This window comes from Anas acuta, chromosome Z (assembly GCF_963932015.1).
Source record: "Anas acuta chromosome Z, bAnaAcu1.1, whole genome shotgun sequence".
Taxonomy (NCBI): domain Eukaryota; kingdom Metazoa; phylum Chordata; class Aves; order Anseriformes; family Anatidae; genus Anas; species Anas acuta.
The window spans coordinates 33734223-33878401 of record NC_089017.1 but is presented as its reverse complement, the minus strand read 5'-3'; the positions used below and the strand labels follow the sequence as shown (position 1 = coordinate 33878401).

Here is a 144179-nt window from a genome sequence, read left to right as displayed (position 1 = left end):
GTATAACATAGTTTCAATAGGGTGGGCCACTTTCAGGAAAAAAAGAAAAAAAAGAAAAAAACAGCAAAACAAATGAAAAAAAAAAAAAAGTATGTTCCCACCCTGTTTCTGGTTTAGAGGTAAGTAACCATGGTGACAGCAAAAGCTTAACTTCGGCACATACCCTGTGATTGTCATCATTCACAGCTTTGCTCCCACCTTAACACCACCTCTAAACAACCACCTTGCTGAAATAATTCCATTACTTTGTAACCTGATGCTGACTGTAAAGCTTGTTATAATTTATCCTTGTTATAATTTATTCTTAAACTGCAGCTATTGTACCATGCAGCAGATTATCTCTAATCTCATATCTACATGGCAATTCTTCTGGTAAACTGAAAAAAGCTGACCAAACAAGTCCAAAGAACATTCTCCACAGGCAAGATAAGATGTTGAAAACACTTAAATGACTGGTGAGTCCATACTCCTTTCCCAGGCTGTGCTGGTGCCTCCACATATGAAGTTCACTGGTATGACCCTTCAGGTTGCCAATTCACTTTTGATGGGAGTCTGGGTTTGTGAGTGCTCAGCATGTGTGTACCTGCTGAGAAATGTTACATGAGAAATGTCTCTGCTGTGCTGGGAGGCCCCACGTGTGAAGGCCAGGAGGAAGGTGATGCCCAGACTATTGCTGGCTGGGGACATGGGGGCAGCAGAAGGAGCCTGCCACTTCTCAGCCCTGCCAGCTCTGTGGATGCACAGTGCAGCCACCACCTTCAACAAGGGACACCAGCATGCTGCATGCGTTTGGAGATGCATATTGGTTCTTCTTGTCCAGTGAGGAATAAAGCCTAACACTGACAATTAATCCCCCCAAAGTTGTTTTTCTGTCCTCCAAATCTTTATAATATCTGTGTTGACACAAACGCTTTTTGCATGGTGGCTTAAGTGTACCATGCATATTCACTCTATGGAAGATCAGATAGATTTCCACTTATTGTCCCCGTTAGTAGGAGTACAAAGAGTGGGTTATTTGATCTACAAATGACCGTTAGAATCTTTAATGCATATCTCTATAAATGGACCTTACAATAAAGGGAGGCCTACCTGTAAAACGTTCTGCTTACAGAAAGTGCACCCAGATGTATCAGATTATGTGGCTCCAGCAAAACCAGAGCAGCAACCATTCACCTGGTTGGCTGGTCTAGCATTATTATGATGGCTGAGGTCAGATTATGGGAAAATAACTTCTTTTTTTTTTTTTTTTTTTTTTTCTCCAGTGGTTTGTATACCTCTTGGAAGAGTTAAAACAAACAAACAAACAAACAAACAAACAAACAAAAACTCTTAAGAACAGGATTAGAATAAAGGTGCCCTAGTGATTTTGTTGTATATTTGTGCACAACACATTTTTTTCAAACAATTTCAGTACAGTGTTTTTTTTTAAAGGACAGAAATTCACCCCAGGCTAAACTTCATTGAACAAAGTCTCAGACAAGCATAAGCTTGCATTTAAATATGCATTGAACTGAAAAAAGGAAATTGAGGCCTCTTGTTGTTGTAAACCAGCTTTCCTTTTAACAGTGAAAGAGTCCATCTCTGTAGGGATGTGACTGCATTAACACCAGCAGCAGAGTGCCACATTGCTAGATTTTGGTGCAAGATGACAAATGAACAAAGGATTCTGATAGCTACAATAGTTTTTCCTGAAGCAGCTATAAACCCCACACAGTGCATGCAGAGTTACAGGGATTATCTGGAGCATTGATAAAATTGTATTTTATTTTTCTAAGTAACAGGAACACAGTATATTATCCTTCCTTCATTACTGGAAATTACGTTTTGTGGCTGTGGAAGAAAGGTCAGTGTGGCTTTGGGAGCCTAAGGCTTTTTGGGGTCCTGTCTGGATAAAGAGGAAGATTCTCCCTGCTTCCCCATGTGTGCTGTGAACACAGTGCTGGCTGGGCTGGGGACAGCTGAGCAGGAGTGTGGGCAGGGAGCAGGAAGAGGTCAGACTAGGTGATCACTTCCCTTTGCCTATGCCCAAAACCACTGTGGAGTAAAACTGGAGATGCATGTGTGATGATAAAAATAGGGGATATAAATTGAGCTCTCATTCTTTTGGGAGTATGCCAAACCCTACCAGCTGAAGATAATCTCTCCAAATACTTTCTGCTGCCTGATGGTTCATTTCTTAACTTCAGCTAAGCCTTCTCCTGCAGCACTTGTCACTGAGCTTTAACACAATTTAAATTACCAGGTGAGAAAGGCCATCTGTCTGGAAAGCCAGTTCCTTGTTTAGTTTCTAATGCAAGGACTGCTATGGAGATGACAATGTTGTTTTATATCTTGCATTTGTCGTGATTCCGCTCGAGTGGGCAGCCAAGCTCCACCACAGGAGCTTTCTCACTCCCCCTCCTCAAAGAGGAATGGGGGGAAAATATGTGAAAAGGGCTCAAGGGTTGAGATAAGGATGAGAAAATCACGCAATAATTATTGTAACAGGCAAAACAGACTCAGCATAAGGAGACAGTAAGATTTATTGCTCATTACTAACAAGCTAGAGAAGTGAGAAACAAAGGAAAGAAACCAAAAGCACCTTCCCCCCCATCCACCCTCTTCAACCTCCTCCCCCCGAGTGGCACAGGGGAACGGGGGAATCGGGGTTATGGTCAGTCTATAGCGCTTCTTCTCTGCCGCTCCTTCTCAGTCACTCTCGTCCCCTGTGCTGTGGGGTCCCTCCCACGGGATGCAGTCCTTGATGAACTGATCCGGCGTGGGCTTCCCACAGGCAGCAGCTCTTCCAGAACTGCTCCAGATATGGGTCCGTACCACGGGGTCCATCCCTCAGGAGAAAACTGCTCCAACCTGGCTCCCCCACGGGCAGCAGCTCCTGCCAGGTCACCTGCTCCTGCATGGGCTCCTCTCCATGGGCTGCAGGTCCGGCCTGGAATCTGCTCCGGCAGGGGTCTTCCACAGGCAGCAGCCTCCATCGGTGCAGGGCCACCTGCTCCACCGTGGTCTCCTCCACGGGCTGCAGCGTGGAACCCTGCTCCACCGTGGTACTCCATGGGCTGCAGGGGGACATCCTGCTTCACCATGGTCCTCACCACAGGCCGCAGGGGACTTCTGCTCCGGCACCTGGAGCACCTCTCCCCCTCCTTCTGCACTGACCTTGGTGCCTGCAAGGCTGTTCCTCACTCCTCTCACTCTCCCAGCTGCTGTGTGTCGCAGCGTTTTTTTCCCTGTCTTAAATATGCTCTCACAGAGGCACAAAACAACATTGCTTTTTGGCTCAGCTCTGGAAAACAATGCGGCCCTTACCAAACATGGGGCAACTTCTAGGTCCTTCTCACAGAAACCACCCCCATGGCCCCCTGCTACCAAAACCTTGCCACGTAAACCTACTACAGCATTTCACAAGCACACTGTAATAGAAAACATACATGTCATTGAGCATTTCTGTTGTATGCTCTCTGTCAAAAACATCTAAACCATTTTTTTAATTTAGAAAGATGTTAAAGTGCTTGACATTTTAAATCCCCTAGCCGGTATGTGTACCAGTCATTTAGTGTAGAAAACAAATATGTGTTTGATTCAAGTATACTGAAATGATTTTTGAGAAGTAGAAAAAAAAATTCAAAGATGTGAAAACTTTATTTTTTACTACACTTCCTGAGTAACAAAGAAGAAAAATGGTATCTTAAAAAGAAGGAGGGAAGGAAGGAAGGAAGGAAGGAAGGAAGGAAGGAAGGAAGGAAGGAAGGAAGGAAGGAAGGAAGGAAGGAAGGAAGGAAGGAAGGAAGGAAGGAAGGAAGGAAGGAAGGAAGGAAAAATGTACCAGTCTTAGAATTAATGATGGTATTTTATTCTCCACAAAACATGTGTGGCTGGTTGATGCAGAGACTTAAAAGGAGGAGTCAGAGAAAAAAAGATGTGAACACAGAAAATCTGTGCTAAATTCTGAGTGTACTCTGTATGTTCCTGTTCCACTTACCACTTCATCTAGCCCTTCTGAAATTAGGGTGTGGAAGATTTCTGGAGGGAAGTGTTTTTGTGGGAGGGAGGGCTTTTATTCTTTCCTTTTCTGTGGAATATTGATCATCAAGTAAGCTTCAGATTAGAGCCTTACTTTTTCTCAGGTTGGATCTGGACTGATTTGAAATTATTTCTAGTCTGTCTTACTTCAGCACAGCAGAAGCATCTACATGGCTCAACATGCTTTATTAATGAAATGAAACACTACTCTCACTTGTAGCATCTGGACTTGTTAGTGACTTTGTTCTGTTTGCCTTGCAGGCAGACATACCACAAGACTGAGTGATGCAAGGCAAGCAGTGATGGATTTTGTAATATTTGTTTGTTAGTTGCATAAAAACAGTAGAACTAAGACAAGGACATTCATTGCATGACTGTTAGAGGAATTCAGAAAACTGATGCCTAATTTGTCCTTCTGGCAAACCAATAACACACACATTCCACATGGTGGAAGAGATACAATGGACTGCTTTTCAACTCTATAAATAAATAGATAAATAAATAAACAAATAAATAAAGGAGGGGAGGGGTGTGAGAGAGGGAGGATTTCTTTTCAGATCAAAACAACCAAATTTGCTTCTTTTCTTTCATCAAAGAGGTCTTGAGCTGGGCCATCTTGATCTCAAGAGACATAAAGCAAGCAAAGACTGTGAACATCAAAGCCAGAAAAGAAGCACGTGGCGTGGCATTTGTAAGAATTGACTAGCATATTTGATTAGTGCTTCATTTTCCTCTGTTAACAGCTCTCTTAATAGCTGAACATTAGCAAAAGCATAGAAGAAGTTTTGAGGTTTGTCTGATCCCATCATGTCAATCCACTCCACCTAATATTATCAGTTGCATGTACTGGGTTTAGGTGGCAAGGTTTTAGTAGTGCGGGGACTGCAGGGACAGCCTCTGTAAGCAGAGCCCAGCAGTTGCCCCATGTCAGGTCAGAGACAGCTCCAGCTGGCTCCCAGTGGACCTGCTGCTGGCCAGAGATGAGCCAAAAACCTGCTGCACAACAGCAGCTGGGACAGTGAGGGGTGAAAAGCCGCCAGGCAACCCCCAAGGTGAGTGCAGCAGGAGGGCAGGAGGTGCTCCAGGCAGGCAGCAGCAGTTCCCCTGGGGGCTGTGCAGGGAGAGGCCCCTGGTGGAGCAGGCTGTCCCCCTGCAGCCCATGGGTCCCACATGGAGCAGATCTCCATGCTGCAGCCCCCCCGTGGGTGGAGGAGCCCCCGGTGGAGCAGGTGGATGTGGCCTGGAGGAGGCTGCGGCCCATGGAGAGCCCCCGCAGGAGCAGGGGGTCTGTGGGGAGCTGCCGCCCAGCCGTGGGGGACCTGTGCTGGAGCAGTTTGCTCCTGGGGGATGGATGGACACCATGGTATGGAGCCATGTGGGAACAGTGCTTGAAGAGCTGCTGCCTGTGGGCAGGCCCCGCAGGATCAAATTGGAAAGGACGGCATCCTGTGGGAGGGAACCTGCGTGGAGCAGAGTGACCGTGAAGGAGCATCAAAGATGAAGCGTCAGGGACTGACCACAGTCCCCATTCCCTGTTCCCCTTCACAAACCAGGGGGAGGAGGTAGAAGAGGGTGGGTAGGGGAAAGGTATTTTTAGTTTGCTTTTAGTTTCTCAGTGTGCTGCTCAGCTAGTGATAGGTATTAAATTATATTAATCTCCCTATGCTGTTTTACCCATGACAATAATTGTTGAGTGATCTCCCTGTCCTTATCTCAATCCTTGAGCCCTTCCCGTTGCATTTTCTCACTTTTTTTTCTTGGAGGAGGAGGAGTGAGAGCAGTTGTGGTGGAGTTCAGCTGTGTAGCAGGGTAAAACTACCACGTTGCAACACCACCAAAATACACACTGTACAGTGGTTACTGTATAGTGGTTAACCACTCTATCTGCCTGTTGTTTATGTCCCTACAATGTTCTTTATGCTTTAATACAGCAGGAACCTGAGATAAATATTACCACAGGGAATATCTGAGGAACAAACTCTCCTCCCACAAATAATGTCTTTTACAGTTGATTTTATCAATCCTCGCATATTTATTTTCCAGTATTATTCACACTAATATTCAAATCTTTCATAGAATTAACGGAATATAAACATTATCATGATTACTATGGTTACATTATTATTACAATTTAACCTTGCAGATGGCTTTTGAAAATGTTGGCATCAGAAGTGCTGTTAATCAGCCCAAGTGGTCTAACTGTAGCTTTTTCTAAATAATAAAACTATGCTTACAGTTCATTCTTGTACAGCAAGACTACAAATCTTCAGATTTATTGGGACCACATTTCTCTTACTGTGTTTCCAAAAACCAAAAAAAAGTCAAAAGTTACCTTATGGAGCCTGCAGGTTGCTGATGTGGGATGACCTGCCATCCCAGCCCATATGCTAGAGACCTCACCATACACCACATCATCATCATCATGGCACAGCTCTTAACAAAGACCCTGCATCCTGCTGCACTCCTGCTGTGACCAACCTCGTGGCCCTTTGAGATGTGGCCTTGGAACCAGTGGGACATTATGCTCAGCCTCATTTGTGGGCAAAGAGGAATCTTATCTCATATACAGGTAAAGCCTACATATACTTGTTATGCTGATGAAAATCTTAGCAGTCTAATTCAAAGTTGTTAGTCTTCTAGATCTAGTTATTACAGAAAAGGAAATGATAATATCACAGTTAGAAACTTCTGCATTGAACATTCTCAGTAATAATACAATTGAAATTTTAACACACACTTTGTAGCTACTATTATACTGGGTGTGGTGGGGATTGAGTTAACGTTCCCTGCAGTGGCCCATATAGTGCTGTGCTCTGCACTTGTAGCTAGAACACCACTGGTATCACACCAGAGTTTTGTCTTTTGCTGAGCACTGCTAGCACAGCATCAAGATCCCCTCCAACCTCCCCAAAGCCAGTAAGCTGGGGGTAGGTGAGAGGTGGGGAGGGGACATCATCAGAACAGCTGACCCAAACCTACCAAAGGGATATTCCATACCATGTGGTGTGACACTCAGCAATAAAAGGTGGGAAAGAAGGAGAAGGGGAGGTCATGTTATGAAGATGTCTGTCCTCTTATATAACTGCCATGTGTATTAAGGCCCAGCTTCCCAGGATGTGGCTGAACATTACTTGTTAATGGGAACTAGAGAATAATTATGTTTTTCTCTTTCTATGCTTCTGTGCAGTGTTTGGTTGTTTTTTCCCTCTTCCTTTTCCCTTTAATCAAATTATCTCAACCTGTGAGCCTTTGAGCCCTGGAGAGAACAATACCAGCAGCTGTTAGCCTCCAGAGTCCTTTTGGGAAGAAAATGATGTCTATGTTGCTCATTGCTTCTTTCTCTACACTTGAGGTCATTTGCGTATTTACTAATGTGTTTTTACATCTATCTCCAGTGGTCTGTAGCACCATGCTACATCCAAATTTATCACTTATGGTGCTTTTTGCTTATGCTTTTACTATTTCTTTGTTCTCTTTTTTATCCCTAAAGCCACTTCTGGCAGTGTCTTGTCTGCACTTCTTTAACTGATCATGGGTGAGCTTTTCATAGCTTTAGGGTCTCCAGTGCCAAGCCTGTGCCCTATCACTTATCACCCCATGCCTGTACTCCTCTGAACTACATCCTGTGCCTCACTTCTCATAGCTTCTGCTGACATGCCAGGCCTGATTTTCTCTTTGCTGTGCCATAGTGTTAGAGGTGAAAATATCTCATTCTACATGGAAAAACAGCTTGTTACTGCTAACTGTACGAAGCTATGGTTGTACTGTGCAAAAGTAAAACAAATTAATTATTGACAGTTGGTCAGTTAAAGAAATTGCTTTTGCGGTCAGGTAAAACAAAGCTGCAGGTCATGAAAATATCAGACAATGTAAGCCTGACAAGCCTCAGCCATGAGGCTTCCAAGGTCAGTACAAAGCGTGAGGCCTGTGACCAGCAAAATCAAGGCTGCATCATAGGGCTGAATGGTCTGACAACTCCTGTGACCATGTCAGATGTCTCTGTTTGCTCTCTCCTGGACACTGTGCTAATGCTGACTTTTAAGACATCTTCTGGACAGGTGACAGCTGAAGCTGCTTGACAGTCCCCAGATGACAATCAAGTACAGACAAAAAAGGGACAAAATCACAACTTTTGAAGTGAAGACATTTAGCTTAGTCTCAAGAAGCAACAATGGTATATATCTATATACATGCCAGGTCTGCATCAAGGAAAAGAAACAGAACCTGAGATAATAGAATTGATCTTTGGCACATACAACTTCATGATTACAAGTATAAAACAAGCACTGTGAATGGCTATGCAACATTTTCTTTTGGGGAAGAAAAATATATATATATATATATATATATATATATTATAATCCTCAGCCTTGTCCTGTATAAAGTTTTCAGTGTGATTTCAAATTAACTTTAGAAAATGTTCATGTGATAAAGAAGTGTTCCTGTTTTACATTAAGTCATGCTCAGTAAAGAAATAGGAAAAACAGGAAAACAATATTTTTAAGATGAATGTCTTTTTCCAATACTATAGATCTAGTGAACTCTACATGGCTGTTCAACTCCTGTCATGTACATACAAATGAACAAATAGAAATAGCAAGTGGCTCAGTGATTTTGCTTTACATTTATATGTTCAGGATTAAAATAGAAAACACAACCCTCTATTGTGTTAAAATAAAACGAGGGAGGAAAATGTCAAGCTGACAAATTGTGTGTGTTCAATGTGTCTTATTCAGTTCTGGTAAATTAGTATTATCTAAGCAGTGGCTATATCACTTCAAACCTTCTAGAAAGCGTGAAGCACAGATTTATTTCCTAGACAAACTTAGTTGAGATAATAGTAGAAAATTAGTTGGTTGGCTGTTTCACAGAAATTTCTTGTGGAGGAAAAATGCATGTGCTTATATTTTCCAGTTTGATTTTAGGTAGTGATTGTGCTTAATGCTCTGTATAACCCTTTTTCACACTGCAAATTGGACAGATTTTATAAGGGGGGAGGAGGAGGGGAGGAGGGAGAGGGCAGAAAGAACAAACAAAATAATTCTTAAGAAACAAAGTGTGTTCTCCTTTTTTTTTCCAGGAACTGAAAATTGCAAAGCTAAGTACTTTGAAGACAGCATTCTTTTGGCATTTTGGCATTATTATAACTGGCCGAGCTCTTAAATAGTGCTCAAATGCCTGTCTGACATTAATAGCACTTTTTTTTTCCCATATGCATGAAGGTAAACAGCCGGGCACAGACCTTGGGCATCAAGCACAAAAACTTTGCTTTATTTAGGAAACTTGTATGTAGGATTCTATAGGAGACAGCTTTGAAGGGTAAAGGAGCCCAGAAATGCTGGTTGGCCCTTCCGGACTGCATACTCCAAGTGCAAGAATGGTCCATCCTCAAGAGAACAAGATGTCTCAGCAGGCCAGCTTGGCTAAGAAAGGAAGTCACAGTACAGTTCCAATGCAAAAAGGCAGCATACAAGATGGGAAGCAAGGAGAGGCTACAAAAGTGAAGTCAAGAAATGCAGCAAGCAAATACAGGCATATAGGGACAGTGTTAGGGAACCCAAAATTCAGCAGGATCTGCAAGAAATGAACTTTTGCTGCTACATTAGTCATAAAAAGCTGACCAAAAACGAACAAACAAAAAAATGGGGTGCATTGCAGGGTGTAATTTAATGTGAGAAGACAGATAAGGCACAGGTTCTCACTATCTTCTTTGTCATCACCAGCAAAGTCTGCCAGGCTTCAGTACTTGGTGACAAGCTCAAGGAAGAGAGGAGCTTGCAGTTGGTGGTCAAGCCAGGGATTGCTTTGGACCACTGAATCCACACACATGTCCCTGGGACCCATTGGGCTGCACCCCAGGGTGCTGACGGAAATGGCTGATGCCCTTGTACAGCTGCTCTCCATCACCTCTGAAAGGATCGTGGAGATAGCTGGAACTGCAGGCCGGCTGGCCTCCCTTCAGTCCTGGGTGAGATCGTGGAGTGATACCTCCTGGAGCCCATGTCTGGGCACATGAGGGAGAAGGCAGTGATCAGGAGCGGTCAGTGAGAGCTCACCAAGGATAAATCATGCCTGTCCCACCTGACTGCCCTCTGTGGGTTAAACCCCAGGGATGAGAGGAGAGCCGGGGATGCCATTTACATCACTCCAGCTGGGCACCAGGCACAGCTCCCCAGTACCTTGTGTCTGGGCTGGGATGCTGCAGTCCAAGGGGAGGATACCCACAAACAGGCAGGAGGGAGGGGAGGCACCAAGGCGGTGGTGCTGGAGGCCTTGCCCTGCATGGTGAGGCTGTGAAGTGGGGCCGGTTCAGCCAGGAGAAGGGGCAGCTGGAGGGGACGGAGGAGACACAGCTGGGCTCTGACCAGCTGTGCCTGGCAGGAAGGCGGAAGGCAGAGCATGGGATGAGGCTCGAGCTCAGGATGGAGACAAGGAGTAGCTTTTTCCCCACCGGGACAGCCCAGCCATGGAGATGGAGCCCAGACAGGTCAGGCCTATGTGGCCTGGGGGTTTCTTGTCCCGGCTGGATGAAGCCCTGATAAAGTCTGATCTTGTTCCTGTCCCTGCTTTGAACAGGAGGTTGGACACAAGAACTCCTGAGGCGTCTTCCATTTGAATCTCCCAAGATCCTGTCATCCTGTGTTGTGTGCAGGATCTGTGTTTGGAGAAATGCCCCCTCCCATGGTTAATATTTTAACTGCTGTGTTAACACAAAAGCCCCAAACATGAGTCTGCAGTCCTTCCCACAAAAGCAAAAGCACATAGTCCTGCAAGGAAAACTTGCCTATTTTCCTTTTTTTTTTTTTTTTTTTTTTTTTGCCATTCTTTCATATGTGTTCTGTCACACAGTGCTTTCAGCATGTTCAGTTTCATACAACCAGTACAATAGCTAAAAATCCTTGAGAAGAAACTTGGGAGTACTTGTTTGGGTAGGACCTTGCCAGGGCCTGGTGGACACCTGGATCACAATGTGCACAGGCATGGGTCAGCTAAAGCAGAGAGAAGTGCTAAAAATCATTGTTCTACATCTGAGCAATCAGGCAATTTCAAGGCCGGTAATGCAGGCTGAGCTGTTTATTTCAGGAAAAACTAGATAGCATGCTGGGCATTTACAAAACTGGGCTATCATTGCAGTGACAGCAGGGGCAGATTTTGACATTGGTCTGATGCTGCAGATGGCTCACACTGTGCACAACTGTTCTCCAGAAGGTATGAGACTCAGACTTCTGTGGAAATCCTAGTAGCTGGGGCAATATGGAAGATATCCCAGTGGAGAAATCGTGGGAGAAAACAGTCTGTACTGATTAACATGAGCACGACCATTTATAAATATGATTTCAACTCCATTTTGTCCATTATCTCCTTTCTCAGCCCCATAACCACTTCTTATCATTCAAGCATCCCTTTAATATGATGGATAAATAAGAATGATAAACTGTGAAAGAGTTTGCCACAGACTGTCAAGCATCACTATACATCAACAAAAGGGAATTACTGTTGTGAACCTGAAGGTTATTAAGTGCCCAGCCAGACCCCTGAGCAACTCTTCAGACCACAAACTGTGTTTGAATTGCCTGTATCCAAGAGGATAGATCTGTGCACATCAAGAAAATGGAACTCTTTGAGGAACATTGGTAATTTTTCCTTAGACAATTATTTAGATATGTCCTTGTGAGAACTATTTCTTTAAATTTGACTGGTTTACCTTGGGTTTTATTCATTTTTTATCACCATGGAAACCCACACTGCTGATCAAACAAAATGCCTCTATGTCTATTCAGCTTCTATGTTTGTTTATTATGTTAGCAGTTGTAACTATTTGTCCTTCTAGCTATTAAACAAATGAAAAGAAGACCTGTTTTTGTGCCTTCAGCCTTAATACAAGTCAGAAGGAGAAAACAGATGGAAAGCCTGTCGCATATCTGCAACCACAGAACTGCACTTCTAAGGGCAGCAGCATAAAACAGTGCAGTCTCTGAAGGCACGATCTGATAGCATGCTCTTTTCATGCTAACAGGCCTTACTAGTTTTCATCTAGCCTCTAAGTTTCAGTATGTAAAAAACTTAGAAAAAAAAAAAAAAGAAAAACAAACAAACAACAACAACAACAACAAAAAAAAAAAACAGTGAACAATTTTCTCCCCCTTCTTTCCAGCAAGTAGAACTCATCTACTCCACAAAATTTTAAGAAAATATGTATGGCTGTGGTGATTTTACTCAAGTAGGCAGCTGAGCTCCACCACAACTGCTCTCTCACTCCCTCTCTCCTCAAAGAGGAAAGGGGAGAAAATACAACACAGAGAACTTAAGGTTTGAGATGAGAAAGGTTTAATAAAAGGGAAAGGTAATGGAGAGAAAAAGAAACAAAAGAAACAATCAGTCCGCATGGAAGCACAGAGAGAAGGAAAAAAATTATTCTCTACTTTCCATCAACGAGCAATGTTCAGCCACATCCTGGGAAGCAGGGCCTCAAAATGTGTAGTGGTTGTTCAGGAGGAACAGCCTCCTCCCCCATGAGAGCCCCCGCTTTCTATTGCTGAGTGTGACATCAGGTGTTATGGAATATCCCTTTGGTTGGTTTAGGTCAGCTGCCCTGGCAATGTCCCCTCCCCATCACTTGCCCACCCCCAGCCTGCTGGCTCTTGAGGGCTTGGAAGGAGTCCTGATGCTGTGCCAGCACTATGCAGCAATAGACACAACACTGGAATAGTATCAGTGCTGTTCCAGCTATGAGTGCAGAGCACAGCACTGTGTGGGCTGCTGCGGGGAAAGGTGACTGCATCCCAGACAGACCCAACACAATGGCTTACCGACAAAATCTAAGATGAATAAATATATAGTACATACAGGCAGAGCCGAACTGGCACTGTTCTTTCACAGTCCACAAATCTCCTACTATTTCTTGACCAGTAGCAGTAAAAGTTCATCTACTCAGCCTTTTACTGCAGCTTCTTGAGTGGTGACATTATATAGCATCTGTAATCATGGAGACCGAGCTCTAAAATTCCCATTCGACCCTGTACTATGCTTTTTTCTGTGAGTGCTCTTAAGAGCCTAGTATTGAGTTACAGAGGCTCTGTGTCCTGGTACCATGTTTTGGGAACATTTAGATCTCTGTTACTCTTTCCTTTGTAATAACTAAAGAAAATAAAATTGTGTGAATTTTGATAGAAATGTCTAAATTTGGAAATGTATAAAAAGCAAGTATCAATGCAGTAATAATAGCTGGGACACCTAACTACAGTTTTTGTGTTGCATGAATTGAAAAAAACAGACAAGCAAAACAAAAGAACAAAACAAACCCACAACAGAGAAATATAAATCAAATATTTTAATTAAATGTTAACAGAAATCATTGAGATTTCAAACGTGCTAGTGCATGGAAAGACTTGTATATGAAATATATTCTGTATATGAAGAATTTTACTTAATTCATAAACTAAGAGACTTTGCTCATTTGACCTAAGAGATGTCTTTGAATACATTTGGGCTAGAAATCAGAAGAATCCTTTCCCTTGGAGAAATAAGGTCTTGGGACATCTGCCACTTCACAGGAGTCAGGACAGAAATCCTACCTAGTTTTAAGATGGAAATTGATACTGCAGGGATTTATTGAACTTCATGAGGTGGTATCAGGTGGCTGATCTCAGTGACTGAGGAGGTCCTTCCTACTGCTATGTTACCATAAAAATAATATTTCTTTAAGTGATTATAGAATTAAATCTGAGACAATAATAGTTTTAGATATGTTAGAAAGAAGGTTACTGTTTCCACCTAAAAATTAGTACACAGATATTCAAGGATGTAACAAACAACAGGAAGTATCTGTCATTAAGCACTTAACGGAGATTTTTCATTGATGATTAAGTATGATGATGCTCCTAACTTTTTGAGCTAATTCCTCCTCCTATTCCTTAATAATGACATGAGCTGTGCTGCTTTCCCCTATGCTGCTTGGTTTACCTTTCTGCATAGGGCTGGTGAGGCCATACTTGGGGTATTGGGTCCAGGTCTGGGCTCCCCAGCAGAAAAGAGATGAGGAACTGCTGTAGAGTCCAAGGAAGGACCACAAACATAACTGAGGGACTGGAGCACCTCTCCTATAAGGAAAATCTGAGAGAGCTGGAACTGTGCAACCTGCAGAAGAGAAGGCTCAGGAGAGATCTTGTCAATGTCTGTAAGTTGATAGGGAGGGTGCAGAAATGATGGAGCCAGGCACAATCTTTTCAGTGGTGTCCACTGAGAGGACAGGAGACAATGGTCACAAACAGGAACACAGGAGGTTCCTTCTGAACATCAGGAAGCACTTCTTTACTGTGCAAGTGACAGAGCACTGGCACAGGCTGCCCAGACAGGCTGTGGAGTCTCTCTCATTGGAGATCTTCAAAAGCTGCCTGGACACGGTCCTGGGCAACCTGCTCGAGGCGTCCCTGTTTAAGCAGGGGGGTTGGACTAGCTAGCCTCCAAAGCTCCCTTCCCAACTCAAGTGATTCTCTGAAAGAGTCATATTGAAAGGAGACTTTCACATATCAAGTCTCCTACTGGTTTGAACAGTTACCAAAATATGTCTAAGCCAGCCATACAAACACAGCAGAGTCAGATCTGCCTATCAGCATAGGTCAGTGGTTGAACAACTCAAAAGTAGTCACATATAAATCTTGTGCAGAAATAAATAAAGTATCCTACTGAAGTAAACACACAGATATATAATGTTTAGTTCTGCTGTAATACTTTATTTATTTATTTATATATTTGCTTATTTAATTAGAGGTTGCATGACTGGAAGCTATAAACCAATGTCCATTTCTTGTAACTCCCAAGACTAGACATTAGATCACCTCTCTCTGACTTTTTTTTTTTTTGTATTCAACAGATTTTTTTTATTATTATTATTATTTTATTTTTTTTCTGCATTTTATTCCTTTGTATGCAGACTGTGCTATGTGGGTTGCTGAAACACTTGCATAATGTATGAATGCTTAGGGTTCACATTATGCAGAATGTCTCTTTTGCTACTTTCTACCGAGTTTCCCTGGATACAATGAATGAGCGTTCAATGGAATAGTCAATATGTACCATCCCAGTAGCACTAACCATTCTCATTTCTGCTTACAGACAGTAAGAGGCAAAGTGGATTTCCATTCTTTCTTTCTATTGAATAAGAACTGCAAACTCATGATTCAATAAAAGATATTGTTTTTATAACAAAGACAAAGACCCCAAAGGGAAGACTTATAATGATATTTTAGATTCTTAAATGTACACGCATCCTTTAGTATTCAGTGAATCTTCAGGATGACTGACAGAACATGAGGCCTGTTTTTCAATTAGTGGGAGTCAGCTCCCTGCCTTTAAGCACCCATCTATGTGGCAAGGTAGTCTGCAGGTGTCAATCCGCAAAAAACATATGCAATTCTGAGGGCTTTTGAAGGGAAGTTCAGTATAGCTATGAAAATGATCAATTTTTATGACCTGATATAAAGAAGGACTAACTTTCCCCATTACTAAGAACTGAATTAAAATCTATTTATGCTTCTAAATAGTTATCAAAATAAAATAAAATAAACAACAACAAACACCTAAAATGATGATACTGTGAAACAGAAGAAAGGTACGGAGATATCCTTTAATGGAAATTACATATTCAGTAATTAGAGGGTGATTTGTTATTGCAGGAAGCAACACCTTACATATCAAGTACTGTTTGCTCAAATATCTACCTCTTCATATATAGAAGTTAGATGGGGAAGAAAGAAGTAGTTTTATCTGGATTTCTGAGGAAGGAAGGAAGGAAGGAAGGAAGGAAGGAAGGAAGGAAGGAAGGAAGGAAGGAAGGAAGGAAGGAAGGAAGGAAGGAAGGAAGGAAGGAAGACAAAGAAAGAAAGAAAGAAAGAACATACTTTAATAAAGAAAGCTTGCCTTCCATTTCTTCAAGGACATAGGGATGATTTTTCCAGAAAATATAGCCAGATTGTTTATTTGGTCCTTCTTCATTGTAGTATTCATTGTGCTATTCACAGACCCTATAAACACAGTCTTAATCAAACAACTCTTACAGTCATTGCTACAGGTGCATAACATTTGAGAGAATTGCATTGCAACCTTTGTTTATGGGACTTTTAATGGGAAACAAGGCATTTTGGCATGTGGAAAACAAGGATAGCTTTTTCTCTTCTTTCTTCCCCTCTTCTCGAGTTAGTGAAAAAGCAGAATCTTAAGCCAAAGTTCACCCGATGGCAGATTGTTGTAATTAGGGCCTTGAAATCACTTAGGGAACAAACATGTGATCTGAAGCCAGATCTTGACATGGCAGAAATTGCTGTAGCTTTTGAGTCCAAGGGAACATAATGATTATGAAAGAACAACTTATTAGCTGAAAGAACTAGCTGAAAGAACAACTAATTGTGGAGACCACTCCATTATACGGGGCAGGGTGGCCTTGGTTTGTCTTCCTACACAGTCCTTGAACTCTCTTGCTAAGGCAAAACTGAAACTCAAATTCTTAAGCAGAAACCTCATAAATCCTTTAACAAAATGCTCCAGTGACAGGAATCACAGGGCTAGTATAGTAAACTGTTTTACATCTTCCTTATTGAAATCACCTCTCTGTAACTTTTATATGTCTATTGCTAAGAAAAAAAATATTAAAACTATATAAATATATGTATGTATTGGTGAAAGCTAGCAGCCAATGAATGTTGGACAGAGCCAACAAAATGAATTACTGCTATGAGAAACATGTAATTTGAGGAGTTTAAATCAGAATATATATAAGGAAAAAAAAATAAGAAAAAAAAAGAAAAAAAAAAAAAGAAAAAAAAAAGAGAAATAATAAGAATCCCAGAAAACATAAATTAGGTTTGCATGTTCAAGCTTGGCTATGCCCTTTGTGAAATTAGAAATTTTGTTAGCAAACAGACTTCTACTGTAAAAATGTATAAAAATGTATAATGCATTATAACTCTTAGAATAAAATAGATATAAAATATCTATAAAATAGAAAACCTTAAGGCTATTTAAGCTGGTGCATCTGAGCATGATTTCAAGGAATGAGTTAAGAACAGAGTGGGAGGCTGCATGTGGGAAGTGAATGAAAGTATTTGGGGGTGAGAAGTTAAAGAATATTTGTGTATTGTTATTTTTGTTTAAGGGATGTGGACTGAGGCTTGTGTTAGTATTAATATAATCCTCAAATGGTCAATTGCTTAATCTTTAACTACTGCAGATTGTTAGAAAAGGTCTCTGCTCAACCTCAAAACTATTTCAATTAAGTTTCTTGGAATATGAAATACAAGCTGACTTTTCTGGTTAGGTCCTTCACTCTACAAAATCATTTGACAGTATAAACATTCTGTACGAGTCTTTTCCTTGGAGAAATAAGCTGGTGTCTATCCATAAAATAATATATATATATATATATATTTTTTTTTTAATTGAACACACATAGAATCTTGTACCTCTCTTCTACTGTCATTCACCCCAAAAGTATAGATGCATGTAACCTTCCCCAGTTTCATTTAGTGACTGAAAACATCCTCAGCTGACCATTTCCTCTTCTTTTGTAGCTTGCTAGCAGCAACGTACTGGCTTTTTCAGTTAAAGTTTGACAGTTCATGTGTGCAGTTGTGGCTTAACCCAGCAGGCAACAAAGCACCACACAGCTGTTTGCTCACTCCCCCCAGCTATATTCGTTAAACTCACTTTTGTAGTTACATAGGTAAGGGTAAAATGAAAGATATACATGTAAACACAATTATTTCAAATTACTACCATTTAATTAGGTTGGTCATCTCTGGCATGCCTCAAGAATTCCAAATGTACCTGGATCATATATTTTGCAACAACAGGGCATACTTTCAGATCACAGTCTGGAGAAGACTCACCTCAAATGATCTGTAGGAGTAGCTTGAGAAGTACATGAAACTTTTTGGTTAGAAACTTGGGTATTTTACTCGCTTGGATATTTTACTTCTCTGCACTGTTCCTTTGGTGTGGACCACCAAGTCTGACATTACTGGAACATGGCAATTCCTACGCTGAAAGCACTTAAGAATTTGCTTGCATGTGGCTCTGGAATATCCCAAACACTCCTGACATTTCAGTTTCTCAGTGTACCTTGGCACACTGGCTGTGCTGAATGAAAGTCTCTGAAATACACAACACATTGCCTAGAAGACTAGAATTTAGCACTTTTCACCAGACAACCAGTCAGTCGGTAGCTACTTGTGATGGTTGTTTCATGGAATTATTCATTCAGGTTGGAAAAGACCTCTAAAATCGCCTTGTCCAACCTTTAACCTAGTACTAAAGTCCACCACTAAACCATGCTACTAAGTTCTACATCCACACGTGTTTTGAAGACCTCCAGGGATGGTGACTCAACCACTTTCGAAGACCTCCAGGGATGGTGACTCAACCACTTTCCTGGGAAGCCTGTTCCAATTCCTCACAACTCATTCAGTGAAGAATTTTTTCCTAATATCCAAACTAAACCTCCCCTGGTGCAACTTGAGGCCATTTCCTCTTGTCTTGTCACTTGGTTCTTGGGAGAAGAGACTGATCCCCATCTTGTTATAGCCTCCCACTGGATATTGTCAGTGCAATTCTGCATGAAGATTGTCCTCCTTTTTGTAAATAATTGCTGCAGTGCTGGAGTCCAGGCATATTACAGCTTCAAAATCCCTGCAGCTTTATCCTGGAATCCATCTACACAGGGACTCCACTGAAGATTGAGGAATGTATGTGACACCTGATCTGCCACCTTGGTCCTTGGGAGGTATATAGCTGCTATACTGTGAGCTCCTTGTCTTGCTCTCCAGCTTTTTAGCAAGAATTTTTTAAACCTAAATAATTTGAAAATTAACCAGTTAAAAGCAAAAGGGAAAGCTGAGCATTTTCTCTACTATCTCTACCATGTTGAGAAGAAAACTAGAGGTTTTTACTGATGCTGTGAGAGATACTGAACTCCCCTTGGGAATGTATGGGAGTTTCTTTTTTTCTCCCTCAGCACAGCAGGTCTTTCTGCCAGCCTTGAGAGCAGTAGGATAGGGATACATCAAGACTAGTTTGGCTTTAGGGTCAAAGAGTAGAAATGCCCCTCAGATGACACAGCCAAACCAGAAATGGTTCTGTTGGTTGGTACTTGCTCGTTATCCTAGTGATCCATTTCTCTTGCACTGACAAGGTGATAGGTTAAATTCTTCCCCTGAACAATGAAGCATTCACAAATAATCCTGTCAGTGCCTGCAATGCTGAGTGTGTGGAGGACTGAGGAACAGGAGCCCATATGAAGTCTTATATTTTTTTATCTGTTTCATCTAATCCTAAAATCTACAAAAATACAGCACTTTAACAGTTGTCTGTGTGAATGAGTGTGACTTACCAGGGACCAAGATTCTCGAAGGAAAAAAGCCACTTTGCCTGCTCCGTCTTTCTGTCACAGCTTACTATTTCAGGCACCGTACTTACATATCAAAAGGGCCTATGAGTCATGAAAAATCATTCTGAATCACAAAAAAAAAAAAAAAAATCTTGCTTGTGTCATGGATGAAAAAATAGCTTACCTGTGAATGCTAGAAGGCAGCATATAATTAGGTGTATATGAGTATGCAGGTGGATGTCTGAGGGTGAACTTCATTCCCAGTGAGAAGCCTGCCTTTTGCTAATTGCAACTGGTGTGGGAAACAGTTGTAAATGTCGTTAACACCTGGTCTAAACAAAAGTGGTACTTCCTGAATCCTCCCATTGATAGAGGAACACAAGCCAGAACCACCGATTAAGAGGCTAATCATATGTCCAGCTGTTCCACACATACCATTCAGCCCCGGAAAGGAACAGCTGAAGATCCTGGATCTGTGGATCCAGGTGGGGGAAAAAGCCTGGATATCTGGGACAGATATCAAATCTGCACAGAGACAAATCCCAGGGGTGCCCAGCATCCTTAGTCATTTGCACCCAAGACAGCAGCAGTGCTGACATGACTTTCTGCCCAACCATACTGGATCACCAGTAACATCTCTAGTGGACCTTGGGAGTGCTGCAGGAAGTGAGGGAGTGAGTTGTGTGAGGAAGCCTTACTTCCTCTGGGTCTTAAAAATATCTGGTACTCAGCTCCACTATGGATTACCATTTAATTTGCCTCATTTGTGACAGCTTGACAGGTTGCTCCATAGATTTTTTTGGCTGATTCTGAAAGCATTTCTGAGCTGACATTTATAAATATGTGCCTGCTGATACACACAGATGCTTTGGAGAGGAGATCCCACTGCTCTTTTACACAAATATTAAAAAAATGATGAAAACAAACAAACAAACAAACAAACAAACCCAAAACAATATCCCCTGTGTTTGTTATTGTTTTATTATTATTATTATTATTGTTATTGTTATTATTATTATTATTATTATTGGATTAAGTAATTTCTGCTACAGTGAAGTAATAAAAAGCAAGAAAGAAAGCAATCTCTGATTTCAAAATACTAAAAATTCAGGAAAAAAAAAAAAAAAGCTTCACACTGAATGTTTAGCAAATGTATTTTATCAGCTAAAACACAATATGGGATACCATACACAGTCTGCTGTTGACCACCAGCTCCAGTATTACCAACCAGACAGATCTCTAGCTGTACTCTAAATATAGCAGTACATTATGGTGCATCTCTTCTACAATTGTGCAGATATTGGTGGTTTGCTCTACTCTATTATTACCAGCCATTTGGAAGAAAATAAAAAATAATCATTAGTAAACTTTGTAAAAGACATAAAAGTAGGGAGAGCAGTAAATGACAGAGAGTACAGTTCCCTGATTTGAACCATAAAAATGCCTTATCTCAAACCAAAAATATGTATTTCAACATATATAAATCTAAGGTATTAGGAGTACCTCAGGAATATAGAACACAGTGTATTTATTCTGCCGCTAATCATGCCCTAGGATTGATAGTGATCAATAATCAAGTGAATATGACTTCTCAGTGCAGTAGCACAAGCAAAATTGCAAATATGCTTGTTTCAGATGTATAAATAGGAACATTACATAACCTCTGCATTTGGCGTTAGCATGATTGCTTCTGGCATACTGTGTCCAGTTCTCAATGTCCATGAAAGACACTGAAATCAGAGATGATCCAGAAAAGAGCCATTAGGAACATTTAAGGATAGGAAAACAAACTATACAGTGAGAGACAAGAAGTGCAATCCATTTAGCTTGTCAAAGAGAGAGTGAAGGGATATGCTTCATCACAACCTAAAAGCACCGCTTTCATAATGGGTTCTTCCAAGCAGTATAAAAATATTGCGTGTCCTGAAATTCAAGGAAAAAAAATTCAAACTGCAAATAAGAGGCTTTTATTTATTTATTTATTTATTCTATGAAGGCTAATTGGCAATAATAACAATTTGGCATATCTTATTAAGGGTCGTAATTAATTTTCAATTACTGGCAAGTTATTTATGAAGATCTTCCTAGAGATATACCCAAACATGCATAAGCTCATGGTACATATTACGTAGATGATCAAACTACATAATTGCAATTATCCTTTCTCCTTTAACCCTGTAATTGTATCTGCATGTATCATTGAAGAGAAAACATGGAATTGTCTTATATATATAATACAGTATAGTGAGCTTCATCTTACAGTCTCAATTACAGAAAGAATCTCTTAGTATCTCTAATATGAAAAAAAAAGGCTTTTTTTTTTTTTTAATGGGAATGTTACTTTAAGTTTTAAAAAGGTCTAAAGAAAACATTATAGAAACCACAGAAATCCTTGACTACTGCAAGACAACAAATCTGAAAATAAACCCTTATCTTATAGTATCCATAAGCAGCAGAAAGACTGCATCATAAACAGGAGCCATATAAAAACAGAATTGGAAAATACATTTTTTTTACCATGTTCATTGGTAAAATGATGAAAAAATAATGTCAGGCATAACAAAACAAGACTTTGCTAAAAAGGAGCCCTAACCCTAAGCAGTCATGAGTGGAGTCTGCGCTTTATCTCTCTTCAATCCCTAACCCTAACTCTAATCCTATCACAGGTACACAGCTGCCACAACACATCTCCATGTCATGATGTCATGTCATTCTGCTGTGTGAGAGTATGCTCAGAGTATGAGAGTATGAGAGTATGAGAGTATGAGAGTATGAATGTTATATACACAGACATGTCTGTGTACATGTCTGTGTATATAACATTCCAGTCAGTATGGCATCTCCATCTTTTGCAGGTGCATTTCCAGAAGGACTGTTTTGCCTTGGCATTGATTTTGGGAGAAACCTTGTGATGCTTTTCTGAATTCTGTCAGGATTCCCTTCTGGAGGTGTCAACAACAGCGTGGGGTGTACAACTGTGCTACTCAGACATGAACTTGAGATTCAAGGGAAATGGTACACTCTAAAGCTCTGAACACCATTATTCCCTTTGGAGAGAAGAAAAAAAAAAAGAAAAAGATTGGTATCTCCAGTAGCAGGCAGATAATTAATGGCTTAGGGATCCCAGTTTACCAGAGTGCCTAAAAGGGATGGAAATTTAATTTGATGCTCTCTGTTGTAGTGCTAGGATTGCATAGACATGTAGTATTTCCAGCAAGAGTTTAGGCCAGTTGCTGGTCCTAGGTACACACCACATGTCCACAGCTAGTAGATGATTCCCAGCTGAATATGTCTGTATTTGATAAGTGAAATCAGATTTCTGTAGGAACATCCCAGGCTGTCTAGTTATAACTAAAAGAATTCTGTGCATGTTTAAAGAGTAAACTGCTGGAGGACCTTGTAGACATGCTAGAAGTGGGGATCTCTGTATGCATAAAATGTTTGCAGAGATCTCATGCATACAATGTCATCATGGGTTCCTTCCCACCAAGAGGGAAACTATACCAAGCACACAAGTGATGCACGGAATAGACACTGCATGACTAAGTGTAGACTTGCATGTCCAGCACTGTAAACTGCTAATGCAAACATATTGACTAGGTGCCATGTATAACATACACATGTAGCACTGCTTTTCATGTTATACCACTGAGTGCTTGAGAGTCAGCAAGTAAGACCAAACTAATTTTTAAGTCTCATAGCGGTGAAAACACAGAGCAAAACACAAGCAAAACAGGCAAAAACTAGAACTGGGGAAATGGATACAGAGAAAGTTAAGGTCTGTCAGCATCTGATCTTTGTCAGCCTTAGGAAATCATGCTTTTTGACATGTCCACATGACCCCATGAAGAACCCTGACCAGTGCTCTAGGTTGTAGGGCTTCTTAGTCTGTACGCAGCATCCCATAAAAGCCTGCTAGGAAGGAGATGGGGATGTGAAGCATTTGTGAGACAATGCAATTTTTGATTAACCTTTAAGTGATGGAAATTCCAGTTTTTCCCTGTCATTGTGCATTATTTATTTATTTATTTATTTATTTATTTATTTATTTATTTATTTTGAGGGGGGGAGGGTAAGAGGGCTCTTATCATCTCAGATTGATCATAGGTAAATACCATGGACATGTTATGTATACAATTGTTATCATTACTAAGTTCCCTTCTCTTTCCCCTCTTCCTCCTTTCCCCTCTTCTCTCTCCCTCTACTTTGGTAAGAGGAACTGTCGAGAAGTTGGAAATAGTATGTACCTCAAATAAGAGAGTGACACATAGAGAAATCCCCTCCTATGAATGAAAGAAATAAACTTTTCAACAACAGGGCACAGAAATAAAATCCTTTTCAATGCCAGAGCTGGTAATTCATTAATCTATGTACATGTGAATGCATATATTTGTTATTTCATTTTGCATACTTCACTATCAACACTGGAATTCAATAACTGATTTCTATTATTTATTTTTTAGATTCTATTTTAGACAGACTTTTAGACTTTTAGATTCTATTTTTTAGATTTATTAATTTAGATTTATATATTTTAATCTAAGACAAAGTGATGAAATCACCATATTGTAATATTATTTTTATATTTCTTGTAGAATTTCTCCAACTTGATCACAAAATCTTTCAGAATGATTTTACTACATCTCTATATACTAGCACACATGAAGTGATCCTTTGTAAGAGGATTAAAGATTAAAATGCAACCACTGGTTAACTTATTACAATTATTAAGCAATTTTACAGGTTTGGATGCATATATTATTAATTACTATTATTAATTAATTTGGAAGTTAGATGACTCATTTTGGTTCACAGATCACAAATCAGTTGAGAAGAAAATTAATCCTAGCTTTAACTGGAATTGGACAGCTGCGCTCCTCAGGATCATCAGTCATCACTGTCAGACAAGGTTAGAGAAGCAGCCATTTGCTCCTCTCTCAAGCAGGAGAGGTGTTTGTGTGGGGACAATGTTAAAAGAGAAAAACAGTAAGAACTGCTCCTTTCAATTCCTTAAGAGAATTTATTTTTTGCTTACATGTCTTAATGGTTTTATCTTCTGCTAGCTCTACAATGTTAGATATAAGTCTCACTCATCACCGATAAAATGTCGAAGCATATTTGGTTTTATGGGTTTTGAGCTTGAAAATTAGACTAACAAGTGAAACAATTAATAGTGGTTTATGATGATGTCATGACTAGAAATCAACTGATCTTTTTCTCTCTATTATGTGTGTTTCGTTTATCAGATGATGGTATTCTACAGGTTGAATTTTCCAGGTGAAAGGGCTCAGGCAGCTACACCTAGCCCCAGTCCAATTTGTTCCCAACAAGGTTTGGTTGCAACAACAGACACACAGGTTTTGTTCTATTCCCTCTTAACACAATCAGAGGTAAAGTCCAGCAAGTCTATTGATCCATCCTGTACATCTTGTGAAACCTAAAACCAAAATCTTTTGGCATGCTTCACCCATTTGTGCTTGTAATTCTGGTAAAGGATGAGCTTTACTGATAATTGTGAGTTTTACTGATATTCACGTAGTATTTCCTGGCTTTTCTTAAAAACTCCTCTGGCTTAGTTACAACACCTCCTATTAGGGACAAGCCTTGGTAAGGCTTGTAAGCCTTTCTGTAATAAAACAGAAAATCTTTATCAGTGTTAAGACAAACATAGCCAATCCGCTCTTCAGATAAACATACATCAACAAACAAGACATATGATCTTTAGATTCTTATAAGGGGATGCTTTATGACAGTACTATGCCAGCACTGGCCACTTTTGGAGGTGAAAAGTGTCAGAAGATAGCTTTGGCAACCCTTGCAGACGTCTGAGCCTTGCCTTCCTGAGTCTTTGTAGGCTTGAGAAACCAAGGCTGAGGACGCGCGGGGAGCTCTGCACGCAGTGGTAGATGAAAGGGACCTTGTCTGTAAGGTCATTTGTTCTTACTCTTCTTGAGTGGGGTAATTTTCAGTTTCAGGTGGACTTGGAGAAGTAAGGTATTGGAAATTGATGTTGATGATACAGATATTTCAAGGGAACATGAGGTGTTTGAATTGGCCTGTACCAGGCTAACTCTAGCTCCCAACTTACCAGGCTAACTCTAGCTCCCAACTTAATTTTGCACTTATCTGAGAGTAGATACTTGTCATGCTTCACTTCTTTCTTTTTCTGAACAGCTCCAAGTATTTGCTGCATACTCAGCGCTTTCATTTTCGGACAAAAATCACTCAATAGCAGATAAATCAATTATATTTTGTTTCGCCATTGACTTAGTTGCTATGTTACAAATTATACATGGGGTACATTTTGACAATCAAATGAGATAAGAACAAGCACTTCTGTATTAGAACAATAATTATTGTACCCTTGATGCTCAGGCTTTGCGAGCACTTATCTCAGCAGAGTCCTGTAGATAGAAGCTTTTGTGTGGTGACATGTACCTGATCAACTATTTTTTTTATATTGGGGGGAAAAACAAATTCCTTTTTCTTGTTTCTCAGAATTTGAAGGATCACCTTATGTGCTCTGAAACTTTGAAACAAGGCATTGAATTCTGGCTTTTTACAGTGTACCAGGTGAAACAAAAGATCAGAAGGTGTAAATGTTAATGAGAATAAACACATTTTAATCCAGTTAAAATCTGTCCTTGTGCTCCTAGAAGAATAGTGACTGAACATTCTACTGTTGCTTAGCTTCAGGATGTAGATGAGTTTCAAAAATTGAGTAGAAGTCAATGACTCAAAAGAAAAGAGAGTCTGAAAAACTTCTGAATTGAGAGACGGTCATTTTTTTAACAGTAGATGGTCAAAGTACCAGTGTACTTTAGGTACTTTAACACTGTACTAGGTACTTTAACATGAATGTGTTAACCCAAGTGTGATGATTTTAACACTTTTTAAAGCTAAGGATTATTTTCAAGTGCTATTTAAACAACTTTTCTGTAATTTGTAGGAAGCTAAATTTCTCACTCTAGACCCTTAACCATTTTGAAAAAAAAAAAAAAAAAAGATAAAAAAGTTCTTTCAATCACTCTGAGTTAATCAGTAAGTAGCAATCATCCCAGAGCATTAAACTGTCCTGGGAGGTAAAGTGCCAAGCTTTGTGTACCCCAGTGAAACAAAACATACTTCAGTGTCATCCTTTAATATTATCTTAGAAGAATGGCTCAGTTTTTCATAGTTGGCAAAGGTTTTATCTTGAGCCATGTCAGTATCTTAGGGCACACATGTGTGACTGTTGCAAACTAATAACTAAATAAAGTCTGATTAAGGACTTTAATCAGCTGGGAAGGCTGTTAGCCATTAATGTTACAACCTTCTTAAGAGTTTCCAATGTTGCAGCTTGAAATAAAAAAAAAAAAATAAAATAATAAAAAAAAAGATATCAATATTTATTTTAACAGTGAAATTATATAACTTTGAGGGTTTTGGAACCAATTTATGGCAATAAATTGATCATTAACAGCTTTTGTTATTAGTGTTTCTCCCTAAATGTACTAAAGGAAAACACCATCAATATTTTCAAATTTCTTCTCATGCATAAATATAGGCTGGATTCAATCTCACTGTGACTGTGGGAGTAAATATCACCTTTATGCAGGATAGCTGGAGGTAATCCCTGAGATATTTAACAGAAAACCTTGGTTGAAACATTCTGAAATGCTCAGGAGCAGCACAAATCCCCACCAAAGGCAACTGAAGGGCTTCCCAGGAGCACTGAATTAGCATGAGTGTCGAACTCTGCAAAGTGTTACTTTGGACAGCAGTGCACCCATACAGCATGAGAGCTCTGGCTTTGAAGCCAAGACCCACATACATGCTGATGCAAGTTAAGTAAAGCATACATATCCCTTAAGGCAGTGTACTGGAGAGGTAAGCATGTAGTGGAGCTTGGCTATGCCTTGGAAGATGAATTGTGTGCTGCTGCCACAAGAAAAGAGGTGAGTTGTATGGAACAGTAGCTATTGCTGCTCACTCCTTATCCATCGTACAGCAAAAGACAATTTTTCTTGCCTGTGGTCACAGCCTGGAATACAGGTGGTTTCAGCTGCAGCCTTAATGAACACGGGATTTTCACCCTGAGAAACATCTTTGCAAGAAGAGTTCTGCAAGTGCTAATTTAAGAGGCTTTCTGTTTGTTTTCGGTTTTATTATTACTCTGCTGTTCAAGGAAGCAGGAAGTATTACAGAATTGAAAGCTAATTGAATTGCACGAAAGATTCACGTGACAGTTTATTTCCTAAACTAGATTAAACTGCAAGGCCATTTTGAGTTTTATTTTGTGAGTTTTGTGAATTTATCAGGTTGAAAGGATCAGAAATACAGTGAAAAATTGCCATGCATTTTATTAAAAGACATTTCTTGTGAGACCTCTCAAAAGAAATTAACAACACCAGCATATGAGTCACTTTCACATGTCTGTTTTATTTTGGACAATCTTTATGGCCTGCAGATGCTTACAGCAAAGCCATAGTAAGATCTTTCGTTTGGCACCAGTATGTCCACTTATTTAAAACTTGCTTCACAGTAACCTAAAACATTCCTATTCAAAAAAGGCAAGATAAAGGCTCATGATATGCCCACAGCAGATTAAAATCAAACTCATCCTGTGCTCTCCGACTGTATCTTTTTCTCCTCCCATCGTTGATCCAGAGATCTTGAAGGAAATAGTCTCCTTCTACGTGTCTGTGTAGTGTCAACACAGTGCGAAGGACAAAGATCTTTTAATGGTAAACTAATTAACGGCGAACTTTGCAATCCTGCTTCGACACTAACAGTGCCAGCACCCTTGATGGCAAGTTCTTTCGCAGGAACTGCGAGCCAGATGAGTGTACAGTGAGGTGGATTGGCAGTTGGCTGGGTGGCAGAGCTCAGAGGGTTGTGCTTGGTGGTGCAGAATCTAGCTGGAGCCCTGCAGCTAGCAGTGTCCCCCAGGGGTCAGCACTGGGTCCAGTGTTAAACTTACTGATCAACGACCTGGACCATGGAACTGAACTGAGTGCACCCTCAGCAAGTTTGCTGACAACACAAAGCTGGGAGGAGTGGCTGATAACCCAAAGGGCTGTGCTGCCATTCAGAGGGACCTCAACAGCTGGACCAAGAGGAACCTCATGAGCAAGGGCAAGTGCAGGGTCCTGCACCTAGGGAGGAACAAACCCAAGCACCAGTACAGGCTGGGGCCCTTATCTGGGGGCTGACCTGCTGGAGAGCAGCTCTGCAGAGGGAGACCTGGCAATCCTGGAAGGCTGACCATGGCTCAGCAATGTGCCTTTCTGGCCAAGAAGGCCAGCGGTATCCTGGGCTGCATTCAGAAGAGTGTTGCCAGCAGGCTGAAGGAGGTGATCCTTCCCCTCTGCTCAGCCCTGGTGAGGCCATGGCTGGAGTGTTGTGTCCGGGTCTGGGCTCTCCAGAACAAGAGGGACATGGAGCTACTGGAGCACGAGTTCAGAGAGGGCTGTGAAGATGATGAGGGGAATGGGGTACCTGTTGTATGAGGACAGGCTGAGAAAGTTGGGTCTGTTTAGCCTAGAAAAGAGAAGACTGAGGGGAGACTTCATCAATGTGTATAAATATCTGACAGGAGGGTGTTGAGAGGATGGAGCAGCTCTCTTCGGTTGTGCAGAGTGACAGGGTGAGAGGCAGTGGGCACAAACTGAAGTGAAGGAAGTGGTCATGGAATTGCAGTTCTCTGGGTTAACAAAATCCATTTTTCTCTGCCTTTTGCTTTTCTGCAGCCTTTTTCTCCTACCCTGTTGACCATCTCCACTGAATGAGCTTTTTTTCGGGTATTCCAGGTGCCTCTGCCGGCATCCTGCCCCCGTGCCCACTAGAACAGCGTGGGAGCTTAGCACTGAGGGGGTACAGCCCGTGGGATACCCACCTTTGAGCACCGCGTACAGCCGAGCGGGCTCACCGCGGCAGTCAGGAGCCACCTCACGACACACATGTACCGACCACGGCACTTACAGGCGGGTCTGCTCCAAAAACACCCGACAAACCACCAGTTGCACGGGGCACGGCGCCACAGGTGCTGTCACGGACTGCCGAGAGCGACCCTCTCGGCGGGGACTCGAAGCCCGCCGCCGGTCCGTCCGTCGGTCCGTCCGTCCGTCGGTCGGTCGGTCGGTCGGTCGTGGCCGAGCCCGGCTCGTCGAGGCCCCGCCGCCATCTCGCAGCCCCGCGGGTGCCTCCCGTGTCCTTCCGCCCCCCAAAAGCTCTTTCCCCGCGGCGGAGGCGGGTGCGAGTCTGAGCCTCCCGCCCCACCGGGCGGGCCTCCCGCAGCCCAAACCCCTCCCTGCGGAGGAGAAAGTCACCGGGGGGTGGGGAGATGATGACAGGTCCGGGAAGCCGCCGTCGGCAGCGGCAGACCGCGGGTGCCAGCTGCCCGCTTGCTCCGGCCCCCGCCAAGCCGTCCCCGCCGCCCCCACCATGGGCTCCCCGCAGCGCCCGCCGCTCGCCCACGTCTTCAGGGGCACCTTCGTGCACTCCCGGCTCTCGACCCCCATGGAGATCCTGCACGGACACCTGCTGGGGGTGGACGACGGCGGCACGGTGAGGAGCGGACGGCGACGGGACGGGAGGGAGATGCGGAGGGACGGGGGGAGATGTCCCGGGCTTCCCGGTGCCCCTCGGGCGCCGATGTCCCCCCTCTTAGGCTCGGGCCGCGGTCCGGAGCCCGTGAGGGAGCCGCCGGGGGAAGCGCCCCCCGTCGAGGCAGCCCGGAGCCTCCCCTGGGTGCCCCGTCCCGTCCCCGCGGCGCGGAGAGGGCTCCTCGGCTCCTCGGCTGTGTTTTGGGGAGGTTGTGCCGGTGGCGAGTGCCGAAATAGGAGGAATGGCGCTGTCGTCTCTCTGCCCCCGCCCCCCCGCCCTCCCCCCCCCCCCCCCCCCCCCCCCCCCCCCTTCGGTACTCGTGCACATCCGAGCGAAGCTTTTTACTGCTCGTCGCAGGGAAAAGAAACAACAAAAACGTGGCACGTACCCGTAGAAAGTTAGGAAAATGGTAAGGTTGGGAGTGTTAATGGTAAGTTTAAGAAGGAACATAACACTCACTCACAGGTAGTGCAGGACTGATCCCGGCAGGGAAGCTGCACCCTTCCCCTGACGGGGTCACCGGTGGCACTGGGTTTCACAGCACACGCTGCCTAGGTGGGCTGGTAATTTCTTCTAGGCTCAGCAGTGTACATAGCCACCCTGTGTGTAATAAAAAAAGACATTTTCTTTCCTTCTGGTGACTAAACTACTCTGTCAGGATTCAGCAGTATTTGAAATGCACACAAAGCACACTCTGGGCCCTTACAGCTTGTTCTCACCATCCACACGGGTTCTCGAGGGCCTCTTTCAAGACAGTTCTCTTATAGCTGCTCTTGGGGAGTCTGGTACAAGCAATAGCAAGGCCTCTGAGAAGCTGTATGTTGGCGTACAGGAGGTGAATACAAACTTTCAAAGCTCTCTATTGGGTGGTGTCAACTAAAAGCAATAGACCTGAATGAGTAGTTTGGTTTGTGTTACTCAGGTGCAGGAGGCAGAAACTTGCATCTTGTCTTGCTCTCTTTAATGGTAACGTCTGCTAAAAAGTGACTACTCCATGCTCTTAGGAAATCAAGACCTATAAGGGATTTTCTTGGAAACCAGACAACTTAGCAGGTTGTATCTAGTAATTTCTGCTCTCAGGCAGAGTCACTCTCTCCCTTTCTCCTAGTGAACGAGGATTCGCTGGGTAGTGTTTTTCATGCATTAATTGGCACATTCCCACACAGTTCTTTAAAAAAATTCCAGAAAACAGTGTTATCCAAAAAGGAAATTTCCACCAGAATAGTGTAGCAGGGACTTTCATATTTTTATCTTTTTGAGAATTCCTGTCATTTTACTATTCCAGGATCAAATACAGTGAGTTTTGGTACCCTCTAGCTTTTTTTTTGTTTTTTTTTTTTTTTTTCATAATTTTGCCTCATGCAGCACTTCCAATGGAATCACTGAAGAGGTGCTTCACAAAGATGGTTAGAATTTTTTTTACCTTTGTTGTTGAAATATACACCAATACTTTGTTAGTGTTACTCCCAAATAATTAAGCTTAACTATGCAGCTATCATTCTTTTGCCTCATGTTGCTGATTCCACCATGGAAAAATTGTGCATGATCTCAGAAGAGGTGAGCAGACCAGCTTTTTTGTGCAGCCAGGTGCTGTTCTTCAGTATGAGTCCCAGTCTGTCCTCAAAGCAGCAGGCGCATACATCTGATGCCAGAGAAACACTGCCCAGACCCCACAGCAAGTAGGGACAGTTCTCTGGTAAAGGCAGGAGATGAAGTGTCAGCTCTGCATGCTTTGCCTGCAGATGAAAAAGGAACTTTAGCAGAGAAAACATTGCTGTCAGGTTTGATGACCCAAGTTACCACAAGTTAACAAAATAAGCCTATGTTTAATTGAGTGGTTTGTAGGGCAGTGTGGTGCTGCTCTTGAGGAACTGCCAATAGAAAGAATGGTATTCCCTGAGGCAAAGAAAATAGAGTCAGCTGCAAAATGTGAGCTGCCAGTGAAACATTGGTGTAAATAACATAGTTGAGTAAAATATTAAGAAAATAGAACAAAGATAAAAGCTCCTGCTGAAGGCATGGAAAGAGCAAGAGCTGTGGAATGAGTCAGTGTTGTCAAGTATTGCCAAACATGAGTGTTTAGCTTAAGCCAGTTGGGATAGCAAGTGGCATGTGTACAGGGAGGAAGGTACCAAGTCAACATCAACCATTTGGGGTTCATTGCTTGGTCCTTCCCTGCAGTTTGGCCTATTTGCTCAGGAGCTGGGTCTAATAAGTGCTCCTGTCTCTCATCTAGCCTCCTGTTCCAGTTCTGAGAACATGACAAACAATAGGCATTGCATCTCTAATTGTAAAAGTGCTGAATATGGTAGCCACATTAAACAGTGCTGGCAGCAGCTCACTGAGGCTGAAAATAAGACAACATGATGGTCAGTGTCAGGAAAGAGATACGTGTTAATGCTGGTAGCTAATCATTGTGGAGACAGGGAAGGATGAGAAGGATCACAGAACCGTAGAATTAGAGAATGGGTTGGGTAGGAAGGGACCTTAAAGATCATCAAGTTCCACCCCCCCTGCCATGAGCAGGGGCACCTCCCGCCAGACCAGGTTGTCCAAAAACCCATCCAGACTGGTTTTGAACATCTCCAAGGGTGGGGCATCCACAGCTTCTCTGGGCAGCCTGTGCCAGTGCCACACTGCCCTCACAGTGAAGAATTTCCTCCTAATGTCTAATCTAAATTTTCCCTCTTGTAGTTTAAGACCATTCTACCTTGTCCTGTCCTTACCTACCTGAGTTAAGAGTCCTTCTCCATCCTTTTTATAAGACCTTTAAGTATTGAAAGGCCACAGTGGGGTCTGCCTGGAGCCTTCTTTTCTTCAGGCTGAACACCCACAGCTCTCTCTGCCTTTCTTCCTCTGAGCATCAAAGGATGTGACATGGAAGAGAAGAAATGACTTGTTACTCATGTTCATCTATGAGTGTCAGAGCCAGAAACAAAGTTACACACAGGCACTGCTGGATTAAAAAAAAAAAAAAAAGAAAAAAAGAAAAAAAAAAAGGGCATATTTCTAGGGGCAATATAATTTACTTTCCACTCTTATGTTAGCAGAATTATTTGCACTGTGATGCTTGGAGGCAGTCAGTGTTTACTATGTCAGGGTTAATACATAGTTGGCTGGACCAGCTATGTGTTGATGGCAGTGCTTTAGAAATGACTTGGAATAAAAAAAGGGGATGAGCTAGGCACTAGGACAGGGACCACACAGCTCCTCATTTTTGGATTCTTTAGCCCCATCACATGGATGACACATCAGAACTGATTGAAATGTTTGAGCACTGGTCCTAGCAGCTGTTGCTTTTTGTGATAACTTTCTTAAAGTGCTTCATTGCAAGCAGATAGCCAGTCTTCTTATCCGTGCATTTCTCTGATTCAGTAGTGACTTTGGCACAGGGTTTCTTCTTGCCTTTATAGTGTTAAGGTGCAGCACCAATTTAAAGGTTTGGTTCCCAGGTCACCAGGGCGGTTACCTGGAATGTACGAGCAAATACTCAGGAAAATGCCCAAACATGGGACCTCAAGAACCTGAGTGTTAGAAGGATGTCAAGAACAAAGGCCTACTAAAGGATTGAGGAATATCTCTTGGAAAAACAAGCAGTCCTGCTGGGAAATTTGTTTGAAAATAATATACATGTGTTTCTGATTCATCTACAGCTGCATTTGGCAGTAATGGCCCAGGTGTCAGGGTTAGGTTTATTTCATGCATTCAGTTCCTTTGAAAAATATTTTTTTCATTCTTCCATAATTTAAGTGTTTTATTTATCTGCACTCTAAAAGTATATAATAGTCACTTCTTTTCCATGGCAACACCCGTTTCCAGCATTTGCCATCTGGTATTGCATGTTTTTCTCTCTCTCTCTCTCTCTCTCCCCTTCTCCTTTTTTTTTTCCTTTTTTTTTTTTTTTTTCCTGGTTTAGCAGCTCTAACATTAGTCATTCTGCATTCATTTTGACTTCAGTGTCTGAGTGACATTTTCTCTATTGCTCATCAGAAATTTCAGCAGGTCTGTGTTTGAAGCCCCATGCAGATAGACGTCTAATTCAGCTGGCTGAAGGGCCTAAATACTTTTAGTGAATTATTACGTTTAGTGAATTAATTCTTTTCTTCCGAGTTACAAATGGTGTGGTACTATTCACTAGGTTGTGAGTAGGTATTTCAAAATCAAATCCAACAGTCAAGAATAACAAGTATTTCAATGCAAACCTATCACTTTGTAGTAAGTGTGTAAAATCTGTTTTAAGACGTGACTTCTGTTGCCTTCATGTAAAGTAGGATATATACTTAAAGTATATAACTATCTTTTCCTTTCTTTTAGATTGTGTTTTTGGAGCAAGCTGATCAGCAAGAGCAGCTGGCTAAGAAGTGGGGCTTCAAAACATCTGACATAAGAGAACTGAGTCATCAGTAAGTGTTGTATTCAGATTAACTTCAGCAAATGCATTTTACTCTCTAAGCAAAGCAGTACAGGTGTGAATAACTTGAGGCAGGGAATATATTAAATCCCATCTTATGGGCAAAACTCCCTTTCAGTTCTGCAAGAGCTCTTAATCCAAGGGCTGCCTGCATTCTGGGTGAGGCCTGCAGTGCAAGAAGCCATCTGTGTACTTTTTGCATTCCTTGGTTTGGGACTGCAGCCATCACTGAATTCTGCTGGCTGACATGTACTGTGCACACCAAAATGCTGTATTTAGTTTCCATGCATAACTTCTTCAGTTCATACAAAGTGTAAGACCACGATCTTCCTTGAGAAAATCATTTACGTACATGGTCTTCTTCATTTTAGATTGCATATTCTTAGCAGCAGGCTGTGCCTGCTCAAAACTCTAGACTTAATAAATGTAGGTAGCCTTGATACTGCAGATATAAAATTAAAGTGCTTGGGCTTTGACACATTCCCTAATAAAAACTAATAAAATTAGAGTGTTAAACCCTCTAAACACAGAGCCATGTATTTCTGGGTGAGTGTTTCTTTTCTGTTCAGCCAACGAAATCCCCCACCTTTCTAGTGAAGTTTTGGATTGTACCTACAATGCTTTATACACAATAGCACAACTGTAAGCAACTTGTAGTTGAGTCTAGATTTGCAGCATAGTTCTAGTGTTCAGCTGTTAAAAAATTTGTATGCTTTGTTGGATTACTTATCGTACAGCGTACATGAGTCATCAGATGTTTTCTCCACTTGAAATAGCCTGGGGAAAATGGAAGTTGCTGTGAGTAAGGGTAAGATTGAGAAAGATCTTTCAGCATTTCTAGCATACAGGAAAACATGAAGAAGGGAAATTACAGAGACAAAATCACTGTTTTTTCATTATCCAGGGAGAAGGGGGGAAGGCTGAGGGAAATTTGATCCTATATGGAGTTCCAGCACAAAACAAAATAATTATAGCAACCTCATGGTGATGTTGAGGTACTCATCCGCTGTTATTATATGAGTACTGCATGGCAACGAACCTTATTGCACTTTCATTGTAAAGACACCTTTCCTGTCAAGACACTGAACAGAGCTCTTTTTTTTCCTTTTCTGTCCAGCATCTGTATATGCACTCATAGACACGCTGTTCTTTCATTAAACCTTGAAATTCACTGAATGAGTAATATATACAGATACATTTATATGGTAGTAGAAAACTGGGATGCAGAAAGTTCTAGTTTTGTAGCTGTGAACATCTCACATCTACAGTCATTACAAATATATCTATGCTAGGGATCTAGAGTGAATCTTCTCTTGCTCAGGTGGATTCTTCTGTGAAATAACTTTAATTATTGTGAAATCAGTTCAGCTTTACTTACTGGTATTCAGTCTGGGTAAACATTACAGACAATTGGATTCATCATGCACTTACATAAGTTTCTAGCCACAGATTTTTTCCTTACAGGTACCTATATAAATCTGTATAAAAGTTAGACAAGTTATTCATATAGTAAAGGAGTATGGGTAGGGGTGTAGTAGGAATGGATATGCTGGTGCCGAAATAGTAAGGTTGATCTGTACTTGTCATTTACTCTGATGGCTTTTGCTCAAACATACTGCTTAATTAAAAACTACTTTTCTTGGAAAAAGTTTTGGATGTTTTGGACTATTGCTGTTTTCTTTTCTTTCCCTAGTGAATTCTTCATGCCAGGATTGGTTGACACACATATTCATGCTCCTCAGTATTCATTTGCTGGAACAAGAGTAGATCTACCTCTTTTGCAGTGGTTAACTACTTACACATTCCCAACGGAAGCCAAATTCAAAGACAGTGATTTTGCAGAAGAAGTGTACACCAGAGTTGTTGTAAGTTTTTCCAAATTTCATTTACCTGCTTGACAACATTACCATTTGTAAAATATACATAAATTTTCAGGTCAGCAGAAATAGGAGAATGTGTCTTAATGTCATTAAAACCAGATAAAACTGACAACACATCCACTGTTCTAGTTGATAGCCAAGATCATTGCCTGCTACTTCCATTCTTGTTCTGTTGTTGCTGGTAAGACAGTTAATTTAATCATGTGATTGATTAAGAACCATCTCATTAATCATCTTTTCTCATATCTGAGTACACTGACAAGCATTTAAGAGTACTTTCAGAGGTAGGATTGCCGGTAGGTGCTGACAACCTTAATTCAGAAATGATCAAACGTGATAAAAAACAAAACAAAAACAAACAAACAGAAAACATTTCAGAGGTTATTTCCTTTTCTGCACAAAACGTCTGTATTACAAACGTATCTTCTGCAATGATTTTGTGAAGTAGGAGACACTTCTCACCAACAAAGATCTGAGGTGTTTTGGAGCAATTGAGTGAGAAGATTCTGTAGCTGAGGACCCTGTAGCAGGAATACCTTTCATTGCTGATAGAAGTCTGTTGATGGTATTGTGAGTTAAAGAGAGAGGCTGTATTTGAGCTAGTCTGATTTTGAGCAATATAAAGGTTTTGAGGTCAAATTCCACTTGAACAATAAACAGCAAGGTCACGTTGCAGAGTAGATTCTGTGCTATAACTGAAATGTACCTCATAATACATACACTGAAGTATTTTCTTAAGACCTTAGGTCTTTCTTAAGTCTTAATGACCATTATAAACTGTTCTGTGTTTGTCTAATACTGTGACAACGTGTTGTCAAAATAATAATGTAATGAACCCGTAATAAATACTGTCCTTGCAACACAAATCTTAAAAAAAAAAAAAACAGCTTTCTGCCATCTAGCACAATCACAGCAGTAGGAGCAGCTTGGTCATAAAACGTAGTCACAGGCACACGCCTTCAGCTACGTATAATTTACAGGTGATCTCACCTCATTTCAACATACTGTCTCCATTGGTTCAGATGTGGTGAGATTAGCCCAGAACAAGCGCTCACTTTGCAGCATGTTTAATAACATTACCTGGAAAAGAATTGCCAGTGAGAACTCAGTTATTTGGAGAAGTTTCAACACAATGGTTCATCTCTCCCTGTAGATATAAAACAGGACAAGATCAGAAAGATGTTTTCACCCATAATGCTGCAGAATACCAGTAGCTCTGCAATGCTTCATGGACAGATGTGTCAGAACAGAATCCAGCCATCTAAATAACTAATATTTTCTGCATTTCTATTTGTTGTTTTCTTGTTGCTAAAACAGTCTTTCTTATGGAACCAATAGTTTCCTGTCCAAACTGGAAAGTATAAAGTGGCTTGAGGAATATAGGTGTTCTGAGAGCCACCTTCTCAGTTTCACTACAGTCTTAATCAAGTTGGAAGACAAAATGAATGTACTGCTTTGCAAGTAACTTGGACGTAATTGCCTTAGCTCAGTAAAAGCCTCTCTGAATCTTCAGCGGTGATTCAGGGAAAGGCATTTGAATGAGTAAAGATTTTTTATTTTATTTTTTTTTCTATAAATCAGTGCCACAGCTTTATATTGAATATCTCTTGCAGAGCTCAGAGGGGCAAGAGGAGTGCAGAGTGCAGTGGAGATGGAACAGCAGGAAAATCAAAGACATGGGAAAATAGAAAGGGAGACTAAAAATAGTTGGTTTGTTTATCTTATAAAAGTGACAAATAAGGAGTAAAATAAAAGTATATAAAAAACAACTGGCCTAGGTGAAATAGACCAAAATTTATACTAATTGGTGATGTAGAAACAAGGAAATGGATGCTGAATTTAAAAATGATAAGCAGAAGTAATCTTTTGTGCAATATGTAGTGTTCTTTTGCATGAGTTAAGGCCAAAAACGAGTTAACAGCAACTAAACAAAGAATGGGTTTGAAAAATGTACTAGCTTTTAACAATTTAAGGATAGTCACTTTTTTTTTTTTTTTTTTAAAAGAGCACTTATCATGCTTTGGGGCTTATAATAACCTTCCACTGTTAGAAATGGGACTAAACCCGTAGGAAGCAGATATGTATCTATATTTTTGGACTTGTACTTAAAACATAGTGAAATGTTTCAAGCCAATATTCTGTTTCCAATAAATACTTTCTGTAGTTGCTAAAACAAATTAATTAAGTGAAATTTGCCATTTTGTATCTTGAACCACCTCTGGTCCCTCAAATTTTAGAAAAGCTGATTTTTCATGCGGATGTTTTTGGAAAAAAAAAGTTTTTGGATTTCATTAAACAACAATTCTAGGAATAAAAAAATAATATTTAGGAATATTTAATATTTAGGAATAACAAAAAAAAAAAAGGAATAAAAAACCCCACATATTTGGGGGTCTTAAAAACTAAAAAAAAAAAAGATGAAGGTAGTTTGTCTCAGCAGTGACATTATTTTTGTGACTCATTTTAGGCACACCCGTAGACATATTTTGAGTTTAATTAAGATTTTAATTTGAATATTTTATGAAAAAGACAGAGCTTAACTTCATGTTTGTTAAATAGCTTGCTGTAGCCATTCTTAAAAGTTGCATTGTATGTCTCACCTGTTAAAAAAATATATATTCTCACATTACATTCTAGCCAGAATCCATTTTAAGCCCTTCTGGTAGATAGGACATCAATATAGTATGCGTTAGTCTCAAGATCGAGTGAAAGTATAAATGATTTGATGACTTAATGTAACTTTACATGACTCTTCATCTACTGGTATGTCCTCCAAAAGTAATATGAACAGATAGCAATGCACCCATTCCTTTCAAACTATATAATTAGATAAATAATTAAACTACACTCTGAGCAGTGGTTCTCAGCTTCCTTCTATTCTGGAGTTTGTTACTTTGGCCTCAGGGATAATGAAGAATTGTGTACCTGAAAGCCTGGTTATTTTCCTCAGCCACATCAGATAGCCAAATAAAAAACACTACTTTCTCCCAAAGGTATTGCTTTGCAGTTACTTACAGTGCTTCACTGTGAAACATGGAGAGCTTTTCCAAACTAGGAAATAACATATATAACTGGTTGTTTGTATTTCTAAGTAAAAATCAAGTTAGACATAAATCAGAATTTTATTTCTACTTTGAGTGAAGGAAATACAGACTGGTTTCTATGGGTTTATTAAACCATTGTTAAAAACCTGTATAGCTTTGGAAGAGGAATTTTTGTGTTTATTAACATTCAGACTTTAAAAAGCTATTATGAAATTAAAAATCTGTATTTTACCTTCCAACTTCACTGTAACTCCCATGGAATTTCACAATAACCAAATGTTCTTGCAGCTTGAAATCAGACAGTCTATTCTGCATTTTGGCAGCTAGACTATATTTTTCCAAACTGTTAAAACTGATTTCTTTTTATAGAGACGAACTCTAAAGAATGGCACCACTACAGCTTGCTACTTTGCTTCAATTCACACAGATACGTCTCTTCTTCTGGCTGAAATTATAGGTAAGATGGTACGAGTGAGTTCTCAAGGATGTTATGCAGACTGTTAGTTGAAGGAAACAGAGCTTGGGAGTTTTAGAGTAGCTAAGGATCTGTCTTTCAATTTTGCTAATTTTACTTCTTTTTATTCATTTTCTCTGTCATACCACATCCCCCAAATCCTGCCTAGTTACCCTTTGCTTAACAATCTCTCCTCTACTGTTGTTTGCTTCCTCTGCCTCTGCTGGACTTCATTCCCAAATCAGCTGCTGTCTGAGCTTGAGCGAGGTCTGCTGGAGTTTTTCTACAGGGCAGTCCTCTGCTATTTCTAGCCTTTTGCTGTTTGAGGATTAAAGGGCTGAATGGCAAGAGGTGCAGTCAGTGCTTTAACTTCCTGATACTCTGATGTTTCAGTTTAGAATCAACATCAAAAATTTCCACACCCCCTTTGAAACCAGAACAATGGGAGTTGCATCAGGATCTTATCCCTTCTTTCTACTCACTGTTGCAAATCCCTGTCATTTCTTTTCAAGTTTTGTGCTTCTTGCAAGAATTCTCAAAGCTCAGCTCCCATAGGAGAGTGAGACAATAAGAATCAGCTTCCACCAAAAATTTCATAGTCTTTCTGATTTTTAAGGAAACCCTAGAACTTTGAAAGTGGTGTACTCAACATCTCAGATGTTAAACAATGGGCAAAAAGATTTAGGAAAACAGTTACAAGCTTAGAATTTAATGTTACATGTATTTCTGTTGTGTTACACCTAAGTTCTGAGTCACAGCATTGATAAATCTCAATAAGTAGGCCAGAAGTAGCTCTAGCTGCAAATGGGAGTCATTTTAGGACTTCTCTCATTACCTTCTCTTAAGGAAACACGGTTTGCTAACATCTTCATGCATTTTCTTTGCTCAGAGTGACCACCTACTGCAGCTACTGTACTTTGATGCGTTTCTCCCTGCTGGGGGACGTTTCTCATCCTCTGCTTCACAGTGCTCATCTTCATTCACTACCATTATGAATTCTGGTTGTGGTTAAACTACTGGTAATTCAGTCCTCAATTATAACACAAAGTTGGGTACTAATGTGGAAGAGGAGAACTCTGGAAGAGGAGGACCTGGGAGTGATGGTGGACAGTCAGCTGAATATGAGCCAGCAGTGTGCTCAGGTGGCCAAGAAGGCCAACGGCATCCTGGCTTGTATCAGAAACAGTGTGACCAGCAGGGCTAGGGAGGTGATCGTCCCCCTGTACTCGACTCTGGTGAGGCCGCACCTCGAGTACTGTGTTCAGTTTTGGGCCCCTCGCTACAAGAAGGACATCGAGGTGCTAGAGCGGGTCCAAAGAAGGGCGACGAAGCTGGTGAGGGGCCTGGAGAACAAGTCCTATGAGGAGCGGCTGAAGGAGCTGGGATTGTTCAGCCTGGAGAAGAGGAGGCTCAGAGGCGACCTTATCGCTCTCTACAGATACCTTAAAGGAGGCTGTAGAGAGGTGGGGGTTGGCCTGTTCTCCCACGTGCCTGGTGACAGGACGAGGGGGAATGGGCTAAAGTTGCGCCAGGGGAGTTTTAGGTTAGATGTTAGGAAGAGCTTCTTTACTGAAAGGGTTGTGAGGCATTGGAACAGGCTGCCCAGGGAGGTGGTGGAGTCACCATCCCTGGAAGTCTTCAAAAGACGTTTAGATGTAGAGCTTAGGGATATGGTTTAGTGGGGACTGTTAGTGTTAGGTTAGAGGTTGGACTCGATGATCTTGAGGTCTCTTCCAACCTAGAAATTCTGTGATATTCTGTGATATTCTGTAACTCTTACTTAAATGCAGTTTTTCTCTTTCCTTTTTGGCTTTAAAGATCGCAAGTATGGCCCCAACTTAAAGACAAGAAAACAACATAAATTCTGTTCATCTTAAATGAAACTGGAGGATGTGAAATTTACTATTTTCTTTTAAATTCAGGTTTTGCTAGCAGTTTTTGTAAAGAACAAGTGATTTTGAGTTTTATTTTCTTTATTTTCTTTATTTATCTCAACAGATAAATTTGGACAACGAGCATTTGTTGGCAAAGTCTGTATGGATATAAATGACACTGTACCACACTACAAAGAGACTACAGCTGATTCTGTTCAAGAGACAGAAAGGTAAGACTATTAATTTATTGGTACAACCTTTAGAAATAAGACTTTAATACTCTTGAAAGTGAGGGTGAAGCCATGATCAAGGATTTACAGGTGTAGGAACTATCCTATTTTTCTTACAGTATTATTTTCTACAGTTCTGGCAATACATGCTTACCCAGCTGCTGCACAGCATGTTCATTTTCTCTGTGGCTTTGCCTAAGGAAGTGAGAAGCTGCAGCATCACATTTTGGAGAAGACCTGTGTGTTATGGTCTGGCTTCTACCTCTTCTTTTCCCTTCACAGCTCTCTGGGTAGAGGTTACGTGACCTGACAGGGGTGGAGAGGTAGAGAATCAGTTCCTTTGCCCCCATTAACTTCTGAGCTATCTCCTTTCCCCATTTAGGATAAAGCTTTACTCCAGTGGTAGGACTTGGCTTTCATATACCCACTTCTAAATGTGCTTTGGTTCTCTTCTTCTCCAGTATAACACCAATGAAACTACTCTAACTTGCAAATGAGTGAATGAAGGATAATCAAGTGAAGATAATGTGCATGGTGGATTTGTTGTACGTTGGAGGGGAATCCAGGGCTGAAGCATGGGAGCCAGCTGTCTCAGGCTTCCCCTGTCTTCTGTGTCCACCTTCTGAAGATGCTTAGGCAGATGTAGGACTTTGCTCATGGGGTTATTTATACAAATGTGTAAATGTTTCAAATATCATGCTGAAAGAGTAAATACCTAACAGTATTGTAAACCTCTTACATCACTTGAGTGAAATTGCCATCTTATTTTTGCAAGTCATGCTAGAACAATGCTCTTAAAAGTTAGAAATAGTCATGGGTTTCAAATAGTGTTTGTATTTAGAGACATTTTTAAACATATAGTATTAGTCACCTGCACTGTACTAACATTTGCTTTTGTTCACCTAAATCCCTGGTTTTCGTAATACAGTGAATCCCATTGAATGGGCCTGAGTGTGGTAGCACTTCCAGTTCTGCCATTTTTTAAAGCTTCAAAATGATCTAAATAGCTTTCCTTCATTTCCCATCTTGTGCCTCTACTCCCTTCTCGTGCAATTATATTAATAACAAATGTTCTTCAGCTTTGGATGAGAGTGTGCCACAGGTACTCGACAGCTGTCTAGAGAAGAGATCTGTGCTTGTCAGCATAGATCAGGAGTACTCACCTCATCAGGCCTGAATCTCCTCACCGGTACAATTTCAGAGGATGAAGAAGCTCTCCCTTTAAGAGGGTGACTTTTTTATTTAAAAAAAAAAAAAAAAAAAGAGAGAGAGAGAGAAATGTGATCTGTCACACTGTCAAAAATTTATTACACTGATTTCAAATCTTTGCAGTTAACCTACAGAAATGTTTGTACTGTAGGCACAGAGACAAGATTCAGTTCAAAGTGTTTTGTTTCAATCTGCCCTTCTCATGTGAACAGGATTGAATAAAAATTTCATGAAATGAAAAGCAGAATATGTTATATGCCACTAGCAGTCATCTGGAAGTGGAACACCCATGTTCAGACCTGTTCTGAAGAAGTTGGTTGTTTGAACCTGAGCTTATTTCCTTATAGAGAAGTTATAAATCAACAAAGCACAGTTTATTTAAAGCTAGTTCTTTAGGTTTTAAAACCATGCTGATTCTCTGTAATTCACGTGAAAAAATGAAAACAGCCATCCTGAGGTTTTATATTATCTCTTGAGAATGGTATTTGCATTACAATTTCTGATCTGGTGTATATTTATTTATTATATCTGGTGAATCAGTAGGAGGAGAGGTGGACAGACAAAAACCTAATTCACCTTGCAAAGTTTAGCAACGGTGTGTTAAAAGTCCTTTGTTCATTGCAGAAATTTAGCTTACATCTCTCACTTTCAACCAGTGATATGGCACTAGCCACAGTGTTGTGAATCTAGTCTCCAGCATTTATTTTCTTTTCCACCTAAAGATATTTGACAGATTTGATCCAATGTTTATTGTGACTAAAACTATGGAGTTTTTGGACTGTAAACTATGACATAAAATTTCAGAGACCCTGATCAGAATATAATGTAAAGGCTTTTTGAAATTCTATGTATACATTATGCATACATGTGTTTAAGGTATTTCTTCTCTTCAAAGTCAGAGGGAGCTTTATTTGCTCCATATTGCTCCATGAACAGTAATGACTGTCCATATTGGCTGCTGGGAGCTTTTCAAAGAGTTCTATGAGGTAGCTTATGTAGATTTACCTTCTATGAGGTAAATCTACAGTGTGTTTTCTGTAAAGTCGATAGTTTATACACTAACATTAATATAAATATATCTAGAAAATTAAGGGTCCTTTAAGTGCATGAGGACATCTATAACTACTGTAAGCAATGTACAAATGGGATTTTAAAATCATAATATTTTTAATGCTGTGGTTTAAATTCATGGGCATATAAGAGTGTTTTTTTTTGTGTGTGTGTGTTTTTTTTTTCTTCTGAAGTTGCAACAGTAGGATGTAATTATGTTTAAAATTAATTTAATGTTTATATGTATTTGGTTTCCGGTGAGAACACAAAGTAATTACCATGTGTCTAAAGTTAATTATTGAAAATGAAAAAGATTCTGCATATTCAAGGTCAAATTCCCAACTAGCATATTTTTTTGTAACTGTCCTGGCCTGATTGTGTTGCATCTTCTTATTTCATCTGAGAATCTGGCACAACTTCCTGTAAAAAGTTGATAGATGTCTGAAATGCTTAACAGAACATTTAAGTAAATATTTTCTCTATTTTCATAATTTATAGCACAGATCACAGGTGACAAATTTATAACAGATTTTTCCCTATGCTTTTTCAGGTTTGTTAGAGAGCTAACGGAAAGGCACGTAAGTAGACTTCTCCTTTCTGTTCACTTCTGTATACAGAAGATGTTATGTGAATACATGAAATAGTTAATCTCATTGACAAATTCTACTGACTTAGTGACAAGTCAATAAATATAGATCTTTCTGTACAGCAGACAGAAATCATCAGTCTGCAAAGTGTTCTTCTAGTTGTGTTGCTGTGAAATTGACTTCTAGCAGCACAAATTCAGATTTGTGTGGTCTGAACACAGCAGAGTAATGTTCTGTGAACATTCTTTATTCACTTAAAAGTGTTCAGCTTCCTGCAGAGGAAAATTTTCTGTTAAAGGCAGATGGAAGTCAGTCCATCACTCTATGGTATATAAATAGACAAATAAAAGAAGTTTTCACCAACACAGATTGGTGTCTTTACAGCACAGTTACTAATCCATTACCATGTCAGTGTTTTGGGTCACCACATATCTTCCAGTGTATTTCTAAAGAAATTCTGTAGGTACAGGTTGACACTCCAATATTAAAAGCAGGGATATAATTTTTCTTGTCAGCCCTTTCATTTTGATAGCTTCATTTGTTAACGTTTATAGCTCAAAACATGCAAGAGTAGATGCCTAGAGTTTAATGCCTAAATCATATGTATTGGTAGAGTAAGTATACTAATCTTCAGAAGTCCTGAGCTACTTGTGTCTGGGAGATGATATAAGAAACTGCAAGACAAGATATCACACACTTTCTTCTAGTGGTTCCATGTGCACAATGAACGGTAGGTATTCCCTGTATCTGAAGGCAGAGTTGTAAAGCCATTGTCTATATGTGCAAATGTGCAAATTACATTGTGCAAAGTAAACACCTGTAGCCCTAGTCCAGGTATCCACAGCTTCCTACCGAACAGCATATCTGGTGTTACCAATAGCCTTCCTGTCTGTTGAGTATAGGGACAGTAGAGTATATGGACAGCAGAGTATAGGGACAGTTTGCTCTGCTCCATCACGAGCAGAGAAGATCAAAGATGAAAAAGGTTTTGGCTTTACATATCTCTGCATCTTTACATCACTACCTCTTTGATGCTCACAGAAGTACAAATCAAAAGAAGGTCTGGTTTATCTCTTATAATTCATACTTGACTGTGAGCAAATGTGAAGAAGCATCCAGTGCATCTGCTGAAGTCTGATAAAATCTCAGAGACTTGAGGAAGGAGTTCTAATGAAATGAACTTCACTGAGTTTCATTAAACCAGTTTTCAGAGGAACTTCTGTGATGAAGTTTCAGGATTCTCTTACTTTGAGGAAGTTTCTGATAAAAATAAGAAAATGACTGTGAGCTTTATTCACATTGGCAAGTCTGAAGAAAAGAATAAGCAATAGAGCTAAAATCTAATTGTGTAAATGATTGTCTTAATTATGGTTACTGATACATATGTGGAATCACAAACATGTCTTTCTAATATTTTCAGTATCCAAGGGTACAACCTATAGTAACCCCCCGCTTTGGCCCTTCCTGCACAGAAGATTTGCTGCGTTCACTTGGTGATTTAGCACAAGCTCATGACCTACACGTGCAGGTAAATTCTGAGAGCTCTGTTTACAACTTAAATATTTTGGATAGAAAGCATGAAGATCAAGCCATTTTCACAATTTACACAAAGCACTTAAACCACATTCTTAACTTGGAACCCATCTTTTAAATTCCTCTTAAATTATTAGAGGTACTCTACAATAGTACTATGACCTCCACAGCAAATGAGAAAGCTCATAGCTTGAAGGATGCACAATTCATCAAGCCCCAGTGCATGGTTACTAGGAAACTGACATCAAGTATTGTAAGTTAGAGCAACCCTTGGGTTGCTAAAGGTTGCTGTCCCTTGTCCAAGGTTGTTATGTCTGCCTCTCAGCCATCTGCTGTTTCTGTACAGGGCAGATTTCAGAAGAGAAGAGAATTGCTCATCTTTCTGTCTCAATTACTCATATTTCTATCTTATTTAACATTGTTAATGTTGTTGTAGAATTTCCTCTACAATAAGGTTTCTGCATTTAAAGAAGGCGTATTTTGAAGCTTATAGGTGTGTTGAACCTTTGAGATTTTTCTTTTTTTGGTTAAACAGTCCTAGTATATGTGGTTTTAAAGCTACACTACATTAGGACTGTTTATCATTACAAGGTGAGCATTTGAAAATACAGATAGTACATGCTTCAGCCTTCACACAAGAGGAACCAGGTTTGTGTCTGAGACCAGAAATTGATCAGTCTGTCTGAAGATACATGGAGCAGTTACCCTGTATGTTACCCCAGGGTCCACTCTGTGGTAGGCTTCTATCTTTCTTTTACATCATGGTCATATCTATCATTTTATTTATTTAACATTTGCTAAATACCAATTTGGTTGTTAAGTCATCATGCTACAGGGACAGACTATCCAGGTATACCTCCTCAGATCAAGTTTAAAGGAAGAAATTGAGCTATTATTTTGGATCACAGGGGATCTCTCCAATGAAAACAGAAACCCAAGGACAAGATCTAGCTATATGCTTTAGAAAGACTATTTTCTATCATTATGTGCTTGCAGCAGGTTGCTCAGAAGTTTGAAATGCTATAATGCTATTTAAAGAACTCATCGCTATTTATTTTCTCATTGCAGAGTCACATAAGTGAGACTGAAGAAGAACTCAAACTTGTGGAGAATATGTTTCCTTCCTATCAGAGTTACACTGAACTGTATGATAAAAACAAGCTGCTTACCAGCAAGGTAGCTGCATATCAACTTCACAGCATAGCTTAGATTTATTCATGTATCGAATATTCTGGTTAATTGTAGTTACCTGAAAAGTTTGTACTGTTTTGTCAAAGTCAGTGGCATCTGGGAGAGAGTAAACTGTTTCTATGTTCTTTGTTGCACAGGTGTTGGTGAAGGGACTGAAACTTTAGACAAGCTTATACTTTATGTAGACATTTTAGGGGAGATGAATAATAAAGGTATTAATACTCCCTGAGCCTGTTTTTAAGAGTCTAAACAGGGCTGGGAACAGTAGGATTGGAAGGAGGCTAGATAAAGCTGGTGATGTAGGAGCTGGTAATTCTGGGGCAGTAGCCAGTTGTCCTCATATTACAGTGTTCTTGCACACTGCTTTTTCCAGTACATTTTTTTTTTCTATGGATTTACAGCAAATGAACCAGTTTTAATTGAAGAATATTCTAGATGCAATCTAGTGCAAAACTTTAGAGAGACAATGAGAAACACACTAAGTACATACATCTTCCATTGTATCTGTTACACTCTTGGCCCCAATGCTTAATCTCTATGATATCTATGAAATACACATCATAAAGTTACTACAGTACTATGCAAGATAGGCAGTTCTTTCTTTTGTTTCTTGCAGCTAGTTCATAAGTGACAAACACAACCACCACAAGATACCCCATCTTTTTATATAAGTAAATGAAAACAAGCAGAGGGATTTCAGGCTTATTGAAGTTAATGAGAGTTCCTCCCTTCTTGATTTCAAAAGCTTCATTCAAGAATGGCATGCCTTTACCCTTGACAGTAACAGGTGCCATTTTGGCTGTTAAAAGCAGTGCAACAAAAAATTTACAGATACTGAAGAAAATGCTATTTTTTCTAAAATTGTTGGTTTTGTTTTTCTTTAGACAGTGATGGCTCATGCCTGTTATCTTTCTGACGAAGAGCTGGAACTTTTTAATCTTCGTGGATCTGCAGTAGCACATTGCCCCAGTTCTAATTTTTCGTAAGTAAATAAAATAAGTTAATGGTGTTCAACTGGAAAGAGCTTTTTTTCACATAGTATGAAGATACTATAGAATCATAAAATGTCTCAGGTTTTAAGGGACTTTAGAGATCATTTACTTCCAACCCCCTTGCCATAGGCAGGGATGCCACCCACTAGATCAGGTTGCCTACAGCTTCATCCAACCTGGTCCTGAATACCTCCAGGAATGGGGCATCCACAGCCTCTCTGGGCAACCTGTTCCAGAGCCTCACTAGTCCAGCCTACAGAAGGAAGGCTGCATATATCATATTCCGTTTCACCAGAAGTGACATACTGGATCAAGCATGGCTGTTCATGTTCCACTTCTGTGTGGTATGCTCTGGACGGACGTTATTTTTGAGTATAATCACTACGAGTATTTCTTTTTTTAAACTTAGTTTCTTATGACTGTCCTATCAATGGCAAATTCCTTCTCACCCAGAATACATATATATTATTGGGAAATGGGAAAGGCTGAAATATATTTATATTCTCAGAAATTATATACTATACAGTATCCTATTGGGGTACTAAAAATGACTGCTACGGGCATTTTGCCTATAACATAATCAGTAGCTTGTTTGCAATGGCTTACTGGAGCTTGTGAAACGATCTACCATATCCTGGGAGTACACTTTACATCATATTTGGATTTTTTTCACAAACATACTAAGAGCTTATTTTCAAAAGATAACTCTGAAACTGTTTTATTAGAAAACTAAAAGTTTCCATTAGGAAAAGTATTTTAGTGATTAAGACCCATCATCCAGATTTATGAATGTAAATGGTTCATCCCTGTTTAATAAACATGATCTATTACATGCAGTCTAAGAACCCTTGTCCTGAAACTGCCCGAAGTCCTCTTACTGAACTGCAGAAATAACTTTCCTTTGTGTATAATACAGAAGACATCTCTTTTTCCAATCCAGGTTGAGCAGTGGCATCTTAAATGTACAAAAGGTTCTCAAACACAATGTGAAGCTTGGCCTCGGCACAGGTTGGTAGCTTTCTTAGAAAAGGGTCTATTTTAGAAATTGCTGGAAGATACAAAAACATACCCTCATGTTTGTATTGGAAAGCCATCATGCCACCAATTTGTGGCTTAATATGTAGAGGTGGTCAAAAGATGTTTGAGCAGTTTTGTTCCTGTCTTAACAGTAAACTGCCTCAACAACAACTTTTCCAGATTAAGTTTCTGTTCTGCATTGTATTTTATTTACCTGACCTTGTAGAACTCATGTCAGGAATCACCCATTCAAAGACAATGCTTAGCAGTAAACCTTTTCATGTTTACTACCTCTTGCACTTTGTAACACTTTAATCAAGCTCATAATAATTTAATCCAGAAATATTCCCAAAGTTTGTTTCTAAGACTCTTATCCCTTCTAGATGTTGCTGGGGGATATTCAGCTTCTATGCTTGATGCTATCAGGAAAGCAATGATGGCATCTACCACCCTTCAAATTAATAAAGTAAATGAAAGAGGACTTACTCTTAAAGAAGTTTTTCGACTTGCAACTTTAGGAGGAAGCCAAGGTAAGAAGAAATTTCTTTATAATATATAGAGATAACTTTTGCTTTTTTTTTTTTTTTTTTTTTTGATATAATGTCTCCTTGTCTATAAAGGATGGCTGAACTTAAAGATTTTCTGATTCCAGAGTGAAGTCTAAAATTATATTTGCTTGGCACAGATTTCTTTCGCTCCCTCATAACAATACCACTCTCACTACAGAAAAGCATTTGTACTAGTATTGAGAGTTTAATAAAGGCATCCTAATGATTTTTCAGGGCTGTACATTTTATTTGAAAAGATCCTCAGACTTCTTAATCATTGGTGCTTGTAAATTTGTCACACCAATTGGAAAGACTTTGTTTTCTCAGCAACCAAAATGTAAGAAAAAGCTGTGCAATTACAGTAAAATCACGCATCCTGTTTGTCATCAGTTTCTAATTTTGTTTCTTCTTGTTGAGATCTCAATGAGGCAGCTTTTGACTGTCTTTTTAGCAAATCAAAACATTATGCAAATTTCCCCATGGTGAGAGTACAGCACAAAGTTTAAGCACGATATGTATCAGAGTTATTTATGACAAAATTGCATCTGCAGAATATAGCCATATAGTATATATGTTATTCTGTCTCACTGAAATGTTTTGCCACAATCAGTATGCACATATGGACTTATACAATTAGTAAAGTTTTAGCATAACTTGTGTCATTTCACAGAGAGCAAATCCACATATTTGCTCCCAAAAATTTGTTAGAGTTTTAGTCAAAAGAAAAGCACCCTCCTCCTCATAAAGAACTCGTCCCAAGTCTTTCAATGTAACATTTTTGTTGTTGTGAAAAAAATACCAATTAATTGGAAACTATTACACAGAATCACAGAATTTCTAGGTTGGAAGAGACCTCAAGATCATCGAGTCCAACCTCTGACCTAACACTAACAGTCCCCACTAAACCATATCCCTAAGCTCTATATTAGTGGAAGCTTGAAAGATGTAGTGAAAATGCCTTGTCCACTGTCTGGACTGTGGACAAGGACTGTAGGGTGTAATGTAGGCAAGAAATGTAATGTAGGGAAAGAAATGTAATGTAGGGAATGTAATGTAATGTAGGGAAGTAGGTAAGAAAGAAAATGGTCAGAGGACAAAAAAGAGAGTTTTTTGTTTGTTTGTTTTCCCAGAATATATACTGTACTCATCTTGGTTGAGAGTAAGTTAGTTCATATACAGAATGGAAAAATAAAATCCCGGACTTGTATATGGTTTCCCCTCCCAGCTACTCTTGAGCTTGTTTTATCTGGGTTCTTAAGCTTACAATAATATAGTAAGATTGTTTATGTATTGATTTCAACAAGTTCTATCATTTGTAAGGGTAGAAAGAATATAATTTACTCGTTCAGCCTTCCAGTACTCCAGACAAGTAGTTTGGGCAAATTTAAGAGATTTTTTTTCTTGTCATACTGTGCTGGGACCCTAAACACTTATCACCCTCTTGTGTTTATTTTAAAAACTGCATTCTGTTCACAAACCTAAAAGAATATGACAAAATTGTAGTTGAAATTGGTAGACAGCCAAAACATTTCACCATTTTGAGGAGTTTCAACATTTTTAATGTACTGTATGTATAATATGTATGTATATTATGTATTATATTATACATACATATTATAGATTATTGCTATATATATAAGTGTACACCATTCATTAGATAAGGAATTGACTGGATGGCTGCACCCAGAGTTGTGGCCAATGCCTCTATGTCCAAATGGATACTGGTGATGAGTGGTCTTCCTTGGGGGTCCATCCTGGGACCTGTGCTGTTTAATATCTTTTATCAATGACATAGACAGTGGAATCAAGCGCACCCCAGTGGAATCAAGCGCACCCTCAGCAAGTTTGCAGATGACACTGAGCTGAGTTGTGCAATTGATACAACAGAAGGAAGGGGTGTGTGGTGCTTTTACACACCTGGGCAGCTGAGCTAACCACAATCACTCTCTCACTTACCTTCCTCAAAGGGAAGGGGGGAGAAAATAGAATGAAAGGGCTCAGGGGTTGAGATAAGGACAGGGAGATTGCTCAACAGTTACTGTCATGGGCAAAAAAAGACTCAGCATAGGGAGATTAATAAAAATTTATTACCTATTACTAACAAAATAGAGCAGTGAGAAACTAAACTGAACTAAAACAAAACAAAACAAAATAATAAAAGCACCTTTCCCTCATCCACCTTCTACACCTCCTCCCACAAATCAGTGCAGGGGAATGGGGCTGTGGTCAGTCCCTGATGCTTCATCTCTGCTGTGCCCTCAGGGTCCCTCTCTGCCCCTGCTCCCTGTGGGGTCCCTCCCATGGATGCCATCCTTCCTGAGCTGAGCCTGCGGGGACTGCCCACAGGCAGCAGCTCTTCAAGCACTGCTCCCACACGGCTCCATACCACGGGGTCCATCCATCCCCCAGGAGCAAACTGCTCCAGCACGGGTCCCCCACAGGTGGGTGGCAGCTCCCCCCAGGTCCCCTGCTCCTGTGGGGGCTCTCCATGGGCCGCAGCCTCCTCCAGGCCACATCCACCTGCTCCACCGGGGGCTCCTCCACCCACGGGGGGGCTGCAGCGTGGAGATCTGCTCCATGTGGGACCCATGGGCTGCAGGGGGACAGCCTGCTCCACCAGGGGCCTCTCCCTGCACAGCTCGCAGGGGAACTGCTGCTGCCTGCCTGCAGCACCTCCTGCCCTCCTGCTGCAGTCACCTGGGGGTCTGCATGGCTGCCTTTCACCCTTCACTTTCCCAGCTTCTGTTGTTCAGCAGTTTTTTTTCCCCTTTTCTTCAATCTGCTCTCCCAGAGACACAACCAACATCGTTCCCTTGATTGGCTCTGGCCAGCAGTGGGTCCTTTTGGAGCTGGCTGGGACTATTCCTTATCTAACATGGGGCAGCTTCTGGATTCTTCTCACAGAGGCCACCCCTGCAGTCCCCTGCTACCAAAACCTTGCCATGTAAACCCAATACAGGATGCAATCCAATGGGCCCTGGACAAGCTGGAGAAGTGGGCCCACATGAACTGCATGAGGTTTAACAAGGCCAAGTGGAAGGTGCTGCACCTGGGTCAGGGCAGTCCCAGACATGTGCACAGGCTGGGAGAACTCACAGAGAGCAACCCGGCAGAGAAGGACCTGGGGGTTCTGTTGCACAAAAAACTTGACAAGAGCCAGTAGTGTCTGCTTGCAGCCCAGAAGTCCAACTGCGTCATGGGGTGCATCAGCAGAGGGGTGGGCAGCAGGTGGAGGGAGGTGATTGTGCCCCTCTGCTCTGCCCTTGTGAGGCCCCACCTGGAGTGCTGCATCCAGGTCTGGGCCCCCACCGCAAGAAGGTTGTGGGGCTGTTAGAGTGGGTCCAGAGGAGGGGCCATGAAAGTGATCAGAAGGCTGGAGTCCTGTGAAGAAATGCTGAGAGAGCTGGGGATGTTCAGCCAACAGAAGAGGAGGCACCAGGGAGACCTCATCACAGCCTCTCAGTTTATAAAGGGGGCTTTATAAAAAAAAAAAAGGAGGGCAACTTTTTACTCAGGCAGATAAATGATAGGACAAGGAGAAATAGTGTTAAACTAAACAACGGGAGATTTATATCAGATGTTAGGAGGAAATTCTTCACTGTGAGGGTGGAGAAGCATGGGAACAGGCTGACCAGAGAAGCTGTTGATGCCCCTTCCCTGGAGGTGTTCAAGGCCAGGCTGGATGGGTCTTTGAGCAACCTGGTCTGGTGGGAGGTATCTCTGTCCATGGCAGGGGAGTTGGAACTCGATGATCTTCAAGGTCCCTTCCTACCCAAGCCATTCTATGATGTTATGATATAGTATGCAGATAATTTAAAAACTTCAAGTTATCCTAAATTATTTTCAAGCAACCTCAAAGGCCTCTACTTAGGTATTCAATAAACTCTTTCACTTAAGATAAAATTATAGTTTTTCAGTGCTTGTGTACCCAAAAAACAGAGGCTGCAATGAAGCATGAAATAATAAAGCTGTATAACAGAGCATAAGACAAGTCTTACAGCTGGGTATAGGACCTGCATATCTGGCTATGACTTTTTTTCCTACCATATTGTTCTTTATTATTACTAATTACCCTTCGTTGAGCTCTCAACAAACCTTTTATTATCAAATTATATATTACTATTGTAATATGTCCATACAACCTGTCAACATTGCTTAAGTGTTTTATAAACATAAACAATTTAATCTTACACTGCCTTTGCAACATGAATATTATTATCTAACTTACAATTTCTTTGACTTCCTCTTGATGCCCCTGTTGGAATACAGTTTTTGCAACGTAAGCAATTATTATTCCACTTTAAAAAGTTGGTGGTCTACACATCAGATCTGCAATGACATAAAATCAAAAGAGTATATTCAAAGAACAAACATTAAGAGGGGTTCAAATTCTTTCATAGATTTCCTTTATGCTTAACAGATGCCCTTCAAAAATTCACCAAAATACACATGCTTTTTATGAAGAGTTGCTTAAAAACTCAGATGCTAACCTACACATTCTATTTACTTTTATGTTTTTCTTTGCAGTCTAAATATTTTTTTTTTCATGAACATCACAAATAGGTTGCTAGATGCTTCCGTATAATGGAAAGAGGCTTGCATGGAGGATCTGTTTGTGAGCTTATTTTCTCTTTCAGCTCTAGGACTAGATGATGTGATTGGAAACTTTGAGGTTGGCAAAGAATTTGATGCACTGCTCATCAACACCAAGGCTTCAGACAGCCCTTTTGACTTGTTCTCTGCCGATACTTTTGAGGTAATCTGAACAGGACTAATGATCCAGAAAATTACTGGAAATAATGTGGGGAAGGTCTGTGATACAGGCAGAATGTAAGTCTCTTCAGGGTCTTTCCTGTAACAGTAACTTGGGTATAGTGCCCTACTGCTGTATGTATCTCAAACCAAGAGGTACAGGGATTTTATCAGAATCTCACTATCTCAATGACGGGCATATATATCACCATGAAAAAAAAAAAAAAAAAAAAAAAAAAAAAAACAGAAAAAAAGAAAGCATGTAGCATTTAAATGCAGTAGCTCTAGCTGATAATTACAGTTAGCTAATTGCAGTACCACAGCACCGCAGCCAAGGAAGAATAATTACTTTTAGTTAACTTTTGGAGTTCAAACTCAATAATGGCAATCCATTCCTAAGTGAAAGCTGAATTACCTTGGCTTCACTACTGAAAACTGAAGCTAAATTCCTGGGACTATAAAAATGTTTACAATTTTGCCTTGTTTTTCCGAAAATAAGAGAGCTCTAAAAAGAAGAAAGCACTGTTTTAGCCATATACTTGTTTATACTGTCAAATTTGTGCAGTATTTTCTTCCGGAGACATACATCCTCCCTACTGAAAATTAATTATGACAAAACATGTATATTAAGTTTTAATTTTACTCTCTGCAGGCAGTATATAGGAATATATAGGAAAACTCTTTTCATCAGTTGTTTTCATCAGTTTTTAATAATTATCATCTGGGTTTGCAGATACTGCTTTCTGAATTTGCTTTTCTCCCATTTTTTACAGGACAATCTTGAGAAGTTCCTTTATCTAGGTATGTGCATAAAGCTCTCGTGTTGTTGTATATGTCACAGATCTTCTAAATCAATGTGGAGGTTGTTTTGCATTCATTTATAACTGCTAAATAAGAATTAAATAGTATTTTTTTTTTGGGGGGGGGGACAAAAGAACAAAAAGTAGTCAGTTTAGCATGAACAGGTGCATAAGTTTAATTGCCAGATTCATAGCCTCATCTGTCTTTATCTATAGCATAAGCTAAATCATATTTCACAGAAAAGTAATACTGATTTTTTTTTATGCAAAGCCTACCACCAGTTCAGAACAAAATCTGATTTCTGCAGACCAGTTGCTGTTGTGGTACCTGAGTGGTACTGCTGCCTGGTACCTGAGTTAGTTCAGATAGTATGCAACAGCTATTTCTGTACTGGTGTGTATTTGCAGATTTTAAATCTGCTAAATACATAGAAAATACATGACACCACTGCAGCAGCTGAACGCTATGTGTTTTTTTTTCAAAGAAGCATGAGTAGTTTAATGCCCATTGATGTTTATGGTGTTTATGGCATCTGACTATTTCTCTTGAAATGATACATAAGAACACAAATGATATATAAGAATACAAGTTTTTGTGGATTGCATCATTTTAATTAATAAAATCAGTGCATAGAGTTATGTGCAATTCTCTCTTTTGACTATGTTATTTCAGGTGATGATCGGAATATTTCTGAAGTGTACGTGGCTGGAAAGCAAGTGGTTCCTTTTTCAAGTTCAGTATAAATCCATTTTTCTTTTGCAAAATATTCTGCTGACCTCTCTGCCTATGATTTGAAAAAAGATTGGATAAACACAGTGCCTGATCATCAGGAATGACATTTCATTTATGTTTAATGTTTTAAAACTTTCAAATGTGAGAAAATTTGTTAGATCTTTCAAGAATTATGTTACCAAAATTGTCACAGTTCTAAGATGAAACAGGCATTTAAATTTATCTGTAAAAATAGTATATGTGCATCAACAAGGGATTTGCTAAATATCTTACTTGAATAGGACAACTGGTGTTCCTTTTAATAATAATGTAAGAAGTATTAAGGAGAGCAAACAAATTCTCACTGTCTATAAGATGTTTAAATTGAAAAAAATGCCAGTGCTGGTTAACAATTTCTGCAAATAATGAATATCAGAAACAAGTGTAATTTCCTTTGTATTATCACCAAGCATAGAGAATTTAGTGTCATTTGAGGGCATTCAGAACATTTTTCATTTTTGTTTATGTATGTGATTAGTTTTCAAAATTTAATTTTAAGTATTTTTTAATTGAAATTAATTAAGAAGTATGTACTTATAATCAGTTAAGGGTCCTTATTATCAACAAGCTCAGATATCTGATTAACAGTCAGGCAGAAGAGAACTGGTGGAAGAACCAAGTAAAAAATACAGAATTGGTCGAACAGAACAAGAGCAGAAGGGCTGCGCCATTCTGTGATGCTGTGAGCTGAAACTACATTTCCTCAAATTTCACTCTGATGTTTAGAAGCAGTCTGCCTAATCTTCCACCCATTCTCTTATTGAATCTCCTTCAGTTGAGTGACCACTGAATGAAACGCATAAAACCAGAAGCAGGCACTGAGGTGTCTGTGCGCTTCTCAGTTGCAAATACTTTTTTTCTGGACTAGAGGGCGTGCTTCCTTTAGTTCAGCCTCTTGCAGAACCTTATTAAATTCATTTGCTCCTGATTATTCAGACTATGAGTTATAAAATATCCCTTCTGCTTTCTGTAGTAGAAGTGAGTATGTTTAAAGCAAAAGCTGCAAGAAATGGTCTATCTCTCATTGTTACTACCTTTGACTTGAGATGTTAATTCCTCTCTGGAAAGAAGCAACTCAATTTCAATGTGTTCCTTTGTGTCTTTCAACACTGGAACAAAAATTCCAGCCCTGTACAATGCCAGCTAAAAAAAAAAGAAAAAAAAAAGTGCACTTTTTATTTTATTAGTCCATGTAATTTCCTTTCTTTAAAAAGTGTATTTCCCTGCTTATTATTGCAGGTTTTGTTTTGTTTTGTTTTCCTGATAGGATTAGTTTGAGAAGGGAGTTTCTTGTTCCTTTATTATGTTGTTTTTGTTTGTTTGTTATTATTTTTTTTAATGCAAAGAATGTAAACTTTAATTTCAGTGCCAGTGGAGACAATATTGCACTGAATTACTGTATGTATGTGTTGAGTATGGTTTTGGGGATTGCTTCAAACTCCTTCGATTTCAATGAGCTTAGTTTCATACTTTTATCTCACTGTCTGATGATACAAGGGCGCAAGACCTCCTTGTGCTCCTAAAATAAGGTAACTGCATGAAAGTCTCACTCTGGGTCTATGTACGAGGGAACATTTGGCCTAGTATCGCTAACAACTTGCTCTGATTTTAACAAACATTTTCAGAGCTTACATACATTTAAGGCTATACCTAGATGAGACAGTTTAGCATCAAGTGGAACTATACAAGCTAGCTTAGGCATTGAAAATACGTAAAGTCATTTTCAGTGTGGTGTGTGTGTGTGTATCTTTTTTTTTTTTTCCTTGACGCAGAGTAGCCCTACTGAACAGCATGGTATTTTGGCTTGCATATGCCACCCTAAAGCTGCTGCACTGCTTGCTCATATAGAGTTAGCTCAGGTATCTTCACACTGCACTGGTCTGTGCTGTATGTTTGCTAAAGTACACTCTTTTTTTTTCCATTATGTTTAATCATTCCTAAGGCTTTAGGATTTAAGATTTAAAGATTAAAGTTTTCACATTCCATCAAGGCGTCTGCTTAAAAAGATTGTTCGTCATGTGTCCCAATTACATACATAGTAGCACACTTCCTTGGCAAATACAATCTGCAATTCTTTAACTTGGTTTCCTGATTCAGGGAGCATTTTTCCTCATGAATTTTGACATGAATTAATTGACCAAATTTCACATTCCAAAACCAAAGATCTGTGAGACATATGTTTTAATTCTCCAGTTACTGTCTGAAACTATTTTTAGGGAGTTGCATAGTTTACAGCTTTGGCTTTCCTATAGGAATGTATTTTGGGACAGAGAAAGATTACGCAGCTTTGTGTTCTATATATGTTTGTGCTGTAGTTCTTTGCTTCCAGAGCTATGAATTATATCAACACTTTTATTTAGTGGTAGTCCAAACCATGCCTGACTTTATTGCTTCCTTGCTATTCTGTGGGGTTGTTAAGAATAGGATTCAGTATTTCTTCTTGAAAGATTTGGCAGGGGGAGGAGAGGTTGCTTATTTGCAAATTGGGAATACAGAAAAAAAATCTAACAAGTTCAACACTAGCTCCTGCTGGCCCATTTACAAAGGGACTCCCTAGGAAAGTACTGCCAGTGAGCTTTGGATTTGGATATGGGATGTGTAATGAGCAGTTTCACTCTTGTTAAAATTCAGGCACAAGGCAGGAACTCAGCTTTTTGATTATAGCTTTACTGATGTCTGGTAGCCAGACACAGTCCAGACTTGGAACTGGAGAATCATCTTTTCAAGAATCTCAGCTGAAGAAGGAGCTCTTCCTGCAGCCCCATACGCTCCCTGTGACAGGGAGGAGCATGGGCCAAGATGAACAGTGTCACATGTGAGGTGCTTAGTGGTAAAGAAAAGAAGCCAGAATTTGGTGTGAGAGGGAGCCAGTGGAGAAATTAATATAGCCACGTAAAGAACAAATTGGAAGGTAGTTTCAATAGAGGCATCTTAAATAGAATTGAGTGAAGCAACACTCTCATGCCAGAAAAAAAGAAAAAAAAATGAAGTAGGACCCTTTGAGGTAGACCTAAAAGCTCTTTCAGTGCTTTTCAGGCTTACACAATGAAAACTTAATGTTTTAGGAGAGTCAGAGGATGTGTTAGCCAGACTTCTTTGAAGCAATTTTGGGAAAGTAACTGAGGACCCCTCTGTGGAGTCCTTGGGACTCTGTGGCTGTGTGCAGATAGCCAAGATGCTTGGTGCAGTAGGAGAATATCAGTAGATGAAAGTGGTTACTGCTGATACTCATACCTCTACACCGTATGCAGTCAGTGCCTACATATAGTCTGATTCCTTGGATGAATGTCCCCACTGCTTACATGGTCTGAAGCAAGCCAAATAATTGGTGCAGATGCTTGAAGTCTCTATTAGAGTTTGGAGTGTATTTGGCATGCAACTGAGCCTCCAGTGCAGATTCTTCCAAGAGAAACATAATCCTTTGTGGTATACCAAAACTGCCCTACAAACTGAACCAATATTCAGTCAGTGAGGCTGACTGGAAAATTCACTTCAAAACAATGCTACTATCTCAAACCAAAAATGCTGATAGAGGCAAGGACATAACACCATTCCCCCTCCATACTTATTGCCACAGACAACAAATGAAAGCAACTTCCTTTCTCCTCCCTCCTCTTTCAAAAAATATAAAATAATCATTAAAAAAAAAAAAAGTAGAAATAAGCCAGCCACACACTAAGGGGAGATGACTAAGTAGAATAAAAGATAATTTTCAGTCAGCATAAATTGACATCATGCTACTGACTTAAGATAAAGCCTCTGGAAAAATGTACATGCAACTGTTTCCAGATGTCAGTCCTCATTAGTTGTCTTTCCAGATTGTGGATGGGATCTTTATTTTTAATATTTCTTTGTGTTTAGCATCAACAAACCTTTCAGACAAATTAAAATTAAGGGTAGTTTGTGGAAAGCTTGCTTGTTGGGACAATGTGTTTAATGTGTTCTGTGTTCAGATGACCAGCTATTTATTATAAATGGAGTATATATGAATTACTTTTATATGTTGATCTCATTGTGTCACTTTAGTTTTTGATTATTAATGAAATGCAAGTAAGTATTGCTTATGCATTATGCAGCATTATTTGAATTATTCATGTGTGGCAAGTGGAGTTATTCACTTTCAAATGTTGGCTTGGCTTAATGTTTATATTTATTGTGTGGTTTTGTGCAATCAGAAAGCTTTATAGGAAAAAAAAATATATGTTCATTGTACTGAGATTTTCATTATTGTAACTGGAATTTCTGTCAAAAAGAAATGTTAAAGTGACCCTGTTTAAAAGTCTGTGCCTGATTATACAGTCATGAATGAAAAAAAGTATAATGGTTTTATAAAAGCTGACACAAATAGTAATGTTTTAATTAAAAATATATATATTTACAGAGAAATAGATTTTTTATTCTAACCATGATTGTGCAGTGCAGATTAGCAAAATTTAATGATTCTTGCTAAATACCTGCTAGTCTGCTGAGCAAAGAATATAACTTTGATTGTATATTTAACAAGAATATACATGCTTTGAAAAAGAAGAAGCCTAACTTCTTTCACAGAATATCTCAATTTTAATTTGAAGTTATATTAACAATATTGCTCAGAGAAAGAGTTTGCAAAAAAAAAAAAAAAGTTAAGTTTTCCTGTAAACAACTCTTAACAGATGACAGAGTGGACAGCTTCTAAAATAACACTGGGATTGTGTGAATAAGTGGTAATATATTACATGCTGCCCTGTGTATAGTAGTGGTCAACACATCTCTAAAGAGATGGTGCACAAGTAGAAGGAATATCAGGAAAAAAAGAAAGAAAAAAAAAGGAAAAAAAAAAAGAAAAAAAAAATAAAACAAGGGACATGGGGAATTTGAGAAAAGACTGAAAAAAAATCTGAAAAGATTTCAAAAGGCTGGCAGTAGAATGAAATATAATGCAAAGTAGAAAGAAGCTGGATTAGGGGAAGTCAGAAAATCACGATGACGTATCAGTGAAGTTTTAGGTAGGAAATGCTCAGAAAATAAGAGATTTTTTTCAGGGTATATTCTGTTAAATCATAGACTTCATTCCTTCAGAAAGTCATTGAAGCCCAAGAGTAGAACAGATTTCCAAAGTAAAGCAGTTATTTATGTGCTTAAAAGAAGAGCCCAAATTATCACAGCTAATTATAACACTTTTCAACCTCTCAAAATCTACTTCAAGATTTTATACAAAATTACCTGTAATAACTCCAGTAGAAACCTAATACAAGTTATGTTTTATCTTCATGTCTCCTATGAAACATTTGGCATTGGCCAGGTCAGATACTGAAGCAGTCTGAACTCAGGGAAGAACCTCTGCTCATGCATGCACCACACATCGTGCATCTCATGGTGCAATGATAACAGACTCCAGCACAAGAAGAAAAGTATCTGGTGTGGCTAGACTCCCAGAAAATGAGCTGTTTTAAAAATCAGCTTGTTTTCAAGTCCAGAACACTGCAGAGAGCACAGCATATTTTATACTGCACATACCTAATAGGGAACTTAAAGCTACCGGGAACTTTGCCCTGAAGTTTGTTGTTGTTGTTGTTGTTTTAAGCCCTGCTACTGTATGTGTAACAAATTGTGCTTCTCTCAAAAGAGAAGCAAGCAAATGACATCTGCATGGCTCTCTTAAATGAAACAACAGCAACAAAAACCATTCTTGGGAAGCCAAAAGGACATCAGCAACAATCTGCTATGTAAAGTTAATAAAACTGTTAGTTTTCCTCAAAAAGCTGAGCAGTGCTTTTGGAGGGCAATTTCCTGGAAATTTCAATGGAAATTTTTTCTTGGAAAATGTCCTAAATCAGCGTGTGCTTCAACCAATGAGATCCCCTGTGGCTTCTGCAAGCAGCAGCTATTTGTGCAGAAGTGAATGCAATAGGCATGCCTGAAGTCATATTTTCTCCCTGACCAGGACTCAGACTTGTGTGTTTAGTTCATGGTTTCTCACAGACTTCATTTTAATTTGAAAATAAGTGGTATGAATGAGTACAACTGGGAGAAGGATAAGGCTTGAAAGTCAATCTTATGCCAACCCACCTAAAACTTAAACTCAAAAGATCTCTCCCATCAGGAAAGTATTATTATGTTTTCACAACTCTTAGACTCAGTGTTTTGGCTTCATGACTTGAGTCAGCAGGTAGCAAACACTGCCAAGACCAGGATGTGAAATGTGAGCAGCTGACATAAACATAAGAGCATTTTACCTTGGTCTGTGTTTGAGCCACAAGAAGCTTTGCTTAGCCTTCTGGTGGCTAGCTCCTAGGCTCCTTTACATAGAAAAACTCCCTGGAGCTAAGCCTTCAGTAGAAGGGACCAGTGTTGGTTACAACTGAAGATTTTGATCTCTGTGTCGTATCTGACCTGGCTTTGGGGATGGTTTGTGTGCTCCCTTAAAAGCTTTTGCTGATGAAGGTTTTAAAAAGTGATTACATGTATTCATTAGCTGTTGAAGATAGCAGACTGTCACCCTTGCTTCTATATGAGCCTTCTTTCCCCAAGGGAGAAGGGGCATTTCAATGCAGTGAGCTTTTCTGATTCTGGTCCTTGGTTTTGTCAGCTTGTCACCTATTGTGTGTAGGCTCTGTCACACATTTTCATGAGAAATACCAACCAGGAGTTACGTTGTTGAATGCCTCTTCCCTGTTGTGTTTATTTGTAGCTTCAAGGAAGAACAATGTATTTGGAAAAAAATGCTATATGTGATTTCCTCTGTTCTGCTTGGTTTTGATCATGCTAAATGGGAACTTATGTACTGTTGAAACAAAATAAAGTGGCCTTGTGTTTACACCAGCCCCCATCTGTTTCTGTGTTTGACTTTGGAGGAGAGAGGAGGAAGGTGGCAAGCAGACTAATGAAGATTTACAGTGAAGACCATAATACATGGCAAAGTGTCAGTGAAGCTCAATACTGGGAAACTCAGACGCACCCACTGTAGGGGGTTGTAAACTGCTTCATATGTATGACATTATTTTAAGGGATCTTTTTCCAGACTCTAAATTCTTAGAGTATTTGATGTAGCTTTATTACCAGATTTGCTGGCTTGATAAATCAAAGCAAGTGCCTCAGTAGCATTTTTATTATTTTGTGTGGAAGTAGACTACCCTGAAATACTTTTTTCTTGTGTTTGGCAGCAAGCACACAGAGTCACATCTCCTTTAATGTGTTTTTCTTCACTTTCTTTCTTTTCAAAGCATAGACATATAAATGTCCCCAATCTAAGCAGCTCTGAATCACACCAAAAACAGATTTCCTTAAAACAAAAACTCCCATAGGAGAACCACTAATTAAACGCTGAGGAATTGTGTGCTGCAGTTTTGAGAATTATGTGCAAGTTGTTACCAACTAATGCAAATTTATGTGCACAAGAAATAAAGTCATTTTGTATTTTCATCAACCAATTTAGCACAAGTCATGCAAACTACAGAGGAAAGACAAAATAAAACTTCTTTGTTCTACTGTTTTTAATAGAAGGGCCTATTGAAGCTTTCAGCATTGGAATTCTATTGCTTAATATTTTAGTTTGGAAAATAGCAGTGAGAAATGCCTTCATGACATTTTGCTAGAGTACTATATTAAGTTTTTATCTGAGATTTTATTTAAAGCAGTATAAGCCCCAGATGTGAGCACAGCGGGTATGTAAGCCAGTTTGAAAATGTAGGAGCCTTTGGGTATGTTGTCAGTAAATCTCAGGTACAATTACCTGTTTCACTACAATTAATTGGTGCAGATGTGGTGTACACATGTGAACGCAGAATTTGCAAGTTTAAAAAAAAAAAAAAAGCCATTGAATAGTCATGAGCAGATTACCAGTGTAATTTTCACCAGTCTCTTCCCATGGCTATTAGGAAGAACACAAAGACTCTTCATTTGGGATGAGGTGCTGAATCATTTATAACTAAGCTTAATAGGTTTATAGTTCATGAGTTAAGAACATAGTTAAAATGCAAAGGAAAGTTGCTTGCCCTATGCTTATATCCTGTAATTAGCTGTCTTCTTTCCAAAGTAACAAGTTTGTGAGTTTAATTCTTGCATTAATTCTGATTAAAAATGCCCTTTAGGAATTAACCTAAAAATATGTTCAGAAAGGCCATGAAATCCAGATGGAATGTGAGCAGTGCCTCTTTCTTTCCTATTTTGTCCTAAAGGTACCATTCAAAATATAATAGATACTCCGTCTATTAGAACATGGAAGTAATAAAATGGTCTAATCCCAACCCCCAGTTAAAACAAATTGCAGCACTGGTGAAGGCCCATAGCTGCCATAGGCACAACTTCTCTGGTACTTCGTAAAGAATATCTGTTCCACTGCAGGCAGTGTTAACACTTGTTATATTAGATATAGTGCCGACTAAACTGTTCCCTGAGCTTTTAATTTTGAAGAGAAGGGACAGAAATAGCTGTGGGACAAAGGGGGATTATAAAGATTGAACTTTGCAAAATTTTTACTGTTAGACTTACTGCTGCTGTTTCACTACAAGTTCTGCTTGGTAATACTTCTGATCGGTATATGGACTGTCCTTACATGTGATCATCTGTGCATTCCGGTTTTGGCTAAATATACTTCAACTTTATACATTACCATATCTTTGGAAAAATGCCTTTATGTGTGAAAATGTAACGGTTGCTTAGGAACTTAATTTATGACTCTGAAGTAAAAAAAAAAAAAAAAAAAGAATGTGTGCACAGGTATTTGCATAAGCAACCCTGTAAAAATACTGTGACATTATTCATGACTTATTTTCATATTGTTTATAAAAGGATTACTACAAAGAGAATCTCCAGACAGGTCGACCTGTGTACATGCAAAGCTGTCTTTGAAAGTTAGTGTGTGCATCTACGTTAGCATTTTAGTTCAGAGCACGAGTGAGCATTCAAAGAGAGTCTTCCAGTCACCTTCATTTCTGTGTTTGCTTTGCCTCACAGAGTGGTTTTGAACTGCATTGCTTTGTAATGAAATAGAAGATGTACTTAGAAGTGCACCTACTACATTCAGTGGACATTCAACCCATGGGACTGGACCAGAGCTAGCCTGAAATTAAATGACTTGGAGCGGAGTGTGAAATACATTTCTGTTACAGAATTTGAAGTTGGCATAAATACTTGCCATTGCTGAGTTGTAAAGCCTAACCCTTGAATCAATTCTCTTGTTATAGTTCATCAGTGCAATTCAATTTATGACTTCTTCTCCCTTAAAAGATACATTTGTTCCTCCTTGACATTATTCTAACCATCATTTTCTTCATGATCTTATGAAGTGAGAAATTACTGGCAGAACATGATTTATGGAGATTTGGTTGAAGGTTACCTCTAAGATTGGAGTTAAATCTTAACCTAAACTGAAAGAAAATAAATCTTAATGAGCATAATGGCTTTAATCACCATGGACTAAATATCAGAGACCAGAATGTACCACCACCCCCTGAAGAGCCAGTCCTGTTCCCCAGGTTTACTCACACTTGTACACACAAACAAGGATGTCCTTAGCAATCCCCTAGCACAGCACAGTGGCATACGATTCACAGACCCTTCACCTCATATGCTAATTACACCAGATGTCCCGATGAATTTGAAACTCACTAATGCCAAAAATGTTTAAATACAAAATTAGTTCTCTTAAAAATACACAGCTGTGCCCTGCTCTTACTTCAGCAATAGTTCTTAGAGTAGGCAGTGTTTTCCTTTCACATTCAGCCTTGTGCAAATATCCTACAGGTATCACATTTCCGACTGTTCAATTTTATTAAATTCACCCTAAGAAACATCTAGGCTCTTTTTTTTTTAAAAAAAAAAGTCTGCTTTTCTGTCTCTTTTTACCAAACACATACCAGTAGTGCAATGACAGAGATTTACAGGTCACTGTCTTCCCTGTGAGCCCACTGTAAAGGGTCCTGTCATTTCCCAGTCTTGTCAGGTGGGCTTTTGGCACCCCCATCACCACATCGTTAGGTTGCAGAGGGTCAAGGTCACTTTTTAGCATCAAATATACAAAGATTATGAAAGAAAAGATTTGTATTCTTTGGAAGTACCCTCCAAATCCAGCTCTGCTTGCCACTGTCCAGCTTGGTGTCCTACCAATGACACATCCTACAACCGTGATCTTCTGCTCCTCCAGTGAGAGCTTCACTCTTGCCTCAGTTGAGTGTATCAAGAATTTTTAAGCACAGGAAATGTACTTTTTTTCTTTTTTTTTTTTTTCTTTTTTTTTTTTCCTTCCCCCTCCCCCCCTTACTGTTACTTCAGAGCCCATCATATACACTCACAGTTGTGAAAATTCCATGTGTTAAAAAAAATACTGATTCTCCTCTGTTGGTCCTGAGGAGCAAGGAAGACAGACATTTCACAAATGAAAAAGATAATACAGATCTCATGAGGCCTTGCCATGCATTTTCCCTTTGTTTTCATTTATATAGAATATATAATAGAACATATAATTTCTTATGAGTATAACTTGACCATATCTTGAACTCTTGCTGTTGTGGAAAGAGTGGCAACTGTTGCTGGGTTCCTTCTGAAGTACAGAAATGATTCCTGACCCCAGAGCAAAAGGACCACTTCACTTTTCAAATGCCTGTTGCATTACTAGCTTCATGCTTATTAAGATAAATGCACCTCTGTCCTTCCAATGCTGACCCACTGGCAGTCCCTCACATATATAAAACAGCCCCCCACCTGTTCACCCATTGCTTGAGAGCTTCAGTTTTCCCATCTGATGTGACCACAGTTGTGTAGAAAAGGCGATGGTCACTGCGGCATTTGTACAGCTTGTGAAACTGCAAATAGATGTGCCAAAGGAGACCAGCACTGGCTAGCAGTGTATGCCAGTCGGCGCTGAGTGATCCTGACACCAACGGAGGGGCTGTGCATGTTGTGGCCCCTTCCAGCATCCTTATGCCAAGGTGTGTGTGCTCCAAGAGACATTTGAGAGAAAAGAGGAGAATCTGAACTGTGTACAGAAGGTGCTTTATGGAAAGAGAAATTCACAGATTGCTAAATCTAAGCCTTTAAAGAGGTGAATGGTTACAATCCTCTGCTCTGATCTCTTCTCAAGACTGGCCCTGAGGGAGGGGTGGTTGGGGTGGCCCCACCTTCAGGGCAGAAGCCTGTGAAAGCCAGAGCATCCCTTGATTATAAAGGGAAAGCAAATAAAGAAGCAGAAATACCCCCTTTCAGGAAAACTTCACAATTGGTTCATAAACTAAGAACAGAAAGTTTAGATGACATTGATTTCTTGTCTCTCATACCATTTTACAAAATTTACAAGATGTAGCCTGTAAGGGCAGAAATGTAGTGAGTATGTTTTTCATACATTACATGTTTGTGTGTTAACATAAATATATGTCTAAGAATTTTTACAGTTTGAAAAATAAAATCAACTTTCATATTAACTCAGCTGCAAAGAAGTTGGTTATTTTGTAAGGCCAGCACCGAGTACTAATTCAATGCCATTTTAGCTTGCAAACTATGTTTTCCCATGTGAGCCAGGCGCAGAGCTGGTTAATAATTTCCATTTTTGCACTTGAATAAAAAACTAGCGAAACAGATGAGAAGTTCATTCCAGTTCGACTCTGAGATTATGGATTTTTCATCAGATTTTTTTTTTTTTTTTTTTTTCCGAGTAAACAGGAAGAAGGCTGTCCCCTCTGAAAGCAAAACAAGGAGAAGGGCTGCAGCCTCCAAAACAAGGAGGCGGGCCGGGGCCGTGCCCGTGCCGTGCCTTGTGAGGTCCTCAGTGTCGGGGGCTGCCCGCACGGGGGCGAGGCAGCGCCGTGCCCGCAGCGCCCGGCTGGGCCCGGGGGAGCGGGGGGAGAGGGGAAGGGAGGGCGGGACGGGGGGAAGAAGGAAGGAGGGAGGGAGAAACAAAGGAGGGAGAAACAAAGGGAGGGAGGGAGGAAGCAGGAGGAGGGAGAAAAAGAAAAAAGAGTGAAAGAGCAAAGAAAGACATAGAAAATCGAAAGAGTAAACGCAATAACGAAGGGAACTGAGGGGCAAGAACAAGAGAATACAAAGCCCTTTTCCCTGCTTTTCCCTGCACAGCCATCCCAGCCTCCCCATCGATAACACCCCCCAGCTGTGTTAAGGGCTGCCGCTAGTCACTAGGTGTGCAGACCATCTTCACACCTCCAAATGTCGGTGCACCTCCTAGAGCAGCAACTGCTTGCAAGGAGCACACAGCTATTGCTCCACAAGGCTACTGCCATCTCACACTTCCTTCCCCAACGTGTAAATGTTCCACAAAAAAAAGCTTGACTTGCGTGGGTATTTGAGGTGATGGCTGAAGTCCAGGGTGGGAGAAGGAATGAGAATGTTACGTCCTTCAGTGTATGACAGCTGCAGTACTCCTCTGAACAGTCCTCTTGCAACATAGAGGTCTGCACTGCAGAAGATGACACAACCTGCCCAAAGGAACACTCAGTTCCTTGGCATTTAGGCCTGGGAAACGGTATTTAGATTAAAGAACAACAGCGATAACAACAACAACAGTAATGCAGACCCTCTAGAGCCTGGGGAGTTCCCTGGTGGTTATTGCCCACAGAGCATGTGCTACACCAGCTGCAATGCTGAAGGCTGCAGCCTGCCAAAGCACAAAATACCACGATGGTGCTGGACCCCGGTGTGCCTGTCACCAGCACTGCTTGTACGTGTGTGGCTGCAGGATCACTGCCATGATTTGTGGCTGAGCTGCCCTATGGCATGCTGTGCAATAAGCTCAGGTGTGGTTCTGATGGGTGCCAACCCTCTTTATGATTTTCCATGCATTTCGTGCAAATGTAAGGTTTAAATGCCTAGGTTGGTAATACTTATCTGCAAAGACAAAAGCTGCTAAAGAAAAATAATTAAGTTGTGATTTAAGGTGGTGGAAAGATAAGCAAGTAACAGCCAAGGAATGGGAGATGGGGTGTTGTAGTCACTTGTAACTTTCTGCCCCTGGCTTTCCTCATCCACACATATCCACAAGCACAGATCGCTCCTAGCAGCAGCCTCGGAGACTCTTATTCTGGGTTATTTTTCCCTTGAAAGACTGTTTAGTCACAGAGCTCAGGGAAATCCCTTATAGAGCCACAGCAGAAATAACTCACTCCCAAATTAGGCCCTGTCAAAAACCCACAAGTGAACTTTGGCCCAAGCTACTAATGCTGTGGAAATATGACTGCAGGCAGTGGGGTCTGTCCCCAGACCGTCTCCTGGGTGTAGTAGTGTGGAGGAGCCGTGCGGTGTGTCAGCCAGGACTCATGCCCTCCAACACATCCCTCCCTGACTCATCCCATCCCGGCACCTGCCCAGCCTCTGGTCCTGCCCTGTCTGCCTCTGTGAGGTTCACAGGAGCTCTATGGTGCCCTTTGCTGCCAAAATACTGATGACGTGTCCCCTGCTACATATGGGCTGCTGTCTACCTCCGTGAAGTTGAAGCTTGAAAATCAAAGCCTAATCCAGTGTAAGCACTAGTTTGCCTTGAGGGAAAGTCAGCTCTTCCAGTCGTTTTATCCAGTGAATGTGTTCCCCAACAAGGGATGTTTTTATATTAATGTTCCTGCATCTTGACCCCGAACTAGAAAGATTAAGTCCAACAGGAAGGAAGAATAGGTTACAATGGAATTCATTCTTACTATGCTTTTAGAAACATTTTTAATCCCTGCTTGAGTAAAGAGCATCTGCTGTTAATGCTGGCAAAGGTGGTTTTTGCTTCTGTCCGTGATGGTAAATGACAACAGGGGATGCATGCATTCAGGCATAGTGACTGTGTGGGAGGAATGAAACACTGCCGGTGCAGAATAAACCAAAACTTTGTGAAATATGGGAATGAGAAAGGAAATGGCTCTGCCTCATTGCCACATCACCTCATTAAATGTGGTTTCAGGTATGGAGTTTGTGAAGGAAACCATCAGGGGCTCACTGGGAGCCAGGGCACCATCCTCACCCCCTCCAGGCACAGTCTGGGCATGGGGTGGCTGGGAATGGGGTAGGTATTTGCAGAGCTAGGACCCTCAAGGGAGTCTTGAAGGGCACTAATGGAATTGCTCAGTTCCCCACCAAACATGTAGCCGCCCACCCCTGGCTGTTGTAAAGACAAACAGTGGAGGTGAGAAATGATTCTCCCCGCCCTGCTGATGTGGCCCACTAAAGGTGATGTTAGCAGTGTGTCAAACAAGAAAAGGTAAAAATGTGCTATTAATGCACTTACTCTCTCAGTTTGATTCAAAATGAATCTTGTGTGGTGTATTTGTTTCCCATAATTAGTGCATGGAGGGTACTAATAGGGTACTTTCGGGGTATCCAATAAATCCAGTTTAGGCAGCCAGCCACAGAAAGTTACCATGAGCAAACTGATGTTTAGTGGCATCTGCTAAAGAAAATCAAACTGAACAGGTGGAAGAAAAAATCACCCACTGCAAGTAGCATTGATTAGCCACTGTCAAATGCTATCTGTAAATCCTGCCGAGCATACTAGGTTGCTGAGGGATAGTTTGGGCATCGCACTGATGGCCCTTACCCATCTTCAGACCAAAATTAAAATTAAAATAATAAAATAAAATTAATTAAAAAAACACACCCTTTCTAATTTATTTAAAACAGTCTGTCTGGGAAAGAAAGAAAGAAAGAAAGAAAGAAAGAAAGAAAGAAAGAAAGAAAGAAAGAAAGAAAGAAAGAAAGAAAGAAAGAAAGAAAGAAAGAAAGAAAGAAAGAAAGAAAGAAAGAAAGAAAGAAGAAGGAAGGAAGGAAGGAAGGAAGGAAGGAAGGAAGGAAGGAAGGAAGGAAGGAAGGAAGGAAGGAAGGAAGGAAGGAAGGAAGGAAGGAAGGAAGGAAGGAAGGAAGGAAGGAAGGAAGGAAGGAAGGAAGGAAGGAAGGAAGGAAGGAAGGAAGGAAGGAAGGAAGGAAGGAAGGAAGGAAGGAAGAAAGAAAGAAAAAGAAAGAAAAGCTATGTGAAAAAGGAGTTGGCTCAGGAGCCCAGGAGCTGTTGATAGGGTCAGGGTCTTCATGTGGAGAGCGGGGATGTCTTGGATGTCATGCCAGCCACTGTTGGTCACATCTGTTCTCCTGCAGGGGAAGCTGTGCACTTCTTTAAGCAGGGATGTCCTAACCTGGGTCAGAAGAAAGGGATGTCCAGCAGGACTGTCCTGTTGCTAGTAAGGATGACAAACACAGATATCTGGGAGAACAGCAAGGTATGTCATGAGCCAAGGCTTTCCTCATAGCCTCTTGTGTTTTCAGCCAGGAAATCAAGGATTTTCAAAGCCAGCATTACAGAAGGGATGCTTGGTTTAGCTCCTCAGTTTGTCAAGTTCCTTCCTGAAACCTTTTACATTTTTGTTTTCCATCACATCCAGTAACAGTGAGTTGTACCTGCTGATTATGTGATACAATCATTTATTCTGCTTGTTTTAAACCAGCTGCCTAAATGTGACCTTGTGTGCTCCCCTGGTTCCCAAAGTGTAGTCTATAGTGAATCACCATCACCTTTTCCTTTAGCATCACTGTTCTTAAAATTAGTTTAAAGAAAAAAAAAAAAAAGAAATATTTTATACTTATTATCTTTTTGGCTTGTATTTTTAAAAAGTTTTTTTTTTCATTTATGTGTTTTGCAATTTGGCTTGGCAGAGAAATATTGTGGCAGGACAGCAAACTAAACATGAAGTAGACTGGGCTGATTTCACAGAAGGCATGGAGTGACAGCCAGTCCTGCCTATTCCTTTATGGAACAGGACATTTTATAGACCTGGGAGCAGCAGAACATTTTGTACATCTTGTGCAAAAGCCAAACCACTTGGGCTTGCCTGCTACCACAGAGACATCGTATCTCTGTCGGCCAAGGTTGGTAGACGGGTTGAATTAGACATCACTGAAGGATGGTGTCAGACTCAGCCTTGGCCAGAGTTTAGAAAAAATATTGTGCAGCTAATGTCCTTTTTCTGATCCAAGACTAGATTAACCAAATCAGACATCCTTGGTTTCTTTCCGCCTGTACAAGTGTGGTGTAGGGGGGGAGAGCTGCTAAGAAAAAGAGAGGGCAAAGAGAGGGGAGGGGCAAGAGGAAGATATTTTCTCCTTCCTCTCCACTGGCCTTTACCAATATAGAACATAATTCTTAAAAGTGATCCTTTCCAATAGAAAAAGAATACTGTAATAACATGGTTATTTCATCCTCCTCTTAAGGACATGAGAGGAAAAGGCACTATCAGTGGTTTTGTTCCTCACAAGTCCTTCCAGAGTAGTATTTTGAGTTCCTGCAGATGTGCTGTCCATGACCACGACACATATTTTATGTTCTGGGACAAGTTTAGAGCCCTACTTCAAAACCACCACCAGACTTGAGTTCTGACCCCAGCAAATTCACTGCTAAAGTACCTTAACTGCAAATAGACACAAAAAGTGCAAGATAATAATACGACCCATTTGGGTCATGATTCATACTCACTGCCATTGTTCATGCAAGTACTCAGAATAATAACATTTTGTTTTATAAATTGTCCTCCAGGTACAATTAGATAAGCCTTCAGATACCATGGTAATGAATGTGGGATGGATGAATGAACAGCATGATATCAGTATATAGTAAGGATAAGAGTTTGTGTCTTGTTTTCTAAATCCAGGATTATCTTGCAACCCTGACATTCTCATGCACACAAAGACCATGAAAAATTCAGGTGGAAAAAAGGCTGCAAAACCAAGGTCCTAGTCATTACCAAAAATTACTTTGCAATTACATGACTGTCTTTTAATAAGACTTACTCATCATTTTATAGGAGAGGGGAAGAAAATGGGCATCACTTCATTGCTTTGTCTCACTGTGGCAGAGGCCTGGGAAGACAGGCTGGATGTTGCCCTTTCTCTGCTGGTAGAGGGGATACAGTGATGTGCATCTCCTTGTCCTTGAGAACTCACCTGCCAGGTCTGCATGTCAGGAGGAAAACCAGCCACTCCTGGCTGCTTGCAAAGGTCTAAGCAACCTGCTTAGAAAAGCAGTGAAACTGTGCATTTTATTGCTCCCGAAGCAAAGTTCACATCACTTTGGGAGAGTTAAAGATTTATGCATCAATTTTACCAACTACTTCCAGTCTCAGCAGCATGGGAAGATGTTTATAAAGGAGACTCTTACCCGTTCAGCAAAGAAAGTTGCAGTTTGGTTTCTTATGTCTCCTAAATGATTGTGTTGGGTGTTTCTGTTTCTGCACCAGCCTTCTGAAGTGTTTGTACAGTAACACCAGTACTAAATGCACGGAGCTGACTTTTGCATTGGCTGAGATCACTGAGTTCACTAAATCTCTACGTATTTAACTTTAAAATACGGGGGCTGAGCTAATGGATTTCAAAGAGGTATTTAATAAGCAGATTCCTCCACTGCTCGCAGAAGTACAAGCTAATAATCAGACAAAATTGAGCACAAGCCTGATTTACATGGTGCCTCTCACTGTCATAAACAGCTTTGTCATTCTCTGCATTTTCCCTGGCCCATTTACTGCACAGGGGGTCATCACCTTTAGGGAATTGTGTCCTTTTCAATATTAAAATAACAGCTGTACATGACATGAGAGATTAAAATAGTTGCATACTGGACTTTGAGACTCCTCTTTTAACAGTTTATCCTATGATCATAAAAATAGAACAAATACCATTATTTATTGTTGCTTGCATGTCAGACCACCTAAATATGACATATAACCCCAGGCTGCAAACTTCTATAAAATCATAAAACAGATAGTAAAAAGAAATTACCTCCCTTTCCCCTGCCAAAAAATAATTTCCCTGGCACTTTCATTTATTGTCTTGTGTTGTCCTCCCTGCAGTTTGCATGGGCAGGCAGGAAAACATTTGCTTCAAAATCTGGCAAGGTGGGTCAGACATGGACAAAATTTGATTGGAGGCCTTGCAAAGGACAAAAACATAATACTGAAATTCTGTCTTAATTGTTTTAAAAGAAAAACATCACCTTGAAAATAAATAAAATAAAATAAAATAAAATAAAATAAAATAAAATAAAATAAAATAAAATAAAATAAAATAAAATAAAATAAAATAAAATAAAATAAAATAAAAAAGGCAACTGAGCTTGCTAGAGTGAACCTCATGGCAGCACATGCACCTTTGTAGGATCTTTGGTGGCATGTTTGTGCCTTTCCTCTGAGCACAGGTAAAAGAGAGGTCAACATCACTTGGGGAAATTCAATCTTCTCTCCCATTTTACCACTTGCAGTGAGCATGGGCGTGTGGAACTGCTTATGCTAGAGCAATGCTGGCAGAGGCGATGCTGTCTTGCCCAGATGTGGGCTTAGCCAACTCCATCGTTTAATAATATCTGTCTTTTAGCCATTTGCCCTGATGTTCCAGGGCCAGCAGAGGCAGTGTGATGGACCTAAATGCTTGACACCTTCACAGAGCACCTGGCAGCTGGCCCTGCCCTTCATGTAGCCCTTTTGGGCTGCTCAGAGCCCCTTTGAGTGCTCAGCGGGATAAAGCTGAAGCAGTCAAATTTTGCGGTGCTTGATCTTGGCACTATCAGTGCAGATAAAACAAATATGCCTGCCCAAAATATTTGCTTGGCCTTGAAAATTTGTTAAGGGACTAGCTGATGTGCCCAATGATTTCTTTAACTAAACAAATGGAGATTTTTTTTTTCCTAGGTTGTAGCCTTGGGAAAGGGAAATCTTAAGACACTGGTTAATTTCTTTCCTTTGAATTTCTTTACAAAAACTATTTCCTTGTATTGAAATGTCTTGTGAATAGACAGGGAAAAGAAAAAAAAAAAAGGCAAAAAAGACAACAAAACAAATGTTGATTTTTATGTGCTGAGTCCCTGTTGGTATATGCTTGCCCTGGCACTGCTGGGAAGGAGGTGATGGGACAGGCATGGACATGGCAGCAGGTACCACTCAGGATCCCACAGATAACCCTTTCTCTCCAGGAAATTTTGCAATGTTCTGGGACCTACCAAAGCAATCACCTTCAGATGTGTCTGAGATGTGTCTGCAGGGAGGCTGAGGCACAGGGAAAGCTGTGGTTAGCCGCAGGTTATTTTAAACTGAATCAGACTCCTCAGCTGGTTTTGTTCCTACATTTGTGGGCTGAGAAAGGTATTTTCCTTGCAGTAGAAAAAAACCCTATGTGCCATGCTTTGTGGCTGGAATCCTGGGAACATGAAAGGTTTTTCAAGAGGTAAAAATGTGCATTTGATCTCTGCAAAAAACAGGAGTTTGGTTCTCTATGCTCAGCACTTGGCTCAGGTGGGTAAGTGGGGGACAGGGATGCTCAGACCCAGCTCTCATCCAGAGCAGACCCGTGTGCAAACAAGAGCTGTTTGAGCAGCAAACTTCCTAAGGGTCAGCTTTGGGAAAACACAGGGATTGCATACTTTTACCTGTATTCCACCTAGCTAAATTGTATTTGGTTAAAAAGATAAACAAAGGCTGGCAGTTGAACTTATGATAGTGAAACATACCCAAAAAGATGGTATAGTTTGCAGAAAAAGTGGAAGTTACCCTGCATGCTTGGGATTTGCAGTTAATAATGATATTCTTGTGTCAGCTTTTTCTAAAAATAGCCTTCTATTTCCAGCCCCAAATAGCACCCTACTTATACTTAGAAGCAGACTCTGCATATATTAGCTTTCTTTCTCCAGTACTAGTAAGTTTTGCACAGATACGTTCTGGGCGTGATCTTCTGGCTGAGCTAGTTAAAAAACAACCTCCTCAGCAGCTTCTCAAGTCATACAAGCTACTTCGAGGAAATCAGGGGCAGGTTTGCTTCAGACAAGCACAATTCACGTGCCGCCAGGAGGATAGGGGACTGGAGTGAAGGAGGTGGGTGCAGGCCAGCGGGGTGTCACACACCAGAGGTTTCCTCAGCCACAAGGCACTGCCCAGAGGTTGCACCTCTGCCCTGGCAGCTGCTCACTCACCCACCCTTGGAGTGATTTGCCATGCACCTCATTACAATGTGCCTGTTTGGGCAAACTCTGGCTGTGGAGTGATTGCATATGTTGAGGTGTAGGGGGTGAAAGGCTGGGGCAAATTCAGGGGCTGGGGCAGCACAAGGGGATAGGTCTCATCTGGAGCTGGGAGGGCAGGGCTGACCCGTGGAAATGAGCTTCAGCCTCCCACTCGTGTGAGCATTGACTGGTGGTGGGCTCTGGGAAACAACAAGGACAGGGCTGCAGAAGTGCTAATGTTATTATTCACCAGTGTAACCTTTGCTCTCCAGCAGCTGTTTGTGTAGGGAGCTAAATGCCTCTGTTTATTGAAGGCTGGTGACTGTGCTGACCTGTGACTCACCCCCACCAGATGACAAACCATTAAACACAACAACCTCTGCTTACGTGAAGTGCTGAGTAAATTAACTTGGACCTTGAGGCCATTTCCTTACATAATATAATTTCCAAACTCTAGTTTAGAGAGTCTTGCTGAGGAGTCCGTGAACTCTTCCCACTGTTGATCCTCGTTTATTGCCAAATGCTTGCATGAAAGAGACTGGATTACTAGTATCAGAAGGAATCCCACCTTAAATCAAATGTAAACCCATTTCTGTAGCCTTCATGTTAAGGGCTTAGTCTCCGCTAGCTAACCCTGAAGCTATGATGACAATCAGCAGACTATGCATCACTGCTGTGTACTTGAAGACAATTAACCTCAACATTGAGACTGAAACAGCAATTCCACAGCAGCCAAAGCAATTCTGCTCTGGTGGTCTCACCTCGCTGGTCTGTTCCTTCCTCCTCCTCACACTAAATCCAGTACCCAGTGATCTCTCCGTGAGCTGTTCTGGTGATGTTTAGTCAGAAAAGCATCCAAGCCTTTTGTCCTATAAGGTCAGTCAGAAGGTAGGCTGTTAGAAAAACAAATCCGGATGGATGTTGGCCATCAGATGAGTCCAATATAGCAACCAGAGGAACTGACTCAATCTCCTTCTAACACTGAAGCCTGTAACTAGACTGAAAGGGATCAAGATTTTTCCAGGGTCAGAAACCTACTTTCCCTTCATACAAATCCATTAGTACTTAAAATACAACTAAGGAAAATCTACTTTAGTCTAATCCTGTTTAAACCTAGTCTGACCTGGTCTCCCAGAAGCATTATCAAAGTCAAATGGCGCGGTGCATAAGTGATTTCAAGGGCTCCTTTGGGAACTCCTGGTATATTCCTCATGTATCCGACTTCTTGCTGACCTACTAACCTTCAATGAAATCTACAGTAAAAATGCTGTCTGTTTAATGAAAATCATGATCAGCACACACAGAAGAGCCAACTCTAGGCAGATTGGGTAGACTTTGCAATTTTTTAAACAATGTAAATATAAACACGCACTGTGGTAAAGAATAGATAAACAGGAACAAGCAACACTGAATGAAATTGCTTTTCATTTCCTCAGGTCTGTGTTCCAGTTTGCCATGGTTCTGCTCGAGTGGGCAGCCGAGCTCCACCACAGCCGCTCTCTCACTCCCCCTCCTCAAAGAGGAATGGGGAGAAAATATGTGAAAAGGGCTCAAGGGTTGAGATAAGGATGAGAAAATCATGCAATAATTATTGTAACGGGCAAAACAGACTCAGCATAAGAAGATAGTAAGATCTATTGCTTATTACTAACAAGCTAGAGAAGTGAGAAACAAAGGAAAGAAACCAAAAGCACCTTCCCCCCCATCCACCCTCTTCCACCTCCTCCCCCCGAGCGGTGCAGGGGAACGGGGGAATGGGGGTTATGGTCAGTCTACAGCACTTCTTCTCTGCCGCTCCTTCTCAGTCATTCTCGTCCCCTGTGCTGTGGGGTCCCACCCATGGGATGCAGTCCTTGATGAACTGATCCGGTGTGGGCTTCCCACAGGCAGCAGCTCTTCCAGAACTGCTCCAGATATGGGTCCGTACCACGGGGTCCATCCCTCAGGAGCAAACTGCTCCAACCTGGCTCCCCCACGGGCAGCAGCTCCTGACAGGTTACCTGCTCCCTGCCAGGTCACCTGCTCCACCGTGGTCTCCTCCACGAGCTGCAGCGTGGAACCCTGCTCCACCGTGGTACTCCATGGGCTGCAGGGGGACATCCTGCTTCACCATGGTCCTCTCCACAGGCCGCAGGGGACTTCTGCTCCGGCGCCTGGAGCACCTCTCCCCCTCCTTCTGCACTGACCTTGGCGCCTGCAAGGCTGTTCCTCACTCCTCTCGCTCTCCCAGCTGCTGTGTGGCGCAGCGTTTTTTTCCCCATCTTAAATATGCTCTCACAGAGGCACAAAACAACATCGCTTATTGGCTCAGCTCTGGAAAACAACGGGGCCCTTCCCAAACATGGGGCAGCTTCTAGATCCTTCTCACAGAAACCACTCCTATGGCCCCCTGCTACCAAAACCTTGCCATGTAAACCCACTACACAGTCTCAGCAACATTACAAGTGAAGACTCATAGTGGATCTGTATCCTGTCTGGCTGTTCTTCAAAATCGCCAATCAGACAAAAAAATTAGAGAACAGCATTGCAGGACTCCAAAGATGCAAGGTCTGACCTATAGAGACCATCTCTCCACTGGCATCTTTGCCATGCAGTAGCTTGGCTTTTTTTCTAATAGCTCTCTCACAAAAGAGTACACCAAGGAACTCATAAATACCTCCACAACAATTCACTGAGGAAACAAGATAGATTAACTACATGTACAGGGCACTGTAAATAAAATTTGAGAATAAAATCAACCACTAAATAGGAGGTCAAATACACATGGCTAGCATTTTTATGACACCTTTCAGAGACTGGGTATACTTTAGTTAACAGGCCTGAGAATTGTTATAATTACAGTGAGATAATGAAGCTGAAAGAAAAGGTCTGCTGTGAGAAGGGCTTCATTCTGAGTCATGGCTTCGGCTTGTCCTTTGTTCATGCTGTCTTTATGTATATTACTTTCATTATTGTACCATCAGAGAGAGCAATAAGAGCCTGAAAATACCTGAACCAGGAACATCAAGTTGAAAGTGGCTCACTGTGAAGAGTTTCCACAGTCCTACCAAAACAAACTGAAAAAACTAAAACCCCCAAACCAAACATATTAAAACTGATTTTTTCCCTAAGAGCAAACTAAACCGTGGAGAGGCTGGCTCTAGGGCTGGAGATGAGTTGAACCAATTTAGAGGCAGACACATTTTCAAGTATATTTTGCTGGAGGAATAGCAAGTGGGGTGCCGGGCAACTAGGGTGTCTTGAGTCCAATTAGGTAAGTATATTTGGGCTATTACACAGTCAGTGACTCTTAATCCTTTCCTTGGATTTAAGCATTTTTCCATGAGAGATCTGATCTTGATGGTTCATGCAGCAAACTTGGCCCTGGTCTATCGCTAAAGAAGGTCATCTTATGCTGATATTTTTGTTGGTCTTACACAGAGATGGTCACTTTTTAACTACAGTGTACAGCATTGCAAAAGTCAGTTCAGCTAAGGCCTTTGAAGTATGGAATATTAACTGGTAGAAAACTGAAAAAAAAGGAGAAACTTTGTATGTTATATACAAAATTACTCAACACACACATGCCCCTACACATATTCCAAATAAATAAATAAACGAATACATGTACAGCAATTTAAAAAAAACAACAAAGACAATAATAACCACAAAGAGAAAACAGACAAAGTAAGAACACGGAAAACAACTGAGATGTTGCCACCTGTGTGGGGATTAAAAACTGCATCCTGACCCAGTGCCAACCATTTTGCACAAGAGGTGTCCAACCTGGAGTGCATGGATTGTACAGGAGGTGCACCAAAGAGGGAATCTGTGGCAATGTGTTCTTTTGGCATAGGCTGCAGGTAATCTCACTGCACAGTGCTGGCAGAGAGGGAAGAATCTGACCCTACAGAACACTTCCTGGTTCCTGTAAGGTCAGTTCAGTACAAGACATAACCTGCCTTGGGTGAGGATTACACAAGATATTCGATTGCACATGCTTGCACTCAGATCTGAGTAGATGTAATTGTCATACTTACTTTTGTTTCCCTCTACACAACATAAACATGGGTTTGGGATAAACAGACATTTTTTTCCAATTGGGAATGTTAGCTCTGCAAGCTGATTTTAGAGAAAAGGAAGGGGGGGAAAAAAAAAAAACATGAAAGCATGGCTACAAGGAGATTTAGTAAAGATACAGTTATCCTACTTAGGGGGCTTAAGCCACATGAGGAATGTAACTTTGTTGCTGAAGCAGGGCTACTGTGCTGGCCACAATCTTACAAGAGACAAACACACTGAAAAGAAACAATCACTAAAAATTCTTTCCCCTTTACATCTTTTAGCCTAGTACAAAAGCTGGTGGAGGCAATGGAGAGACACATTTTCAAGAAGCTGTGATTTCAGACATTTTAATCATAGACTCATAGAATTGTTCGGTTTGGAAAGGACCTTAAAGGCCATCCAAAAGGCCCTCCTTCAGCCATATGTATCAAGTGATATTGCAGAGCTGCTTGGGAATACTGAGAAAATGTCATAAATCTTGACTCCACAATGATGTAAGTCAAATCCTTAATTATCCTTTGAGTGAATGAGACTAACAAACATGATGAACACTAGCATGTAAGACATGCCCTTACAATTTACATACAAAAATGAGTGGCTGAATAACTGATTATTGATAAGTGTATCACAGAATGATTTGCATTGGAAGGGACCTTAAGGCCCATCCAGTTCCAACCCTGCTGCCATAGGCAGGGGACACCTCTCTCCAGACCAGGTTGCTCGAAGCCCCATCCAACCTGGCCTTGAGCACTTCCAGGGACAGGGTATCCGCAACTTCTCTGGGCAGTTTTCTCAGGGCTAAACATCAGAAAAATTACAGGGTGTAGTCAGGGCTTCCCAATTCCGCTGCATTCTTGAAAGCCACAACCAACCAAGCCTTCTGGCGGCCGCTGATCTAGCCCATCATCATTACGGCAACAGGTTAGTGTTGGAACCAGCAGAGGAAGCTTGTTGTTCAGGTTTAACAGCAACAGCTGTCATGTCAGTCAGGTTGCACAGAGCCCTGCGGAACACGGCACTGTGCAGGCAGAACACACAAGCTAGGCAGATGTTTAATAGACTGAAGATTACCAAACCACTTTTAGTTACCTAAGTGCTTTAGGATTTGTTTCTATGATCCTTTTTATATGCTAACGAAAAACATTGCTATCATCTGGTAAACATGTTGGGGGCATAGGAAGATTCTTCCCAGAACTGTGTGTTTATGTGTAAGTTCAGAACATCTCAGTCTAACAGCCAAATGTTAAATGAGGACTGGCATCACGTGAAGTGATGGTGTTTCTTTCTTGGAAGACGGGTATACTATTCATAGTCATTTGTCATTTTAAATCAAAAGAGCAAGTGACAGCAGCTTTTTGAGTGACTTCTGTTTAGATGTTACAGAAAACAGGTTCTTTACCTCAAAACATTTTAATACCACTGTATTAAAACTGACTGGCAGCCCAGTTAGATGTAAACAAATCAACCTCTGGTAGTACCTGTACCTTTTAAACAACCTTTCCTACCTTTGGGTGTTTAGCTTTCCTCACCAGCATTAGGGCTCCTGAATGACTATAATCACTATTTAAGCTATTAACACAGAACAGAGCTCAGTGGGAGCTCAGAGCTTACTTTTGAGTATACACTCACACTCTACTTGTGGGCAACTTACATATTTAACACAGTTCATGATTTTACAGAAAATGAGGTATTTCTCATTCCTTACTTTCACCCACAGATCTACCAAGATCAATTGCTTCAACAAGCCTTCCCAAGTACAGCCTGTGTTCAGATAAAACAGATAGCAACATTGAAACCAACCGAGTCATCATCTACTGGTACCAGAATGGTTAGCTTTCCTACAGTATTCTAGCCCTAACTAGGGCAGTATATACATGTCATTATATACACACACAAACAGTACAGACACATTCTTCCCAAATACTGTTAACAAGGTGTTCTTAGCTTAATATATATATAATTATGCTGTTCTTGAATAGTTTACAGATTTACTACAAAAGGCATAAAAATGAAATTTTTGATGCTTTAAAGCAGTTCCATGATTAAGTCATAAAAAACACCCCAGAAAATAAAGTTCCAGAGCATGCCCTTGTTCCATTATTGAAGGTATATACAATAGCTGCAGTACAAGCTTACCACGTGAGTGTAGTACTAGCCGTTAGGATGAACATTTTCCATTCTTAATATGAGCAACTTCTGTACATTACCCAGCAGTGAACATGTTTTCTTGCAAGTCATCATGCACTTTGTACTCATCTTTCTCACTGGAAAGGATACAGCTGACATATTTAACCTTCACATTTGGGTGCTGACCTTGACAGTAAGCCTGCCTGGGTCTGCTGGTGAAGATGCAGGCAGAATGCCATTGTCAATATACCAGCTTTATTAGAACAGATTATTTGGAAATATATATATATATATATTTTTTTTTGGGATGGGGGGGGGCTGAGGGGGAGAGGGCTGGAAGGGGGACAAGCAAACAAAAACCAGAAAGACACTACTACCTTTGAAGATCATTATTGTTTTCCTTTGCTCCCTTGAAGCACATCACTGTTCACTGGCATTTTTGTTTGTCCATCACATAGTTATTCCAGCCATTCATGCTTCTCTGAACTCAGCCAGTCATGTTAGAGAAGTTCGTCTATCCAAATCACAAAGTCAGATATACACAGGCTTAAGCAAAAAAAAGAACATCTGTGCAAACCTATTAACTTTGTATCCAAGCTTTGGTTTATGGCAATAACTAAAACAAAAACTATCACGAAAGTATTTCCCTCTGTACATGATTTTTATTATTTACATAATACAATATAGCATAGATGCTGGGTAGCATGATTATGTGCAATACATAAATATGAACTATCTGTACATGTTTCATATCTAATAACTCAATTGAAAGAACAATGTTAAAGCAAAAACCTGATGCTTTTAATAGTGAAGTAAAAACTAGGACTGAACACTGCAATAAAAATCAGAAGTTCAGAAGTAGCGCCTTGTGTACATACGTATTTACAGATGAGAACAGGCATTACCACAACACTAGTCTAAACTGTACTTGTTTATATAAAAAACACAAGTTTCATACGTCACAAAAAACCCTTCCATTATAACACAGAAGTGATATTACCAGACAAGCATCAGTGAAGTATACTGCCTTTTCTAGAGTTGTTATTGTACAATGCTGTAGATAATGCAGCCCATGCAATACACCCAAGAACACTACAGTCCTACACCCAAGTACAATTAAAAATGATAAAGCAGCCCTCCAAGAGTGGTTCCAGCTACCACTTAAGTCTACAGCAGCCATGTTGGGTATGGTTTTCCATGCAGAATGGTGCAAGTTACATTAAAACTAGAAAAAAATTATAATATTCTTTTGAACTCAGAACACATTAAACATAAGTAGTACATGAATAATAAACTGCTCTAATACTTCAGCAACTTACTCAAACACGTGTTGCTTGATAGAGCTGTTGTGGTATGTCTAAAAACATATGTAACTTGTGTTTTGTAAACCAATCTTACAGTATTGCGCTACACAACAGTTTTAGCTATGCAAGGAAAAGCAGACAATTCTGTTGCAGGCCAGTTCTTAAATTCCCAACAAGACATTTCCTTTGGGAGACTATTTTCATGATTATAAAGTTAATGTAATCTGTTTCAAAACAGTTTTCTTCTCACATGTATCTGATTTTTTCCATTTTTCCCTCAGTGCAACTAAGTGGCTTTCTTAAATATGGCACCAACACTTATCTTACTGGAAAGGTGTACCCCTCTACATAGCTGACATTCTGGTGGAAAACAATGGAGCACTGAAACTAAGACTAGAATGAGATATTAAATGATAGAAGTTGACTGCCAACCTTTCTGATGTATCCTTCTCCAAAACAGGCACATAACGCTCATCAAAGATTATATACCTCAAACACTTCTCAAAAGGCAGAACTGCTGCAAACATGCAGATAGCATACATCTGTTTGGCACATGTGAACTAAAGAGTCTGTCCTCTGTGCATGTGTATTCCTGTGCAGGTTTCTGATCATCCGATTATATTCTGGGGAGGGCATATATGTTTTCAAGGGCTGTATCTATCCAATTCTGCCTGTAACAAACACCCAAAGATTCTGAAATATCATTAAGACAGACGAGACTAAAAGTAAAAATTTGGAGAACATCAAAGGAAAATGGCCATGCACCTGCTCATCAATGTTTTCCTATGATATATTAAAAAGAAAACAAAAAAAAAAAATCAGTCTTTTCACAAGCAGGTTAATTTATATTCTCTGAATTTTTTCAGCCACCACAACTGGGTTCTCTTTCCTGATTTTTGCTGCAGCTTCTGCTTTGTAATCATATGGGCAGTTATGCTTGTCAGAATAACGGTGAAGTCCACAAAACAAGTTTCCACATCGGCAGTCAAATCCTGTACAAATAAAAATACACATAATCACCAGGAAGCTTCATATGTAAGTAAGCTGTAAATTAAGGCCTTTGTCACTGCAGACAAAGGTGGCACCTTTGTCTGATACCGAGCATAAGAAAATGAACATTTCCAATATACCAATTGTACTAAATTGTTTGGATTTCAAGTCAGCAAGTAAGTTTAATGTTCATGGATATTTCATAAAGTTAAAACTAGTGAGAGGCAGCTATTCAGCTGTTGAACGCTGATGAAGTGTTCCCATACCTGTAAGGCCAACCTTCTTTCTGCACATGAAACATCTGTTCTTCTTTGGTTTGGGCAGTTCAGGAGCTCTCTCTTCGCTCTGTGAAGTACTAGGCTGAGAAACTGATGGGCTTGGTTGAGTAACAACTGTTAAAGCAAGCAAAAGAAATATAGCTTAATTTTCTTCCTTTTCTTCAATTCCCTAGTGAAGTTCATTAGCAAGTACTTATTTCTTAAGGATTAATTCCCCTTACTAAGACCCTAAAGTCCATTGTCTCAAGTACTATACAGACTAGTCTGTGAACATGTAAATCACGAATAAAGAGTTTCAGGTACTCCACAGATTTCCCTTTCAGGTCTGCACAAGACACTGAGATTTGTTCACAATTCCACCAGCCAGAAAATCTAAGACACTTATCCATTATACCCATACAAGTGTTAACGGTTTGGGAAGCACTCCACAAGCTCCATGTATGCTTAGTATTTAAAAAAAATAAATAATAATCAGGCAAGGCACAGTTTTAGATTAAACAGTAACAACAGTCATGGTTGAAGTTGTTGAACAGAGAGAATACCAGCAGAGAATACAATTAATTGAAACGTATTTTAGAACCAACCACATTTTCAGTAATGTGTTACTGTCAGAACACTGGGTTAGTATGCCATTATACTTATGAAGTCAGGTGAACCAAAACCTGAAACAGTTAACCAAAACAGTTCCTAGCAAACTGCTGATTCTAAAACAGATGCAGCAAAAAAGCACATTCACAAGAGCCTCATTGAGACACTCTCAGTAATTCGAAAAATGAAGTACAGATTCTCACACTATCTACATTCTTGTACTGAATTCAGCTTTAACATGCAAGCAGGTGGAGTCAAAATGACTCATTTTTCACTTGCCTTTTGTCATGAAAACATTTGGTCAAATTTGTGTCACAAGTTCTCTGAAGGATAAAATTTTGCCCTTTTGTGAACGTTTGTGGATCTGTTTTTTTTTTTTTTTAAGTATTTTCTCATCAAATAAATTAAAAACCCTTTCATTTTTATTTAATATCCTCTTTACAGAGGACCATCATGGAAGAAAACAGATGTGCCTGTACACCAGCTTTAACGCATAGAACTCATGAAGTCTGCTCCTAGTACAGTTAGCCTGAGTTCTCCCAGCTGTATAATGACATCTGTTGTATTAAAATAAAAAAAAGTAAACTAGATGTATTCCAGAATAAGTGGAGTACATAAGCCTTAAAGACACATTTGTAATCAATGTTACGCACTCAAATAGAGTTTCTCAGTCCAGATTTGTTTGCATCCTGTGATAAGTGGAGTTTTCCAGACAAGAACTATTTATGTTGACTATTTTTGCTCTTTACTTTCATGTAAATATCTAAGTTGTATTTGTATTTACATGTTTTTATTATATTAAAAGCTCACAATTACCACTAACACATAAGAAAACCCTCACAATTCACTGCACAGAACAGCCCCCAGCCAGGAGTCCACAGTCTAATCAAGGCTTGAAAGTGACAAGTTCTCAGAGGTAATAAGGAGCTCATACTCACTGCTCATACCCCAGAAATTTTACACAGTAAGACAATGGCTAGTGATATTCTCTTATAAGTAGCAGTTCATACAATGAACCAAGGTCTTTTTTTTTTATATATACATTTTTCATCTTGCAGAGATTTTTCTAAAAATTTAGGAAGCCCCTAATATTAAGTCCAAGGCTAACAAGATACTACAGAACTTGCACTGCAATTACTACTGCTATCAATACTTTTTGGAGTAATTTCTGCTACTGAATTTGTTGAGAAAACAACTTTTGTCTTCACAATTGATTAACATTTTCCAGATCAGCAGATATCATGCTCTGAGCTTGCCTTTAAACCCAAGGGAAGAAGCATTTGGTATCAATTCAAGAGCTTCTAACTAGAACAGGTTAAAACCCAGTGATACCACAAATAATGTGAGCCACTTGGATCCTAGGCACCTTAACTAACAAGCCTCAGCTATGGAATTAAAAAAAAAAAAAAAACAACTGATAAAATACCTCCCAACAAGTACAGCCAAACAAACTTCTTTTAGATTTGTTATACTGCTAATTAAAAAAAAAAAGAAAAGGAAAAGAAAAGCTAATCATAAGCCATTACAAATAAAAAAGAACAAAAATACTTCTACACTCTGCAATTAGGTGAATAGCTAGCCAGAGGGAAGCTTCATCTGCATCAGAACCAACTCATAGTATGAGCCATAGAAGGATGCATGCTGTTTCAATCAGATGAAAGAGAAAATGGAGAAGGGGCAAATCAAGAGTGACCTAAGTAATTGAAGTCACTCACAGCATGAACCAAGAGAAAATGAAAACAAGAAAAGGAACAACCTTTACCACTGCCTAACATGCTCACAAGGAAGTAAAAGTGCAAATGACAGTTTCCCAGGAATCACCAAGGCATAAAGAAGGTCTAGTAGATCACTCTGTACCACAAACACATTAGAGTATAAATCCATCTAAAGGAGAACAGTACCAGCTACTACAGGTATGCTTCCTCCTCTGCATAAGTGAAATTTTGATAAGTATTCATTGCCACACATGTCAGCACAAGATTATTTTCATTACTCCCAGTTCCTAAGAAACTGCAGAGGCCCATTTCCTGAATGGGCCGCAGAGTAAGATCCTTCTCCCACAAACTGTATTCAGGAAAGAAGAAGCAGTAGGCAATATGGAGAAACAGGCACTATAAAAGTTCCAGTATGACAGCGAAGAGCTCCCTAAATCCAAATTCATAGAGCCAAAAGAAACTCATCAGTTACTGTCCTGATGACAGGTTGTCACAACAGGCTTCCTTTGGCAGAGAAGCCTAATCTTACCAGGCAAGTACAATTCTAGTCCTCAATACATGAAATTCATTTTATATCGTAAACCATGTACTACAAACACCAGGTGAGCACCCTAAATGTTTGACATACGATCACCATGTCTTAACCGGACTCACTGCATCAAGCCTTGGGATAGCTTCTTTCACATGTAGCCTGAACATAAAATGCATCTTTACAGAAGGCGTGTGGGTACAGTGAGACCACTGGGGAATGAAGTTAGCCACGTGCCACAGCATGTTCTATTCAACCTATATATGGAGGCATCCTACAAAAAGAGAACAAAGCTCTTCTATAACCAAGTTATTAAGCCTCAGTGAGGTTCTCAAAAGTGACAACCACTTAAGTAACTAGATTTTCAATACTAACAGTAGTTTTGCTCTCATCAACCAACATGGCTGCTGCAGAAAAAGCATACCTGCTGCAGGTATTTTTCCACTGAAAGAAAGAATCTGCTATTTTTCACTCCAACAAAGCTTGATAAAAAGACTTTCAACCGCTCTTCAACCCTCCCTATACTACAAGCAACCAGAAGAGGATGCCAAAGTAAAACAAAAGTTTCTTCTGACCGTATATAAGTTAGCCAAAAATAAGATCCCAGCAGCTTAGACTGCATAACTGCCAAGGTATTAGCAAGTAGAAAGCCCCGCAGTGGAGCAAAGTTAAGTCTTGAAGACATAAAACAGAACTGTTTTAACATCCTGACTTCATGAAAGTAACACATTGGCCACCATAGAAGAACTGGCAAAAGTTAAAACAGAGAAGAAAAAGTCAGAGTCACAAAAGTCATCAGGAAAACAGACTGCACTTCTGCAGTATCAGAGCAGAAACTACATATTATTACAGCCTTGTATTGCATTTTACATACAAAGGGCTTGTATGTAAAATTTGAGTCTGGAGCAATGGACAGTACTTATGCTGTATTTAAGTTATATCAAGCTTCTTGAGAGTAAATACTTTATTTTGGAGAAAGCACTGCTGCTATGGCAATGTAGGTGCTCATGAGAAAAGGCTGAAGAATAAACTCCCTTGTTAATTTCATGTCAAAGAAAGGGGATGAACGTATTATGCAGCACATAACATATCTCCCACATACCCAACTAACAGGAACATGGAATATCTTTACCACTGCATTAATAAAACAAAGATATCCCAGTGTAATTATCACACAGAAATACCCTTTAATTTGGACACCATGAAGGCTTCGTCTCTGATGTATACTTCTCTGTTAAAACGATCAAATAACATTCTATCAGTAACAAGCACAGGACCACCTTCCAAGGTGTACAGCCTCAAGACTTCCAAGAGATTACTGATTACATTTCTGAATTATTTCAAGCACGGATATCTACTGGTGCTGTAACAGACATGGAAAATATGAAGATGAACCAATTATTTTGAACAGAATTTATGTCAGATAATTTTACTGACAGCCACAAAGGAACTACCTACAGATAGCAACACAGTTATATACTACAAGCATTTGTGAAGCCAAGTCAGAATTAACAAGACAGTTATTACAACACCAAGATCTAAGGAATACCATTTAGTCACCATCTCAAGCCTACCGTATTTCACAAGCTAGCTGTCTATTCAGCATCTTACAATATTATCTGCAACACACTGTGTACATCACAGATAAAACACAGTGACTTTATCTACAATGCAAGTTAGGGCAACACATAGCAGGGTCTGAACCTGAATGCTGGACAGGTGTAAAATAACTAATCAGATTGGCTTTGTAGAGTCAAAAGACAAGTAAGCCAATCACCATCTTCCACTGTCTTCTGAAGCTCATTAAATACCAATTTCAAGAACAGAAAGGGTAACCTACAACATGGATGGAATTAGACCTTAAGTTTGCAGTATTTGAGTGTTTTTAAAGTATGTATTTTACATGAGACATGACTTACATCAATTCAATTCCCTTTTTTTTTTTTTTTTTTTTTTACAGGCAGTGCTACTCCATAGCTGTGGTTTCACAGAAAGAACTTACCATGCTCTACTCCCTAAAACAAAGCTATTACTGGGTTAAAAAACAAAACCAAGTCTGTTTACCATTCTGATATTAATTATGTCTGGTAACACTGACAGACCCAACAGAAGACTCATCATTGAACAAGGTAACTGACCTGCAAAACCACAAAAAACGCTAAAACTATGCTGCAACTCAAAACAACATGATTGTCTAAACATACTTGTTTTCAAAACAGTTTACTTTTAATGCTTAATATGTAGCTCAGTTCTCTCTCATATTTTACTTTTTTTATTTCCACTTGTATACCTGCTAAAACAAAACAGATTTAAGGAAGGGCTCCAGCATGCCTCACCAACTTGGTAAATACACTGTTCGGATTATCACAAAGAAGGAAAAATCCAAAACCTAGCTAACTTTTAATTCCTGTAACATAGGATGGAGGAAAAAAAACAGCTGTGAATCACATTTCTAGAATGCTTTGGGTAAATTCTAACATCAAAGACTGTAGTAGAATTCAATCCTCACTAAGGAACGTAAAAGCATATCCAAAGCTTATAAAAATGTTATTAAGAAGTACCCTATTATGATTTGGAGTTTGGAAGTAAAGGGATTTAGGTTTCTCTGACTTGTGAGCAGTTCATCATATAAGCAGCTGAACTGAACACACCACAATTCAAGTACGAAATCACAAACAATAAAGCTGAACTAAGAATTATAAGTCACAAGAGAATATAGCATGATAGATATTAATTACAACCAACTGGGTCAGTTACATCTGCCACGTATTTCTCCTTTCAGTTCTTAAGACATGGTTGTCTTAGAACTTGATTTGTCTGAATGAAAATCCAGGTTGAAACTTCAACCTGGGAAAATAAGAGTTCAATATTTTATTGTTCTCAACTGCAGCAACTTCTGAAGTCTGATGCTTCAATTGTAACAGCAAGCAAGTACAATTTCATGCTATACATAGCTAAAAAAAGTCAATTGACCAGATGTCAATAACAGATGTTTATTACATTCTGGCTTCCAAGGGAAATATCGAAAAAATTCATTTGCTAATTAAAATCTGGCAGAAGAGAACACAACTTGATGCCATTGAACTGTTAAAAGGAGAAAGACCTACTTTAATTGAAGGCAAGCCTGTTAGTTCACAATCTACTATTATCTGAAAAACAGTTAAAAAAGTTGGATTGTGCTTAAACTAGACCATGTTTTCATTAGCAACTTCATGACTGTGGCATTTTCTTAGAGAATTACACCTCCCAGAAAGCATTAGCTTTGTTGTTGTGAGGTGACATGAATTATTTATTTCTTATTATTGTTCCCTCCTGAGGAAGTAAGAGCAGCACACATAAGAAGTTGCAGGAAAAATGAAGAGAAGAAAAATGCAACGAGTCCAGACTTGACAAGATTCTGAAGTCCAGGCCAGATTCTCTGGCATGCAGCATATGGAGATTGACATAGCACTGAATATACCAATTTGTGAATCTTACATATCCAGCAAACCCTAAGAACAATACGTAAGGACACCATCCTATGCTGTCTACAATCTGTGCCAAACTTTACCACTTAAAAGGAAACTTGCACTTCACAGCAGTTTCAAAGATTTATGAGTATCACCGACTGCTCTGGATTGGAAAGGACATTCAAAAACCACCCGATTCCAACCCCCCTGCCATACGCAGGGATCCCTCCCAGTAGACCAAGATGCCAAAAGCCCCATCCAGCCTGGCCCCAGGGATGGGGCATCCACAGCTTCTCTGGGCAATGTTTTCCAGTGTCTCAACACCCTCACTGTGAAATGTTTCTTCCTCATATCCAACCTAAATCTACTCTTTCAGTTTAAAGCCATTACTCCTTGTCTTGTTCACTACATGCCCTTGTAAAAAGTCTCTCTCCATCTTTATTATAAACCCCCTTTAAGTGTTGAAAAGCTGCAACATGTACTAAGGCAGGCAGTTCTGTTCCAGAACTTTTATTCCTCAGACACATTTAAGTTTTATGGTAGTTTTTCCACTGACATCTATACCAGCTTGTGACAGCTTTGTAGCTTGTTTCAACCTGCAAGATTATTTAGAGCAATACATAAGTCTCTTTAGTTGAGCTTTTGAATTTTTCTCCCCTTTTCTAATCAACCAAGTGCTGTGTGACACTAGCTAACATAAAGTCACTTGTTAAGGAAAAAATAGGTGCTATGTCAACAGAAACTGAAGATTGCCCTTTACACCTGGCAAAATGACAAACTCCTATTGGCAGTTCTAGTAAAAGTAGATTCACTAGTACTTTAGCACTGCTACCATTTTATGTATTCCTCTTTCTTTCTTGACACCGTTTCAGATAGGAATTCTTAACAAGGACGCATGTATTTATAAAACTAACTTAGACTCTGCTAGAATATTTAAGTAACCTAGAGAAAATCTACTTACATACAAAATTAATGGTTGTAAAAAAAAAAACAACACCCTTCTGTGAGAAACTAAGTTGTGTTTTAGCAGCAGATAACTAATTTTCTGTATTCAAAGGTAGTTGTGTAGTCATAAGGAAACATGCTAAGTAGGTAAATGGACAGTAGAAGGCCTCACTGTTCCAAAGTAAGGTAGAAGCTTGAGAAAAACAGGATGAGGAGCGTGAGAACAGTAAAACAAAGATCACAAGTTCTCAAAACATAAGAAAGGAGAAAAAAATGAAAAAGGAGAAATTAAAGGGTTGAAGAAAAAAAATGTACATATGGTACAGAGAAGTGTCAAGTAGCTTATGAACCTGTAGTACTCAGCCACTGAGGAAACAGGGGAGGTGATCAGGTATCGGGTAATCGGGAATAAAAGGTGATTTGTTTACTATAATGCACTCCTAACGGGCAGGATGCCTGCCACTGCAAATATAGCTTCACAGAAGATCCTATCTGAAGAAAATTATTTGAGATTTTCCTCACACTACTCAGTCTGTACATAAAGTTTATTTTTTCTTGGCTTTAGCTCTCACCACAGAATCCTAACTTAGCATGATTTATTGCAAATGGTAAAATCCTTTCTACAAATAGTAAGCAATTAAATATCAGATGTTGATGCTGTCATTTTTGTGGCAAAGATTAGCTAAAAATCATTTTTCTGTGGTGTTGAGAAGCATCTTCTGCATTTTTTTGTCCCACTTGGTTCAAAACCGAGAAAATTAATTTTGTCTTTAGTTTACATGAACAAAGTTGCAATTGAATTTCAGCTTTCAATGTTTTAAGACTGTTCAGAACTATTAAGTTGAATCAAAAAACGTGGACACATAGGTATGGAACAAGTGCATTAAGGTATCCATTTGAACAGACCAATACATGAATTCAGCCACTCACTTGCAAGTATGGAAGCAGTCCCTCTCTGACTCCCTCCATGAAGTTTACACTTCAAAGTTTAACTAACTACTACTGCTATAACCTTCCAGTACAAGGATAAAACTTCTGAAGATTCACTCCCAGCAACTAAGGCTTTAAGCAACCTACATTTACAGGACAATGCTTTGGTTATACCTGCTGATTACTCAATTTCAAGAACCTTTAACAGTTTTGTTAGTATTTTTAAACCATGTATTCCCTCCACCCACACTCTCATTCCTCTGTAGAATAGAATTCATAAGAACTCCACTCTCTAAATGCAACAAGACGTTTTGACTGCCATGAGTCAGCAGCAATTGCACTGCTAGATTATAAACAGAAATCTCAACACTTTGACTTCAAAACTTACCACCTTGCCATCATGCAATTTCAGAGTGCCTTACTTTAAAAATAAATAAATAAACGAAGCCTTGGAAGCCAAAACTACCTTCATAGGCGTGAACTTCTTTGTTACTAACATCAAACACAGACAAAAAAAATATATTCTAGCACTGGTCATTTTTCTTGATTCCAAAGGGAGAGTACTCAAAATGCATCTTTAAGAACCACCTTAACAGCTGCTCAAGACAATGGGAAATGTCTCTTGAGGAGACAGTAGGCCATCAGCCTCTCAAGTCACCAGTGGTACGCTGCAAACATACCTGGCTCCGTCTCTGTTTTCGGTGTTACTTTTTCCTCTCTTGAAATGCTCATTTCTGTCATTTGCTGCGTAACAGGCAAAGCGGCAACAGGCACATTTCTGTTTATGTACAGTGAAACATGTAATTTTACATTAGTTTTGAGTACATAATAAAAGCTTAAGTTGTCCAAACCCATCAACAAACTACCTGTTTAATTAGTACTAATACATGTTGCTGACCTCTGCTTCTACCATCTTCAAAACACATTTTGGACTCTACTATAGTTCCCCCTAGAAGGAAATAGTCAAATCTGCAGCAAGGTACTTCTTCAGATAATCTGAAAATGCAGCAGCTGAACAACAAAAATTTTCATCACTCATCATTTATAAAGATTCATAAAGTACTGTCAGGCACACTGTCCCCTTTTGCTCTGCAGAAATTCAGTGCAGTAGGTCAAAATTACTGCCAGCCTTTAACTTGCTACACACTCATAAGCTCAACCAAACTCAAAACAATACTTTCAACTTACCTTGATTTTTCAGATGTGCTGCCAGCAGCACCTTCACAGTTGTTTAAGCTAGTAGTGTCTGCTCTCTGTACAGATGCAGAGTCTGAGGTAGGACTGTTTGAACCACTGGCTGTTCCTATGTAACAAGGATTTGAAAAGCCATTTAGAAACAAGTTGTGGAATACATTAGTCAGATATTCTTGTACACAGTTATGAACTGTGCACAAGAATACACTGCACACATTATTGAATTATACTGCATATTACTTCTTACTTACAAGATAAACTACACTGCTAGCAGCCAAAATACAGAGATTGTCTAAGAATATACTTACACTGAAGGGTAAGTGGAAAAAAAAAACTAAAGGTGGACCTTGACACGTTACACAAATGCATTTTTATTTTTGCTATGTTTAAAGTAGTATTCTCTTTGACATTCATTATATTAGCACACAGCCTTAAGAAGTTCTTGTGAAATGTGTTCTGGGATTCTTCATCATCATCTGTGTGTTTTAGTTAAAAAAAGACATAGCAGCAACAAACAAAAAACACACACACATTGGACACCCTTACCCATTGGGCTGATTCTGCCACTATTCTGCTGTCGCTGAAGATGCTCTTTGTAGCAAACAGAACACATCCCATTTGTCCTAGGATTTCCATAAAATCCACATCCTGTACTACACAGCATGGGCCCTGGGGTCTGGTTTGTCTCCTGAGTCATCTCGATGCTGTAAATAAAACCAAGGACTGCATTAGGAGCTGGCATGTCACCAAAATCAATTACAGGGTTACAGAATTAAAGTATGCCTGCTCACCCTGCCCCTAAAAGGTGATATCAGCATTCTTAAAGAGGTTTATATGGACATTAATATACCATTCAATACTGCAATCGTATTGCTAAGTAACATCATTATGAACCTTCAAGGGAAGGAACAGTACTTCTCAGTATCAGTATAACAACAATATGCTTGCTGGACACAGATGCGTGTGCAGGTTACAACCAAGTTCAATGTAATGACAGAAACAGCCCTTTATTACCAACCTCTGAACATTAATGTGGATATGCAGAATAAGCAAGACCAAACTTGTGTCTGCCAAAGAATCGTGGCAACTAACATAGCTTAGTTTTCCAGGCTCCAACCTCACATTTTCAGTAAAGTTGATCTTGCTTCACTTTGAGGCTAGTTCCACTATTAGCAGGCCTGATTTTCACAATATAATTATTAGAAGGAAGAGTAAAAATCCCTTAAGTATTGGCAACAGCCATTAGTCTGTATTCCTATCTTTAGAAGGAGTTTCCAAAACAAGGACTTGAATACTCCTCAGGTTGTGTATGAAAGCTGATACTCGGTATTAATTGGCAACAACATGTGTACAACAAGCTCTTCAACAGAACCTAAACAGCATTTCTGAAATAAGCTTAGACCTGATCTTACTCTTCAAAAAAAAAAAAAAAAAAAAAAACCAACAAGAAAATCAACAACTTTAGGCTGCTGGATTCATTCTATCACATTGCCAGTTAAATACTTCATCTTAATAAAGTTACAGCGAGACTTCTGCACCTTCCAAATGTAGACAACACTAACTCTCTGCCACAAACTGCAGTTGCTAGGAACAAAAATACTTCACCTTCACTGTTGGTTAACCTCTGCAAAGCAAGGTTAGTAGAAAAACTGATACAGCAACCAAATCCTTCATTCCCAAGGGCAACAAAACTGGAGCATGGCAATCAAGCAGTCTACTACAAATTGAGGACACACGCAATACTGCACTTGTCCTCCCAAGATTTAGAAGAAGCACTATAGATGGCACTTGGAGAAATTTATTTTAGCGTCATCTCGTGATGACTGTCTTCCTGCTCAGGAGCACAAATAGTAATGAAAGATACTTGACCACTTGATGTTTGGGAGAACTCGTAAAATGTCAAAAGCAGGTTTATTGCACTGTACAGGAAAAAATACTTACAATTCAGAAATACTACACTGAAATTAGTAAACTTAGATTTCAATAGTATGATAACCGCAACTAAGGGCAAAGCAACCTTTGTTTAGTTAAACTGAAGTTCTGGGAAAAAAAAGTAAATCAGTAACAGAAGATGAACAAGTAAAATTAATCTGTTTGTCTGCAGGTGATCACGGGACCTCATTTCTCAAGGTACGGATAGCAGCATAGGTACAGGTAGTCCTGCAGAGCAGCTTCACACTTGCTCTGATAGAACATATTATGGATTTACAGCCATATAAGCCAGACAAGGAAGCACAAATTATGACCAAACTTGAGAAATCAAAACAAGCAAAAAAAAAAAAAAAAAAGAAGCTAACCTTATCTACATTGCAGGTTTATGCTTGCCTAAAGCAAAGACCCTACTTCTGCCCTCCTGGTAAGCAGGTAAGCTCAAAGCATTATCAAACTGCTGCCACCACCAATCTCACTTTCAAATTAACGTGCTGCCTCACCACTCACTAAACCTATCTTTAGGTGTCAAAGCTGTTTTTAAAACACTACAAAAAACAGTCTTCACGGCTCCTTTGTCAGTATGTTCTCCCACTACTTGAGACACATGCTGCTGATCAAAAGGGTCAAGTTGTTACCCAGCACTTTACAAACTGTGCTTCTCAGGCTCCTGAGGAAGCTCTGGGCGTCACTTGTTTCTCCTAAAAGCAAGCAAACAGTTACAAAGCACTTACCCGAAGTGACTCCGCTACCCACCGCACCAGACTCGCCTGTATAACCTCCCGAACCAACAACAGCAGCAGAAGCGAGGGCTTCCGACGAGGCAAACCTCCCCTGCTGGACCTCTCCTCGGAGCACCAGCAGCGAGGTGAGGGCTCCCCCCGGACTGCGCCCTCCTCCCCCGGAGCAGCAGCTCCCTAAGGCCAGCACCGCATGCGCCCGCCCGCCCTGCGCGGCGCTTCCCCGAAGCGCGGGGTCACATGTGCGAGCGCATTAGCTTCCGCCTGTCACAAGGCTGCAATGTGACAGGCTGAGCCACGGGCTCAGACACAAAACCCCCGTCAACAGGGGCCTCTGAAATCAGCTTCTATTTATATCTCCGGAGGCTGCCAGCTCCTGCACAGCCCACGGAGCCGCGGCAGCCGCGCACACACACCCACGGCGCGGGGAAGGAGAAGGAGGAGGCGGCGGCGGCGGCTGCCTTCCCGGAGAGCAGCAGGGAGGGAGGGAGGGGAAGGAGGGAGGGGAAGGAGGGGAAGGAGGCTGCATCCCGGCCGGGAAAATGCAGCATCACCAGCCGGGCGCCTCCAACAGCCATTTTCATACCCCCCCAGCTGGCAGCACGGGGCGGGGGGCTCACAAAATTAATAAATAAATAAATAAATAAATAAATAAATAAATAAAACAAAACAAAAGAACAGAAAGGAAAACCAACAACACCCCCCCCCCCCCCCACACACACACACACACAAAGCTCTCGAGAAGGGGGGAGGGGGGGGACGACTACAGCCTTTTGTGGTGGGAGGGGGGGGGGGGGATAAAATAAAATAAGAAGCTTTTATCGTGCCTCCGCGTGACTCCACGCAGCAGCAGCAGCAGCAGCAGCGCCGCCCGGGCCCGAGACAAAAGGCACGGCAGCGCCAAGCGCTCCGCACACCCCCCCCTTATCCCATCCCATCCCATCCCATCCCACTACCACCGCACAAAGCCCCGCGGAGGGCCGGGCCGGGCCGGGCCGTGCCTCGCAGCAAAGCCCTGAGTCACGGCCGGGCCGCGGCCGCCTCCCTGAGCGCGGCGGGGCCGGCAGGTAGCGGGCAGGCAGCGGGGCTGCCACCGCGCGTCCCACCCCACCCCACCCCAGCCCGGCACCCCCCTGACCTGTTGGCGGCGGGGGCCGGGTGCCCCGCGGCGGGCTCGTCGGGGGTGCTGAGAGCCGCTGTCGGCAGGGCGAGGGGCGCGGAGCAGCCGCAGCCGCCGCCGCCGGTTCCCTCCTTTGTTCCCGCAGCAGCCGCGGCCGTCGGGGCAGCGGCGCCGGCGCGAGGCGAGGCGCGCGCGGCGCGGGGGGCGGGCGGCGGGAAGGAGCCGGCGGGAGGGGGCGGGGGGGAGGAGGAGGAGGAGGAGGAGGAGGAGGAAGGGGAGGGGCGGGGCAGAGCCGCCGCCCGCCGAGCCGCGCCCCGCCCCCTGCGGTGACGTCACAGATGAGCGCGCGGGGTCGGTGGCTTGGAGCCCACCCCCCCCCCCCCCTCCCGCCTCGGTGAGGGAGAGCCCCGTGAGGGGCCCCGCTGGGTGCTGGGGCTGCGGCGCCCCCGCCGTGTCCGGGCTGCTCGGCGCTCCTCTGTCCCGGCCCAACCCGGGCCGCCAGCCCCGGTCCGAGCCCCACACGTCAGCTGTTCCTTCCCCGAGGACCTCCTCCTCCACGCCTGTCCCCGCTGTGAGGGGCTCAGCGCTGCCCCCTCCGGTTGCTGGAGCTGCCCCCCCCCCCTCCCCCAGGTGTTTTCACGGGAAGCATGAAGAATAAAACACGCTTTTAATGGAAAACACTTCTTAACGTACGCTCCTGTTGAGCATCTGAACATCTAAGTCTTCCTTAAACAGATAAGCAATAGTGCTGCACGGCAAGAGCTGTTGCCTCTCAGGCTGTCGTGTCCCAAGTTTCTCTGAGGCTTTAATTATTAAATTAAATGAACGTCTTCATTCCGATCTGCAGCTTCTCAAATGCAAACCTGGGCTGTAGAACGGTGGTCATGGGCTCACCAGGAAAATCCTCCTCCATATTTTATACTAATCTGAAATCCCAGGCAGTTCTGGCATGGGTGATGTTACACTAATCCAGTTGCAACCAAGAAAATGCATCATCGTGTATAGAAAAGTCTTTATGTGACTGAAACGCCAAATTCTTAAACAGATGAAAGTGGTCTGTGTGATGGGTGCCACAAGAGCAGGCCACGGTTCAAGACGTGCCAGGCTGTGAACCTCTGTGGCGGATGGTGCCTCAGTTTGGCTCCCAGTGCTGAGCCTAGGCTTGTCCTATCTCCGTCTCCTCTAGGTTCATTTTCGCTTTCAGAACCTAATGGGCTCCTAAAGACATGTCTATTTGTGGGCTATTCTGAACAGTCTGCTCTCCACTCTCGTTTTTAGCCTTTAAGAACTTTTGTTTCTACTTTGAACTGCTTCTGAGGGTGCTTTAGATAGCTTTGTACCAGTGGTTTACTTACTAGCTGGTTTGACTATTAGTTTAATTTCTCTGACTGCTACATTTTCCTAAAACCAAAATCAATAAGCAGAGTCTAATCTGTAGTTAGTTCGCTAGCCTGCACTTGATGAGCAAACTGTATCTGACCACGGGGACTACAGATTTCTGCATCCAAATGTGCTCTATAGTGCAGCACAGGAGATGCCCAGGTGTCTCTGTCATCCAAAGCAACTCTTCTGTGGTCTGCAAAATGGGGTGTAGGAGATATGTTAGGGTGCAGCAGGAAAATGCTGGAACTTCAGAAATATGTGTTTATATTTTATAAACAAATGTGCACATATGGGGTGTGCATGCTCAAGAATCTGTTGCTAATAGGGGTGTATGACACAAAAAGTTTGGATACCACCGATTTAAATTATGTCCGTCGATCACATCTATCAAGTCTGGCTGCTGCAAGAATAAAATTTCAGTGTTCAGAGAATTAACGCTGTGTTCTGCACCAAGAAGCACCTCAGATCACGTATGTTTCTGATATTCTGTTTGAAAAAAATACATTGATTCTTTCATAAAGTAATTACTAAATCTTTTAAACCAAGACTCAAGTGTATTGCGGACATTGATCACATTGTATTAGGCATTGATTGATCAGCTTTTAGCAGATCAGACTGGAGACCTTTCTGTGTCTCCTGGAACTTTTCTTGATTCTTGAACTGACAGTCCATATGGAAAGGCTATGCTGAACTACAAAGGTATGAGTTGGGAATATGCTGCTTGTATCTCAGTCTGTTTGAAACCCGTTTCATAGACTAAATCTTGACTATATTGTAGGTAGTCAGGAGGCAACACTATATGAGTATAATTACGTTTTACATATATAAAGAATGCGATTTGTAGAATGTAGTAAGAGTAGAGATAGATAAGGATTTTTGTTAAAAAAAATAAAATCCAAATTATTCTTCAGAAGCTATTGTCTTACAAAAATTAAAGTTTACACAGTAATTTTGTTAACAGCCATATGTCCTGAAATGAATATATGTAGAATATATGTATTGTTCATTTACTGAAATCTCTGTTGCTGGTTAAATTATTTTAATACTTTTTTTTTTTTTCATAATAAATATAAATAATAAAAAGAATCATTTGAAATCTCATAAACAAATTTAATTTCTTTCATCATCTTCAGATATTTTTCTACTATTGATCTCTGTAATACCCTTGAGGCCTGTCTCTGGTTTTCCCTAGTTACTTCATATTTTGCATCATCTTCTTTCATGTTCTGTGTTTCAGTCTTGGCTGTCTATAACTTCTGTGGAAAAGGAGCATGTTACAATTAAATATGTACATCAATAAAATACAAATGAAAAACGCTTACATTGTATCAAAAGTGTGTATGTCAGACAGTTTCTGAGTAAATTACCTGTGGCCTTTTTTTTTTTCCCTTCTGTCACAGATCTTTATCTCAGCTGGGTTGAAAAATGAAATAGGTAAATACACAAACCTTAAAGATTTTTTTTTTTCAATTTTTCATCTTCTTGGACATAATTCCGACCTTAGATACTCCCATGGAGATTTGGAATAAGCCACATGATGACAGGTAAAAAATGCTTAAGGAACATCATCATTTGAAATGTTGTAAATCTCTGCTTGGTTTTCATCCTTGCTGCATCGCAGCTAAAAATACCAATTCAATTGACTTTTACTGTAAGCTGGAGTGAAAGCGGAACTACAGCAACACTGGCACTCTTGAAGATGTCATTCTGAAGTGTTAGCAAATTATAGCCAAAGCATGTTAGGCATTGTTTTTGTTTGTTTGTTTGTTTGCTTGTTTTTTAGAGGGACAGAAGGACAAACTGTTCACTCTGTTCAGTCATGTATCTTCCTTACAATGATTTTCCTGATAAAACTACATTACTGCTTGAGTGCATCCATTTCTCTTGGTAATATTATATATATATTTTTTTTTCTGCATTTAAATAGGAATCAGATATGGTTACACATACAACAGGGAGTTTTTGTTCCTTTATTTTATTTCACCTCAGAATTTAACTCTGTCTTCATTTTCCTTGTCAGATTTCTTTGTATTTTTGGTCGTCTCTTGGGCAAAGATCATACTGTACTTCTGGTGTTGCATAACCACACACCCTGACATAGAAAGCCTGAAACATGACCAGGTCTCATTTGTTTTAATTTTTCAGAAAGGAGGCTAGTAGTTAAAGCTAGATGTTGTGGCTGTACTGTTGATAGATGATGAGATAGGAGGGCTTAGGTAAGCAGAGAAACTGCATTACGAAAGCAGGTGAATCTGTAGCATGTGTTTAATACAGCATATTAATGCCCTGGTTCACATAATGCAGCTGTTGGTGGCCAAATTTGCCTTTCAGCTGTGTCTGTGCAGCTACACAGACCCTGCTAAGCTACCCAGCTCTACTTGTGAACAATTTCCCTTGTTATAATGCAGTTCTTTTTCTGATGTAAATGTAAACTAATCCTTTTTGACCAATACAGGAATATGTATAATATAAGAGATCATTTCTTCAGGGCACAGCAGTTACTCAGATTTCTGTGTGAGACAATAAGATCCTTGCAAGGACTTCACTTGGAACAGGTCACCTTTTCATCAAAGTGGATTTTTTTTTTTTTAATAGCTGTTTTGCATATGGCTTATAATTTGCTGGGTTGTAAGGATTTGCCAGGGTACCACTTGTAATGATCTTTGACTGTCCTCACACAGTCTAAGGAAAACAAAACCAAACAGACAAACAAACAAACAAAAAACACCACAGCAAAACCTTAACTGTCTATTGCTAGGAGTTCTCGTGAATGTAATGTTTTTGTTTTCTCTGTACGAGGAAGAACTCAGGGATAACTCATCAGTTTGCTCAGAAAATACCTTCTGATCTCGATTACCTATATACCAACACTTTCATGTGCTTTTCTGTGGGAACCCTATAGTATTGGGTCAAAAACAACCTAGAGTAAATTTCCTCGGAGAAATGAAAATTTGAGTGTGGATTGGAAGAAACATAAAAGAAACTTACCCTTTTAAGCTACTTAGATCCTCCACACAAAAGAACCCCAGGACCCCTTGTGCCTTGGAGCTAAGACCAGATCAATGAAATGGAAAGGATAAAGCTTTAGATATGCTGCCATATGGAGACTCATGCAATACTAGCAAAGTTGTAAAGAATGTGTTTCCAGGGCGTTGGGTGTATTGGAGCCAAATTTATTTTATGACTAACATGGACGGGAGTTTTAAAGGCATAGCTCAAACTCACACATCAGGAGGAATATGTTTTGTAGTAACTAAAATAAGATAGTCCTGATATCTTTAGAAGGCAATGCAAAGCATTGATCAGAGTTATTGGTCCTTGAAAATTTACTTCCCACTGAAGTTTTCAACAGTGCATAACTGAAGGATTTGAATTATGCTAACTTTTTGCTGAAAGTAATATTTTGTGGTATAAGCTATTGATAGACCCCATTTCTAAGAGTTAGTTATTATATTCTTTTACAGCATTACTTACATTGTGTATTATGTATTATTTATAGTGTTATTTTGACTTCAAAGGTGGATAAGAGTGCATAAAGATTCATGTAATTTGTAGAACAAAAAAATTGATAATTGTCACATAAGATAAGGCTAGACAAAGTAAACTGCTAAATAAAATTTGACTTCAAAATAGTTTAAAGGCAGTATTTGTGTGCTACCAAAATTAAACATAGCAAATATTCAGACACTTTATATGGTAAAAATCTAAATCTAAACTAAAATCTAAATCTAAACTATAATTTTTTAAAGAAAATTAACAGGGTGGATCTGATTTTCTCTTCTGATGTAGCTATGCACTTCAGCACCGAGGGAAGACTACTTTAATGTTGGCAATTTAAAAGCAGATTGCTTGAACTTTGGTTCACATCACAGGTGTCTAAAAATGACAGCCACAAATATTTGCCTGCAAAACTGGATGAAAAGTGATCAGTACACATATAATTTCTCTCTGCAAACCTAGATTTCTATATTAACATGCTCTTCTGGAGAGTTAAGACCACCTGAAAATTTGGTTTATGTTGTATAAAGCATATCCCCTTCAGAAAGCTTTAGTTTCAAAGTTGCTTGGTGTTGAAACTGAAAGTATACAGACATTTTAAGTTAAGACACTTTTTAGTATTTTAAGTTAAAATGCTAATACAGTTCTGAGATACTGTATTAGCAATTTTTACAATTATTATTCTGGATTTTGTAAATTTTATGTGGCATGTGAAAGATGCAGTACAGTGCTTCAATGTACTGTAGCACACACAAGTATGTAAAATGGCATGGTAGCACCCCTTAATGTTTTAAGGGTGACTTAACAGGCACTTCCCTGTAACCACATAATTACTCACCAGAAGAATTTCATTAACTGATATCGCCAAATTTACATGTAACACTTTTAGATTTGCAAGCACTTCAGGAAGCTTAAACTTCTCCATTATATCCCCTGTTATTCCTGCTATAACTCACATTGAAGTTAAAGCACTGCTTTTCAAGAGAAGCTAGCAGTTTGGTGCATACCCAAGCTGAGACATCCTTTAGAGAAGATGACCAAAGTTTCCATAAGACAAACCTTAAGCATAATGTTTCTTGCAAAGTATTGTAGGTATGGCACATGAAGAGCAATCTAGCCAAAATTTCTAAAAGCCTTCAAAAATCTTAAGTGCCTTCTAATAGCTGTGCAGTAGATCAGTGAAACCAGGATGTGAATTAATCTATTTCCACGGACTCTGTTTTTTGTTTTGTTTTGTTTTGTTTTGTTTGTTTGTTTGTTTGTTTTCTCCAGGCCAGAGTCTGGACATCTTAAAATGAATTCTCTTCATGTCAGGCAGGTGCATACAGCAGTCTTCTTGCTGTAGAGCTTTAGAAGATGTTTGCTTAAGTTGTGAATTTAAAAACATTTGTGATGATCTTTCACTTACAAACCTTTTGCCTCAGACTCCTTTCAGAAGTGTCTGTCTGTTTGTCTTGGCAAGTCTTTAAACTACTTGTAGCTTAGTCAACTTTAAAAACCTTGTAAGTGTAAACAAATGCATGCAATTTTCATTAAGATGTCAGTTTGTCATTCATGTTTCATTTCCAGAGGTAAGATACTTTTGGAAAAAGCATGCAACTGCTGCTGAGAATGCAGTTTGAAACATAATGAATATGCAAAAGTAGGAAATCAGTGAAAGCATTTCTTTCATTGCACTCCAAAGGCAGCACAAACCTACAGAAAACTTTGATATGTCTCAGCACTGTGAGATTTCTTTGTCTAAGTATTCCTGACCTCTTCCAGGTATTTGACAGCATCAGTTTGTAACTTGTGCTTTTCCCTTTGGTAGTCTTAATACAAATAGAATAGTAGGGGATTTGTTTATTAAAACAGTAAGAATAGTATTTAACTGGGCTATTATATACAGCGATGATGGCAATGCAGACAACAGGCAGGTCTGTCATCAGTCATTTGCCAGACTGTCCTGCCATTTTGGGTAGTGCTGCATACTCCCTTGCATTTTAATCTGGAATAATAAAAACAAAGGCAACATTTACACCTTTTTGTGTGTAACACTGATACATGCATGCATAGACATTTTGGAACTGCTCATCTCATCACATTTACTTCTTCTTTTAGAAAATCCATCCCAGCTGCAAGGGAGAAGATGCATTTCTGTCTTCAGATGGAGGGGTCTGGCTGGACAGGGATTAAAGTGGGAATTATACAGAATGTACCTAGAAAGCAGGGATTAAAGTGGGAATTATACAGAATGTACCTAGAAAGCAGGGCCATATAGGTTTAGGTGCCAAAATATGCATTTATCTACCTATTTTTTGTTGAACATCTTGACCTAAGAGGTTGGGACAAGGACATAGCTCTGGGAGAATCCAAGAAGGACGCCAGAAGTCTTGGTACTGTGCCATTGTTTTAATCTCTAGGAGACTCCTTCAATACCCCAAGTACTCCTCCTTGTAAGAGGTGAGCCCAGTCAGTCCCTGCTAGTTCATACAAACTCATTTGAATCTGTTTCCAGACATTGTACAACTCCAAGAAGCAAATTTGCTCATATGAGTGAGACTCTTCATGGCATTGGGTTGCTGTTTTTACTATGCTGATCTGCAGAGATTGGGCAGTTTGTTTACTATGCTGCTAGATAAATTTTATTGTTTGATAATATGGAGTTTAAAAGCTGCAGAGGTAGGGAGAATCTCCTCTGAGAAATGGCATTCAATCTGTAAGTACTGAGAGATTTCCAGGCCTGTCCTGAGCAAAGTCAATGATACCTCCCCAAGCACTTTGGCTTAATTCACCCATCTGTAATCTTGCATCCTCTGTCATCCTGGGCCTAAAAATGTCTATTTTTTGTTGTTGTTGCTGATTCTTTAAAATAAAAATTCCAACAATAAAAGTAAAATAATAAAACTGTCATACAGATTTTTCCATCTGGAAAGTGATATTACCATCACCATTTAACAGAACACCAATGAAGTATTCATTCTTTAAACTATACTTGTCTTTTCCTGCTTCTTTTTGCACTAAGTTTGAACATCCTAAGTATTCTATATACTTATGTACTTTCAACCTGTTAGTTGTTCAGTGCCTGGGCTTTATTGATTTGCTTCATGCAGTTCTGATTTTTTCTTCTTGTTCCTTCTGTTGGGTTTCTACTTTTGATAACCTGCATGTTATCATCTAGTTTTAGTATCACATTTTATTTTTTAAGTCTGACTGTTTATGAATAAAAAAGATTTTGAATCTAAATAGCCAATAAGAAGTTTACTGAAAATTTGTCAGATTTCACTGAACTCTCAGGACTTTGGATTCTCAGCCCTGCAGAAGTTGAGATCTTTAAAAGACGTTTAGATGTAGAGCTTAGTGGAGGGTTTAGTGGAGGACTTGTTAGTGTTAGGTCAGAGGTTGGACTAGGTGATATTGGAGGTCTCTTCCAACCTAGAAGATTCTGTGATTCTTTTTTGTTTGTTTTGTTTTCCTGGAAAGAGATCCAGTTATCAGGTACCTTTATAAAATAGCCAGCTTTCGGCAAGTAATGGAATGTCACCTTCCTAGCCTAGTCTTCCCTCCTATTTGAGCAGTTTGTGGAAGGAAATAGGTTATCACACTGAGATCTTTTCCCTTCATTTGATGTATTGCTTCAACATTTGAAGTGCACAGTAAAATCCAACACCCAGATGTGTAGTTTAATATTTAAAATATTTATTTCAATTCTTAAAACTTCTGCAAGACTGAGGCAATATACCTGTGAGCCATGTTTTGAAGAAAGTGAATACTATAACTCATAAAATATGACACAAGGATAAAATGCATAGTGTGGATGAGCTCCATGAAGTCTGATTTCATTAACAAAAAAAGAAGCATGTCTAAAATATAACTATTAATGTAAAATTATATTTGTGACATATTTCTACAAACAAACAAGCAAACAAACAAACCAACCAGAACAGAAAACAAACAACACTTACAGCTTTATGCTTGGAATTTTTTCACTACTCCAGTCCACAGAAAGTGATAAAAGAAACTGGAGGATGTTTTAGTAGGAAGCCTCATAGTAAGGTCTACAGGAACAGTTGCTAATGCTGAGACCTGATCTTTCAGTTGCCTTTGGCCCAAATTTGGGATTAGATACCTATGGGGCAAGTTTATTGTACAAGCATGTTTTGTCAATGTTATCTCAGACTGACTGTGCTATAGACATTCGGAGTGCCAGGACATTTGTAATGACAATAACTGTGTTTTCATCAACATAGCTTCTTTCATTTGTTAGAGGAACAAGAGCAGTGAGATTTTATTATACTAGTGCCAGAGGTACTTTGCTGGAACATCAGTGATTTGCCAGTAATAATAGATCAGGCTTTTTGTAAGGGAAAACTTGCTCTGTCAAAGACAGAGACGTCTGCATTGTAACCCGTTTGCAAACTTAACATTAATACTGGTATCTTGCAGTTTCTTTGCTTCACTTGGCAATCTTATCCATCTTTGAAAGCCCTATGAAAATTAAGATACCATTCGAGATCAAAAATTATTTCCTAATGGCAGTGGAAAAGCACAATCTGAAACAAAACAAAACAAACAAAACAAAACAAAACAAACAGAGTTAAGATTTGTGCTGCTGTTTGGGATGGGTGCACAAGAGAGAGAAGAGCAGACAGGAGGTCTGAGCACCCCTGTACTACTGAGGCAGGATAGTGCATGCAGGCAGAGCAAGAGTCTACCAAAAAATCCACTAACCCAACATTTCTATTTGCCTAAATGTCAGCTAACAGGCCACGTTTGGCACTTTCAGTTTCTTCCCCAGGGCTACTAATTCAGGTACAAACAGGGACTACGCATGGAAATCCACGGTTCAGTTTGGAGAGGCACTTCTCTTGAGACACAAATTGCACAGTCCAGTTAGCTGACCCGCATACTCGGCAATATTAAAGCCATAATGATGAAAATAGATCCAAAGCCAATTATTGACAGGATGGAAGGCAGAGGTATAGTGGGGGAGCAGAGGAGAGTGGGCAGGAAATTGGCTGAGTCATTAGAAGAACCAAAAGAAACACAATGTGATTGTCATCAGTCTCAAAACGATGACCCCAAAGGAGTTAGCAGTGATGTAACTGAGGTTGGGTAATAGTGATAAAAGTTGACAGCCTACAGAGGCATACAATTAGGCCTACCATATTATCACATATGTAAGTGGGCTCCTTTTGTAATTTTGTAATGGTGAAACTCTTGCTGGCTGTAGCAGAGCAAAACATAAACAATATTAAGCATCACGTACTTTTAGTTAGGACCCCAGAAGAGGGCCAAAGATGGATAAACACAGCATCTATCAAGCCCAATCAGATGCCTACAGGTAGAAGATACCAAATACCAGTTTATGTCTTTTGTGGAGGCTGCTTTTATAACCAATGGATAATGAAGACAGAGAACTCTTGCAGATATGGAAGGAAGATGCCAAAGATGCAAAGAAGCTGAAGCATTTAAAATGACATTAACAGGGCATCAAGGTGTTCAAACCATGAAGGGATTATATTTTGCAGTTTCTCATCCTCTGCTTCTATTTGCTATACAGTAGGAAAAACAGTTCAGTGGTATTGTTAAAGTAAACACTGTGGTTACCTTCTACAATGAGGGCTTTCCATCCCAGAACTTTTTGAATATTAGTCTCAGTACAACAAGGACTAAAGTCATTACCAATGACTTTTATATTATAAGATAATATAAAAATATAACATAATGAACTAGTAGTAATGAAGGGAAAATACAAAATCTAAAATCTGTAAAAAATAAAAATTATCTCAGTGTAACTCTTGCTTTTAGTTTTAGGATTTCAGTGGAATTGTAGTGGAGAACAACACTGATGTTAACTTTTGGTCATAGTGTCTCATCTTGTCCATCCAAGAGATGCTTGGAAAGCTTTGTTGCTGAATATTGGGCATCAATCACTTCTCTTTATTCAGCAAAATTAACCTAGGCACTGCATGGAGTTAGTGTTTTATTTCATTTATTTTATTATTTTATTTTATTTTATTTTATTTTATTTTATTTTATTTTATTTTATTTTATTTTATTTTATTTTATTTTATTTTATTTTATTTTATTTTATTTTATTTTATTTTATTTTATTTTATTTTATTTTATTTATTTATTTTTTCCTGCTCTAGATTCAGATTCTTCTGGGACTCTGCCCTGAGGTAAAAAAGACTGGAAGTAGCCACCAGACCTTTGTCTGGATGCAGGTAACTGAGGGCTTCTGCCAGCCACAGCAAAAGCTGGGGATTTCTTGCGTCTACCAAGTCTGCAAATCAGTTCAGGGCAGCTTTTTGGAAGGAAAAATCACATCTCAGCTGGAGATGTGATTTACACTGCTGGCAAGACTGTATTTAGGGGCAACAGTGAGGGTTCTGCCTGAATGGCTCTTGCTTTCTGTTTGCTCAGCAATGTAATGGGAACATCTTCATGGTGTTTGTTTGCTCACAGCCTGACCAGTTTAGGTCAGGCTCACAGCCTTACCAGTTTATGGTACCTGGATTTGATGAGGCTAGTCCACGGGAAACAGGGATAGGGATAAGTTGGCAAAGGTCTCAAATATTATACTCTGTGAAGAACCTAAGAATGGCCCAAGTCACATGAAATCTCTCTGTTCAGGAGTGCACCATAACCTTTGCGTTGATACTTTATGAAGGTTTTCTAAGATGGCTCCTCCTACTTTACAGAAAATGGAAGCATGGGAAGGCAAAGACCAGGTAAAGTGTTAGTCTGTCATATGCCTCCTCACATGGACCATAACCTGCAGAGTTTTGCCCCACTTGTGCATGGTGACCAGAGCATTTCTTCCCCGTCTTCTTCTTTCCTAATCTTCTCACATTGGTGCAGTACTTATTAGGAGGAGGTCTCGATGAATCCACCCAGGTCCCCCTCCTGTGATACACCGATCACAACAAGCCTGCCATTTAACCCTCATGTTCAATATATCTGCTTTCATTCATATTACTGTGAAGGCTTTTTACTTGGACTTTAAAACAGCCCTGCATCCATTAGCAGAAATAATGTAAAATTAAAAAACAACCATACCACATGAAAATTTTGTAGTTTATGACTTGGAAACTCATCTTGGCACATCCACTACTTACTGATTCATTTTACCATTCCCTGTATAAAGACAGAGCCAGCCCACACTCAGGCCCACTGCTAATTTTCAGTTTTCTCTGATAGCCTTGGTGCTTCTGCTAAATAGCCAGGAATTAGTAAGTGCTTCAGGCCTGATGCCTGGTCGAACAGATGAATGTTAATGCACTCAGTCCCTCTCCAGCTTGCAGCTGTTTGGTGGTGGTGCTGGTGTGTGCTCTGGGAACAAAGGCAGACAAAGGCAGGGCTTGTCTGTATGCTGCTGCCTTTTCTCATGTTCGGGTTTGAGCAGAAGCGTGGTGGAAGGCTTTCCACGCTTCTGGCTCCTGTCATCCCTTTGTGCAACGACTTTGCTTATTTCAGCTGTAAAATTAGTCATGGTCGTAAGTGCTTGCGCCAAGTTGGTGGGTTGGTGGCTTTGGGGAGGTTACAGTCATGAACTGTGGCTTTTGTTAAAAGAAATGAATGGCCTGCTAGCTGCTTGTAGGCTAAAAATTGCTGAAAAAAAAAAGGGGGGGGGGGGTGGATATGCAGAGTACACTTGGCAGTGTTTGTTTGCCTTTGGGAGACATCTGTCCTGGTGCCAATGTCTGGACACTTTGCTTCTCTCCCCCCTAATCAAAATTTCAAATGAATTCTCACAGTGTAGGTAGTAGATTTTGTACGACATACTGTATATTTTATTTTATTTTATTTTATTTTATTTTATTTTATTTTATTTTATTTTATTTTATTTTATTTTATTTTATTTTATTTTATTTTATTTTATTTTATTATTTTATTTTAGGCTCCCTACATTTTACCTGCTGTGGTATTTTGGAGAAAAGATGACTTTTTAGTACTCTTACATTGCCAATATATTTTGGTAACTTTTGTTGTGCTCCATGCTTTCGTTGCTTTCAGCCCTGGACAACAAGCCCCATCAATCATCCATGCCACCATGGTACGTCTAACTACTTCTTCTATTAACTGTGGAGTGTAAAAATGCTTCTCTCTTTTCCTTTTTGTGTTCAGAAGTGTGCTGATTTACATCATATTAACAGGGAATCACAGTGTGTAGGTGGAGCAAAGGGGAAGCCAGCCTATTTCATGGTAATGGAAGGATGACAAAAAGGCTGTTTGGGGCTCTGGTCACACCCTGGCAATTGAAGGAGTTATCTGGCAGCTCACAGGAGCTGGTGGCAGAAATAATCCTATGGACCATCTTTCTAGAAACCACAGTATTATTAAAATGTTCATTTATCTGAGTCCCAAAAGAGGCAAACGATAAGAACAAAACAGCTGCAAAGGTTTATATTCAACTTTGATGTGCAGCCTATTTGCAAATAGTCTCTGTTTCTGTGCACATCAGTAATTACCATGAGTCACTGTGTGTCTGATGTGCAATGCAAATTACTAACCCAGATTAAATTTTGGAGTGTCTAAGACTGCATATTTTAATATTGTTGATTTTCACCTACATCTCCAAAGACAGCAACTTTTTTTTTTTTTTTTTTTTTTTTTTATTCATATATATACATACATTCAGGATGTTCAGTGAGCAATGCTGCTTATATTATTGAAACGAAAAACTGTGGTAAAACTTTACCACATGTATATTCTGACTCTGGGGATCATGACACCATTAATCCACACATAAATTCATGTCTGATAAAAGAGGAACTCTTACTGGTCCGTGAAATGGACAGGAACTGTATATTTCTTACTGCTTACCACCCACTGAAGAATCTTAGCAATTTTATTAATAAATTTAGATTTTTTCTGAAAAATGATCTGTGCATCATCTTCATCAAATTTTCCCTTGGCTCAAGAGTTCCATTGCTTCCCTGAAGATTTTTCAGCTGCTTTTTCTAAGATTACATAAGCATTTTCTGATTATCATGCTATATATTTTCAGTTCCCAGTGTCACTGACATTTTATAATTATTCTTTTTCTAACCGGGAAATTCTGTTTTGAGATTGTACTTAAATGCAAAATAGATAAATCTGATCATTATTTGGTGGGGGGGTAGGGGGGGACGATGGCAACTTTTACTGCTAATTTTACACTATAACAAAGTTCAATTTTCTATATAATGTTAGTGCTTTAGAGGAAGATGTTATTCATTAGAGAAACTGGCAGGTTGATCTCACTGCTGAAAGTCTGCTTTTTCATTATGTTTTAAGCCACTTTAGACTGCAAGAAATCAAGCTCATGAGATTAAAAGGTTATTCTGAAGAAGTAAAATTGCATGCCTGAAGTCACCCAGCTGTTACAACAAGCCTTTCCAAAGCAGTGACAAATGACACAACACTGTAGTAATACTCAGCTCTGCTGGCCTTTTGAGCTTTGGCCTTGTACTTGTTTTAGAAGCTTTCAAAGTGCTTAAGGATGACCTGGTTTTTAAGATCCATCAATGATGGCAGTTTGCGAGTCTTAATTACCATCATCTGGTTCTCCCTTTTCTCTGTCCAGTATGAGTAATTTAGTGGGAATATTATGTCACTATGTACCAGGAAGATCTGTGTTAGACCTATACAAGGCTGGCAAAGCCTACAGATGGGGATCTGCCAAGTAACATAAGAGTTTAGAGAAGTGCTAATACTGGAAGTGCCGGATCCAAACTATCAGCAGCTAGACTGTGTCCTCAGTGTAAGAACTGGGAATTAAGATGTATGTTTTCTAGGAAGAAGGTTTTGTGGTTGTTTTATGAAATTCAAAAGCAACTTCTTCCTTCTTTCCTTCCTTCCTTCCTTCCTTCCTTCCTTCCTTCCTTCCTTCCTTCCTTCCTTCCTTCCTTCCTTCCTTCCTTCCTTCCTTCCTTCCTTCCTTCCTTCCTTCCTTCCTTCCTTCCTTCCTTCCTTCCTTCCTTCCTTCCTTCCTTCCTTCCTTCCTTCCTTCCTTCCTTCCCTCCTTCCCTCCTTCCTTCCCTCCTTCCTTCCCTCCTTCCTTCCCTCCTTCCTTCCCTCCTTCCTTCCCTCCTTCCCTCCTTCCCTCCTTCCTTCCCTCCTTCCCTCCTTCCTTCCCTCCTTCCTTCCCTCCTTCCCTCTCTTCCTCCTTTCCTCTCTTTCCTTTTTTTGTTCCTACAAAAATGTTTTAGAGTATTTTAAAAATCCATATTTTTCAAATTTGTCTGTGAATTCATGTTTTAAAGAATTTTTTTCCATACAGCTATAAGCAAACTCCAGAAACCTCTGAGAAAGAAACATTAATGCTGTGAAACCTCACATTTAAAAGTCAGGGCTGCTGAATAGCTTTAGTTCAGCCTCCCCGAGGTTATGCATTATGCTACAGACTTTGATTACATTGTTGTATACATTTCTTTCTACTCAAAATCTTGCCTACCTTAACACTAAGTTATAAACTTTTTGATATCTGGCTTTGCACTGTTAAATTTTATCTAGCATAAGGCTTTTCTTTTTGTGTGGAGAAAGCTGGAAATGCGGGGCTGTAATTTCCAGAGATTTTTTAAACTTAATGGAAGTTACCCTTTAAGCTTAAGAAGTCATCTTGCTGAGCTCTCCTGACAACCTGTCATAGAGGTCCTACACAGAGACAGGGAATCATAGCACTCTTCTACTCATTTCAAATAAGAGAGTAACTGATAGCTGTAGCAGCCCAAGTGACTTAAGTTTCCTCAAGTGCTAAACATTAAAACCAGAGATGCGTAAAACAGCCTGGGCTACAGACCTCTCTTCCTGGATGGTGTACAATAAAAACCTTTCTCCTTTCCTCTCCTCTTCTAGTCAGGGAGGCTGAATATAAATGTGAAGATGCTCCGAGTGGAATCCAAGTCCCAGACCCACAATACTGGATTACTTTCAGTTCTTTCTGTCAGCTAATACAGCCTTTGTTCTCAGGGCAGCTATTCATCTGCTTTTTAGTCGTATGGGAATTGCATTCAACCTTTACCCAGTTCCCTCTCAGTGCTCCCCAAGGGATGCTGTCTTGATCCTTTCCTATGAGGAGCTAGGCACTCACACTTTTCAGGAGCTGCCGAACTTCTCAGAGGAACCAGACCATGTAGTAAATGGCAAAGTGTTTTTCTAATGAAAAGAATATGTTAGAGGAGAATAGAAATTAATACTGAAACAAAGCCCTGGAGACAGCCTAAGACACTGTTCTTAAAGAAGGGCAGGCATTTTAAAAGACTAAGAGGAACAATAAGAACATATTTTTAAAATCAAAATCTCATGGAAAAATATCTTTGGGGTTGAGGGGATAGAATACAAATTTCAGTTCTACCAACTGTAATTAAAACCATAATCTTCTGTTGGGATCCTATTAAAAAAAATCCAGAAATCCTTATGGAAATCATTATTTGACCTCTTGGTGCACCACTTAAAGAGAAAAGAAAGCCCCAGTGTCACAAGTCACTCCGTGTGGGAGTTCCAGCAAATTCCTTGGTCTGCCACGAGCCCCATTGATTTTACTAATACAATGGTAGGATAGTGCCCTAAGGGGAGAAACCTGGCAGCTTTGGGGAACATCACTCCTTGTCTGGATCCTTGCTTTATGGTCTTACCAGCATGCATTTATGTTGGCCGGGGATGTTTTATGATGATGACAACTTTGCTCACTGGGTCTGACCTTCCAGGACAGCGGGCCGCACTGAGGTATGAGGAGAAGCACTGCCCAGTCTGTACGGTGCAGACTGGTCAGTGCATCTGGTCAGTGCGTCCAACCACCCAACATCACATGTTGCACTTGTAGTGAGGCTACATCAGCTTTTCCAGGTGCATGTGGCAGTGAGGAGTGAGCCTGAGCTGTGTCTGGAAGCCACATGACCAAAGAGATGGGCCTTGGGGATCACACTGGCTTCACCCACAGTGGAGTCTTGGAGCCACGTGAGCATGGTTGGTTGACATTAGCAGTACTGGTCAGAGGCATGGGTGCCTGTCCTCTGCAGACACCAGCAGTGTGGAGGCCTGCTGCCACACAAGGAGAGATGGGGTCAAAGCATGAGTACCTGCAGAGATTCTCCAGCATTTTTAAATGGGTACCTACCAGGTAAAGGTCTAGCTCTTCTCATGTTGAAATTGTATAGATAAGAGCTTTTCTATCAAAAGGGTGTTCTCTTTGACCATTATAACTTCTTTAATAATAACTTCTTTAGCCTTTTTATTTTATTTTATTTTTATTTTCTAAAGATGAGTAGGCAGCCATTGTCTCAGGAAAAGAGACCAAGAGTAAAAGATTTACAGTGAAAAGGGATTTATTTTCTTCTCTTTCTTGCCATGAAAGAGTTCATTGTTCCACCTCCACAGTTTGTTGCTGGCTTTGGAGAAAGGAGCAAATTATTGCATGCAGGCAGAAGAAAAGAATGATGTTAAACTGGAATGAACAGGGGTTTTCATCATGATGGGAACTGGACAGATAAGAAATCAATGGATTTGTGTCAGAGGGCTGATGTTATATTTTAATATTCCAGTAGTGACCATGTTATCTCTGATGCCTTTTGGAACTGTTTGTACTCTGATTTAATCTAGAATTACAGCTTTCAAACAAATTCTGTAAGTCCCTCAGGAGAACAATTATTTGTCAGCTGTGAGTTTAATCAGTCTGAGTAGGAAATTTGCCATTTCTCCCCTTAGTTGCATCTCACCAAGTACTATTTTGCCTTATTGGGGTGTTAAAAGGAATGAACAAACAACAAAAATAAATACATAAATAAATAAAAACGGAAAACGCTGTATTGTCATTTGATTTCCTGGGTTCTGAGTTACATTATACTACCATATGCTTGATGTGAGATTTTATAGCAATTACTGTTGACACAGAAAATTATAGTACACCAGACAATGTAAAAGAATCCTTCTGCATTATGCAGAGAAGAAAAATTATTTTCTTATCTAACAAAAACGAAGTGAAGAAATGTGGCTAAGCAAATTAAAGTAAATTAGTATTGTTTCTTCTTGTAATTTTGCTACCACTTTCTCGATGAGAATTTTTACCAGTAGATCTATATTGATCTAAATCTACTGTTATAGTTAAGCTGGAATGTTAGGAAGGATAGTGTTCATGCAAAGATTCACACTGTTATAGCTCTAGTGGGATAATTATACCAACGCTGTTTGACCTATAAATTTCTCCACAAAGAAAAAATGCTTAGCAGAAAAGCCTTGATCAGAGACCAACATCCCACATACAGCAGGCCTTGCCCATGTACAGTGGGTTGCTCAGGAGTGGCTTAACTACCCACCCTCTTGTTCCACTTGTGTGTCAGTTCTTCTGCAGAGCTTTAACCATGAAAACATCTCAGCAACATCCAGGAAAGCTCTTCCTCAGTGACGCATTATAGATGCTTCATGATATATTGTCAAATACGGTAGTTTTTTTTCCTCCATGTATATGGCATTCAGAGAGCAAAAACAAATTGGGAGGCATCTATAGCTAATTTTGGTCTGGAGGAAATGGGTGGAATTTTCAAGGATGTCTGTGGGCCAGGGACGTTAACAATGACACAGGCAATGTGTATTTGATGTAAAACGGTTAAAAATCTGTGGGTGGTGCTGCTGTAAGTGGGATAGTTACTATGACAGTATGTACAAATAGTCTGGTGGCTGATTTATGTGCAAAGTCATGATTAACTTCAAGTGGGTTTGTAGGTCAGCATTTATGTTTGACCTCTTTTTCTAAAAATACACTTCTCAAATTTCACAAGAACTCTTCTGTGACAGAATTTGGTCTTTATTAACTCTTAATAAATACTTTCAGTTCATTCCAATGTTGTATGATCAGGTCTTACCAGCATGAACAGCACAACAAGGAAAGATTAATTTTGTGGATCAATATTTATTTTACCTGGGGACTTGTGTGCATGTGAAATTTATTTAGTAGTAACTCAGGCTGCATTGATAAAAAAGGATCTGCATAAATGCAGCATATTCCTTCAGTTTAACTTTAACCTAATTGGCAGTTACGCTATATATCTGGGTTTTGTGTTGCGAGAAACATCTCAGTAATTTTCTTCAGACAGGATCTTCTGTGAAGCTATTTTACTCATGATTGCAATGGTAGGCATCCTAAAGTCTCATCAGCAGTAGGTTCTGAATACTCTGTGTATTCAGCTTCCCATAAGGACCTGTGACTAAGAAACTCCAATAATAGCTGGGAAAAAATAGGAAGCTTATTTATTTATTTATTTATGATCATTGGTATTTTTAAGCAAAGCACCAGGTTTCTCTCATCTATATTAATGTATTTCATGTGATCCCTTTAGGGAACTGGTACTTCTCCAGAATACACAAGCTCAGTGGAGTGTGTATATAATACACCCTTTGTATGACAGCAACATTGGATAACCCATCAAGATGCAGAGATTACAAATCAGACGGTCTGTGGACAGGGTGCCATTCTGAATTGAGAGCACTATGCAGGAATCAGTGCAACTGAGGTTATGTCTATACTGCAGAGCAAGTGTCCTTTGGGATCTACCTCCCAGATTCTGACTCTATGACTGTTCATCTAGACCATTGGAGCCCCTGGACCCCACTGTGACCTCATTCTAGCCTCTTGTGCTTGGGTTTCCCTTTTGGGAAAGCAAGGCACAGGAGATGTTGTGGGCTATACCTCACACTGACCTGGCATTACCATGCGTGTATGTGTTTGCCCAGGCTCCTGCAAAGGTTCCAGGGCCTCATGGTAGCGGTTAGGAGCTCTACTCCCTGCAATAACTAATCAAGGTCCCACTGATGAATTATAGTCAAAGGGTTCTACAGCAACTAAGACATATTCCTGTTGCTAAATATAAACAATGATTTCATTCACATTTGCTTTAATTAAAAATACTTATCTTGTTGACTTTGTTCCACTAAACGAACCTTCCTTTCTTTATCTTATAAAAAGCAAGAGTGGAGACAGTGAGAGAGTGGAAAAAGAAAGTGAATCAGGGTGAAGCAATGTGGTACAGTGCTTCAAAGAAAATAATAAATTAGATGTATATACAGATCTATATATCTCACCTGGACACTGAGAAGGGTTTAGCTAATTTAGGGGCTGGTGAGATAGTTCCTGCTGCTCTGAGAAGGATCAGTGCAAGGTCTGGTGTTGCCAGGCAGTGAGTTTTGTTAAGGATTTTCCTTTGATAGGTATAAATGATTCTGTCTCCTGCAAGAAACATACCTTAAAGTGTCTTAACCCTTCAGCTGGTGATTCCTTTGATAGTAAAACTGCTGACTCATAGAAATTGAGTTGCTTTGATTCCTCTGGACATGAAGCTGGTGTTTAACTACTTCAGCTTCTGAGGATTGCAAAGGGCTCCAAGAGGCAACAAGGAACTGTGACTCTGAAGGTTAATGTTTCCAAACTGAGATGTCTCTGGTCCTGCAGTTCAAGCCCCCACTGTCTGCACAGCATGTAAGCAGCTGCAGTTTAAGGAAGACAGAGCTACTGTTCAAATAGAATCTAATTTTCTCTTTTGCCCATTAAACAAAATGCTGCCAGCAACAGATCCAGCTCTTCTTCCAGTCTTTTAAGAGAAAATGCTTTTAGAAAGCATTTGAGAAGGTATTCCTCACAAAGTAGTCACCATTTCTCTGTCTGTAGGCCAAAATGCTTACATAGGTCACAGTAATGGTACACTTATCACTTATTGATAAGTGCATCCTCATGCCACAGTACCATCAGGAAGTCACCAGTTCATCTGCAGCAAAAGCATGGGTTGAGGAGATCGTGGACCTTGTCTAACACTGTCACACCCCATGAACTGGGATAAGTGGCTTACTATGTTAGTCAAAGCTGTGCACTGCAGAAAAGCCTCTTTCAGGTAGGAGGCATTCCTGATAGTGTGTCCCTGGCAATTCTCCCATAGGTGAGTCTCTTAGTGTGCTCAGACTTCCTGGAAAATTGGGGGCTTTGTCTCTCCACAGTGCTTTATATGCTGCTGTGGACAATACTGCTGCCAAGATATCAGAATTGGATTCTGAGGCTGTTACTGAACACCAGGGATCGCTACTCTGCAGTTACTCTGCAGCTGCATGGGTGATGGTTAGATGGTTCCTGGTATAAGTCTCTGTCAGCTATGGTGAAAAACAGGAAGATTCAGAAGACAGAAGAACAGACAGTGATGTCTATGCATCCAAGTGATTAGTAAAAATCTTGAAGGCTGCTGTAGTGGGTTTACGTGGCAAGGTTTTGGTAGCAGGGGGCCATAGGGGTGGTTTCTGTGAGAAGGATCTAGAAGCTGCCCCATGTTTGGTAAGGGCCCCATTGTTTTCCAGAGCTGAGCCAATAAGCGATGTTGTTTTGTGCCTCTGTGAGAGCATATTTAAGACAAGGAAAAAAACGCTGCGCCACACAGCAGCTGTGGTGAGGACCATGGTGAAGCAGGATGTCCCCCTGCAGCCCATGGAGTACCACGGTGGAGCAGGGTTCCACACTGCAGCCCGTGGAGGACACCACGCAGGAGCAGGTGACCTGGCAGGAGCTGCTGCCCGTGGGGGAGCCAGGTTGGAGCAGTTTTCTCCTGAGGGATGGACCCCGTGGTACGGACCCATATCTGGAGCAGTTCTGGAAGAGCTGCTGCCTGTGGGAAGCCCACGCCGGATCAGTTCATCAAGGACTGCATCCCGTGGGTGGGACCCCACAGCACAGGGGACGAGAATGACTGAGAAGGAGCAGCAGAGAAGCGCTGTAGACTGACCATAACCCCCATTCCCCCATTCCCCTGCGCTGCTCGGGGGGAGGAAGTGGAAGAGGGTGCATGGGGGGGGGAAGGTGCTTTTGGTTTCTTTCCTTTGTTTCTCATTTCTCTAGCTTGTTAGTAATAAGCAATAAATCTTACTATCTCCTTATGCTGAGTCTGTTTTGCCCGTTACAATAATTACTGCGTGATTTTCTCATCCTTATCTCAACCTTTGAGCCCTTTTCACATATTTTCTCCCCATTCCTCTTTGAGGAGAGGGAGTGAGAAAGTGGCTGTGGTGGAACTCGGCTGCCCACTCGAGCGGAACCACGACAGCTGCTAAAGTCAAGTCAGTGGCAATATCTCTATTTAGGTGTTGTGCCTACCTTTATCACATCAGCTCTGTTTGTTGGACAGTCAGCACTGTATGGTTAGTGTCTGCAGCACCACAACTTTCAGCTATGCACCACTAACTTCCAGGTATTCTGGGTGCTTTCAGGAGGTCTCCCGTGTGCATGTTTCTGTTGCCAAAATTCATGGACGTCCATCTTCTGCACCCATGGATAGATGTGAGTCTGCAGCATGAACTGCTTCTCCCTGACAATGACTCTTTATTACTACCATAACAACAGCGCACAAAATGAAGCTATTCTAAGTGTTGTCCATGCTTCTACTCTTCCTTGGCCTTATTCTCGCTCTCCTTCCTGGGCAGCTGCAGATGAGACAGAGGAACCTGTGACTGTGGCCATTAACACTGTTGTCACAGTCGTTGACTAGCACAGTGCTTGGCCTGCAGCCAGCTTGCAGTGATCAGCACCATGTCAAATACACACACACTCTGTGTTGTGTGTCCTCCTGACTGACAGACTGAAGAACAAGCTGCCTCTAGTGGTTATGCCTATGGCTATTCACACTTGCGGCTGTTCAAACGAGTCAGATTTTGGGATGGTAGGAGAGCTTCCAAGGATTTTTCATGTGTGATGCCCAGGTGGTACACAACAGTTCTTGATTGCTTCATGGCCCACATCCAAGCATGCTCTGCCAGAAGAATGTCACAGTGAATAGAGGCTGGCAATGCTGTGAACAAGTCAAGCCATCAGAGGGAACCTTCCTTTCTCAAAAGTGCTAACTCACTGAAAAATGAAAGCCAGTAGGACACAGACACTCAGTTCACCTGCTCAGATGGTGCACTTCAAATTACGTACATCAACTTCACGCAACCTGAAGAAAGCGGGCAAGCTCCAAATCTTTTTGTGGGTTGATATCACTGAAATAAGTGGATTTGCACAGGTGAGCTATATTTGTCCACAGCAAGTGCTCTAGACTGCTTTTTTAGGCAATTGTTGGCTTGATAGGTGTGATCCAAAAGCCAGAATAATGCTATAATCGTACTAGAACTTAACTTCTTTTTAGCATTCAGTAGTTTGGAGTACTCTTGCCTTTTTGTGCTGATGCTCCAGCTATAAGCTCATAGTGACATCTCACAATGTCATTTCATTACCACAATATCAGGGGAAAACTACCTTGAATTATTAGGTACTGTTCATAAACTAATTGTTAAACAAAAGATACATTGTCTTCCAAGTTCTATTCAAAGTCACAGCTTAACTACAGACAGGCAAGATTTGTGTGCTGCTACAGGCCAGAGTCATGAGGGTGTCAGGGCCTGGAGGACAAGTGGCAAGGCCTGCTGAGCACCATCACATCGCTCAGAGATGCTGCTGGTCTGGGGGACTGCCAATCCTCTAAACACTGATTCAAAAAGCCTGCCATCAAAATGATGGGGAGACACAGGACATTTATATCCCTGCTTCATTATTGCTGTACACATGTCAGAATTCTTTCCCACCAGCAACTTTCTGAGGAAAACAATAAGTGCATGAAAATGAAACCAGGCTGTCTCTCCAAACACTGGCAGAGCTAGCGCTGAGATGAGATCAAACTAGGAACAAACCCTGTTCCTTTGCTCACAGTTTTCCTGTCTACCTTGTATTGTCCAGCTGCCTTTTCAATGAAAAACAAAATTTAATGAAAAGAAGCCACGTAAACTTGTTAGACTATTGTGAGATAGAATTACTCTTTGTCTTACAGTTAGCTGTGCCTTACTCATTTGCTACATATTACATTGGGCCACAATTACAAAAACCTTTCCTAGACTACAGGAAGGACTGTGTGTGTGTGTGCATGTCTGTTTGTGTGTGTGTTAAAATTGTCTTTTCTCTCTGTGTGGTAAGAGCTGAACACATTGTCATCATTATGGAAATGTAAATGAACAAAAATAATAAAACATTATGCAAGAAGTTACATGTGCACAGGGTGTGCATGAAGATCTTATTGGCAGAGGTTTGCAGGCCAATTGCTAAGCATTTTTAAAGCTCTAATAGCTTTATAGCTTTGTTCTGCGGTGTCTTGACACAAAGCTTTCTGTAAGCCATATTGAATGCTGTTGTCTTGTTATTTAATTTTGCAAAACACAAAGACCCCATGTATCTTTCTCATGTGGCTCACTAGGGAAGAGGGGGCAGGTATAACAATTGAGAACATGCTTTAATGGGGAGAGAAATACGACAACTAGAAACTTGACGTATCTGGTTAATATTCAATGCCAGCCCTGGTCCTGAAAATACTTGTTCATTTATTTGACTTTGAATGCATTTGAAAAGGTCGAGTTTTACTGTTCTTCCTTGAACTGACAACATGAGAAAAACAAACAGAAAAACCCAACCAAACCAAACCAAACCAAACCAAATCAAAACTACTACTACTACTACTACTACTACTACTACTACTACTACTACTACTACTACTACTACTACTACTACTACTACTAAATCCCCTAGATTTCTTCTTCAAGGCTGCTATAGCCTCCATTCACTCATAAACATGCTTTGCTTGGACTCTTTAAAAGAATATTGTAAGTAGAAACAACTATAAGCTGGGGCCTCTCCTACCACATCAGTGCTGCTTTTGCTCTGTACTAATGCTGAGCCTTTCTTAGAGCTGACACTGCAGTTCTTTTGTGAAACCCAGTAGTTGTCACAGTCCCTTGGGAAACTATTTTTAAAATGTCAGCATTGTTAAATACTTAGAACCATGAAAAGTCTCTGTGGAGCTACAAAATTAAAGGCAGTTTTGCACAAGTGTCTTTTAAATGACAGCAAAGCATCCCTCTTCTATTCAGAGTCAATTAGAACACCCCCTCCACCACCACCTCTTCCTAGCATTATAACTGCAACATGGTGTGTTTTCCTCTCCTTTGAATAAAATTTATTTTAAGGAGGTGTGCACAACAGGTTTATGTATGTGATGAATCTCCAAGGATTCACTGGGGAAATACATATACTTATTTAGAGCATGTTGGAATTCACTCAGAAGCATACACTGTGTGTACATGATATACTTTATTACACATGAAAGTAAAAAAAAATATGATTGTTTTGCCTTACTTTTAGGACGACATTTACTGTGGTCAAACAAAATGAAAAATATATGTACAATATTACAGTTCTGATAAGCTTTCTGTTGGAAAAAGCAGTGAAAGTGTGTAAGTATCAAAATTCTGTAGAAATCAAGGTTATTTTTTGCTGGCTGACACTTCTCTTAAAAAAAAAAGGGAAACAGAAAAATATAAGAACCAAATAAAGATTTCCCAATCACTATTTAGGCTGCAAATCTACAGTGTTTAAAAGATTCAAATGACTTTTCATTTTAATTATCAGGTATGTGTACAATATGTGTTATATATAGTCTAATATAACAGTTGAAAAAAATTATATTAATAAAAGAAATAAAGGACGATTTTAAGATGTTTTCCATGTTCCAAGATATCCCTTTTCAACCCAGGTCCTGGAATTTCCTTCCTGAAAATAAATAAATAAAATAAAATAAAATAAAATAAAATAAAATAAAATAAAATAAAATAAAATAAAATAAAATAAAATAAAATAAAATAAAAATTGAGGGTTATTGATCTTACTAAGGCATAAAGAGTGAAAATCCTTAATAAAACCTAATTCCTGACACTTCTCAGTATCAGTGATGACTGCTGTAATGACAGATTTGGTGCTGAAATTACATTGAGTGTAACATTTCAAAGAAAGCGGAGGAAACTTATTTCAGAGAGTCACAATCAGGATGAACAATTTTATTTTATTTTATTTTATTTTATTTTATTTTATTTTATTTTATTTTATTTTATTTTATTTTATTTTATTTTATTTTATTTTATTTTATTTTATTTTATTTTATTTTATTTTATTATTTTATTTTATTTTATTTATTTTGCCAACAACAAGGATGAAGACATCTGAAGATATCAGTTAAATCAAATGCTGAATCACCTAATGGGAAATGATACAGTCAAAAAAGTAGTTGTAATTTCTATGGTACTGTCTTTGTAGTGGGAGAAAAGGAGAGGAAATAGGAAGGAAGTGAATACAGGTACACAGTCTCTAGAGTCCAGACTTTTAACCCCAGATTTTTAATCCAGGCTCCTGGCATTCTAAACAACTGATATGCACTAAAAAGGGATGTTTATTGCAGGACTTGAAACTTCAGTCTGAAAAATAAGTAGAAATAATGATAGAATATGCTTCATACAGAAGGGCTACATTTGGAACCAACTTGAGTCCTTTAAACATTTGGAACCAACTCGTGTCCTTTAAACAACAAATACCCAGCAATGAAGAACCCATTAGAATTGCCCAGTTAGACAAGCCATTCAGTTTCCAATACAGGAAGTCTTAAAGAACAAGAGGAAACCTCATATTTTGGATTGCAGTATTATCCTTATAGATTCTTGTTAGCATTTCATGAACAGACTGCATGAGACGTATTAACATTCAGAAAGCCTGTTGTTCCTCATTAATGGTTTAGTCGTGCCTCCACTAGCAGAAGCCTGTCCCTATACTTGTGTGTAATTCTGCCTTTCCTTCTCATAGCTGTTCACAATCTACCCCAGCGGCCAAGCCATTCTGTTCAGATCGCTTTGAAAATTGTTGAGGATGCTAAAAAGAGCCAGCTTTGCAAATCTGCTTCTTTGCTGTGGCATTTGACAGGAATGATGTGGCGGGACTGAAAACAAGTGGAAAGAAACTTAAACATGCTGAGTAATTGCTGAGGCCATGCAGAGGAAGCAATGCCATGAAATTAGGCAAAAGTTTTACACTAAGTAAGGTTTTCTAATTTAGGAATCATTAGGCATGCTGAATGCCAAAAAATGGTGGGTGTCTGTGTGAAACTTTTATAAAAGGACTAGAAAGCACTGCTGAATATATGGCAGAGAACAGGGTTGCTCTGGCAGGAGAAAAACAGATGAGCTAATAGATCTTTTCTATCTTTATTTTTTATGATTCATATTCCATCAGTCAGCACATGGTGCAGGGAGAGGAAACTCAGTGCCAGCCAATTTGGTGCAGTTTTACAGATGGAATTGTTTTCAGCAGATAGTTTGTGTCTGCCAAGAACCACTTGCATAAAGTTCTTAACCCATCAAACACTGGCACGTTTCAGCATGCAGGGCCTAATTTATACCAGGGGAAAAAAACAATCCACCTTTTTAAGATCTTGTTCTCCTTCCTGAAGGGCGGTGCTGCACTTGGTAAGCAAATGGTTGTCCCAGCCCTGCAGTGTTGACTCCCTTTCACTCAGAAAGACCAGGACCTCCAAACAATTGTGAAACTATAACATACTGTCTTCTTTAAATGTAAGATTTTTAAAGTTCATGGTATTTTTTTATTCTTCAACAACCTTAAGGTGCATGTATTTTAGACATAACAAAGATCCTCATACTAAATGCACACACATATTGAAAAGTAAGGTGTTATTCTGGGTGTACAACTTGGGTACCTGTATGCACAAAAATGTTACTTAGAGGCCAAACTAGCTGCTGTGGACTTTCACATGGTTTGGAAATTCAGAATAAGAACTATGGTTTTGAGCATTGACTGCTGGCTCCATTTCAGTCCACGTATTTTAACTTATACTGACAGGAAGAAACAGTGATCTTTTGGATCACTGAAGACAATCTGGAGGAAAAAAATGGGTTGACATAGGATGCCATAAAAGTCAGTGTGTGTGTGGGGGGCAGAATTCATTGCCATTTATACACTTGGTACCTACACTTCAAAGAGGAGAAGCCACTGCCACCCAACATTAATCTGCAAGACACCTCATGGGTCTGCAAGTCTAACCACAGATCCCTAACAACTTGTTGGAAAATCCCCTAAGGGTCATCTGGGGATGTGGTCCCATTGCAATAGACACTGGGCTTCATGGCTCGGGTCATGTCTACTTTGTTGGCTATGCTAAATCTTTGGCTTAGCATCAACACCTTGCTTCTTAGTCTATTAACACAAGATACCAGATAGACAGGTAGTGTTGCTTCTTTTGAGACAAAAGAAGACAAGGATATGTGCAGTATAATAATAATTTAGTATCTCCTATGTGATGCCTCTCAATCATTTCCAGAAATTCTGGTCTGTTAATATTAAGAAAATGTGCATGCTTAAACAATGTTTACTTCCTTGGCTGGTCCAGGGTTTCTCTGCTGGTCATATAATCCTGCCATAACAGGGTGTTTAAGTGGACAAACAGCAAGCAAGGAAGTAAATGAAGCCATCTGGGTCACTAAGGTGGAGATGACTCCTGTCCTAACCTTCCATCAAGCCACCAGCTTTTCAGGCTGTGAAGGACATTTGTTTAACAAGTCCTCTGTAAACCCCAATGTCTATGGAGTACTTCTTTTAACTATCTCAGTATAGATATACATGTCAAAATTCACCAGTTTTCTGTACTTTCCAGGTCTGAATGTTAGGTATTACCTTCCAAGCACTTAAAAATTATTGTCCCCATTAAATTCATCTGAAAAAACAGGATGATAAGAAATAATCATGTGAGGCAAGTTTACTATGCAGAGGGCAAAACATTTAAATAAATATTTAGATCAGATCTCTGTTAATAAACCCATGTTATTTTCTTTGTTTGCAAGGAATTGGCACTTTTCCTTCCCCCTTATATCTTTTCTCTGTGGAAGACTGTCTATGTACATGCTGCTGACCAGGATATACTTTACTCCATAAGCCAAGTGGAGGGCTACATCTTTAAACCGAGCTCATCCTGTGGAACATAGAAAACATATTGAGGTTTATTACTGATTAATAATTTACATCTTCCTGAATATCTGTTTTTAACACAAGCTCTGCAAAACATTTTAGATCAACCCAGAAAATGAGTTCTAGTGTTGATGTAAATGAGATACATTGCATGAATAAAGTAAGCTCATGATACTGTTGACAGACTGTTCAGTAGGGCACACCTTTTTGTACATGTGCTGTCTTAAGCACTGCTTTGAACAGTGTTTGGTTAGAATGAAGCAAAAGCCAATTTAATCCCAATAAAACTACAGTCATATCCTTCTGAGGTTTGGACAGATTTTTCTATGGTTTTGTTTTAATTTTTACTGACTGGCGTTTAGCAGTCCCTGATACAACAGGGTGTGGAAAAGAGAAACATTAGGTGGACAGCCATTTTTGGCAGCATTTTGCCTTTATTGAAAAGCATTTTAAAGTTTGCAAGAAAACATTGTCAATCATCTGTTTCCATTTTTAAGGTTGAAGCACTTCTTTTGGAATTCATCCACAATAAAAGACTGGGATTTCTGAGGTCATATTCAGACAGTGTAAGTAATCCTTAGGATCCTAAATATTTTGAAAGTCTACTGAAATCCAAAGCTTTTCTGCTGAATATAAAACCAATGTCATATCCCTTTAAAATGCTCTTCTGAGCCATCAACAGGGCTCACCTTCCAGTAGAAACAATTTTTCATCTTCAACTTGTTATAGTAGCAGTTTTCCTATTTAAAAAAGATTTGGTAAAAGTGATAATCTAAACAGTAGTATAAGCAAATAAGTCCTAATCCATGCCCAATGCATAAGAGAAATACCAGGTAAAGTAGGATTAAACAGAGAAATCAAAAGCAAGAAAATACTAAAATCTAATTAAAAAATGCCTTTATTATAAGTCTTCAATTAACCCTCATCTCTGTGGACAGACAGGAAAAGGAGAAGGAGATAAATTGTTTAAGTCTATAGCAGTTTGGAAAGTGCCTGAAAAGATGAGCTTTGTTAAAAAAAACAAAACAAAACAACAACAAAATCTCCAGAAATGGAAGCCCTGGGAATGGTGTTAGTGGATAATGGCTCAGACTCCTGGTCTGCAGGTATAATTTTGAGACTTAAAATTTTAAGACCATTAATTCACCCATAGCTATGAGCATTTAAATGCTCTGTCTCCTTTTCACTCATATACAGTTGTCAGAAAGAAAAAGGCAGCAGAGTGATACCCACCGCTTCTCAGGATCATGCGCTTGATTTTGTGCAGAATTACTCTATACAAAAATGTTTCAGTTGTTTTGAAGCAATATTTCAGAAATATGGCTAGTTTCCCTGCCACAGAAAATAGAAAACATTCTACTAACCCACTGCAGTGGCATATACTGCTGGTGGAGGTGGAAAGTGATTTTAAAATTGTTAGTGTGAAGATTGTATTCATTTGTGGCTCAAGACTGATAATGGTGCTAGGCAAGAGGTTTAGGTCTGGCTTTCCACCCTTCCCTTAGCAGTATATGGCTAAGGAAGGGGGTTGCAAGTGCTTATGCACTTGCTCAGCAACTGAAGAAGAGAATGATACAACTACACAAAGAGCAGGGGTGAGGGCAGCCACATGACATTGCTTGACCTTTGTGGGATCTTTGTGGGATAAACAACAGAAAATGCCAATGGAGGTACTGTTTTGGGCAGTCAGGGCCTTTTTTTTTTTTTTTTTTTTCCCCAGTGAATTTGTGAATTTCACACAAAAAGCAGTGGGGAGAATCTCAGGATTCCTGTGGTGTTAGATGCTGAGCTACTACTAACCACATTATGCATACAGTTTTCCATGATCGAGTTTCTTCAGAAAGTGAAGTTACCATAACACAGGGGAACAGAAAATGATTGAAACAAACAAATAAACAAATAACAACAACAAAAAACACACCCCAAAACCCCCAAACCAGACTTCATTAACTGAGTTGCAATATTTGAGTCACCAGTTTCCTGTTCGACACTATTTTCCACTTAATCCATTAGGGTGTGCTGACTAAATCAATACATACACTTAACATCAAGTACTTCCAGACTGTCTGCAAGCAGAGATGAGTAATCAGTATTGCAGATATGACACATTCATAAAGGGTAATATCCCCATCTAACGCACACACACATTATGTCACGTTAACCTAGTTAATTGTTAGTCAAAACTTGTTTATGCCTTATCATATTCCTCCCAGAGCAGCCCATCGAATTAGCCTGCATTATGCAAATTAACCTGTTATTTTTCTAATACTGATATCATCCCTTGAAATAACAATAACAAGTTCCAGTCTTGTGATGAATATTAATTTATAATTGATATTTCTGAAGAACCAGTTCACTGTCCAAAACAGTGTCTTTTTTCATAGTTGGTTTCATTGCATTTGCTGTGCTGAAACTTCTGTGAGTTGCTATTTGTATGAGATTTCAAAACAAAACAATGGTTCAAACAGAAAAGTGTCATTTTGAGATTTCTTGTGGAAAAATCAGGCACTGATGTTTCTATTGGGGAAAAAAATGCCATTTTAATTGAATTTACCTATTTTATCTAAGAAATTTTCAGCATGAAACTTGGATCAAATGTAGAAATAACAAATTTATGATTTTTCCTCTTTCCCTTTCCATAAAAAATAGTCACTGGGGAGCATTTATTTCCTTACATTGGTATATATAAGAGTAAAGGGGGAAAAAAAAAAGGATTATCAAAGCAGTAGGAGGGTTTGTTTGAAAAAGTGTTTTTGCATTGACCTTGTGCACTGAACACAAAAACTATTTTAATTCAGCTGACAATTAAAAACAGCCTTCATCCTCCTTCTCTTAAAATGATGTCTTTTGGGTTGTGATTTTTCCTTCATGAATAAACATGAATTCACTGTAACAGAGGAACCATGGGTATCTTGAGATGTTTTGTTTTTAAGAAATGTAGATCTGTCTTGTGTAGCTGGAACAAAATTCATTCAGCTTTTAACTTAAATTAGCTCCTTAGTTCAATTGTGAAGCAGGGCAGGGATCAGTAGATTGATTCTAGGTGACCTGTGCTGCAGCAGGAGAAGACAAGGTGGGCTTGGAGCATTACAAGAGTTTTAAATAATTTGTCTTATTCATTACGGTTCACCTCTAGTACTAATATGTGAGATGTTTATTAATGCTGTGAAATAATTCTCTGCCAGTGCCCACTTCCAGAGTTTGTCTCCTTACAATTCATAATGGAGACATGTTAAAAGAGAGTATCTGCAGAAAAATGAATCTCAGTGATGAGATGTTTGAATCCCCACCATTGAGAAGTCTACTGGCAAAAATACAGGTATAATAATTTTAAAACTCTTTAAAGCATTCCTCCTAATAAGTTTTAGAGTGAGATTCTTTACATGTACACATGGCAGCTTCATTAAGCACAGCACTAGTTTTTCTGCCATCTTTGCCCAAGTACTCATTTGCAGCAGTGAAGACAACAGGGATGAGGCAATAAAACAACATGGACAGAGAAGATAAATGAAGGTGGGAGGAGATTTACTAAGGAAGATCAGTACCCTTCCAGTTCCCCTTTCAAGCTGTTTCTTTCCCCTTTAGTGGCTGTGGATTTTCAGCAACTAAGTAAATATATTGGAAAACCCAGAACAGCCTCTCCCATCCACCTCTTCTTGTATTTTCCTGGGCCCTACCAAATGTGAGGTGCATAAACAAGACCCTAATCAGGAAATGCAGAACAGGGAGAGGGAGAGGGCTGGGAGCAATGCTCAGAGGATGATTGCATCCAACCACCTACATGCTTCCAGGACTTTAAGAGATAGGTCACTTTGCTCAGCCATCCCTGTACCAGTTTCAGTGGAAAGCTGCAGGAGAGCAAATTGTTTGTTTTGATGGTGGTAGCTCAGGAATAATCTTTGTCACTTGCATCTGCCTCCAGTTCCAAAACATTTGACCAGTAGAGACCTGTGCAGGGTTCACAGGGTTCAAACAAACAGAGAAGTTTCAACTCACCCAGTACATATTAGTCAGCTGTCTTCAGGGAAGTTATTCACAGCTAGGTCTGCCTACCTTTTGGCCTCTCTAGATTTCTGTCCCCCTGCCCCTCAAATTCTTGATAGATTTCCAAATTGTGACTAATACATTTCTATAAATGTTTAATGCTTCACACCCAGTTTCTTTTGCTTTGATGATTTGTTTCATCATATTCTTGTTTACTAATGTTTCAGTCAACGAGTATTGTTTGTTGCCTGAGGGGAATGCAGGAGTAACAATGGTTTGAATTTTTCCTGATCAAGTTCCAACTCCTACCTGATGGGAAAGATGAGGGATTTATTATTGTTAATTTAATCCTTGTGAGACATCAGATGCTTTGGTGATGGGCATCAAGATAAGAGCTCAGCTACATAAACAGTGAATGAGATTAAAGAGTGGTGGTGGTAAGGTCTGAATGAAAGAACACATGTTTCTGCCAGTGAATGCAAAAAGGCAGCCAGAACAGTCACAAACACTTTCCACTGTTTCATTTAGACTTGTCTAGGCCAGCATGTATCAAGGGATATATTGCTGTAGCAGCTTCACTATGGTGAGAGTCAAGCTTTATAGGGCCGGTGAATAATGTTATTTAACCAAATCTAGCCCTAGTTGAAATATCAATGAATCCTGTTCAGTAAACTTGGAAGCAGAAAACACAGGAAAGCTACCCTGGAAAGACACACCCAGGAAGCCATGAATGCTGGAAGATGGTCATCTCTTTGTATCCCATCTTCTCCCAGTAGAAAGGGTAAGGTTATGGAGTGACAGGTGTAACAGAGCATCATCAAAACTGATGTTCAGGATCAGGGACTGAAAAGGTCACTGGGGTATTTCTTCTGCTCTTTTATATTGTCTCACATGAAATTCTTCAACATATGCATCAGTATATCTATTCTTTCTGTGCCCTGCCGCCCCAAAAGGCTTTGAGACTTTGCCACACCTTTTATAGAGACATAGTTATTAGTGTGATTGCATGGTGGTCCACAATATCATGATCACAATATATTGTTCTGACAACATAGTCAGGCCAGAAACCTGTGGAAAAATTGCAGTGAAATAGTGATGTGCCATTTAACTATCTGAAAGAGCAGGTGGGCACAGTCTACTACCTGGATTTTTGCCTTGCTTTTCCCTAATCTCACAGTGTATGGAGATGAAGTAATACAGGGAGGTCTTACGAGTACAGAAGAGAAAATGGCTGAGTTGAGAGCCCCAGTGGGAAGGAAAGGATTACTTTTCCTACAGAGGCAAATAGAGGACTCATAGTTTTGAGACTCTCACAGTATGCAGGCTGATGACGATTATGTGGGAAGTAATCTAGGAAGGTCCTAAGACTACAGAAATTTCAGGTACACAAATTCTTTTCAGAGTGGCTTTACAGTTTCATAATTTCTAAACTTTTTGAAGACTACAGTAATTTACGTAATTAATGAAAAACACCCAAGATCCAAAAAGATCAGAAAGCAATTACACCATTAGTATTTATCACTGCAGCAGTTATTCTATCAATTCTTTTTCCCAGATATAAGCAGGTTAATGGTCTTCCATTTCTTTACATTATATCTGCACTTATTTGCAAAACATTTTCATTTCAACATTTCATTGTTGCTTTGCAGTGCATCATAGAACTGATAAACAAAGTACACTGGTAACTGCAAGTGAAGTTTCAGTTCCTTCCCCCCCAAAATATATTGAAAGCCAAATACTGTTCGCAAAAAAGTAACCACTAAAATGTATCTGCCACATTTAACCTAGCTTGTAGCTATGCCAGATTCTCTTAGAGGTCTTATATCACCTCTAAATAAATAAATAAATACATAAGTAAATAAAAATTAGCAAATCAGATACTTTACTTGGTACCAATTAGGTGACAATTTATATTTGAAAACTGACTCCCAGATATTTTCAAACCTGACTACTGCTTTTGATGCTCTTCTATTTGAGATTAATTTGGAAGTAGTGTTTTTCCTACCATTTAACTTGTTAGGGGAAAGAATTATGCTGCCAGTTTGTGTGTTTCAACTGGTGTTTAAAATCTCATCTGATTTTTTAAGACTTCCTACAAGAAACTTCAAAGTTTAACATCAAAGGAATTACATTTTCTGCCACATGATGTGCTAAAATATAACTACTAAGTGCTGCTGAGAGCCTAGATAGTTCACAGATATGGAACAAATTGTTAAGAGAATTGTTGCCTTGTCTATTTTAAAGCACAAATAAATAAAAAAAATAAAAATAAAAATAAAAATAATAAAAATAAAGGCTTATTTATTTATATATTATTTATATATTTATATATATATTTTAAGGCTTAATTGGTTATGGTGACTTCTTATATTTGTGACAAGAATAAGACCTATGCACATTGGATAAGTCTGCATCTTTTTCCAGCACATTCTTCTTTGAATTAGCACACAGTTACGCATGACAAGATAAAGTTTTCTCCCTGCACACAATTCCCAAACAGCATAAAATATGATTATAGACAAAACATATAATGTGTGAGATGAACTAGTGGCACATGGAAGGAGAATCACACTGGGGCTGGTGGCACACAGTGGAGCTACTGTGGACTCATAATTTCTGAATACTTACTTGGTTATTGGGGTGTTTGCTGTGTAACTGTATTGGGTTAATTCTACAGGGCTGTTAGGAAAATGGGAAACAGTGCTTTGCAATGAGAAACCTCATAGTAATCACTTGACAATTATTACAAAGTAGTGGTTGAGTTGTTTGGTGCCAGTACAGCTTGATCTCCTGCTGAACACATGGGTTTTTTATTCCAGTGATCTGGAGAACTGGCATGAATGGCATCACTGGAACAGTGAAGTGGACTCTTTTTCTTGCTAAGAGCAGATTTCGTGGATGTTACTCTGCTGCTGAGAAGGACTTGCTGGGTTTCTAAAGTAGCTTGAACTGTTTTTAAAGAGTGTCAATATGGTACGCTCTGGAGAGGGCACTAGGATTTGAACTAAAGGTCTCTCAAACTACAGGCAAACTTCAGACAAATTACAGTCAAGCTACAGTCAAACTACATGTACAGGCACTGGGATTTGAACCAAAGGTCCAGTCCAAGGAACTCAACCTTTCCCCAAGTTCTACCTTATGCTCCTGCAAGGTTGCTGTCAGTATGTTTTTAGGTAAAAAACAAAACAAAACAAAAAAAATCCAGATTTTTTTATTTGACTGTTCCTATTTTCAAAATATTTTGTCTCTCTTAGTTAAACTACATAAGTTTTGACAACCCTGAAGGGAATTCAAAACTGGTAGCAGGCTCCCTTCTCCCCCCCCCCAAAAAAAAAAAGAAAAAGCAAATTACAGAACTATGTCAGCTACACAGACATGATAAATAGCCAAACAGCTAATTTCAAAGAGCGGGAAAGTCAGATACCTTCATGTACCTCAGTGGTCTGTCTTTGGACTGGTACTGTTTAATATCTTCATCAGTGACATAGACAGTGGGATCGAGTGCAACTTCAGCAAATTTGCAGATGACACAAACTGAGTGGTGTGGTTGATACAATAGAAGGAAGGGATGCCATCCAGAGAGATCTGAACAGGCTGGAGAAGAGGGCCCATGTGAACATAATGAGGTTCAACAAGTCCAAATGCAAGGTGCTGCACTTGGGCTGGGGCAGTCCTGGACAGAAGCACAGACTGGGATAAAAACTCACTGAGAGCAGCCCTGTAGAGGAGGACTTGGGGATTTTGGTGGACAAAAAGCATGAGCCAGCAATGCATGCTTGCAGCCCAGCAGGCCAACTGCACCCTGGGCTACATCAATAGAGGGGTGCACAGCAGGCGGAGGGAGGTGATTGTCCCCCTCTGCTCTGCCCTTGTGAGGCCCCACTTGGAGTGCTGTGTCTGGGGCCCTCAGCACAAGAAGGATGTGGGGCTGTTACAGTGGGCCCAGAGGAGGGCCATGAAAGTGATCAGAGGGCTGGAGCACCTCTCCTGTGAAGATAGGCTGAGAGAGCTGGGGATGTTCAGCCTACAGAAGAGAAGTCTCCAGGGTGACCTCCTTGCAACTTTTCCAGTACTCGAAAGGTTATAAAGGTTATAAAAAAAGATGGAGGGCAGCTTTGATCAATCAGATATTGACAGGATGAGTGGCAATCATTTTCAACTAAAAGAGGGGAGACTTAGATTAGAAGTTAGGAGGAAATTCTTGACTCAGAGGGTGGTGAGGCACTGGCACAGTTTGCTCAGAGAAGTTGTGGATGTCCCATCCTTGGAGGTATTCAAGACCAGGTTGGATGAGGCTCTGGGCAACCTGATCTAGTGCGTGGCATCCCTGCCCATGGCAGGGGGGTTGGAACTAGATGATCTTTGAGATCTCTTCCAACCCGGGCCATTCTATGTTTCTATGATTTGTGGTGTAGGTTTGAGAAGCTCACATGTGACAAGATTTACTCAGACACTCAATCACTTTTTTTTTTTTTTTTTTTTGGATTTACTTGTTAACATTTGATTTGTCCTTTATGTGTGTTCCCTGAAATGTTTTAGAGGGTTGATTCAGGTGACCACATGGTTGTACACATTTCAAGAAATAACATGATGTGATATTGCATGGGAAATGAATTAAGATTTTTTTTTTTATTATTATTATTTTTCTTACTGCAGTGACAATGACATGTGCTAGGTACTTTCCAAAGACACCATAACAGTCTGTAGGACATAAGTTCATAATCTAAGCAGAAGACAAAGTGACAGAGAAGAGGGAAGTAGAACAGTAGAAACTAATTGCTATTGAGACAACCAAGATTTACCACAAGAAAGTAACAAACAAACTAAAACAAAGTACCCGCTGTTTATTTTGGGGGTGTTGAAGATAGAATTAAATAGATAAATGTTAATGACCTGTGTAAGAATTCATGCATAGGCTGGCAAATTGAATTCCATCAATACTGATGGAGACGATGTGAAAAACTGAAAGTCATGAAGCCACAGATGATTGCTTAGTGGAGTGGTGTCATATGAAAAAGACAATGAATGGAGACAGACACATTTACAAAATCTTGAAAATAATAAAAATATCCTGTAATGTCAGGAAGGAAACAGAAATCAGGCAAAGAGGGGAAGACACATTACAAAGACATAAGTGCAAATAAAATCTAACATGCAGATCCTACACTTTTTTGCACACGCAGATCCTACACTTCCATTTTTTTCTGTAATACTGTCCAGGTCTCCAGCAGTAACAACAGTGAGAATACTAATACACATAAAACACCACCAAAATTGCCCCTGCTGCTCTGTCTACCTCTCACATGGGCCTGGATTATTAGTATTATTACAATTAATAAAGTACACATAAGATTGGGCCTGGGAGAAAATGGGAACACCATTGCGACCAGGTAAGGACCAACTAGTCTGACACATGTGTGGTTGAAGAAAGAGGATTGAGAAGTATAGGAAGAAGATGAAAATGGATAATATTTTAAAAGGAAGAAGTGTTATTTTGAATGCAATTTCATGTATTTCTTGAACTGCATCCTTTTCCTTCCCTTGCAGAACAACTTCACTGCTCTAGGAACTGCCAGTCAGGCAGAGAAGACACTGGTGTTGACTGAGGCAGCTCAGCTTGGTCTGTTCCCCAAATAATGACCAGTTTATCCAAAAAAGAGTGGCAGGTGATATTAGTAAGGGAGTCTCTTCTGTAGGGAATGGAGGTGCCCATTTCCTGACCTGGCTTACTGTAAAGAGAGTGTGCTGATTGCTAGGGGTTTATATCAGGGATTTCTACAGTGCACAGACTACTATCCACTGCTGTAATTATATGTGGATACCAAAAACAATGTCAAGAGCAGTCAAAGCAGTCCGTGAAGGACTGCAGAACCCTTGGAGCAGCTGCAAGAATCTGTAAAGCACAGGCCATCTTCTCTTCTGTCAAAGAAGAGAAATCCTTCTGGTCAAAGGAAAGTGATTTGAAAAGACCAGTTGAATAAAGCAGATCAATGTATGGTTATGGAACTGGTGCTATAGTCAGGGATTTGTCTTTTCTGGACCATGGGGTTGTCTTTGAGAAAGCTATACTACTGGGGACTGAAGGGGTCCATCTGTCAGAAGAGGGGAAGAGCATTTTCAGCTGCAGGATTGCCAAGCTCATGAAAACAGTTTTAAGTTACAGCTGGGGGGGGACAGGAACCTCAATCCACCTGACCCTTCTCAGTTCAATGACAGTATCAGCAATATATGTCCAGAGCCAGGAAAGGGATCAGAGGCCAGTGAAAGAGTATCTGAAGTGTAGCACCAAGGAATTCAAGCCACTTCATCCAATAAAATTGTGTCATTGGGTTCCCAACTTAAGAGTCTCTACATAAATGCACACAGCATGGGAAATAAGAGGAACTGGAAGATTTCTCAGGGCTCTGATATCATCAGCCTCAGTGAGACAGAGTGGGATGACTCACATGCCTGGAGTGCTGGGATAGATATTTACAGGCAGTTCAGGAGAGATATGCAGGGAAGTAAAAGGGTGCGTTAACCCGGTAAGTTAGGGAATGCCTTGACAGTATGGAGCTGGTGATGAAAGGGTTGAATATCTCCGGGTAGGAGTAAGGGGAAAGGCCAATAAGGCCAATATTATGGTGTGAGTCTGTTGTCGACCACCCAGCCAGGATGAAGAGGTAGATGAAATATTCTATAAGCAATTAGGAGGAGTCATTAGCCCTTGTTTTCATGAGAGACTTCAACTTCCTAGGTGTCTGCAGGAAATACAATGCCCAGAAACAGCCTAGAATATTCCTACATTTCATGGAGAGTAACTTCCTGACAGAGGTGGTGAGTGAACTGACTAGGGAAGGTGTCCCACGTGACCTGTTATTTGTTAACTGGGAAGGTCTCCTGGGTGATATGTTAGTTGGAGACTGCCTCAGGCACAGTGATCACAAGGCGATAGAGTTCTCAGTCCTTGGGGAAGCAAGGAGGGCCGTCAGCAAAACTTTGGATTTTCAGAGGACAGATTTTGACTTTTTTAGGGACCTGAAAGACAAAGTCCTTTGTGAGACACTTCTAAAGGGCAAAGGAGACCTGGAAGGATGGATATTCTTCAAGAATAAAATAATGAAGGTGCAGGAGCAGGCCAACCCTGTGTGCCAAAAGATGAGCTGTAAGGGAAGAAGACCAGCCTTGCTGAACAGAGAGCTTCTTCAGGAACTCTGGAAGAAAAGGAGTTTAGGACATGGTGTTTTGTACAGCCAGAAAAGGGAAAAATTACCTTAATAATAGTGATCTATTTTTTTCTTCTTACAGAAAAGGGTAAATGATAGGACTGAAAATGGAATATTCTGAAAAGGGAACAGAAGGTGAGGGCTGCAAGTACTTGAACATTACACAGCAAAGCTGGAAAGACTCAAACAAAAGTGACACCAGGGTAAAAAAAAATAGGGAAAATATTTAGTGTGGAATAACATTGTGGGTGAAAGAGAGCCTTAAGAGAGACTTTTTTTCTTTTTCTTTTTCTTTTTTTTTTTCTTTTTCTTTTTCTTTTTCTTTTTCTTTTTCTTTTCTTTTTCTTTTTCTTTTTCTTTTTCTTTTTCTTTTTCTTTTTCTTTTCCTTTTCCTTTTCCTTTTCCTTTTCCTTTTCCTTTTCCTTTTCCTTTTCCTTTTCCTTTTCCTTTTCCTTTTCCTTTTCCTTTTCCTTTTCCTTTTCCTTTTCCTTTTCCTTTTCCTTTTCCTTTTCCTTTTCCTTTTCCTTTTCCTTTCCTTTTCCTTTCTCCTTCTCCTTTCTCCTTTCTCCTCTCCTTTCTCCTTCTCCTTCTCCTTCTCCTTCTCCTTCTCCTTCTCCTTCTCCTTCTCCTTCTCCTTCTCCTTCTCCTTCTCCTTCTCCTTCTCCTTCTCCTTCTCCTTCTCCTTCTCCTTCTCCTTCTCCTTCTCCTTCTCCTTCTCCTTCTCCTTCTCCTTCTCCTTCTCCTTCTCCTTCTCCTTCTCCTTCTCCTTCTCCTTCTCCTTCTCCTTCTCCTTCTCCTTCTCCTTCTCCTTCTCCTCCTCCTCCTCCTCCTCCTCCTCCTCCTTCTCCTTCTCCTCCTCCTCCTTCCTCCTCCTCCTCCTCCTCCTCCTCCTCCTCCTCCTCTTTCTCTTTCTCTTTCTCTTTCTCTTTCTCTTTCTCTTTCTCTTTCTCTTTCTCTTTCTCTTTCTCTCTCTTTCTCTTTCTCTTTCTCTTTCTCTTCTCTTCTCTTTCTCTTTCTCTTTCTCTTTCTCTTTCTCTTTCTCTTTCTCTTTCTCTTTCTCTTCTCTTTCTCTTTCTCTTCCTCTCTTTTTTTTTTTTTTTTTTTCAGACATAACTAGAGTAATGTCAACAGTATAGTAGTCTGCTTACCTGATATATCTCAAGACATAGAAAAATGGAATCTAGGTAGGACTAATGTAATGAGAGATCAGAAGAAAGATATAAGCGGAAATCGTGTGAGCAGGTGAGTGGCACTGACTAAAAAATGATGACCTGGAAACTGGTGTCCTAGGGAGAGGGAGGGAAGGAAAGAGTAGTAGAACCTACTGAGAATCACTACCTGGCTTCACAGCATCTTGATATGATACAGTTAATTCCACTTGTTTAAAAAATACTGCAGAAAAGAGTGCCTCAATTAACTGTTCATATTCATGATTCACATTCTGATTTTACTTTTTTTTTTTTTTTTTTTCTCGCATCATAGATTCTGCTAGAGACATGAAAATATTCTCTCAAATATATGCTAAGTGCAATGATTCTTTTGGGACAAATAATTGTGTAGCTGTTGGGAGGAGAGAGAGAGAGAGAGAGAGAGAGAGAGAGAGGAAAGTGAGAGAGGAATTAAAAAAAACCAACACTACTGCTAACTGATTTTATCCTAATAGAAGTCTTTCACCTGAGTATTTGGTAGTATGCTCATGCATCCCATGATATCACTAAACTATAACCTAACAACTAACTGTATTTCTTTCTGAACAAGAAAGGATTGCTAAGGTTGCTGTTTATTGACTGTGGCTAGCAGATTATGCATTCTTTAAGTTGTGTAAAGAGCAGTAATGTTTTCAAGAATCAAGGTGACTTCAGTCTCCTCAGGTCTGGAATTTTGTGGTTTATGCTATGCTTGCCTGAATAGCTTTGCAGGAGGAGCATGTCACTTGTGTGTCACTAAAATGTTTATAAATTATAATTTCTTGGTAATTCATGAACCTTTTTTCAAGGCTTGGCTATCAAATGACTGGATTACCTTACAAATATATCCTCCTCTGGGACGGATTTGTTTTTTTCAGGACTGCAACTCTTTTATCTCCCATATACGTAATGGATATTGAAGACAATAACTGCTAATCTTACCTCCTTATATTTTGACATTACTGCATTTTATGATAGTGTTCTAATGTTCTAACCAGTTTACTTAATAGTGACGGTTTCTCTGGAGGGTCAGAGGGGTCAGGCTGGATTAGAGGGGTCAGGCTGTTTTGGGCCGTTTTTTATTTTATTTTTATTTTTATTTTTTTTTGTCTGTGCTTTCTCATGACATTTGTAATCAGCTAGAGTATTTTGGCCAACAACTCACGGGGTTCATCATCCTGCAGAAGCTCTGAATAAAATAGTTCAGTTGGAAGACACCTACAAAGATCATGTAGTCCAACTGCAGACCATTTCAGGGCTAACCAGAAGTTAAAACATAATAATGAGAGCATTGTCCAAGTGCCTCTTGAATACTGAGCTCTGCATCAACTAAAACGAACACTTATGCGTATTTGTCTGCCAGATGAGGAGATTGTCATTACCTGCTTTTTGCTATCATCTTCCTAGCAAAGGTTACCAAAACAGCTTGTTTTGGTAGAATGGATTGCATGAACTATGAGTTATCCACATCAGGAAAAGTTAGACAGATCAACTCAAAATATCTGACTGGTTAAGCCAATTCTGAAATGGATGAGGGAGTGCTTGGATAATTGTTCTTCCAACACTAGTTATGTCTGGCAGAGGATGGTAACAAGAAATCTTCAAACAGAACATGTTTGCCAGCTGAGAAATCTGTCAAACCCCAGAATATTTATATTATTTGGGTTTTTCTCTTTCCCTGAATCTGTGAGTCAGGTAGCCAAACAAGTGACTTCCATACATGAGCCTAATGATGTGCATTTCCTGCGGTCTTCATGACAGCTTAGTAATACTTAATTGCATTTGCCATAGTCAGCCAAGCTGTGAATGAAACCTGAGGTGAAACTCTCAAGTAGCTCATGACGGACTTCCTCGTTAACACAATGTGTGCACAAATTAAATGCAGGCTAATAATCTGTGCCCTTGAAATATTAGAATAACAAAAAAAATAGCGAAAGAGCTTAAGTTCATGGAGACAAACAAATATATTTACTGAGCAGCCACTTAGCAGAACACCATCAAACTATAGGGTTGAACCAAAGTCAAGCAGGTCAAGGCTGGGATTGCTGACAGTCCAAATAAGGTAAAAAATAGCAGAAATTATAATTATCATATGCATACAAACCAGACATTCTGAGTTCTGCCTTGGGGCCCTTCCTATTAACATTGGTTCTCTTGTCAGTGTTAATAAGCAGATGCATTGCCCAACAGCCCTCATACACAGGCTATAATCAGAAGGAAGTGGTATCAAAAGTATGCATAAACACAAGGAGGATATGAATGATTCATCTAAAATAGGAAGGGTGATGTTGGTAACTGCCATCACTGCCCTAGCCTTTTGTTATCAATAATATGTGTTTTGTTCTGCTTAGTTGTTTATTATTATTATTATTATTATTATTACCAGCTGCACTTTTTTGTTATTTGTCATTTAAAATACGTCTTGAAATGTTAAAAAATGAAAATCCCTGTCGTCATACCTGTTGCAATCCAGAGCCACACAAAGACAGGAGTCAGCTTGCACTATTCCTTCATGGAGGAGGAGATGTTGTTACATTTCCTATGTTCCACAGCAAACTTCTCTCAGAAGTATGTCTCAGAAGATGATCAACACTGGGGAGATTTTTCCAAGGAAGAACTTCATTCAATGGTGTCTTGGGAAAAAACAGATATAAGGCACAATGGGATTTTAACTTCTGCAGATGATTTCACTGGATGCCAGACAATAGAAAAACAATTTATGTACATTGTTACATTTTCTGGGTCACTAGCTATAAGAAGTGCCCACTTTCTCTGCAGTGTGGAGTTAGTTTCAGTTCCCAAATGGAAGCTGGACAGTAATTGAGGTCAAACCCTCAATTTGTAACAAGTTTGTGTGGCTTTTTTCCTCTCTAAGGTGCTACTCATTGCTTTATTACTTTCCTACTGTGATCCTCACCATTTTTCTTTAACAGTTCTCTTTCCTGCAGAGTAAATAAATAACACACCATCTGGAGATTATGTTTTCCCTCACTGTCCTATGTGTATTATTTTGAAGTATCTTAAACTGCCAATAACTTGACACTTTTTTTTTTTTTTTTTTTTTTTTTTTTTAATGTAAAGGCTTTTCAGACAATCTTTCCCCTGAAATTCTTGAGGATACCACTTGAAAAATAAAAGGTATACATTTTCAGGAGACATGCTGATTGATTTGCAGGGTAAGATTTGCAGATCAAAACTGATTATTACTGCAGTTGTCCTGTTGTATGTAATCATATACATTTCAAGTTTTGTACTGATTTTATACCACTTGTTATGGACCCCAGGTAAAAAATGGAAAAAAAATAATGTAGTCCTTTAACCAGTTGATTATGACTGTATTTGAATACCAAAATCTGTCATAAATAGTCATTAGGAGTGAAGGAGGAAATATCATTTAATGAAGGGTATATTGGTAAGGAATTTTAAACTGCAACTCGACGAGCATTTCTTTTAGCAGCAGCATTGTTAGAGATTTCTACTCCTTGTATGTGTTCTTATCCTAATATAACCTTAACTCCACCCCTCACTGTCACACACAAAAGAGTTTCCAGCTCTAATGAGCCCTTATTTAGGGTTTAGTTCTATATAGTTAAATCCACTAGTCTAAAGACACAAACTGTTTGTGAGGCCATACAGTGATTTGGATTAGAGAGCCCTTCTGGGACACAGGAAAACTTGGAGAAAGACAGGTAAAAAATACTTCACAGCCAGATCAGCTCCATGAGCTGTATTAACTCAAGAGATGGTACACGGATGCTTCAGAACATATGATTTTAAACTCATCAGATTAAATTTCCCTGTGGATGAATTTTGCCTTAATATTTTAGCAAGGCGCTTTGTGTGTATTATCAACTCATTTCATACAATGATTGGGATAGTTTCTGCTTCTCTGATGAAGTATGGTAGAGAATAAGCCAATGGATGTCAGACACTGGCTGGAGGTTCAACATACTACAGTTGTCAATGTTTTGACATACATGGTCATGTAATTTCCTTTCCTGCTTTTTTGCTTGTCTTCCTGGTTAAGGTAGTAGACAATACACACTTCACAAGATTGCAGCAGACATATTCCAGTGAGAGTAGGAGTGAACAGGACCTTCTCCAAACACTGTCCCCATGTGTCTACTGCCTCTGTGTTGTCTTTGAAAGGGAGGTGTCCTTCACAGGAGCCTTAGCACTTCTGGGTCTATGAGAGAAGAAAAACAGAGAAAGCAAAGAGACCTAGACTGCATGGGAATCCCACAGTGTTCCCACTCTCACAGGTTTACTTGTGATTTGTATCCTGCTGAAGGTGATTTAGGCCAAGAAAAATGGTATTACTCCCTACTACCACCATCATGGGCAAATAATGTGCCAGACTAACATGATGCACTTCAATCATTGGAATTGTATATATATATCAATATACTTAATTTACTATGCTTTGTGATCATTGGATGGAAGATCTTCAAGAAATACAGAGAAAATGTAGCTATTCATGAAGACTGTTAATACCAGGTAAACCTTAACACCCTGTAGTGTGTCTCCGTTACTTTTCCCTTTTTCTGAGGAAAAACAAAGCCTGAAAAAGATGCACCCACTGCAGCATACACTCAGTAAACTACAAAATGGGAACTGATCTGCCCCAAATAATTCATTTTTCCTGCTCCTCTTTGCCATTTCAGCATGCCACATAACATACTAAAAGAATGATTAACATAGCTGAGTAGTACTGTTATTGTCTCTGACTTTTTTCTCCATTCCATGACTCAATGGTTTGTTCTAAGAACTTCTGAAGTAGCTTTGAAACCCTGCCAAGAATTTTTCTGTTTCACGAGTAATAAGTTAATTTATTTATTTATTTTGACAGACATATGATGACATGCAGTGTTGCATTTAGACTGGATTTATTCAGATAAGATTATGAGATCATTGTACATCGAACACAACATACAACTCCTGGAGAAAAATTTTTGCTCACTTTGC

At 40.0% G+C, this 144179-nt stretch overlaps 2 protein-coding genes and 1 long non-coding RNA gene across 5 annotated transcripts; 1 reads left to right on the top strand and 2 right to left on the bottom strand.

Annotated features, from left to right (window-relative positions):
- The first annotated feature begins 29703 nt into the window (after positions 1-29703).
- Positions 29704-63131, top strand: GDA (guanine deaminase). Its single transcript, XM_068667952.1, has 14 exons — positions 29704-29947; positions 34301-34389; positions 36091-36262; positions 39691-39778; positions 41774-41879; positions 44689-44716; positions 46146-46253; positions 47327-47434; positions 48334-48431; positions 49382-49449; positions 49842-49988; positions 54644-54762; positions 55532-55559; positions 56232-63131. Exons 1-14 carry the CDS (start codon positions 29825-29827, stop codon positions 56300-56302), a joined length of 1353 nt encoding a protein of 450 aa, XP_068524053.1. The 5' UTR covers positions 29704-29824; the 3' UTR covers positions 56303-63131.
- LOC137848651 (uncharacterized) lies at positions 41292-54467 on the bottom strand. Its single transcript, XR_011091460.1, has 3 exons — positions 54235-54467; positions 43043-43112; positions 41292-42185 (listed from the first exon to the last, which is right to left on the bottom strand). It is a non-coding gene; the product is annotated as an uncharacterized lncRNA (long non-coding RNA).
- A 19942-nt stretch (positions 63132-83073) lies between the features above and the next one.
- ZFAND5 (zinc finger AN1-type containing 5) lies at positions 83074-98374 on the bottom strand. 3 transcript variants are annotated; one of them, XM_068666802.1, is made up of 6 exons: positions 98161-98374; positions 94900-95057; positions 94348-94462; positions 93840-93937; positions 84992-85117; positions 83074-84727 (listed from the first exon to the last, which is right to left on the bottom strand). In XM_068666802.1, the coding sequence occupies exons 2-6, from the start codon at positions 95048-95050 to the stop codon at positions 84579-84581; spliced, it is 639 nt and encodes a 212-aa protein (XP_068522903.1). In that variant the 5' UTR covers positions 95051-95057; positions 98161-98374; the 3' UTR covers positions 83074-84578. The 3 variants fall into 3 exon arrangements, with proteins under 3 accessions (XP_068522903.1, XP_068522902.1, XP_068522901.1); XM_068666801.1 differs by lacking the exon at positions 98161-98374 and adding an exon at positions 97039-97288; XM_068666800.1 differs by lacking the exon at positions 98161-98374 and adding an exon at positions 97017-97287.
- Positions 98375-144179: the final 45805 nt, after the last annotated feature.

Bases quoted from the DNA above. Each gene is read 5' to 3' on its own strand.
- GDA (XM_068667952.1), top strand. From the start codon at position 29,825: ATGGGCTCCCCGCAGCGCCCGCCGCTCGCCCACGTCTTCAGGGGCACC. The intron at 36,263-39,690 runs GTAAGTTTTTCC...TTCTTTTTATAG, and splicing joins AAGTGTACACCAGAGTTGTT to AGACGAACTCTAAAGAATGG. The intron at 48,432-49,381 runs GTAAGTAAATAA...TTTCCAATCCAG, and splicing joins TGCCCCAGTTCTAATTTTTC to GTTGAGCAGTGGCATCTTAA.
- ZFAND5 (XM_068666802.1), bottom strand. From the start codon at position 95,050: ATGACTCAGGAGACAAACCAGACCCCAGGGCCCATGCTGTGTAGTACA. The intron at 94,463-94,899 runs GTAAGGGTGTCC...CTTGTTACATAG, and splicing joins TGGCAGAATCAGCCCAATGG to GAACAGCCAGTGGTTCAAAC. The intron at 85,118-93,839 runs GTATGTTTGCAG...TTGCTTTAACAG, and splicing joins GAAAACAGAGACGGAGCCAG to TTGTTACTCAACCAAGCCCA.